The sequence below is a fragment of the Nipponia nippon genome, unplaced genomic scaffold (assembly GCF_047370975.1).
Source record: "Nipponia nippon isolate SJK-2023a ecotype South Korea unplaced genomic scaffold, ASM4737097v1 scaffold_26, whole genome shotgun sequence".
In the NCBI taxonomy this organism is placed as follows: Eukaryota; Metazoa; Chordata; class Aves; order Pelecaniformes; family Threskiornithidae; genus Nipponia; species Nipponia nippon.
The window spans coordinates 2,150,498-2,294,676 of record NW_028262343.1 but is presented as its reverse complement, the minus strand read 5'-3'; the positions used below and the strand labels follow the sequence as shown (position 1 = coordinate 2,294,676).

The following is a 144,179-nucleotide window of genomic DNA, read 5'->3' as shown; positions in this document are numbered from 1 at the left end:
ATTTGATCTACTCTGCTTAATGATTTCCAGGAAGTAGTGGTCTTGCTATTGGTATATTTGGAGAAGGAATGGGATCAATTTTCAATATTGAAACCAGTCCAATAGCTATTTACGCACAGTTTATTTCAGCATTTCAAAGCTGCACAAGGGTAGGGAGAAAAAGTTTATACTGTAAAATTGCAAACATTTCAGATTTTCTCTTAGTTCATTTAGAGTCAGAAAATCATAAAACTGGCTTTGCAACAGGGAAGTCCCAAGTTCATTTTACTAGCAATATGCTTGATGAATTCAATGTATTTTTAATCCAAGTGTAAAACTCTAAGGGCATCCAAGGTGCTGATTAGAGCACGAAAACCTAAATTAATGCTCTGCCAGAATGACAGTACTTAAACAACCAAAATATCACCCACAGGCATTAGGCTTCCTGAGAAGTTCATAATCTATATATTGTTATTGTAAAGATTGTGATTTCATGCAGAAAATAATTCACAAATCATAATTAACATAGCTCTCAAAAGATAGCCAGAGGCTTTAAATATACATTTTGCTGTTTCAAAAAGATATACAACCCTGTAATATGTAATTACTACAGATATATATCATAAGATAGCCATACTGTTCAATATATCAGCAAAGGCTCATAAATCAAGTGATAGTTTTAGTTAACTGTATGAATCGTTGATATTTAATGTTTTAATTACATAAAATCTGCTAGTTAATATCCTTCGGCCATATAGATCCATGTATGTCCTTTTGTAGCCAATGGACTATTTGAAACAGTTTAGAGCTGGAAGACTCTTGTTTATACAGACTGTTGTAAAATGGAGCCTGTTTCCTTACTTGGGCAAAATGCCCACTGGAGAGAACAGGAATTTTGCCTGAACAAGGACTACACAATTAGCAGAGAAGCATGTGAGTAAGAGTGGTTTACACCAAGGAGCTCTGAATAGTGTCATCCAGAAGAAAATGCCCACGTCTCCCCCACAAACCTGAATAAGACATTAGGTGTGAGAATTTAGAGCCCTTCCTTTGGAAAGAAAAAAAAAGTAGGTCAATTTGCTGTGGTAACAAACTAAATCCAGTAGTGAAGCCTCTTGCCAGTCTCCGCACAGGCGCTGGGCTCCCGGCCAGCACAGCTGACTGCAGGACTGGGGCCTAAATCTATTCCTTGCTAGCAGAGCTGACTGCAGAATTAAAGCTTTCAGCCACAATTTTCAAGTCAATAACACATGGACACAACAATCCCACCCATGTGATCGCAATTGCGGCATTCAGGCACTAGATTGTAGGCTTCTCTGGGCAAAGACTTTTCATTTTGTTTATTTATAAATTATCCAAGTGCATCTATCACGCTGTATGGATGCTAATAATAAAGAGAGGGGCATGGCTCCCAATACAGATGCAGCAAGGAAAACACTGCGAAGTTTCGGGAAGAATGAGAAAAAAGTAAGACGGCAATAAATTGCATTTAGTTCACTGAACTGTGGAGGAAGGAAAAACAATGAAACCCCAGCTTTAACAAACCCTTATTGAGACACCGATTTCTCTGTAACAGACATAGTTGTGCCACATTAACATTTGCTCATTAATGAGTTGTGAATTTGTGTCACACATCAAATACTAGTAATGAAACAAAATGAAAATAATGGTTTGCCTTTTAGCCCAAATATGCAAGGGGTGTTAACATGCCCACACAAACATTTTAAACATCACGTTAAAATATATGTTTGGATGAATATAAGTTGAGGGTTGGTTTAAATTATGACAGGTTTCAAGCAAATCTCATTTTAAGAAAAAGGGGGACTGGTGTACTGTAGGGCTGCCAAATTACTCTGCTAAAAGTCCCACTACGGAAAGGTGGGAAGCAGGAACACAAGCTTGGCCTTATTGTGCCTTTTTACACAACCAAGTGCTGTGGCATAAATCAATGTCTCAGCATGGAAGACCTAAATTGCAGAGTTTCATTTCAGTGAATCAGCTTTTCTATTAATCTTTGTTTTTCTTATCGCTCTGCTTTTCAAGCACTAGCCTGTTAACTGTAAGTCGCAACCATTCTCTTTACTAACAAAAGCAATGACGCTGCAGTGTTAACAAAGCAGAATTTACCAGTAAGGTTGAACATCCATTAAAGAAATGTGAGAAATCTATCAATTCAGTTACTGCAGTCCTGTAAAGTGCCCTGATGTTTTGGGCTGATTCAACATGATGGATTGAGCCAATCAACCAGCCAGTCCACAGCCACCAGCAAGGGGAGGTCCTGCTCCCACTCCATTTACCCTTCCCATCTTCCCCTGCTCCTAGCCAGGCACTTCTGCCACTCACTGTGCACACTAACTTGGACCCTCCCCAGGCTCCTCAGAGAGCTGATTCAGCTTGCCAACCTGGCAGAAAACTAATGAAGCAAAAAAGGGGGTTATTTTCTGCTGGGGGAACGAGCTGAAAGAAAAGGAGGGAGGTTCTGATGAGAAAAGGAGATGGTGCAAGATTGAATCTTATGTTGAAAAGTGAAAATAAGTCAAGGTGTAGAAACCATCCTGCTCTTTGGTATTGCTAACCACGATGAGGCAGTTTTGACTGAACAAGGTACCAGCACAGGGCCCTCTGAGAACCCCCAGTTCAGATGAATGGGTTATTCCATTGAAACAGCTGGGTTACACAGCATCTTTCGTCTTAAAATATCCTATGTCAGGTCACAAACAATTCACTTATGTATACTCTTCTGGGTAGGAGAGCAGTAGCTACCTGGGGAAGAGCATGCCCCACTACTGAGAGCCCAAAGAAATTCTCACGAGGGCAAACTCCAGCTCTTCTCTAAATCTGTGCGAGATCTTTCCTATACACTTATATCTATGAGCATCACCAAATCCCTGGATACCTTTACAACAAGACAGGAGCTCGAAACAGTAACAAAAATATCCAGTGCTCTAACTGCTAGCATAATAGTTCTAATGATTCGATTTTGGATTTGTATTTTAGCATTAGAAATGCTTATTTTAGTTCCAGGAAAACTAAGGTTATATGCAGAAGAAAAATTACTATTGCAGTGTATTCTGTGTTTGGAAGAGATTGCTTGTTTGTTTTTAACTGTACTTTTTCACTGCCTTGAAAAAATCCATCTAGAACATAATATGCTATTAGTATAATATCTGTAAAGACAAAAATATAAGCTTCTCAGTAACAACAGTGGTTAGGATGCTGATCCTCCACATTAAGTAACGATGTAAGGATGTAAATACACTGACTGATACAAACACATACAAAAATATGTAGAAAAAAAATGTGTGGGAAACACACCAAATTTTATGTATGCATAGAGACTGCAAGATAAAAATAAAAAAGGAAGTAGCTACCGTTGATAATGTGCTGTGGGCCAACATGCTTTATGCAACCTGTGTTTTGACCTCCCTTAATCCAGACAGGAGCCTTGTTTGGAGGTCCCAGCCTAGGGAAGGCTGCTCAAATCAAGGTGAGACATTGCACTCTGGGACTTGCAGTTTCTGGGACCTTTCATATTAATAGGAGAGAAACTGTGGTCATCTAAGTTTTACACTCACTGGGTGTAGCCCTCCTAAAGGGAGAGAGGAAGTCCCAGTGAGATATCTCTGGAAAGTTCTTACCATAGGGAAGATGGACATCTTGGAAAAATTAAATTAATCCTGTAATATATATAAATCTGTAGAACACAGCCTTTTAAAATATTCCTAACTCTCAGAAGACTTAATCAATATTATATAAATTACAGAATCATTGAAGAGTGTTGGTACAAAGAAAAAGCCCATGCTTCTGTCCCTGTGGAACATTAACAATATCAAGACAAGCTGCTTATCCAAAATACCAGTGAAATTATATATCTTCTGCCAAGGCTCATGAAATTATGATGGCTACATGTCAATTTTTTCCTGGAAATCTATGGTCAAGTATGCCTTGAAGTTCTTCAGGTTCATTAACAAGATCAAAATCAATGTTATTTTACTATTTGGCATCATTTTTGGTGGAATGATGAAAAGAAACCATAGTAGAAGTAGTCTTAATATAATAATTTTCAGGTTTTACTGTACTTTAATAGGCTATAGATTAATATAATTCTTAATATTCATAATCTGTACTATTCCTTTTCTCAATATCTCATTGTCCTGGTTTCAGCTGGGATAGCATTGATTTTTCTTCCTAGTAGCTGGTATAGTGCTTCCTTTTGGATTTAGTATGAGAATAATGTTTGGTTTAATAACACACTGATGGTTTAGTTGTTGCTAAGTAGGGCTTACACTAGTCAAGGACTTTTCAGCTTCCCATGCTCTGCCAGGTGCACAAGAAGCTGGGAGGGAGCAGAGCCAGGACAGCTGACCCAAACTGGCCAAAGGGCTATTCCATACCATATGACATCATGCTCAGCAATATAAAGTTGGGGGAAGAAGAAGGAAGGGGGGGACGTTCGGAGTGATGGCGTTTGTCTTCCCAAGTAACCGTTATGCGTGATGGAGCCCTGCTTTCCTGGAGATGGCTGAACACCTGCCTGGCAAAGGGAAATAATGAATTAATTCCTTGTTTTGCTTTGCTTGCATGCATGGCTTTTGCTTTACCTATTAAACTGTCTTTATCTCAACCCACGAGTTTTCTCACTTTTACTCTTCCAATTCTCTCCCCCATCCCACTGGGAAGAGGGGTGTGAGCGAGCATCTGTGTGGTGCTTAGTTGCCAGCTGGGGTTAAACCACAACACTCATCCATCTATACATCTATTTGTAATGTGTGTTTCAAACACAAGTTAAAATTTATTTTATTGAAAGTACTGATAGTGCTATAAGGATAATCATTTCTGAAAAAGGCTGGAGGTCAAATGTGTAGTTAGTTTTCTCTTGAAAACAATTTTATTTAAAAAAAAATCAAATACTGGTGCCTTGTAGCTGAATGTTTCCTGAATATTTTGAAATATCTGATTACCTGAAATAAAATATATCAATTAAACAATGGATATTATTGCAATGACACACACAATTATCAGCCTAATTTGCATTCCTGTGCAAGGGTAAACACCTGGAGCAATTCCATGTAATTCAGTGTCAAAAACACCGGTCTGTTTTTACTAGAGCTATTCTGGGTTTGTAAAATTAATCAAATCATTTTAATTTTCAAGCCAGAAATGCAGCATTGTAAGCTTCCCATTACAGAAAATCATGTAAGTAGTGTGAAAGCCCACTTTTCGTAGCATGCTTTTTCAGATGACAAGATGCTAGAAGGCATACCAGAAAGATATCTAAGCACTTGAAATATTTGTCCCCAAGGACACCTACGATATTTACTCTAGGTGCCGTGCCTTTAAAGGGGAGTGTTTGTTGTTGTTGTCATTAGTTTTTATGTAAGCTGTACATAGGAAAATTTACAAGTGTCTGCTAATGCCTCTTTGTATTAACAGAGAACAGCAATAAGCAAATGCTGCTTCTGTGAAGTGATGAGCATTACTTTATAATACCCAGCCATTATCTACTAATTGAAAAATTAGTTGATCTTTGGTAAATTGCTTGCACAAGCCAGTACTCATCTACTTTCTGCTGATTAGAGCATGAAATATTTGCATGATTTAAATTGCTTTTTATAGAAATCAGTACAGAGCATGTCAAATATCCACAGTACATGAAAAAGCAATGCCTGATACATGGAAGATACTGGACGAAATCCTGTTTGTGTTTAGTGCAAACTGTGGTAACAGACAGGATTATTGTGCAAGTACAGCCCAGTTCAGAATATGCCCACGAAGTCTGCTTATATTTTTTCCTGTCACCTCTTAGCTGTGCAGCAGCAAGTGATTAAGGTATTACTTACTGGCTATTATAGAGCTGTTGGTCTGTTTTGACTTTCTTTTAATATGACCTGGGCAGGAAACCACCGCGCACTTTCTAACACGAATACCAAAATGGATTTTGTAACAAGTCGGCAAGATAGCCCAGATTTTATCTGCCAACTAATAGATGGCTGATCTTGGACTGGATTATCATGGAAAGGAAAAAAACCCAAATGCTAGCGAGATATTTCTGAATGCTGAGAACTTTGCAGTAGAGCTGACCATCTGGAATGATGGACAGTATTGGCTGTCTTCCATTAGAAGGAATCATTCAAAGTCATAACGGGCAGTGGTCACTAGGGAAAGGGCCAGAGAGAAAGTTGGTAATTATTTTATATTTGTATAGAGTATTAGCGAAGATTTATTAAAACACTTCTCTTATTCTTACAATTGACAGTTGTGGTTATTAATATCTTTAGCTACATTTGATAAAGATACTGCTTGCCATATTTCAAAATGGTTTACAATATTATATCAAGTACAACCTCTTTACTGTGGGATTTCAAAGTTGGAAAAAAAAAGGACGATAATATCACCAGGCTTTATGTGATACACAGACAGAACAAGAGGTTTTGCTAAATTTTAATAATGTAAAGAAAATCTGGTTTTATTTGACAGCATTTCCTTATGAGTGCATTTCCTTTGTTTTCAGGGATAAAAAAAAATGAACCAGCGATAAAAAGGGGGCACTGAAAAAGCTCATATGCTTACGACTCACTTTTTGGTGTTTGTTAAACATTTGCCCAAATCTTGAAGTGCATCTCGTCTCCTAAAATGCATCCAAGGGGGCAAAGGATTAAATTTATGTTCTAAATAATGATTTAAAAAGCCAAAGTTTGTAACTCACAAATGCTGGTGAGAAATATTACTGAAATGTTACTTGACAAGCATAAGAGCACAACATTAAGGATGAATAAAACACTTTATAATAGCTCTTATCCTGAACAATTCCTTTTCCATGAATAATGAACATCACCATACACATCCAAACCACACAAATGCCAGGCCTAGTTGTGCCTTTGTTTATGTCTCACAGCCCCAGAGGAGTTAATGAAGTTGAAAGGCTGTACAGAACTTGCTTCTTTATGTCTGTAACCTCATCTGACTTTTAATATTTACGCATATATACTGAGTAGGATTCTCTAGTCAGTTATTTGAGTCATGCTTAAAAAAAACATTTGGACCTTTTTTTAAAAAAAGCAGAATTTTTCCAGGATTACCGATTTTAAAATGTTGCTAAGTGGGAAAAAAACTATCATATCTGTCTTTCCTGTTCAAAAAACAAACCCAACATTTGCTGATAATAGCATCTGAGGCAAACTTCAGCTCCACAGTACATAATGGTAGACTTCCCAAAGTCCGGCTGATTATTTCTGTATGCATGTATGTTGTTCCACCCATCCAAGCTGTTGCATAGTCAGATGTACTCAGTAGGAAAGGGGCTAGCTTACTGAGCTTTGCGGAAATTATTTGCTGTTTGTCGACCCTTTCTGGACCTGTATGTTTACAGCAATAGGAATCTGGAGGCTTTTTTTCTAAGTTTTGCAGCACTCTGTTCTCAGCCATCAGAGCCTGCCTCATCTCTCTAAGTTCTTGTTGTACCTTTAGCGGCTTCCTCCTCTGGGGCTGGCCCTAATGGTCCCCCGGCCCTGGGGATGACAGGCAGGCTTGCTTCCCCCTCCCCACTGTCCCCTGCCCTCTGCTTACCCTCATTGTTGTGAAAAGCAAAGGGAAAGAGAACGTTTTCCTTAACCAGAGGAAGCACCCCGCTCACAAACCACATGCAGGCTAATTTATTAAACACAATTTGCCTTCTGTGGCTGAACTGAATAATGATAAAAAAACCATAAATAAGGAGAAAGCAGCAGCACTGAGCCATGGGCTCCATGGCCCTGTGCCTCGTTATAATGCCCCTGACTTGCAGGGACCATGCCCATGTTCCCCTTCCCTTCAGCCTTCCTGACACCACCCAGAGAGGGGTACAGGGTCCAGTTTGGGGAGGAGGGTACATGATTGATTCAAGTTCATTCCCTCCTGGATGTACCCAGCTCTAGAGGGGATAATTAATAACAATAAACGGAGAAGGAGAGCATTAAGCAGTAGTAGAGTATTTTGCCAAGAAAAGGACTGTACGTAGAAGCAAGCATTTCCCTCAGGTCAGATAACTTTCAGGCCTGTTTATTCTCTAATCAGACTTCTGCAGATGTCCTTCTGACCAACGCTTTGTTTCTTTCCTATGAAGAGCCATAATGCAGATTGATAGTGCAACATTGGTCACCAAGTTGAAAAAACACGCAGGGCCAGACTTTCACGCCATGGAAATCCTCACCGTTCCTGTGACATCGTCAGAGCACAGCAGGTATGGATGACCTCAAAGCTAGTCCTGAGGTTGACAGGAGGAGGACAACATTCACAGGGCTGCAAATTAGGTTTACAGCAGGTCCAGAAGGGCTCCAGATGGGAGAAGAGCCCTAAAACAAGTCCTGGCATGCAGGTCAGACTTATTTTGCCTTCACAGTTTAACTTCATGCATAAGATACAGCGGCAGAGTGTCCACCTGTAGTGTGCTTGCCTGAAGAGCGGGAGCAGAGCACTCCCAGCTGAGATGTCTTAGCTCCTGTTTACTCCTGTGAAAGCAACTTTGTAGGACTTGTCATTTTGCAAAAGCTTGCTCTGAGCTCTTATAATTGATTTGGTCAAGGAACTTTGCAGAATAAGGATGTTTTCAGTTTATACACCTAATTAGATTAGCTAATGTAAAATACATGAGAAAAACTCTATGAGAGATGTGTCTCATGTAGTTTACTCTCCAACAGTGGCCAGATGCACCTGGAAAAAGATGAAATTAAGCTTTTTAAATGAAATTAAGCTTTTTTATGGAAACCTTAAAGGCAAGTATTGTGATCTCTCTTCTTTTTGGCAATCAGCCATTTAGGGACTTTGAGCTGTGTTGGAACCACTGCATTCATTTGCCTTTGGTAGCTCTACCTGTCATGAATATGTCTAATCCCCTTTTAAATACATATATACTTGGGGCTTCCCAAATAGCTTGTTTGCAGGTTATGTTCATGCTCCATGAAAAGGTACTTTGTTTTAAACCTACTGCCTGGTCCTCTAGTTGTCATTCTGTATTCATCAGTTCCACAGTGCTCCTGATTTTAACTGTCTCCAACATCTCCCTTAGTTGTCTCTTTTCCAAGCTGAAATGTCTTTCTTTAGAAGCCATTCCATGCATCTCACCTTCTCCTTTGCCCTCATTGGTACTTGAGGTTCTTCAAAATATGCACTTGAAGTGGAATTATAGAAAATAAAATAAGCAGTATAAAAACAGAAGCAAGTCATGGTCCTTTGATAAGCTCCATATACTACACACAAATAGATTAGTCTAATATGTTTTCTGGATGAAGTAGATGGGGGGGCTGTACATTTGCATTTGTGCAACACAAAAATTCTGGTTTTGGTGAATAAAATCTCCAAGAACAAAGAAGACTAACAGGTGCTACTCTCTATAGACTAATCTGTGCTCCTCGCTGACTTCTCTATTCCCAACATACTATAGAGCTGCCTAACCTTGAAAAAAAACATACTCACAAAGCTTAGAAATGAAGGCTGGGTTTGTGTAGTATGTAGAGGATATCATTAGGGGTCTCACTAGTTCCAGCTGTGGTAAAACACACACACACGGGGGAGGGGTGTAAGAATAGTGTTTTCTCTGTAATCTTTAGTTGAATAACTAAAAATACTCCTTTGAAATTGTTATGCTCTGTCAGGTAAAACCAGATGTGCATGAAACATTACATTTTTAATTTATTGTCCATGTCTGTTTGCAAGGATTTCCATTTCTTTAGATGGTTTTAATCTCTTCTAAAGTGTAATAACAATGTTAAAATAAAATTCAACTGTAACCCATCAGATTTTGCCAAATTTTAGACTGGCAAAATCACCTTCCAGCCTGGGAAAGTTTAGCTTGATTTTGATCAAAACTTAATGGTGTGAGTTTTGTATTCAAAACTACATTTTTGGCTCAAGTTTAATATGTACAACATCCATAGATTTGGTCTGAGTTTTGGACTTTTGACAAAACTCTCAAAGTAGTCAAATTTAATCTGATTTCAACTGAAATCTTGAAAGATTTGCATTGATCAGGCCAAATGCATTCTGCTACATGCATGATTTGAAAACGGACAACTAACTTGCTGCAGAGAGAGTTGTAGTCTGTGCCTGTAGTCAGCAGAAGTTTAGTGGAACAAAGGCCCCACTTCAAAAATCTGGGACTAACAAAATCACCATATTTGTAGACATGCAATTACCGAGTAAATAATAAATTATAAACCATTGAAGTTTGGGGTCTGTTTGGTATTTTTGAATGAATAAATAGATTAATCATCAACAGGTGTTGTTTAAGTCTGTCCTACTGCTTCGGTCATCCTGCAGGATCAGAGCCATGTATTTCATGTACCAAAACTTGAGGTTTTTTAATGTGTTGAAAATCAAAGTAGGAGTCCCATGCTGTACTTTTTCTGGTGCTACTGGGAATGGCAAAAGCAGCAACCCTAAGAACAAAGGTGGTGACAGGAGCTGCAGCAAGAGAAGCCTCAAGCATCTGATTATCCTAATTGACTTTTCTGAGATGAGAACATTTTAGGCACTTGCCTTTTGGAATGGATGATATGCATATTTATGAACTGCCTAATCTTAGTGCTGCCATGTCTGTATCAGCAGGACAGCTTAAAATAAAATTGTGCCGCTAGGAAATATGAAAGACCAATTAGTTATTAAACATTTAGAAGCTTTCAAAAGTGACTATAAGCATATACAGAAAGTGATGAGCTTCCTTTGATAATTTAAACAGCTATTACTATAATTATTACTATAATTTTCAAGCCGATAGAGGAAAAATATGCATCTTACTTTTCATTATCTGCAGTCATTTCTTTGTCTTCAGTCTGGAATAATAGATATGACTTTATTATCATCATTGTTATTGTTATTAAATTCAGTTATTCCAAATAGAGAAATTGCCCAGTTAACGATGAAGAACATGGTTTTGCTTAGAGCTAGAACAAAGATTTGACTTTTGTCATCTCAGCTCAGCAGGGATACAGATTCTTTTTTATTCTGGAAACAAAGATTATTTTTGCAGTCTCCAGATGAGTAGGACTCCAGAAAGGAAAAACTCTAATAATGTTTTGTCCTTTTGATGCATATTTTCAATTATAATTAAGTGTGGCACTATGATATGATATATGACTAGTCAGAAATATTTTGGTTTTCTCTGTGAATTGTCCAGGACCTCTGTCCCATGCTGACCCTACAGCACAAAGTGTGTAATCACAATTCTACAGGATAAATAGTGCCTGGGTAAGTTTGTGTGAAACTTTGCCCTTCTTTCTTGCATATGGAATGTTAAGTATCCAATGCAGATGAGAACATCCATAGTTCAAAGTTCTGCCACATACATGAAAGGAGAAGCAGGTCTGGTAGCAGCAAAACCTAGGACATTTCAATGTCCCAATGATTTATTACTAGAGCAAGTGGAAACATAGCAGACCACAATATCATTTATCATTTAATTACAGATCTCACTGAAACACAATGTAGGACCCTCCCTGTGTATTCCCTCCAAATAAATGTTGTATGATACTACTATTTGGGAGAATTTAATTGACAGTTTTCCTGAGAATCTGTTCAATCAACTTTAGATTTATCATTAGACTTCCAGCACAGTCAAACTTTCTGTGCTTCCTTTTCAAAACGATAAGCCACTTTCCTTTTGCTATTGTAACTCTACAGGTGGAGTTAGAGGTCAGAGCTCATCAGAATTTCTATTTTCCTTCATAGGACATCTTAGATAATCAAACAGGAGAAATGTTTGGGACTCTTGTTTGGGATTTTTTTAGTAAGTTATTTCCTTTGAATGTACACTAAAAAGATTTACAGATATTCATCAGTCCCACTGGAGTTAAAAGACACTAGGAAAACAAAAACAAACAGCCCGTGAACTGCGTACAATACTTATGTTTTATTGTCATAGAATCTCTAATTATCTGTGGATCTCAAAATGTCATGAAAAATATTGATTGATTAAGACACACAAGGCCCCTGAAAGATAAATAAGTAGGATACCCTTTATTCAGGGATGGAAATGGAAGTATGGTGACTTATGCAAGATCACACAAGGAGTCCATGGAAGAGATGAGAATTCAGGAATTGTGGCTCCTGATAAATACACCACTGTTGTGGTTTAATACCAGCTGGCAACTAAGCACCACACAGCCACTTGCTCCCCCTCCCAGTGGGATGGGGGAGAGAACTGGAAGGGTAAAAGTGAGAAAACTCATGGGTTGAGATAAGAACAGTTTAATAATTGAAATAAATTATTATTGTTGTTGTTGTTATGAAAAGGAAAACAACAACAAAAAAAGAACAAAACCCAGGAAAAACAAGTGATGCAACTGCTTACCACCTGCTGACTGATGCCCAGCCAGTCCCCGAGCAGCAATCACTCCCCCTGGCCAATTCCCCCCAGTTTACATAATGAGCATTACATCATATGGTATGGAATAGCCCTTTGGCCAGTTTGGGTCAGCTGTCCTGGCTATGCTCCCTCCCAGCTTCTTGTGCACCTGGCAGAGCATGGGAAGCTGAAAAGTCCTTGACTAGTGTAAGCCCTACTTAGCAACAACTAAAACATCAGTGTGTTATCAACATTATTCTCATCCTAAATCCAGAACAGCACTATACCAGCTACTAGGAAGAAAATTAACTCTATCCCAGCCGAAACCAGGACAATATCCACCCCTTATTCTATACCATCTATGTCATGCCCAGGTCCTACCCTTTCCAATACATTCCCATTAATCACCACCACTTTTCCAGTCTTCTGATATATACACACAGATATCATGCCCTTAGTCTATGGGCAATCCCTCTAAAACATCCGTTGAGTTCATTCAGTCCATGACTTTGGGCTCCATCTGTCATAACAGTCTTTCAGGGCAGGAGAGATGGTGTGTGGTGTTGGACTGTTGCATGCTGAAGCCAGTTCTGGTTCCATCACCTCTGCACTTTGCTTGGTTTCCTCAAAGTTCATTCTTCATTAATCTGGGTGGTTCTTACCATAATACCGTTGATATGGCATATAGCCACCATAGAAGTGATGACATCCAGTATCATATAGCAATTAACATCATACCATTCAGTTCATTGGCTCTTCTCACCCAAAATCACACCCCCTTGAGGTACATATCGGACTTCCCCATCCTCCCGCATCACCCACCAAGTGCACCCAGGTCCTTGAGCAAAAGCAATCCCATGAATGGGTTTGCCTTTGCCCAAGGCAGGAGTAACCCAGACTGTCTTCCCTGTCATATTTTTTATGTGTACTACAGTATCCCCCTCTACAGTACGTAAAAGTCTTGATTGGGCAGGGACAGCTCGATTGGCAGATCCCCTAGTGTTGACTAACCAGGTGGCCATTGCTAAACGTGTATCCCAATGTTTGAATGTCCCACCACTCATTGCTCTCAGTGCAGTCTTTAACAGTCCATTGTATCGTTCGATTTTCCCGGAGGCTGGTGCACGATAGGGGATGATCTGCCAGGCCTCCCCATATTGATATTTCAGCCATTGTCCTCCATACCAGAGAGGCTTGAACTGCTTGGCTGGCTTGATTGCAGCACATGTTTCACATTCATGGATAACCTGTGCAATAGTGTCCATGGTCAAGTCCACCCCTCGATCACAAGCCCATTTGTATGTTGCATCTCTTCCTTGGTGGCCTGAGGTGTCATAAGCCCACTGAGCTAGAAATAATTCACACTTATATGGCCAGTCCAGACCCACCTGAGCCACTTCAATCTTAGCAGCTTAATCCACCTGCTGGTTGTTTTGATGTTCTTCAGTGGCCTGACTCTTGGGTACATGAGCATCTACGTGACGTACTTTTACAACCAGGTTCTCTACCTGGGCAGCAATGTCTTGCCAAAATGCGGCAGCCCAGATGGGTTTGCCTCTGCGCTGCCAGTTGCTCTGCTTCCATTGCTGCAACCACCCCCACAGGGCATTTGCCACCATCCATAAGTCAGTACAGAGATAGAGCATTGGCCACTTTTCTCGTTCGGCAATATCTAAAGCCAGCTGGATGGCTTTCACCTCTGCAAACTGACTCGATTCACCTTCTCCTTCAGCAGTTTCTGCAACTTGTTGTATAGGACTCCATCTCCAGTGCTTTCCTACAACAGGACCCATCAGTGAACAGGGCATTTCTGTTAGATAATCTACCATTTCTGGTAGATTATTATACAGTGGGGCCTCTTCAGCATGCGTCACCTCCTCCTCTGGCAATATTCCGAAATCTTTGCCTTCTGGCCAGTCCATGATCACTTCAAGATTCCTGGGCAACTGGGGTTTCATGTTGTCTCTGCCACTCCTTCCTCCTCACACCCTTCCCCTGCTCCAGCATGGGTCCCTTCCACAGGGTGCAATCCTTCAGGAACAGACTGCTCCAGCGTGGGTCCCCCATGGGGTCACAAGTCCTGCCAGCAAACCTGCTCCAGCATGGGCTTCTCTCTCCAAGGGGGTCACAGGTCCTGCCAGGAGCCTGCTCCAGCACAGGCTTCCCATGGGGTCACAGCCTCCTTCAGGCAGGGCACATCCACCTGCTCCAGCGTGGGGTCCTCCATGGGCTGCAGGTGGATATCTGCTCTACCGTGGACCTCCATGGGCTGCAGGAGGACAGCCTGCCTCACCATGGTCTTCACCGCAGGCTGCAGGGGAATCTCTGCTCTGGTGCCTGGAGCACCTCCTCCCCCTCCTTCTTCACTGACCTTGGTGTCTGCAGGGTTGTTTCTCTCACATATTTTCACTCCTCTCTCTTCCGGCTGCTGTTGTGCAGCAGTTTTTTCCCCTTCTTAAATAAGTTATCACAGACGCACTACCACCGTCGCTGATTGGCTTGGCCTTGGCCAGCAGCAGGTCTGTTTTGGAGCTGGCTGGCACTGGCTCTGTTGGACACGGGGGAAGCTTCTGGCCTCTTCTCACAGAAGCCACCCCTGTAGCCCCCCTGCTACCAAAACCTTGCCACGCAAACCCAATACATCAACCCTGAACCTCTGCTTAGAGTCCAATGTCTACGTCAGTTATTTCTCCCAAAACGCAAGCAGAGGAAACAGCTGCTGCTGCATCCTTTTATTTATTAGCCGAGCAGCTACCATTTCCTTGAAATATGGAAATCTGCTCTTATAATTGGCCACACTATACTACAGAAGAACCAACAACACAAATATAACTGAAATTTTACACTCGGAAATAGATTTTGGGATGACTTAAGAAGTATGGGGAGCAGGGGAAAGCACAATCTGGTCCAAAAGCACTTGCACAAGGAACGTCATTATGTACAGGTCATTTCTGGCCATAGCTTACTAGCATAAAAGGGCTGAAACTGAAAAATGTATTTTTTTCCAATAAAAAATATTGTTCTTTGAGTTGAATTAGCTGAATTTCACTAAGATCACACAGCATAGGTTAAAAGGAGATTTATCCATTGAAACAGTTTCAGAAGGGACAGAGTGTGTATCAGATCCAAGACTTAAGTAAACCTCCAACAGAATAAGTCTGCTTCCTCTATCCTTTAGGCACATAATTAGCTACAAAAAAGGACTACAGCGTACATCTCCAGGGAGGTTATGCTCCAACTTCCCTTAAGAGAAGGGAAGAGCTAACTGTACATGAATATTTTGAGTTAAATCTACAAAAAGGATAAAGATGGTACAGTATGTCCTGTGCTAAATGCCTTGAGGTAGGAAAAGGGGATGACTACAGAGTGCAGAGCCAATTAGCCCAGTGCCACTGAATCCAAGGGCAATCATTTCATAGATGTCTAATGCTCATGGATCTGCAGAATATAATGTACTCCATGCTACAAACACTTCTGACATGCTCTGTCAGATTTTGACTTTCAGGCATGGGAAAAATTTGGGCTTTCAGAATGGCATTCACAAAAGGCAATAAACTAAGCAAGAAGTTTCTAGCCAGCAGGAAACGTCAAGATTAGGAGCAGGAAAAGGCAGGCTTTATCTGCCATCTAGAAGACCTATTTTCAAATCCTTTCTGCTTAACCTAAGGCAGAGACTTGAATCCAGATCTACCAATTAAAAAAAAAAAAAACAAAACCGAAACACTCCAAAACAAAAACACACAAAGTTGCTCTATTTCCTTAGAATAATGTACTGGTTTGGCAACCCACCTTCCACACCTCTAGTGAAAGCCTTCAACTCTGAGCTGCAGTCAATCATCTCCCACACTCCTCTAACACTGACTGAACTGGCTTTAAAAGTCCAGACTGAGAGTTCTCCCACAGAATACCTAGCAGCCACAGTTCAAAACATTCTCTTGGGGGGGTGGGAGAAGGATTGAAGTCCGTGGTCTAAATCAAGCAAGCAGAGGGGTTCCAATCCAGGAAAATGCTTAACTACTGGGTAATACCTGCCACTCATTTCTAATAGACTGAGGTCCTCAGAATTCCCACATAAGTAGGATAGGTGGGTGCACAGCCCCTTATACTAGGTAGTTACCAAGAGTTTACTATGAAAATTGAATGTTCTGACCACCCCAAAAGGTGCAGTTCTGTTCAACTGATCTATATGATGAAAGTGGTGAAAGAGGAAGTGTGCATATTTAATATGTGGGCGACATAAGGCTGTTCAATATCTTGAAGGCCAAGATTAGAAATCAAAATGTTTCTAACAAATTGGAGAAAGTTTAGAAAAAATGCATTTCAGTAAGAACATATTTCAATAAGGAAAAATGCAAAATTTTACATGGCAGCAGAAATTATCTGCTGCATAAACACAGGAAAAGGTAAAAGCTAGACAGCATTTCTGAAAGAGATGTGTTTTAGTGAATTATATGCAAAATATTAGCCTAGCTCACAAGACATGGGCAGCAGCCCTTACACTCTCCTTCATATTAGTAAGGCTTCATCTAGAAGCATTACCACAGCTAGAAGCTACAACTAAAGGAATGAATGAATAGGAAAGATTCAGAGGAAAACAGTGAAAACTACCAAAAAGACTAAAAAACGGTCTCTAAGGAAAGATGGAACAAATTCAGACATTTTAGCCTAGAGAATACCGAGGGTGGTAATAGTCTTCAAGCATGTAAAAGATTATGGAGGAAAGGAATAAACTTTTGCTTAGCAGAGTAAGATGCAATGGGCTTCAGTTACAGCAAGGGGAACAAAAAAAGTCGGAAAGGTTCCTTTCACGTCAGAAAACAACTAAGACAAACAAAGCTCTGGAACAGACTGCCCGGGGAGGGGGAGGCTGTCAGAAATGCATTCCTATAGGTCTTCTCTTGACCAGACAGCTCTGTCACATGTGACACAGGGACAGTTGATCCTGCCTCATATTTGAGCATTAGGCAAAGGCATCTAGATGGTGCAACTGTCCTTCCCTCAGCAGCACTCACCCTTTTAGGCTCACCCACCCACACAGAAATGTAAAAAAGGTGAGATTCGTGACACAGCTGAAGTGAACTACTCAGAATACAGTGAAGAGGTGATCCCCAGAGCCCCCTCAAAGGATTTCAGTGATACATATCAGACCTTTCAGACCTTACACTGCACATTACAATGCAGTGGATTGAAAGAAGCTGAAAACAGTCCTCCTGAATGAAAGGACTAGATTATGATCCAGATGAAGTTATTTTTTTCTGGCTTCCCACTTGTTTTTATTCACGTTTCTGAACACTCACCACTAATGCAATACCAAAAATACCTCAAATTTCCCACTTGTCAGTGGTGTTTATTTTGTGCACAAGCAACTCGTTCAGGCAAAGATAAGCCAGAAGTTTGGACTGAAGCTGAGAACTGAAGGATGGAGCTCGCAAGGCACCAGAAGCGAACTGTGGGGCCTGCTGGAAACAACTGGGAGGGGGTGCAGCAAATTCAGTTGAAAGTCTCAGCTTTAGTAGAGACTCAGAGCAGGACTGGAAGCTTGAGGGAAAGGAGAAAACATGCTGCTTATGGCCTAACCATCTTAATGGCCCTCCTCCCACCTGATCTCTCTGGGCACCAACTCTTTATAAGGAGCCAGGACTACACCACAGACAGAAAACAAAGGAGAACCACTTACTGGGTTCTCTTCCATGTGCAATCTTGGCTATACTGTGTTATTATATGTCACACAGGCTTCACAATAAATCTAAACAATGGGCTTAGAGCTTCAGAGGAGATGGCACAAGAGATGTGAAACTGCCACCTTCCCCCAGTTTACTAAATACTCAACCACTAAATATTCAACCACAGTGAAAAATAAACCAGCACTTGAACTTTGCAGATTACTTGCTAGCATGTCCTAGGATGGAGCATTTTGGGTCAAACGTCACTGGAACTCACCAAATTTCAAAATCTAGAACCACTCAGTATAAACACTACCTTTAACAGAAAGAAGGAAAACCAACATTACAACAGTTCTGTTTCCTTATTGTTCTGAAGTTCCTGTAGATGTTACATTAGATGGAAGGAAACCCAATGACCCATAGAAAGAGCCTAAATTAGTAAGGTTAACAGAAGCTAAATAGCTTGAAATTGGGAAAATAAGCACATTATTTATGTATCATCACTTACTACTTGCTCCCCATTGCAACGAAAGGAAATAAAATTTTCTCATCCTTCCTAACAATCCAGTGGCCTACTCCTACCCCAGCATAATTAGTGGTAAATTTCACTACAGCTCTCCATAAGCAATCAAAAGGCTACTGATACAAAGATCGGTGTTCTCCAAACCCCCTTGCTTTCTAACTTTCCTCACCGAGGTGGGAAGCTAGGTGCGGCTGGGTAAGGAAACCGATGTAATGAAACTCAATAACAACAGAGTGTTGTTAAGCAGACATTTTATTGCAGCACTGGGCAGCACTGGGGATTCTCCACCATGAGTGCTCCACCGATTTGGTAGACTTTCAGAGATTATATACTATAAAGTCCTACATATTCACAGGATTTCCGAGAATTCATTTACATAAACATGATATTTCCTGGAACTTATTAACATATGCAAATGTCCTATCCGCATGCACAGTCGTCTTCCTTGGTGGTCTTTCGGTGGTCATCGGGGTCATCCTTTCACTACCTAATTAAAGAAAAGTAATTAGTTTACACAGATAGATGTGTGATAGATAGAGTGAAAGGGTTAAAGCCAAGATAGACAAAGCCACTGCATCAAAATGCCTCCTGAAAAGCCTAGGAGCAAGGAGGATATTTTAAATATCTTAGTCACTTAACTAAACAAAAGAAAGGCCTTTGTGATTTAGAGAGTAGTTAGAATGGTTGTAAGATAAGGGGGCTCCGGGATAATCCCATCTCAGACAACTGGGCCTTGGGAGAACAAATGCATGGAAGATAGGAGGTCACAAAAGAATGACAACAGCAGCCTCGAAGGACACCGTTTACGTGATCCTTAGGACTGAGTTTGCGCAGAAGCAAAGGTCAATCGGCGAGCACAGTGAAGAAGACTACGAGCCTTCATCTGAAGACCCCAAAGACCACCTGAAGACCACCACGGGAGACGACTGCGCATGCGGGTCGGACATTTGCATATGTTAATAAGTTCCAGGAAATCTCATGTTTATGTAAATGAATTCTCGGAAATCCTGTGAATATGTAGGATTTTATAGTATATAATCTCTGAAAGTCCACCAAATCGGCGGAGCACTTATGGTGGAGAATCCCCAGTGCTGCCCAGCGCTGCAATAAAGGATACCTGCTTAATAGTAACTTTGTTGCTATTGAGTTTCATTTCAGGGACTCTCTGAATACTCCGTTTCTCCCTTGGGGGGATTCAGACTGTGAGGAGAAGCATCCGTGAATTTTTGTATCGTGAATACTCCGTTTCTCCCTTGGGGAGATTCAGACTGTGAGGAGAAGCATCCGTGAATTTTTGTATCAGTTTTGGCACCCCAGGTGGGACCCTCTCTGCTCGGCTGCAGGACCCGTTGAGAACGGGACTCCCTAGGGTACTCCCGGAAAATTTCCGGAGGGACTCCTTGCCTCAATCGGATCGCCGCGGGAGCAGACAAGGACCGTCTTCGGAAAAAGGTATTCTTTCTTAAATTTGGTTTGGGACTAGTCATCTGTCAGAAACCCCTGTAAGCCGTGAGTGGTTCATGCTGGGTAGAGTATACCGGGCTGCTAGCGCCTTAAAGGTATACACTGGGGAGCACTTCGGTGCTCATCTGGGAGCGCTTCGGTGCTCATCTGGGAGTACTTCGGTGCTCGTTTGGAACGCTTGCATTTGGGTATATTGGATCTTGGCTTTGGAACTCGGTTATTTGATTTTGGGATTGTGTTTGGCATGTTATAAGGACAAGTAGTTGCTCTGTGTTTGCTTTTAGGATTTTTGTTCATTGTATTGGTATGTGAGCTTTTTGTTGTCAAAAGTGTCTATACTGTCCTGCGCGTGTGTGAATGAGACGTACTTGGTATTTGAGTGTTTTGTCGTCAAAAGTGTGTATGCTGTCCTGTGCGTGTGTGAATGAGACGTACTCTTAGTACAAAGCGAGTGCGGAGTCCTGATCCACGGTTTCGTTGTCCCGCGAGGGAAACGGCCGGAGACGGACGAAGCGAAAGAAAAAGATTGTAAGGATGTAAAACAGTAATTCTGTAACCCTCTAAGTGGTAAAGTGTGGACCGTGGAACTAACAGTTAAGATACTGCGGGAATACAGGAGAGAACTGGGACCAATAAAATGGGAGGGTCACAACAAAGTAAAGAGATACCAAAGAAATCTCCATTAGGTTGCATTTTATATCACTGGAAGGACATAGGGGGTCCTCCTGGAGGAAATGTGAATAAGAAAACTCTAATTAAGTATTGTAATCAGTGATGGCCATTGTATAAATTAGATGATAAAGAAAAGTGGCCTTTGAATGGGACTCTGAAGTATGATGCCTTGCTGCAACTCCTGTTATTTTTAAGGAGGAAGGGAAAATGGGACGAAGCTATGTATGCGGTTATGTTTTTCACCCTCCGAAATCACCCTGAGTCCCAGAAAGACTGTGGTTTTAATTTTGCTCCCCAAGATCCCATGGTGTTGCCTTTGGAAAAGGAAAATCAGAAAGAGTTAGGGAAGTTGAAGCAGTGTTGTTCAGCATGTAGTATTGGACAGAGGTGGTTGAAGGTGAAAGAGAAACCCAGAAAGGCAGAAGAAAAGTGCCTTTCCAGATGGATGATGTGGGTAAGTGGAAGGATGCAGTTAAGAGGTACAGGGAGGACCCAAGTGGGATTGCGAAAAGGTTTGAGTAGATTACTAAGAATTTGGACCCGGATTGGAAAGATGTGGATCTTATGCTAGGTGCTATGACTGAAACTGAGAAGCAGCTTGTATTAAAGGCAGCCCGAGCTCATGTAGAAACATAGATTAAGGGACGAGTGTTACAGGGCACGGCCGAAGATCCTGTGCCCTCCAGGGACCCGGGTTGGGACCCTAATGATCCAGCTCAGTACCGTTTGTTGCAACGATACCGAACCTGGATCAAATATGGAATAGAACATGCGATCCCAAAGGCAGTTAACTGGTCTGCTCTGTATGCTATCAAGCAGGGGCAGACTGAAACGCCCACGGAGTTTTTAGATCGCTTACAGGCTGCTGTGAGAAGATTTACTACTATGGAACTGGAGTCAGAAGCTGCCACGCAGCAGTTGGTATCTCTGTTTCTGGGACAATCCACTAATGATACCAGAAAGAAACTTCAGAAACTTAGGGAACCAGATATAAGGAATTTAGAAAAATTGCTGGAGGAAGCGTGGAGAGTATATCGGAATGGGGAGGGGGAGGACAGAAGGAAACTGGGAAAGGAGATAGTGGCTGCGTTAGCCACATTCTCTGTATTGAATCAAACCTTGTTACCTATAAGTAAACAAAATGTTAATGTTGTGGGAGCCACTGGGCAGGTTGAAAAAGCTTTTTTCTTGAAACCATTAAAATTTAGAATTGGGAAGAGTGTGGGGATTCACAAATTTCTCTACCTGCCTGAGGCTCCTAGACTATTACTGGGAAGGGACCTATTAGAACAACTAAATCCCGAAATAAAATTTAGAAATGGGGAAACTGAGTTTAAAATACCAGACAAAAATCACATTGGAATTTTAAGCTTGGTTCTTACTGAACCCCAAATTGGAGAAGAAGAAATTATACAAGAAATAAAAGACCAGGTATACCCAGGAGCGTGGGCCTCATGAATACCTGGAATGGCTAAAAATGCTGAATTGGTTGTTGTTAAACTCAGAGAAGGGGCACGACCTGTTAAGATAAAGCAATACCCCTTGAAATTGGAAGATAGGCGAGGGGTAAAAAGTATTATAGAAGAGTTTATAAAATTTGGACTATTAATTGAATGCTCTTCAGAATATAACACTCCCATTTTGCCCGTCAAAAAGCCTGATGGCAAAACTTATCAATTGGTGCAAGATTTGCGGGTAATAAATAGTTGATGATTTGTATCCAGTAGTGGCAAACCCATATACTCTGCTGACTGGTTTAAAGGAAACCTATGAATGGTTTACTGTATTAGATTTAAAGGATGCATTCTTTTGCCTTACCTTGGCTCCAGAAAACTGCAATTTATTTGCCTTTGAATGGGAAAACCCTGACACAGGACGAAAAACCCAACTGACCTGGACAGTGTTACCCCAAGGATTTAAAAACAGCCCTACCATTTTTGGAAATCAATTAGCTAAGGAATTAGAGACCTGGGAGAGGCCCCCAGGAAACGGGATTCTTTTGCAATACGTGGATGATATCTTAATAGCCACAGGAAAGGATGAAGAGTGTAAGGAATGGACTGTGAGCTTGTTGAATTTTCTGGGATTAAGTGGTTACCGAGTCTCATTACAGAAAGCCCAAATCTTGAAGAAGGAAGTAATATACCTGGGATTCGTGATTTCCAAGGGACAAAGACAGCTCGGGAATGACCGAAAGGAAGCTATCTGCAGAACTCCAGAACCGACCACGGTAAAAGAGCTTCAAACCTTTTGGGAAATGACAGGTTGGTGCCGATTATGGATCTATAATTATGGACTTTTGGTTAAACCTCTATATGAACTGTTGAAAAATAGCCAGACACAATTAATATGGACTGATGAAGCTAAGAGGGCATTCAAGGAAGTGAAACTGGAGCTAATGAAGGCTCCAGCTTTGGGCCTACCAGATGTAACGAAACCTTTCTGGCTGTTCTCGTATGAAAGGCAAGGAGTGGCTCTGGGAATTCTGGCCCAGAAGCTGGGTCTTTATAAACGAGCTGTAGCATACTTCTCTAAACAATTGGATGAAGTAAGCAAAGGATGGCCGGGATGCCTTCGGGCAGTGGCCGCCGTTGTTTTGATTATCCAAGAAGCTCGAAAATTTACTCTGGGACAAAAGATGATTGTGCACACTTCCCACACTGTAACCTCCGTTTTAGATGATATAGAAGTCATAAGCGAAAAACAGGAAATGGAGACTGTCGTGCATGATTGTATAGAAACTATTGAAACTGTATATGCAAGCAGACCAGACTTGAAGGAGGAGCTGCTGGAGGAAGCAGACCGAACCTGGTATACTGATGGGAGCAGTTTTGTAAAGAATGGAGTTCGAATGGCAGGATATGCTGTAACCACCACAGACCGACTGGTGGAAGCAAAGTCACCCCCTAAGGGCACATCTGCACAACGAGCTAAAATAATTGCCCTAGTGAGAGCGAGCTGAAATAATTGCCCTAGTGAGAGCGTTGGAGCTGGCCGAAGGGCTGCGAGTAAATATTTGGACTTGGACGGATTCAAGATATGCCTTTGGTGTATTCCATGCCTGTGGGGCAATTTGGAACGAGGACTCTCAACTGCTCAAGGGAAAGGTATAAAACATGCTGATATAATTTTACGACTTTTAGATGCTGTGCAACTTCCGTCAGCAGTGGCGATTATGCACTGCAAAGGGCATCAGAAAGGTAACACTGACAGGGAAGTGGGAAATAAATTGGCTGATTACGAGGCAAGACGAGCTGCGGAACAAGGTGAAATATTAAGTATAATTCCTGAAAAATCTTTGCCACTACCTGAGACAAACATATGATTTAGATCTTTGTGAAACCATCTCTGACAGTATCTTATGTGGACAACAGTCTCAATTATATGAACCATGCTTATTAGAACATTCTGTTAACAATTGCAAATGGATGATCCTGTCTCCTGATGCGTTTGAAATGTTTGTAGAAATTAATGCCAGACGTGTGTGTTTAGTGACTAATAACTCATCGGTAGTTGAAGAATATCACCTAATCACTCCCTTCATGTCTTCGCATATACAGAAGAACAAGTGGCAATGTTTTGGCTTAAATATAAAGTCGTGCAAACATATCTCTGGAAAAATTAAACAAAATCTTGAACCAATAATAACTAAGGACAAACTTATTGGACTGTCTAGTCAAATTAAAGATGATACCGCCCATCATTGGTGGGATATCTTTTGGGATACTCGCCCTCTGCAGAGAAAACTTTGACCGTTCTAGTCCACCCACTCTTGATATTATTGGTGTTTGTTATTATACTAACAGTTGTCAATTGCCTTTTGTGGTATAAGCTGAAGAAATTGGCTATGAGAGTTTGGGCCTTGAAAACTTAAGACCTTTGTAAAGAAATTTACAAAGTTTAAAGAAAAGGGGGGAATGAAAGGGTTAAAGCCAAGATAGACAAAGCCACTGCATAAAAATGCCTCCTGAAAAGCCTAGGAGCAAGGAGGATATTTTAAATATCTTAGTCACTTAACTAAACAAAAGAAAGGCCTTTGTGATTTAGAGAGCAGTTAGAATGGTTGTAAGATAAGGGGGCTCCGGGATAATCCCATCTCAGACAACTGGGCCTTGGGACAACAAATGCATGGAAGATAGGAGGTCACAAAAGAATGACAACAGCAGCCTCGAAGGACACCTTTTACCTGATGCTGGGACTGAGTTTGCGCAGAAGTAGAGGTCAATCAGCGAGCACAGTGAAGAAGACTACGAGCCTTCATCTGAAGACCCCCAAAGACCACCAGAAGACCACCACGGGAGACGACTGCACATGCGGATCGGACATTTGCATATGTTAATGAGTTCCAAGAAATCTCATGTTTATGTAAATGAATTCTCGGAAATCCTGTGAATATGTAGGATTTTATAGTATATAATCTCTGAAAGTCCACCAAATCGGCGGAGCACTTATGGTGGAGAATCCCCAGTGCTGCCCAGCGCTGCAATAAAGGATACCTGCTTAATAGTAACTTCGTTGCTATTGAGTTTCATTTCAGGGACTCTCTGAATACTCCGTTTCTCCCTTGGGGAATTTGGACTGTGAGGAGAAGCATCCGTGAATTTTTGTATGTTATTATTATTGTTCTATTTTTATTTTACTTCACTTATTAAACTGTTCTTATCTCACCCCACGAGTTTTCCTCTTTTACCCTTCCGATTCTCTCCCCCATCCCACCGGTGGGGGAATAAGCGAGCGGCTGTGTGGTGCTTAGTTGCTGGCTGGGGTTAAACCACGACACCCATAAAGGGACCTTTCTTCATCTGACATCTTTTGAACATGTTACACAGTAAATTAATTCCTTTATGTGGTCCCCAGCCTATTGTCCAACCCATTAACAGTTCCTCAGTTAACATGACATTGAGAACACCTGTTGTATCGTTTTTAAGGATGTAAGGGGTCCCATTACGCTCAGAGAAACTAATTTTGCTTAAAGCTAACAAAGACCTGTGTTTGTTGCATATGCTGTCCCTGGTCATCCCTGGTCACATAAAAATATAGTGAGTAGGATTTGCAAGCGACTTATATCAGGGCTGGACTGAAATAAGTCCTAAATACTTGCGGCTCATGTATCTTTCTGAGGCTTGATTAATTTTTCTTTGGGAAGCACTGTGAGGTCCTTGACCTGAAGGGAGGCTAGCACGCAGCATAGTGATGGTTATTATTGTTGCTCTCAGAGTTGGAAGATAAGGAAAGTCTCTTGATCTCCTGTGTTGCACTATGCCAAAGAACTGTCCAAATGCAGAAATTAACCTGATCATACCTGCTTTGTCTTTAGTTATACAAAGCTACAACTGAAGTAGCAGGTTTAGAGATTTTTTTTTTCCAAAGTGAGATTGTCACATAAGTTCAAAGCCCCTGTCTAAAGACATGTCTTGGGCTGTAATGAGTTTTTTTTTCCCCTCAAAATAAATGGCCGTGCACATTTTTAAATTTAGGATGGATTTTTTTTTTTGCTGTATTCCTTCATTGGCATTTTATATGTATATATTTGTGTCCTTCTGAATGCATTTAAGATTAAGGAGTGTATAGTCTATGAGTTCTGTAAAGTATTTAGGAGTCACTTAAGGAAAAAAAATGCAAGACAAAGCAATCAAACACTGGCCATCTTTTAAAAAGAGCAAAGCAATCCCATTTCCTTTCCAGCAGCATCCAGCTGATGCTAGAATATGACTGCTCAAACACTGTTGTACTCTTATGTTTTGGTTTTGTCTTTTGTATTGAGCATCATCATGTGATGACTCATCAGTCTTGGAGCTATCACATCTCTCCTACTTCCAGTAAATGATCCCTTGGAGCTTTCTTCAAGGAAACAAAACTCATATGCATCAAATACTTGCATAAGTACATATTAATAGCAATAATAACAATAAACCAAAGATAACATTTTGCATCAACCCAGAGACTTTGTCATTACTTTTATAGATGGAGGGGAAGAGGCACAAAGGTTGAATTATTTTCAGAAAGAAGCTAAGTCTCACGGTTGCCAGCAAATATCTCCAGAATTTTCTTCTAAGAGTCTGATGCTACCCAAATTAAAGAGAATATTATCAATGAGAATCAACTCTGCTTCCAACTATTGTTTGTGCCTTTACTCTTCACCTTGTCTTTATTGATTAGACTTAGAGGTGAAAAAAAGCAGACATCCAGCTGTATTTCAGCAGCACACCACAACATTATTGATTTATCAATGGATAGGGTATACAGTCTGTCTGCCTCTTCTTCCACATAAAACACTTATATTAGCTTCAGCAATGCGTAATTCTTAGCTCAGGATAGACCATCTATATCTAGCCCTTGGATTCAGCTCTCACCTTCCCCTACCTGTGGAGGATCAAGCACCACCAAGTCTGCCCAGCTTTGCACATCTCTCTTGTTGTCATAAGGTGACAATTCTACCAGCCACAGATGTCAACTCAGAAGGAAAAAAAAAAAAAAGAAATCAGAATTGCTGGCTGAAACACTGGTTTCTTCAGGACAATCACACCTAGAACATGGTCAGACTCCCTTTTCCGATGCATGCTGAGTAAGTTTTTCAGGGTAAAGGCATGCTATTACATAGCTTTTGTGTTGCTTCTTCTGAACCCCTCAGAGAGAAAACCTGTGCCTGTGGAGGTGAAGCAGAACTTGTCAGCTCATTCCTCAGGTTCTTTGAGTTGCTTTGCTCTGGTTTAAAGGCTAATGCCTACAAAATTAGATGCTGAATAACCTTTTGGTGGTTTTTTTGAATGGTATGTGGTTGAGCAGGAAAATGGATGGAAAAGTGGATTAGGTTGTTCCTGCCTATTTCTTGTTCTGCTACTGACCTGGTCTTGGGATAAGTTAACTCCCACTTCTAATTTATGGTTCCCCAGCCATCTTCCCTAGGTGAGATACTGTAAACCCTTCTTAAAAAGAGCAACAAATAATGTTTAATTTCCCAGTCTGTATGAACTTATTTTCTTCTGACTAAACTGCAAGAACATTCTTAGGGCATTTAAAATTAAGGGGAAAGATTAATGAGGTGAACATACATAAAGTGTTAAACAAGAACTGTGACACAATTTTCATTTTTTTTGTTTATCTTTCAAGAAAGTTGAACATCTCAGGAAAAAAAGGCCAAAGCAGTGTCAGCAAGCTATCGGCTATAATAGGAGCCCTATAGTAGCTGGGCTGCATCCTGATCTTGGTTACACTGGTGAAAATCTGCATAATATGCATTGATTTTAATCACAAAGTTATTCTAGAAAAAACAAAGGCAGTAATCTATTGGAGTTATATTTTAGCAACTGTATTAAAAAGTGTTAGTTTACTATGTTATACAGAAATATGGACCAGTACTGAGTGTTGCAAAAGTGCTTTCCCACACAGATGTTCAACTTGTGCCATCTCTTTTCATGGCCAGAGAAGAGCAGTCAAAACAGCAAAAGGTATAACAGAGTGGTTGGACACCAGGAAAGGAGTTTGACAAGGCTGTCACATCTCTTCAATATTTATACTGAAATAATAACGTGTATTGCTGTTGATGGTTGCCATAGTGCTATTAACATTGGCAGAAGGAGATGTAATCTCAGGTAGGCTTATGGCATCCTTATTGCTGAGTCTGTGGTTTCTAGCACTAGTAAAGCAAGCGGCTGAAGCTAGTGCAGGCTCAGACACTGTGGATGACAGTTGACAGCAGCATTACTGAATGGAAATGAACAGGTCGAGCAAGTAAAGAAGTTCTCTTCCTTAAAGCTGACAGTTTGCCACATTCTCCCAGCAAGTAAAAAAAAAGTTTTCAATGGCCTATTAAGTATGTAAAATAATCTGATTCATATTATAGTGTGCACAAACAGAAGCCTTTAGCATCTGCTCATTGGCATGAAATTCAGCACTGTTAACCAGAATGGTGCAAAATCTATGCTCTTCTTGAAGCCGTTCACTATCTTCCTATCAACTTGACATAATCTTCAGCAGAGCCTGGGCCTTCTGCTGGCACTCTAGATACTGGTGAAGTCAGGCTTTGTTTGCAAGTTTTATATCTCTTATGAGTATCAAATCAAAATAAGCAGAGACTCAAGGCTCAGGCTTTAACCAGAAGAGATAAAGGCTAACATATACAAATGCAGCTACTGTCAAACCAAGTTAAGTCTGGAGCGATGATGACAATCTCAGGCTGAGAAGAGAGTGACAACTGATTGAAGGTGAGGTATGGTCTGCTTCCCGAATATTTGAGTGTTTCCTTCAGAATTACTTGTTCTGTATGTCTGGATTTTCTGACAGGCAGATTGTGAGGGAAGAAACTGAGATTCACCAGGGCAAATAGCAACTTGCATGTGTATAGAAAAAATTCCGGTGCAGTATGTTGAAAATAAATTTATTGGGGAGTTTTGTGGTTGAAAATTACTAGTTAAGTGTTATATTTCAATACCTGTTTCTTCATATTTTTGCACCAAACCCATAGAAATGTGAATTCATGTATTTATTCATATCATAGGCTGCAGAAGGCCTATTAATGGTTCATGCTGCATTGTACAATGTGTTGTACAAATGGACAATGCCAGGGAGTTTATAATCTTAGCAATTGTATGAGGGAGAATGTATCTTTGTATATATACCTATTCATATACCAAAAAGAAAAAAAGAAAAAAAGAAAGAAGTGAGAGAATAATTGAGAGAATATTTAGCAGACTAGATTTATTCTGTATTCTCATAAAGGGGAGGTTTAAAGGTGTTTAAAACTAGGTTCCTTTTGCAGCAATCTAGTTAATTTAGAGTTTGTTGGGACATTTTTAAAAGTTTATGTTTGTCTTCTGTTCATGAAACACCATCTTGGACCTCTTTCATCATTATCACGAGAATTATTCAACATTTTCTTCTTCCTTTTTCCCATATTAGAAATCAGGCTATTAATGGCCAAAAGTATTGTGCATCTAGTCTCTTAGTGATAAAATTTAAAAAAACAGAGTGCAAGAACTAGAGTTGGATTCAGTAGACGAGCATCATTTCTTTGATATTACATGATACTATGCATGCTATTTGTTCTTAAGAAGATGCCTGTGTGATTTGTCATAGGATAACTGTAACAGTGAGATATTGGTCAATATATCAGTGCTAGCTTAATCTTGCATATTTCAGGAAACATTTGCGCTGAAGACCCCATTGCAAAGTTTTTAGTGTAGTCTGGTCGGTTCCTAGTTTACACTGAAGTCTGTGGTGGCTTGTGTTTCGTGTTATTCTCACTCAAATTAACGAAAATAAAGCCTGGCTGCACAGAACTTCATACAGTCATACTGTTGTTACTATAACAGATGTGAAGACAGAAGCAGACGTACCTCCAGATTACATTTTAGATTATTCGTATTAATATAATGCCATTTTGGTTATGAATTTATACACAATGTATTTTATATTAATTTATATACAGTTTAGGATGAAAACTGCTTTCTTCATTTTGAAGGAAATATAGATTTAAAAAGAGGGTGTTTTTTTAACTGTAAAGAGACTTATAATTTGCCAAGGTAGACTTGCTTCTCTGACAGGTGAATAATTGCCTTTATCTTTACAAATCTGGAGTTTGTGTCTAAGGACTCTAATTTTGGTGTGGCTGGAATTGCTCCTGTGTTTGCACAACCTGCCTTACAACTTGTATATCAGCTCATGACTTCCTGTGAATTACAGCCTGCCATATCAAGGGAAATTAAAACCAGTGCATGTTTCCCTTGGAATACCAGACTGTAAACTACGGAGATTCAGCAGATACATCATGAGGAGATGAACATTTTTGTGCAGCATGGCACAAACCTCCAAGAGGGGAGACCAGTGGACACTTGACAGTAGGAAACTCAGCAGCCGTCCCAAGGTCAGTCACTATAAAGCTCTTGGAAATGATGTTTGTGTAAATTATTATAATGTCAAAGTGAAAGGAAAAAATAAACACTTTGTGCTCAAATTAAACAGGTAATTTTCACCCACATTTCTGGATTTATTATTTTTTTTTTAAACTTCTTAAATTTATTTCTCCTCTCCTTGTTTTATATTCTATTGAGTTTTTCCACTGTTGCAACAGATAAATGTAAATAGCATTATGGTTAGATCCCATTTTGCGTGAATTGCCATAATAGCTTTACATAGCTGAAACCTGTGAGGACATATATTTCTCTCTCCTAGAGTTACTACAAAAACTGTGTGGTTTACTACAGTGTATTGGGTTTGAGTGGCAAGGTTTTGGTAGCAGGGGGGCTACAGGGGTGGCTTCTGTGAGAAGCTGCTAGAATCTTCCCCTATGTCAGACAGAGCCAATGCCAGCTGGCTCCAAGATGGACCCACCACTGGCCAAGGCTGAGCCAATCAGTGACAGTGGTAACTCCTCAGTGATAACATATTTAAGAAGGGGGAAAAAAAAACAACAGCTGGGAGAGAGGAGTGACAATATGTGAAACAACCCTGCAGACACCAAGGACAGTGAAAAAGGAGGGGGAGGAGGTGCTCCAGGCACCAGAGCAGAGATTCCCCTGCAGCCTGTGGTGAAGACCATGGTGAAGCAGGCTGTCCCCCTGCTGCCCATGAAGGTCCACAGTAGAGCAGATATCCACCTGCAGCCCATGGAGGACCCCACACTGGAGCAGGTGGATGTGCCTGAAGGAGGCTGTGACCCCATGGAGAGCCCGCGCTGGAGCAGGCTTCTGGCAGGATCTGTGGACCCATGGAGACAGAGGAGCCCATGCCAGAGCACGTTTTCTGGCAGGACTTGTGACCCTGTGGGGGACCCACACTGGAGCAGTCTGTTCCTGAAGGACTGCACCCCATGGAAAGGATCCACGTTGGAGAAGTCTGTGGAGGACTGTCTCCCGTGGGAGGGACCCCACACTGGAGCAGGGGAAGAGTGTGAGGAGGAAGGAGTGGCAGAGACAGCGTGTGATGAAATGACCGCAACCCCTATTCCCCATCCCCTTGTGCCGCTTGGGGGGAAGGAGGTAGAGAAAATCAGGAGTGAAGTTGAGCCCAGGAAGAAGGGAGGGGGTGGGGAGAAGGTGTTTGAAGATTTGGGTTTATTTCTCATTACCCTACTCTGATTTTGATTGATAATAAATTAAATTAATTTCCCCGAGGCGAATCTGTTTTGCCTGTGACAGTAATTGGTGAATGCTCTCTCCCTGTCCTTATCTCGACCCAGGAGCCTTTCGTTATATTTTCTCTCCCCTGTCCAGCTGAGGAGGGGGAGTGATAGAGCGGCTTGGTGGGCACCTGGCATCCAGCCAGGGTTAACCCACCACATATGGGCTTGAAGTGTCCCATTCGTACTCAGCCCCATAGCCATCCACAAACAGCTGTATTGGCACAACTGCTGGGACAGCAAACTGTGGCATTAGAGGTGGGGAGAAGCAGCCAGTGGCAGGAGGAGGTGCCACTTAATCTGCTAAAGCAAGAGTGCAGAAATCAACAGTCTCTTCAGGGTATGAATTGATTACACAGCTACATGTGTAGACACCTCCACATGCAATCATCTGAACTGGTATCAGGATGGGGCAGTACCTGCCTGAAACCCATGTCAGCCGCACGAGTTCTGAACAGACCAAAAGGCTTATTCCTGGCTGAAATACAACCCTCCTGGTTATATTTCTGAATATAATGTTTATTTTTGCAATGTGATATGTGATGTGGTGGTGATTGTGAGCTCAGCCTCAATGCTATGCATCCTTCTGCAGGCTCCACTGGAAATTTCTTTCTACTGGAACTGTCACCTTCAAAGAAAAAACACGTTATGTGGAAGACAGAGGTGGCTCATGATTGTAGAAGAGATCAGGATAGCCAAAGACTTTGTAGATAAAAATATGAAATCCATTTCTTTGATTGAGCTCTACCAGGATTGTTCTACCAGGAACTATATTGCATACAAAATAATAAAAGAATTTAAAAGTTGCTGCAACACAGAGGAAACACAGGGAAAGAGATAATGAGATTTTCCTGTGTTATAAGAGCAGGTGTATAGATAGATGTACAGGTGCCAAAAGGATAACCATGATTTTAGCTAGGTACATGACTTTCATTATTATCTATTTAATTTCTAAATACAAATCTTCATTAAGAAATATTGCTGTATTAGTTTATTGTACCAAATTCTTACAAATTTTCCTTTTTCTAAAGAACTTCGGGAATCATCTTTTAAAATCCTCCTGAAATAGCCCAAAGTAGGCTGTATATTTTGTATAGTTTTACTGTATGTTTCTGATTTAGATTTATAGATAGATTTGTGGGGCAGCAGGTCTTCAAACACATGGCAAAACAGATTAGATCAAGTCTAATACTACATGAAGCACTACAATTACTTCAGTCCTACTACTAATAAATTAAATTAGAAATCTAGCTCTTATTTAACAGGGAGCAGATTTGGGTTTAGTATCCTAGTTCTGTGGAAATATTTGTATGAATGCAGTGAAATCAGAAAAACTGTATTTTAAAACATCGAGGGAAGTAATTTTATGTGCAAGTAGTAATGAATTTATAAAATTAAATGGACTTGAACTAAGAAGCAAGAGATGGGTCACTTTGGAGCTTTGGTCTTGCAAATGAAGAAAGAAGAAAATAAAGATAAGAAAATAAAGAATACTGCAAGATTTGTAGCAATTTGTTAGATTTAGTAATGTATTCAAGGTTTATTATATTTTCAGCGAAGTAAGACAAAATGATCCTCTGCAGTATGGGCTGGAATAGAGAAAATTATAAGAAAATAATTGATTCTTCATAAGCAGACCAATGAGCATGTTCATATTTTGTGTGTTCATTGATTACAATATTTACACATTTATGAATAAGTATAGCAGATTTGTTCACATGCATTGATTAGCTGCATGTTCACTCAGTAACTCTTTCTGTCATACTTACCTGTACTGTACTTTTGTCTGTCACATAAATAACTACATAAATGTTAATATTCTTCCCTCTGGGGACTGAGTTTAGGGTCTGTGATAGGCACCAGACAGATAGCACCATAAGCAGCTATCTATTGTGTGTGCACAGAAAAAAGATGGCACGGAGAGTGGTATCCACCCTACTGCTTCACTCTTGTTCTCTCAGAGACTGCCAAACTCCCTTGTGCTCTATTCTGTTAATTGTTCTGATGAGAATGGGAGCTACCTATATGAAACAGAAGGGTTAATCAAATTTTGCTTCACCTCCTGGGCTGCAAATGTGTACAATGCCCAACAGACCGCAGATGAGCTGTTGCCTATTCTCATGTGTCTTTCCTCACACGGGTAAACCTTTCTTGTATGAGGAATTCCTGACATTTTAAGACTATTTACTGAATTATTGGATTTTCACACAGCTCAGTTATAAGTCTCTAACGGGAGTTTATATGTTTTCTGTCTTCACAGCCCCATCACTTCTTGTGATGTAAGAAGTGCTGGAAAGTTGATGAATGTCAGTATTTGCCAGGGCTGCTCCATGAGGGAAGACAAGCTGGAGCTGAGGGTGACCCCAGTACAGGCAGCGTCCTTGCCAACGGGCACCATCCCACTTTCCACAAGCAGGGCTGGGCTGTTTGGCAGTCCTGGACAAGGTGAGGCAGTGTGTCCGCTCCAGGGTCCTGCCAGGAATAGCTGGAGACAGGGCCGGACAGTGTGAGCCTAAGGTCCACCTAGGGGACAGGACCATACGGTAGGTCTGAGGTTCATGTGGGAAGAGCAGCCAGTAAGTCAGGACAGCAGGATACAAAGACAGGCATAGACATAGCTATGGCGTAGCTCAAGCAGGATCCAAGGTCTGAGCTTTAGCGGAGCTCCCTGGCCCCATGGGCAGAGGGTGCATGGATGGAGGTCCCAGAGGAGACTGGTCAGGATAACTAAGGCCTGCTGGGGCACTCAAGGCCCCGATGATATTGTCACCTAGGCATGCGTACTAAAAAAAAACCCATTTTTGTAGACCCTGCTGAAAAAAGCTCACCTTGCTGCAGATGGGGTTTTGGGTTTTTTTGTTAGAAACAGAAAGTTTGTACTGGGAAGAATTATGGTGATTTAACTATATCTTAGAGCACTGTAGTAAATTAGATCCACAGCTCAAGGATTTTACTCTCCTACTTAACACATTTGTAATTGCAAAACTGTGGCTTTCCCCAGCAATAGCTATAGTTGGCCTGAGAAACTTTTTATGTAAACCTTTCTTAAAAATAGCATTATTCATTTTTATGCTGTTATGGTGCCTCTTAGCAGAAACCCTGAAAAGAATCAGTACCCTTATATTCTGCATAAATGGAGAACATGAAACAGTCTCCACACCACAGCATGTGAAATATAGCAGACATTGAGTAATTGCACTACATAATTTAGCGTTTTTGTAAGAGGCAGTGTTTTGGACTATTCTTGTCATAAATTAAGGTCCTTTCTCATACAGGGAACTCCTGACTTGCTGCAATCTGTTTTATGGTTGTCCTTTTTGTATTCCACCAACCCTCCTTCCCCAAAGTACATACTGTTGTGGTTTACAGAGAAATGGACTGGTCCAGCAACTTGAAGGTCCATTTCCAGGAAGCACTTTGGCTGAATTTTTAAAGTAATCATCTAATTAATTTTAATGGAAGCTGTGTGTTTCAATCCCCTGGACTACTCTGATAATCTCAGCTGCACAAGTGGTGCTGATTATACAATTTTCTGCTGAATCAGAATGTAATGGAAATCCACGCATGTTGTTAGGGGAAGTTCTGTCTGCAGAAGAGCACATAAAGCCAAGTCCTGCTAGCTCGCATTCATCACTTCCACAGGGAGAAAGGGAGGGAAGCATTATTTGTTTAGAAGATTGGGTTAAAGTGTATGGGTGTCAGCTCCAGGGTCATAAAAACTGTAACATGTACATTTACTTCTTGTCTACGATTTCATCTGGGCAATGGTAGTTACTTCTAGCCGTAAATGGCTAAGAGATGTCACAGAGGGTTGTCTTTCTCAAGGAAACAAATGCTAAACCATAATGCAGCCATTGCATAACAGCCGGGAACGAGGTGATCCCCACAAAGCATTTTGTTTTCCTTCTGGGACAAAAAGTGCTGTTATTAATGTAAGACATTATTATTAATATTACATCAGTTTTATGTCAATGTCACTATATTACTGGAAGTCAATATCCACATACTTCAATAACTTCTGTTTGTATGTGACAATTTATTAAGGATAAATAAAGTGTCCCTTCAGACCACAAGAAATACAACCTTTAACCTAGCAGAAAATACTGCAGATTTGTTCTTTTTCTTCTCCGTACAACATGCAAGGAATTGTGAGATTAAAAAAGGTTAGCCCCCATTAAGAACTAACATACGCTGAATGAGATGTCTTTTCAAAACACTTTCTTTTAGAGGAAAAAAAGATGTTTAAATATTGCATTTATAGCATTTAAAATTATATTTCATCAATCCTTTCCTAGAGAATGATAGCGATACTATAGCAAGTGACAGCAATAACCTTTTAATAAAAGTGAGTTTTTATAGTAGGACTGGAAGGCTCAGGATATTAGTAATGGAACATAGAACCTTTCCCTTCCAGTTCATCACTTCATGTCCATCTCTGCCTGGTAAAGACCCAAAATTATTATCATCAGATGGCTGCTTGGGGACGCAGAGGAAATGAGTTGGTGGTCTTGGTCAAGTCACTGGCACTAATTGCCATCCTTGCTGACAGTCTTGTTAGACAGGCATGGAAGCAGCCCTGCCTTAATGAATGTGGGTTTTTTGGATTTTAGCAAAGCTTTTGATACTGTCTCTCACAGTATCCTTCTGGATAAAATGCCCAGTGCACAGCTAGACAAGTCCATAATACGATGGGTGAGCAATTGGCTGACAGGTCGGGCTCAAAGAGTTATAAAAAATGACATTACATCTGGCTGGTGGCCAGTCACCAGTGGGGTTCCCCAGGGCTCAATTTTAAGACCAGTGCTCTTTTTATGTGTTTATCAATGATCTGGATGCAGGAGTCAAAAGTACATTAAGTACGTTTGCTAATGATACTAAACTAGGGGGAGCTGTGGACTCCCTTGAGGGTAGAGAGGCCTTACAGAGAGATCTGGATAGACTAGAGAGCTGGGCAATCACCAACCATATGAAATTTAAGAGCAAGTGCCGGATTCTGCACCTGAGATGGGGTAATCCTGGTTATACATACAAATTGGGGGACGAGAGGCTGGAGAGCAGCCCTGCAGAAAGAGATCTGGGGGTTTGGGTTGATGGCAAGTTGAACATGAGTCAACAGCGTGCCCTGGCAGCCAAAAGGGCCAACCAGGTCCTGGGGTGCATCAAGCACAGCATAGCTAGCCGGTCGAAGGAGGTGATTGTCCCCCTCTACAATGCGCCGGTGCGGCCCCACCTCGAGTACCGTGCGCAGTTTTGGGTGCCTCAGTATAAGAAGGACATCAAACTATTAGAGTGTGTCCAGAGGAGGGCGACCAAGATGGTGAAAGGGCAAGACTTATGCGGAGCGGCTGAGGTCACTTGGCTTGTTCAGCTTGGAGAAGAGAAAGAAGGCTGAGGGGTGACCTCGTCGCAGTCTACAACTTCCTCAAGAGGGGCAGCGGAGGGGGAGGTGCTGATCCCCTCTCTCTGGTGACCAGCGATAGGACACGTGGAAATGGAATGAAGCTGCATCAGGGGAAGTTCAGACTGGACATTAGGAAAAGGTTCTTCACTGAGAGGGTGGTCGGTCACTGGAACAGGCTCCCCAGGGAAGTGGTCATGGCACCAAGCCTGTCAGAGTTCAAGGAGCGTCTGGACGACGCTCTTAGTCACATGGTTAGTTTTTACGTAGTCCTGCAAGGAGCAGGGAGTTGGACTCGATGATCCTTATGGGTTCCTTCCAACTTGAGATATTCTATGATTCTAAATAGCTTCATTAGTAATTTTATTTCACCTTGGCTCTTGACTAATGATTTCTTATGTATTCCTAGAGAAAAAAAGTAGTCTTTCTAAACTTAATTCCTGGAATCTCCAATCACATCAGGGCCACCACAGAAGTACAGGAAATCATTGAAATAACATAGAAACAGCAGTTGCTAGTTTTGTCTCCCAATTGGCTTTCTTACTGGCATGCTCTGGTCCAAGTCAGATGCTGCATGTCAGTCCCATTTTCCAGCCACCCATTCTCAGTCTTCACTGGATCCATCAGCATCAAGCTGCACCTGAAAAACCTGTTTCCCTTTCCCATTTCTCAGCTTGTCCTTTTCCCTGTTGTTTTATTTTAACCTCACCCTTGTAATCAATTTGAAGTGGAATGCTATTTGAAAACTAGTAGCACAGTATTTTTTATTTTGGGAGACTGATTTTGCAAATGGCTTAGAAGAGCACTGCTGTGAGCCCACAATCCCAGGCTAATTCTTCACCCTTTTAGGGGTCCAGCTACAAAGTCTGAATTGATTGAAGACTGCTGTGTCGTCATTCTCGTTTCTAGATTTGTGATATTTGGGGATTTTATTCATCGCTTGCAGATACTGATGCCCAATTAGTACCATGAGGGAGATGTACAGGTGGTATGCAGTTCTTAAGTTATGGAGAAGATGTGGAGAAGTTGCATGGTGCTGTGGATGGTATCCGTTCAGAGTAGCACTCTCCCTTCTCATTCAGGCTTTTTGTTTGCTTGTTTCCTCTTTCTTTCTCAACTTTCTTTCATAACATCCTTCGTATTGTTTATAAGCACACGTGTGCTGTGGGAACAGTGGTGGGGAAGCAGAAGCAGACAGAATAATCACCTCTCAGCCCAATCACTGTATGAAGACATAACTTTTTTGCAGAAAATGAAACAGCATTACTATATTTCTGAATAAATTATAACCTAACCAACCTCAGCTACACATCAACTCTACTCTCCCCTGACATCTTTCTCTTGCGGAGGAGGTGGTAAAACAAAAAAACAGTAACTTTTAAAGTGAACTAACTGCCATCCAAATCAATAATAAAAACCTTTTGCGTTTGTTTTTTATACATCTATTCTCCCTACTGGTGATATTTATTTTTATTTGGGTACCAAAAAAAAGAAAGAAAGAGGGAAATGAGAGAGAGATTAGCAGCAAAAAGAAAGATGAGACTGGGCTAGTTTGAGGCTTTTTAAAATTGTTATAATTTTTTTTACAAGATTTTGCTGTACGTTGCTCAGCCTATACATCATGGAAGTCAAAGCATACAATGCCATTGTTAATGCAGTATATGAACTTATCTCCACTGAAATCATCATCAAAGCTCACAGCCACTTGAGCAGAAGTAGGATTAAGCCCTATATTTCTCCTGTTCCTGTTCTCAAGTGTACCTTTGAAGGGATACAAAGACCCAAGGCAACTTCTGGATGAATTTCACTGCTGTATGAGAACCCAAGGTCTACGAATCCCTGAATTTTAAATAACAGCCCATTATTAACCAACAGGTTTCTGGCATATCTCTGCACAGGGCCAAATTCCCTCGTTCGCTAACATAAATACTCCCAGCATCTTTTAAGGAAATCGTTATGCAATTTCCCAAAAAAACTACAATTCAAAACTTCATTAAGAAAAAAAAAAACACCTTTTTTTTTTAATTTCAAATAAAAATGTTTGCTAAAGGGTTTACCAAAATCTTTTAAGTTATATCTTTTGCTAAGACTGGGATAAAATTCACACACCTCCTCTTGTTATCTTTCATAGACCGATTGATGGGCAAGGGGAGCCTTTGAATGCTCTCTTATATTTTTAAATTATGTGTTTGGCACTTCTAAATCATTTTTGTAATTCAATTTTACTGACATGAATTTTCATGAAAAGAAATTTGCAGTTGCCTGATTCACAGAGAAAAATTTTTAAATTTGCATATGATACAGTAAATTAATTTCAGCTGATTTATAGAATCATAGAATCGTTAAGGTTGGAAAAGACCCTTAAGATCATCGGGTCCAACCATTAACCTATCACTGCCAAGTCCACCACTAAACCATGTCCCTAAGCACCACATCTACCCTTCTTTTAAATACTCCAGGGATGGAGACTTAACCACTTCCCTGGGCAGCCTGTTCCAGTGCCTGACTACCCTTTCGGTGAAGAAATTTTTCCTAGTATCCAGTCTAAACTTCCCCTGGCGCAGCTTGAGGCTGTTTCCTCGTGTCCTATCCCTTGTTACTTGGGAGAAGAGACTGACCCCCACCTCACTGCAACCTCCTTTCAGGTAGTTGTACAGAGCAATAAGGTCTCCCCTCAGCCTCCTCTTCTCCAAACTAAACAACCCCGGTTCCCTCAGCCGCTCCTCATAAGACTTGTGCTCTAGACCCTTCACCAACTTCATTGCCCTTCTTTGGACATGCTCCAGCACCTCAATGTCCTTCTTGTAGTGAGGGGCCCAAAACTGAACACAGTACTCAAGGTGCAGCCTCACCAGTGCCCAGTACAGGGGCACTATCACCTCCCTGGTCCTGATGGCCACACTATTCCTGATACAAGCCAGGATGCCATTGGCCCTCTTGGCCACCAGAGCACGCTGCTGGCTCATGTTCAGGCAGCTGTCAACCAACACCCCCAGGTCCTTTTCCGCCAGGCAGCTCTCCAGCCACTCCTCCCCTAGCCTGTAGCATTGCATGGGGTTGTTGTGACCCAAGTGCAGGACCCGGCACTTAGCCTTGTTGAATCTCATACAGTTGGCCTCAGCCCATCGATCCAGCCTGTCCAGGTCCCTCTGTAGGGCCTTCCTACCCTCCAGCAGATCAAGACTCCCACCCAACTTGGTGTCATCTGCAAACTTACTGAGGGTGCACTCGATCCCCTCATCCAGATCATCAATGAAGATGTTGAACAGGACCGGCCCCAATACTGAGCCCTGGGGAACACCACTTGTGACCAGCCACCAACTGGATTTGACTCCATTCACCACCACTCTCTGGGCTCGGCCATCCAGCCAGTTTTTAACCCAGCACAGAGTGCACTTATCCAAGCCATGAGCAGCCAGCTTCTCCAGGAGAATGCTGTGGGAGACAGTGTCAAAGGCCTTACTAAAGTCCAAGTAGACTTTTATCCACAGCCTTCCCCTCATCCACTGAGCGGGTCACCTTGTCATAGAAGGAGATCAGGTTAGTCAAGCAGGACCTCCCTTTCATAAACCCATGCTGGTTGTCCCGCACGTGCCGCGTGATGGCACTCAGGATGATCTGCTCCATGACCTTTCCCAACACCGAGATCAGGCTGACAGGCCTGTAATTCCCCGGATCCTCCTTCTGACCCTTCTTGTAGAGGGGCGTCACATTAGCTAACTTCCAGATATCTGGGACCTCCCCGGTTGACCAGGACTGCTGATAAATGATGGAGAGTGGCTTGGCAAGCTCCTCTGCCAGCTCCCTCAGTATCCTCGGGTGGATCCCATCTGGCCCCATGGACTTGTGAGCATCCAGGTGGAGGAGCAGGTCGGTGACTGTTACCTCTTCGATAACTGGGGCTTCATTCTGCTTCCTATCTCCATCTCCCAGCTCAGGGGCCTGAAAATCCCAAGGATGACCAGTCTGAATGTAGCTCTGCTTTTCAGGAGCAGGATGTAAGTCTCAAAAAGCACAGCATAGCCCTGTCATTACAGAGGGACAACCTGGAGGGAACATTGTGAACAGAGAAGACATTTGGTTTATGCCTTTAGTCTGTTTCTTCTTGACATTTAAAGAAATCTTGAAACATATATTTTTGGTTTAAAAAAATATGCTCTCCTTTTTTGCTTTAGAGATCCAGGTCTTACCTGACACAAAATACAGTAAGAACCAGTGAAAGAATAAAGTCACAAAATGGGAAGGAGTAAAATTTTAGCAACTTACAAAAATTGGGGGTTGTACTTTTTTTTTTTTTTTTAAAATGTTTACTGTTTGCATTTGCTCACATTTAACTGCAATGACATATTACAGCAAGGCAACGTTTATTTGATTCTACCCTTCTGGTTAATGTCCAAGACTCACAATATTACATCTTGCTAGACATAGACTCCAAAACAAGTCATCCAGCAATGGCAGGAAAAACAGTTCTGAGTCTTCTGATAATTCTAAGGTGAAATCAGGCAGAAAAATCTGCTGTATACATGAAGAGACAGGAAAAAAGAGAAATGTGAGAGGACAAACCCAATACAATCACTATAGATTGCTTCACACATCTCCATTACCTCAGCTGCTGTTTGACACCCAGAGTGTTGCAGAAGCCTATAATTAAAATTACTTCTTTAGGAAGTCTGCCTTGCTGATTCTGCATACAGACATATCAGCTAATTATATTTCGAAATCACATACATCGTGCCAGAAGTTTTTTAACTCTATGATTTATGGACACAGGCAGGGAGTTTGAGTTTGTACAAGATGACTCACACCAGGCCAAGACACTAAGTATCTTAAAATAAAATACAGAAAGGGGAAGGCTCCTAAAATATTAAAAGGACCTATTTTTAAATCTCACATGCTGCTGCCCTGTGTTTCTTCACGCTCCTGACGTCTCCATTCTTGTGTGAGGATGTTTCTTCCCGTTGGGTTTTTATTAAATCCTAGCATTTTCCTCTGAGAAACACTGAGAATTTTCTTCATCATGTGGGCCTTGCTGCTGGTTTTGGACATGCTAAATGAAGATTGTCAAATGCCACCACTGTTGAATGCCAGTGTCAGTGTTTTCTTTATCACCCTGAAGGGAAATACTACATTTAATTTCATTTTTTCTTCTACACATCTCATACCAAACTCAAACACTATTTGAAATGTTATCCACATGGTTTAAACTGATTTTTTTTAATTAATCTACCATCTTAAGTCCATCTTCATAAAGATTTACAGAGGGCATCTTGAAAGCAATGAAAGTGGTATATTTATATCCCTTTTATGTTGAAGCTCTAATACCTTTTCTTTCCAAAGCAAGTAATCACTAGTTGCACAAATTGTGCTGTGCACCATTAGCCCATTGTTTTCAATATAATACTGTTGATTCCTGTTATGATATTACCAATCTTTCATCATATGTGTTCACCAGTAGACCTAGGAGGATATATTGGCCAAGTGAGGGCTTCTTCACATGACAGGTTGCAGAATGGAGTCATTAAAACCAGCAAGTTAAGGGTCTTAGAGACAGTATCAGCTTGTTACCTTTTATCTCTTCAGGAGGGAGTACCAAAAGTAAGAACCTCTCATGCTCTCTCCCTAGTCTTGGAAAAGCGTGTTGTTTGATGAGGCCTTTATTGCACCTTTTCCTAAGTGAGAAGCTGAATAAAGAGACAACAATGGTCCTAATGATGCTTTTACAAGTGCCTTCAAGTTGCAAGTCTTTTGATTCATCCTCTCACTTCTCCTATTCCAAGCTTACGAGTTTCAGTGACAGCTTAAGCTCAACCAGTGATGCATTTTCCTCATGCCAGTGAGATCAGCAAAGCATGGAGGAAGACAATCTTACTCTAGGAGAAGGCAGTGGTTAGTTATCCTGTGGTTAGTGCAGATTACTGGCAGTCAGTAGACCTGGACTCCCCACCTACAGCTTGTCCTTGCTTTCCTTTTGGATATTATCCATGATAAAGAAGAAGCTAATGAAGCACTCACTTTAGGACTCACACTGGGACCTGTGGATAGAAAGCACTACCTAAGAACAGGGTATTATTTAAAAGAAAAAAATAAAAATGAAAACACAGAAAGCACAGAAAATGGTATTCTGTGTTTTTCCTCTCTAATAAAGCTCTCTAGAAACAAGCCAGTCTTTAGCTACCCAGAGTATTCTATGGCATTAAAAGGTTGAAATACTTCATTTGCAATTACAAACTACAGTTTTTCACAGCATGGCAGTGCCATGTCCTCATTAAATGAACTGCAAACAGCAAATGACACTAGAAGATGTGTAACTTTGGCTTATTAAATACAACTGCAGAGCAGCCAATTTTATTCTAGAAAAATAAATCAATCTTAACAGTAACTTTAGTAAGCTAAGCTCTACTCTGTAAAAATGCATAAAAATGTATGTAAAAATGAATCTGAGCACGTAAAATCTTTCTGTTGCATTTAGCCTAAGACCACATTTTTAGACACAAGGAAATAAGAAATTGTGATGCTACAGTAGCTGTGTGTCCTTATTATATTTAAAAAAAAAATGTTATTTGGACCACTTGTGTTTCACTAGAGTGCTGTGTGCAAGAAAGTGTTCATGCTGATACAAACAGTCCAATATTGCCTTTCATGAAATTACAGTAGCTGATTTCATCGGTTGCTACACATGGCAGAGAAAGATAACTAATTAACAGAGAATTCCCTATGAAAACATAATTCTAAACCATTTTGGCTTCACCTTTCAGCAGATGGACTGCAAGAGATACTACAGGAAAATGAATTAAGCCAATTGAGTGATGGGGCACTTTTGTTTTTTTCTTCCATACTGCAGATGTTTTTGTCATCATGCTAATAAATCTGAATAAAATCCAGCACTAATACATTCAAAATAGTAGTCTAATAAAGTTCAGCTGCAGTGTCCACAGTTAAGCCTGATTTTTCAGAAATGCTGAGCATCAAGCAGTTTCCATTAGCTCCCTTCCAGGGAAGGGGCCACACGGAGCACAAATGTGGTTAGGCATCTGGAAAATAAGCCAAGTGAGAGAGTTCATTTAGGCCAATTGATCGTATATCTAAACATTTGCAGCCAAAAACTTTAATGAGGAAAATAATCCTTTGTTCCTGCACCACCTTTTATTTTCTATATTAAATGCACAAAGACAACATATTGATCAGACATGACACTGGAAATCAAGAGAGGTGCACTCTAATCCCCTGGTGCATGGCTTGTGACAGCCAGCCTAGGTATTACTTGCCTTGCTCTACCTTCCTACGGAAGCAGCCTGCCCTGCCGGGAAGTGTGGAGACATACTCTCTCCACTCTGCTGGGATGTTGGGGGCTCTACCTCTTCGGCAACAAAGGAAAGACTCAGAGGGAGCTGGGTGGAAAATACTCTTCCCCTAAAATGCAAAGCTGAACAATCTCACTTTCTTTTGCATTCAGCAGAGCTCTTTTTTGGTGTTAAGAACAGCAAGATAGGAAATCTCTGGAACTACAACTGCTTTCCATATGCTGCTACTCACGATAGTCTGGAAAAAGGTTCAAGAGCAAAGGTGAGGGACATCCATATGTGCGGTACTTACCTCCTGGGGTATGATCAGACAGATCTAATTTCTTTGAGACAAGCAAGAGACTGGGAAACACAGCTTCTGGATGGATGCCTTCAAAGGAGTGCTTGTGAATTTAAAAAGATAATAATTCTGCCTTCTGCAACCAGTTCCAAATGACTTCTACATCTTAGTGTCTCACATCTTCCTGAGCTTGTTCCTGGCTAACACCTGCTACAGATTTCTTTCTGCAGACATAGATCCCCATGTTATAAGCCTACAACTAAACTGCTACAACTCAGTGAAGCCCCATCCATCCTTCCCCTCTTCTGCAGGCTCTTGGCCTAAGTCGGTGTGGGTTGCGGAGCCCTCCAGATCATCAAGCTCACAAGACACATCTAGTGAAGATTTCCCAGGTAACACCTGGAGTAGACACAGGTGCTGAAGCTTATGCAGATATATGTCCTTTGGCAAGCATTAATGAGATCCTTTCAAACAAGCTGCAGACAGGTAGCAAGAGGACCCAGAGGCTCAAAAGTCTCCCTGAGCCTGTCATGCATTTGCAAGATATTCTTACTTTATCTCAGTTTCACTCTCTACAGAATTGAGATTAGTGATGTTTACCATTAGAACTGTTAGTGAGAAGTAAAAACTGTTCATTATTATTAAATAGCAGAAAGAATAGAGTCTCAGGATTGTAAATACAACGGTCTGAGTTATCTGGCAAATCTTGAGAAGGAAATAATTCACTGAATGAGAACTAAACTTGTTGATGACAGGTATATTTTATCCTACTGTGACCCCACACAAAGATATTCTGATGTTAAGTGGATTTTTTAAAGGCATATTGAATATTTCTCTTCTTTTCTTCCAGCATAGGAAAGGTAAATAAGTGAATGTTGTATATGCATTTACAAAGTTTAATATATTTAGCCTTATATTTTTGTCTCAATTTCAACCTGATTCTGAACTACTGGGATTTTCACAAACATCATTTTTTGACAGTTATAGCATCAGTCACATTCAAATACAAATAGATAATCTTAACTATAGTTCAAGTTTAACATAATTTTTCACAGCTGGGATGAAGTATGCCTATGTGTGTGGTGGAGGAGATTATTATAAATGCGCTACATGGACACTAAAGAGAGAAAAAATTACTGTGTGATTTTTCTGATTTGAAGATATGGCATGTCCAACCTAAATATTTTATGTCATATATTATAGCCAGATTCACCCCTTTGTGTGGTTGCATTGAGCCACTTTAAACAGCACAAAAGTACTGCAACATACTGGCCCATCAAACGGAATTTGGACTAATTTTGCAGGATGATGCAAAATAGCTACTATCATCTCCACCAGTTTGTCTGGCCTCTTTTATAGTTTTCTGTCCTCTTCTATCCAAACCCCAGCCTCCTTTTGGTTTCCAACACCTTCATTTACCTATCCCCATCCTTTTCTACCCCATTTGTTAATTTAATCAGATGCAGCATATGCTTACTGAAAATAAATACTTATACACGGTGATCATTGGTTTTCAGTATTTTTTTTTTTTTTAGCAAAAGTTTATCCTTCAGCAGATACTTCTGCACAGTAACTTTTTCAGAGATGCCCAGGAAGACTTGTCCTTGTGGTTGACTTATGTTGAAATCTCGGATAAAAATGCATTTGCATACAAGAGTAAGAGCTCTAGTTTGGAGGAGACACTATTTTTTACACATGACGGAGATGTGGAGTGCTTATTTTAACTTAGAAATGCAGTTCAGCTTCAACTTTGGTATCACAAGAAATGGTGCTTCATAGCAATGGAAAGAGAAAAGGCTTCTTATACAGATGAAGTGTGTACCAACTTGAAGGGGACTTTTCCTTAATATATTTGTTACTGGCTTCATAATGTGTATCTGTTCCAGTATGAATGTTGGGTTGATGCCTGTGACATTTATAATACCTTTGCTTTTTTTAATTGCATCTTTATGGGGATGAGGTGGAAGAGAAGACTGGTTGGAGGGCTTGTTTTCTTTTGGGTAAAGAATAGTTGATTGTTTCTTGGCCTGTTTGCTTCTTTGCTTTGTCTTAGTCTTTGTTAAAATTCAAGTGTACGATCACGTTATATGGTGGTAGTTGCCTGCTAGGGATCTAATCCTACAAGCATATTTACTACTCACATTCCTTCTTTCACCAGTAGTTCAGTACTCCCAGAGCGCACCAAGCTTTTCTATGAGAAGTAATATGGAGCGTTTAAATAAGCAATTTGTTCAAATCATCAGGGAAAAGCTTTTCTTCCTTTTTGTGTCCCCTATCCTCTGTTTCCAAATTTGACTCCGAGTCAAAGGATGCCTTTGTGGGAGATTCCACTGTACCGGTGTGCCTGTGTCACACACCCCCACATCGCACCCTGTCCCTGCTTCCACACACAACATCCCTGTGGCCTGAGTTAGCCCTGAGGGATAGGTGTTAGAACAAAAATAAATCTGTCAACAGCTCTCAGTTTGAATGTCAAATGGCTGTGTACATGTATACGAGGTTCACCTTCCTCTATTGTTCAAGATGAAGAATAGTGTAACTTTAGATGGTGAATTTCAGCAACATAACACTTCCTCCTAAACATTTATATCGCTCCTATGAGCTTTACCTGCTTGGCAATCTGCACAAGAGTTTACTTGTTAACAGTTCCCTAGAACTGTGGTTACATAAATAACAGGAGATGATACAGCAGCCACATGATATTTTAAAAGCTTAGAAATAAAAATGTCATGGAAGAGGAAGCACCTTTTATTGATTTTAGACTCTTCCTCAGCTGTAACTGAAATAGGACTTTTTTGAGTTTCTTTTTACATACTGTTTTACAGGCTTCTCTCCACTATTCTAGAAGAGGCTTTCTGAAAGCTGGGGTCCTGCTCCAGCAAGGACGTGGACATGTACCTGGCCACGCAGGCTGTGGGAGGTCAGCTTTTCATGTTGTCCTGGTTTCAGCTGGGATAGGGTTGATTTTTTTCTTCCTAGTAGCTGGTATAGTGCTGTGTTTTGGATTTAGTATGAGAATGTTTTGGATTTAGTATGAGAATAGTGTTGATAACACACTGATGTTTTAGTTGTTGCTAAGTAGTGCTTACACTAGTCAAGGACTTTTCAGCTTCCCATGCTCTGCCAGGTGCACAAGAAGCTGGGAGGGAGCACAACCAGGACAGCTGACCCAGACTGGCCAAAGGGCTATTCCATACCGTATGATGTCATGCTCAGTATATAAACTGGGGGAGTTGGCCGGGGGGCAGCGATTGCTGCTCGGGGACGTGCTGGGCATTGATCGGCAGGTGGTGAGCCATTGTATCATGTATCACTTGCTTTGTATATTATTATTGTATTTTATTATTATTATTATTATTATTATTATTATTATTATTACTACTACTACTACTACTACTACTACTACTACTATTCTATTTCATTTTACTTCAATTATTAAACTGTTCTTATCTCAACCCATGAGTTTTCTGACTTTCACCCTTCCAATTCTCTCCCCCATCCCACTGGGGTGGGGGGAGTGAGTGAGCAGCTGTGTGGTGCTTAGTTGCTGGCTGGGGTTAAACCATGACACATGTATAAACCATTGCAACCATTTACATATGCTAAACCCAGAAAGCTGTAGGTGCTTGAAGAGTTGTGTCAAGGCAGAAGCTGAGAAGATTCAAATCAATTTTAGCATCCCAGGGTCACCTGTGTGGCACTGTCCCAAGGCTCACCCTGCAGCCCAGGGCATCTGTGGCATTTAAGGATTTGGTTTAAGAAATGCATTTCCTACAGACTTAATTGGAGAGATATGTAATGAGATTCTTCCAAATACTGTTTCAAAGGAAAGCAAAACCCATGCCCCTCATAAGGAAAAGAAATCTGGTCATTCTAAAGCCTTATATGTCCTTAATGCATCCTGCAACCAACATCATTCTTGAGGTCTCATCTTTTTCTTCATTTATCCAAAACTTACTAGGTGTTAGGTGCAAGCACAGCATAGGTTCAGGACTTCGGTATCAACTAGTTTGCCTTTGTTTGGGTAAAATTCGTAATTTGTCCACAATTTCCTGTTTATCTGAAGATCCTTGCTGGTAGGTCTATTCTGTTCCCTGGGAGTCAGCTGGGTTTGTTACTTGATCTTCAAGCAACATAGGTCCAGCCAGGGTATGTACATGAGGTTTTCACAGAAAAAGGGACATATCTGAAGAAGAGTAAACATGGGATGGCAGTGGGGAAGGAAGAGGGCGGAAGAACTATGGAGCAGAAGTGAAAAGAGGAAGGAACATCAAAGGAGAAGATGAAAGGGCTAAATGAAATCTGGAAGAAGGGAAATGACTTGGACTCTAAGTCTACGGTATGGTTTGGGATGCCAGAATATCCACAGTAGATAAGGGTAGGCTGGCCCAGCACAGCCACAGGACTCAGCACAGGTGTCCCCAAAAGGGTCTTGAGTGGGGTAAATCTATCACTACAGAAAATATTTAAACTCAGAGCTTCAACCCTTTAGCCCCCTCACCTTCATGCTCATTAAATTCCCAGTTCATTCCAAATCAGGATTGTTACCCCCCTGCCATCCCCCACTTTCACAAGCACCAATGAAGTGGAAGCATGGAAGAGTTCAGTGGTTTGATCAAAGAGTGACGTCAAACATGTCAAATAGAGATGTGTGATGTATGTGGCATCATCTTCAGCCCATTACAGAACAAGGCTGTGGGAAGCTGGTTCCTGTGTCCACTCACAGGTGCATTATTTCATGGTGATTCCACCCCAAGCCCTGTGCAAATGACTTAGGAAGCCAAACACAAATGCTGCATGAAGGGAGATGAATTTATTTTGACCTTTACTGAAAATGTGCTGTGGAACAAAGCACTTAAGCATTTAGAGTCTGTTACTTCTTCACATTATACACATTGATGTTGATGGGGAAAGTGCTAACCAACCGAAGGTACAGTCGAGAGCTGGAGCGTATAAAACTCTTCAGGGGAATATATTACATCCCCAGTTCAGCTTCTACAGCTTCTGGGAGTGGCTTTTCTCAGCCTGTGCAGCCCAGGGTCTGGAAACCAGGGGAAAAGGAGATCCCTAGCTGGGGAGAGGGAGGGCAGCCATCCATAGGGTGACCTTCGGGTCCTTCCTGGAGAGGAGAGGAGAGGAGAGGAGAGGAGAGGAGAGGAGAGGAGAGGAGAGGAGAGGAGAGGAGAGGAGAGGAGAGGAGAGGAGAGGAGAGGAGAGGAGAGGAGAGGAGAGGAGAGGAGAGGAGAGGAGAGGAGAGGAGAGGAGAGGAGAGGAGAGGAGAGGAGAGGAGAGGAGAGGAGGAGGAGGAGGAGAGGAGAGGAGAGGAGAGGAGAGGAGAGGAGAGGAGAGGAGAGGAGAGGAGAGGAGAGGAGAGGAGAGGAGAGGAGAGGAGAGGAGAGGAGAGGAGAGGAGAGGAGGAGGAGAGGAGAGGAGAGGAGAGGAGAGGAGAGGAGAGGAGAGGAGAGGAGAGGAGAGGAGAGGAGAGGAGAGGAGAGGAGAGGAGAGGAGAGGAGAGGAGAGGAGAGGAGAGGAGAGGAGAGGAGAGGAGAGGAGAGGAGAGGAGAGGAGAAGGAAGAAAGGCATCTCCCACCACTATCATCCAGCGCACTGCCTCTCCCCGTTGGTGGTCCAGGAAAACAAATAAAGCGAGGATGTCCTATAGCCATCCCCTCCTGTTAGCAGGGCTGTTTCCCTCCTCCCTTCCACCACAAACACTCCCTTTACGGCGCCCACACGGCCGGGCACCGATTCAGCTTTGCCAGAGAGGGACAGAGGCCTCGCCTCGCCCCGCCAGCTCCGGCTGCTTTCCCGATCTGGATTCCCGTATCAGAGAGTTGAGATGTTAACTACAGCTTAAAGTCCCTGATGCATGATGAATGGGTGCTGGGCCAGCATCTTAAAATCTATGCTCTTGTTTCTCCTTAAACACTTTAAATTGACAGCGCAATAGATCAAACACTTTTACTGAAAGGAGAAGCTTTGGCAATTTAATTTAACCAAGTGCACACTTATCAGCATCCCAATCCCGTCCCGTCCGTTGTTCCCCCCCCCGTTCCCCTCCTCCGCGATTACCCCTTCCCCCGAGCGAGCTGGGGCCGGGGAGGAGTGACAAGGCGGCCCCGGGTGCGGCGCTGGGGGGCTCAGGGCTCCGCGGGCGACTCCCGGCCCCCGGCTCCTGCCAGCCGCCCTCCTCCTCCTCCTCCCCCCCCACTTTCCCTTTCCTCCCCCGCCTCTCCTCCGGGTGGAGAAGTTGGCGCGCTGCCCATTCAGGCATTCAGCGTCAGCTCCTCAGGGATCAGCAAGCAAAGTCACAGTCTGCACAAACAGAGCTTTCAAATTCATAAAATTCATAGGATTTTTCACAAATGAATGAACACAATTTTCTACCAATTTCCTCATTATGCAAATATGCAAAATATCAAATTTAGGCCAATTAGGGTCCTCCACAGTCCCAAATTCACCCGTTTAAGCCATAATTGCAGAAACTATCAAATAATTACGGTCGTTCATTGGAAATATTTGTGACAGATACAACAAATTCTTGCACAAATTACATTTCATTCTAGGAACCACTGCGCGCCACTGAAATTTTATCGAAGTCTAATTTAACTTACATAATGAATTGAATTGAGTACTTGTTATCAATTTTGAGCAATTCATAGCCCCGTAATGTGGAATGATCAAATAAATTAAAAGGGAATTTATTCAATATTTTGTTGCGATCTTTTTTTTTCGGAAACATTGCTGTTTTGTAGGGAATTTCCTTCTGCTCCGGCTGCCCGAGCTCGGGGCCCTCCCCGCCAGGCACTGGTCTGTGTGCCCTCACCCCGCCGTGGGGAGCGGGCTGTGCGTTTCGGGGAGGTGCTCGTCCTCCCTGCTTCCCTCCCGTGTGTGTGCACACGAGCACGCATAAGCGCTGGGGTGCCTTCTCCGCCATCCGAGCTGGCTTTAAAGCGAAGCCTCTGTGTGTGGCAGTGTGTACACGTCGCTTTATGTGTAGCTGCTTCTGGGAGCTCGGTGGGGCTTCGGGTGAAAGGACCGCGTAAGATACAAACTAATGCTATGCGCTTGTACATAATAACTGGGTATAACAGATAATTATTAAATGCATACTTTGGACTTGCATGTAGCACATTATATACAACCTATATTTATATCTATGCCCCTTGAGTAACCCTCTAAGAAGGTCAGCTCCCTAGACAGGAACATTTATTTTTCTTTCTCATAGCACACACACGCATACATTTTTTTAACTGCCTGTGGCCTCGTTGGCAGATTATAAATGTCTCCTTCTCGCTATGATTTGTTTAATCCTCAGAAATGGTGCTGGTCCTATGTAAACAAGCCAAGTGCGGAACGAAGGCAGTCACCCATGCGTGGCCAGCCTGCCTATTTATCGGAAAAACTTCATAAATACCGAGCCGGGGTTGGGCAAAGATGCGATGTCTCCATTTTTGCCAGGAAAGGGCACGGGGAAGACAAAGCGAGGCAGAGCGCCGTGTAACCTTTCAGGGAGAGCGAGTGTGGAGCTCCCGCCCGCCGGGGCCGCGGCGCCGCCGCCCGCCCAGGGGAAGGCGAACCGGCGCTCGGGAGGCAGTGCAATAACACCCTTATAGCATGCAAGCATCCACCCTATTCATCCTGTGCAAAATCACACAACAAGCCCGAGGCGCGGTTTTTCATTTCCTTTTGGTTGTTATTGTGGGTTTTTTTCTTTTTCATTTTAGGGTGAACGCAGGTTGAAAGGTGATATCCTCTTCGTGTCCTTCGCTCCAGCTCCTACCGTCGGTTTTATGCCTTCCCCGCAAACCTGTAAAAACAGGCTTTTTGGGGGAGGAGGTTCTTTCTGTTAACGCTTATTAATCTAAAATGTCGCTGTGATTGAGTAAAACCTTAATTGTTTTCAAAGTCTGCCTTACTGCGTCGTTACGAGAATTTAGTGTCCACCGGGTTATTTCTTTATTTATATTTTACTTGAGGAAAAGCGCCTGTGCGCCTAATCAGACACTTTATAACAAAAGCAGTAATTATCTCCTGTAATTATCATGTTCCTTATTTATTAAAAAAAAGGTGAGAAAATGTCGAGTATTAAAATGTGAAAGCAGCTATTAATCAAACCTTTACACCTTCTTTAACTCAGGCGTGATGGTGGGTGTTATCATAAATCTACTCTGATAGTAACACAAGAATAATGAGTTCAGTAATGATACCGATGATAATGATTTTAGCAAACAAAAAAAACGGTGTAGATGTATTGCTAATAACGTGGTACAGGAACCTCGTCATTAAAATTACCTATATGTACTCCTCACTGTTGAAAAGGAGATTACAAAGAGTAGTTTTGCGCATTACGGCAGCCCCAAGCAGCCGCCGGGAGACGCCGAGGTCGGGGCAGCGGTGGGTCAGCGGCTGCCGGGAGTGGGCTGGGCGGGGGGGGGGGGGGTTCACTGTGAGGAAGGGCTATCGCCTCCCTCCGACCAGGCCAGGCTACTGTGGGGTGAGGCAAAGAGAGGAACCCCGCATTTCTTGGTGCTTGCCAGCTTCAGGACAGGCTGTGAGTAGCCTTCCCCAATGGTCGGGGGAGGGAGCGAAAAGCCGTCTGAGGGGATGCTGGAAGAGGAGCTGCCCCCACCCGAGCCGTAGGCGCGGCCGCAGATCCGGGCGGAGCGGGCTCCGCGCCCCCCACACGCCTAGGCGCGGTGCCGGCCTCCCTGCTCGCGCCCGCCCCCTGCCTCCTAAATCCGCTCCCTTAACGAAACGGGGGTAAACCCCATCCCCGCAAGTCCTCATTCCGCGAAGGCGTTGTGCGTAAGTGCCCACTTTTAAATATTTCTTTAGCTCTCCTAAAACTCACCCACGTCCCTCGTACAGCCGGCCATCCCTCGGAAGGCAAGCCGCGGCTGTATTTGTAGTGTCCTGCCTCTAGTCTGTTTGCAATAAGGAATTTTCAGTGTTAAAAATTATAATAAAATTGATTCAGGTAAGATGCGCTCTAATAAAATAGTGACATAATTACAGTTTGTACATAATAATAGATCTGTAGTATTGTAACCTCGGCTATGAGTTATGAAATCAGTGTATAGGCCAATTAACTACATAGGATTTTTTTAACTAAGACACTATAAACACTTATTTAAAATGTCCTAATTAGTAACTTGCTCATTAATTAACTTTCTGAGTAATTGTGTAGCAATCTAATTTGTAGATGAGGCATTTAAACAGTGATACCTTGTAAATCTTTCGTCTGTCTTTAAAATTCATAATTAAAATACTGTTTTGCAACCGGTCGGCCTGCAGATTTGAAAGAAGCTGCCCTGCGAGGCGGGAAGGCGATTTGGATGACCCCGTTCAAAGCTTGATCTCCCCGAGTGATGCTGCGGCGCTGCTCCGCGAAACGCACACTGGAGGGAGGGTACTGCTTCACAAACGCGGTACGGCCCCGGGCCGTTTCCAAAGGGGGTCTCGGCTCCGTATTTCCTCCCCCAAATCGTCCTTCGCTCCTCGCAGGCTGATACGCAATCGCTTGAGCGGTTCCCCCCCCTTTCCCACCCCCATGCCCACTGGCATCTGATCCGCGAGGGATGATTTAATGCGCTGGATTACGGGATAATGGCAGGATTACATTTACATCACTGCATGGCCGCTATTGTAATACCCCGTGGCAGTGCCATTAGCATCAGAAAGTCAGGCGCTGTCACGAATCGCTGTTTTCCACCAGAGCCATTGCGGCTCGGGTTTGTCTCCGGTTCCAACCTGCAAAAGCCTTTAGCCCTTATGGCAGATCATTCTCTAAGTGAATAGAGATGAAGGCAGGGATATTAAGTGACTCTGTAAAACATCCTGGACACAATTGTGTGATTGATGGAGGACAAAGTGGGAACGGCAGGACATGGGATCCTGGGAGAAGCAGCCCTGTCGATGCGAGAAACCCATCTCTGGAAACAGCTTCTCCTGGTGGAGTTTGCAAAGTCTATTTGTATGAGTAATCAGCTGATACCCCCTCTCTATCAGCCGTGTTTACTCACTGATTTTCTCAACAAGACAACCATTGACACTGGATGGATGGGGCTAATCTGGCGCACAACTGGCGGCTTTGCAGAGGCTACAGGTCGAAAACAGAGCGCCGTGCCACCTTCACGTCGCCTAATCTAGCGGCTAATATTTATTAGAGACAATTTAGACCGCGCTCCCGCAAAGAGCAAGGAAAGGCCCGGGTGCAATTAATAACAGAAGCAACAACAATCGCCAGGCACATCCCTAAATGAAGGAAGCAAAGAAACCCGGTAGAGGGGGCGGCCACAGGCAGCCCACCCCAAAAAGGGGGTCTGGGCGCCTCCAAAAAATCCCCCCCAAAAAAACAGAAGGGAGAGAGGCGAAACACCCGTGACACCCCCCCCCCCCCCTCTCGCGGCGGTGGCTCGGCGCTCCGCGCCCCGCGGAGCCAGCGCTCCCGCCGCGGGGCCGCGCGGAGCGGAGAGGCGCCCCTCGGCTTGCGGCGGGGAGCGCGGGCGGCCCGTGTCCCTGCTCGCCTAGCCCGAGCCCCAACCCCCTCTCTCCCGATCCAGCGGCAGCTCCTTGCTAATTGCTCGGCTCCCTTCACGCACACATCCCCACTAATTTTCCATTTCTCATTCTGCGGGTAGCTGGGAGGCGGCTCGGGGAATACGGCACCTTCTGTTAGCTACCGCATGGATAGGGTTTGTGGTGTCCATCAAGTCCTCCCTGTAAAGGTGGTTTGGTAAATTAGCAGCTTCACTGTATAATCAGGCATGCGGTACAGAGGCCAGTGACCTCTCCCGTTTAACCAGGTGAGATTTCATCATCTAATGGGCTGGGAGGTGTGACGGAGATGCTAAGTTAGCAATTAAACTTCACAAATATCATTCGATTGCAATTTTAGGTCAGCAAAAGGTTATTGCTGAGGAGGGGGAAAAAAACCTCCAGAAACGGGAACAACGGAGAAACATCTAATCTTTTTAAACAAATGAAGTAAGATGGCTTCAATTTTTAATCGTGGGGTTCTTAATAATTTTATTTTCTGGTAACGTATTTCTAAGCGCGTGTATCTATTAGCCCGCGTTATTTCCACACAGAGACAGAAAGACGTTCAGAAATGTATTCCACTAATACCTCTAAGGGGGCATAGGCATATTTATATTCCGAAAATAATCCACCGGATAATATTTTGAAACCCTTTATAACGACGAATTTACCCAAACCTTATGGAACGTGAAAGGCAGGGGGAAATGGGAGAGCTGGAAAAAAATTGACACAGTTGAAATAAAGTAATGGCGAAAACAAATAGGAAGGGAAAACCTTTGCACAAAAGGTTACTTGAATTGTGGCTTTGAACAACGCAGGCTCCGGGTGGGGTGCGCTGCCTGGCCGTGGAAGACCCACACTCCTGCCTCTGGTATTTCTGCAAAGCAGCGTAAACCTACTGCTTTTAATCTTTTAAACAGATTTCTGTTAATGATGAGACACCATCCAGGGCGCAGGGCTCGCCTCCAGCTTGGTCTCCCCTAGAAAAGAATGCCAAAGTGTACACTTGGAGACCACTGCCTCTTTATTTTATTATTTTTCTTAAGTCCCAGGATGTTTGATGAAGTTAAATACCTAAATTGAAACATAATCGAAAATATTATTAGCTTTACCTGCTGACACAAGGGACGCAGGTTAAATATATTTTCATTTAATTTGATAGCGTATAAAGCACTTAAGGTACTTGATGATTTATTGATCAAATAGAAATCGGGGCATCCAACAGCTACTTATTTAATCCCCATTCACACGATTAAATATGAAATGAACTTTTTTTTCCAATTTGCACAACAAGCCTTACGCTACGAAGAATAGAAGCGAACAGCTCTTAAGGTATAAATCTTTCCCTTCTGCTAATATGAATTACTGCGAGTCCCCTGAACCGCCACTGAACTGTAAACACTGTTTTAATGGACAGTAATGGCACCGTGTGATTTTTAGCCAGTGTTCCAACATGACTACCGTGTTTATGGCTGCCATTAAATAGGAATTAAAGAGTTATGAAAGTCTTCTGTAATGAGGACTTCGGCACTTTATAAGCTTTTTCTCTCCCTGCCGCCCTCCCCCTTTCCTTGAAGGCGAAGAGGCCCTGCAGCGGGAGCCGCCACCCAGCAGTTTGCAGAGGGACGAGAGGCTGCGGAGCGCCCGGCTCGGCCCCGGCGCTCCTTTACAGGCAAATGGTTCAAAACGAGTTTCCCCGCAGCTCCGGCGCGCATCTCCGAGGGGTCCCCGGCTGGAGCCGGCACGTTTCTCTTTGCATTAGCAAAGCCCAAAGTCATCCAGTTTGCACTAATCACCACAATTAGTCCTGAATTATCACCGGACTCTGACAGATGTTCCTTGTAAGTCTCTTTTATTTCCAACAGCCCTAATCAGCAGCTCTCATTACAAACGCTGATTAAACTGCAAATTATCCAGCAGTGGATAGTTCCCGTCTACCAGCAGCTTGTTCAATATCAATTAAGGCTAAGCAGCAAAGCCTGCAGCCTTAGAGAGCTTCCAATTGCCTAATAGTGGCACTTATTAGTTTGGAAAAATAGGAAAATACTAATAATCAACAACCGAGGGGAAAAAAGAGGTGACTGAGCAGAGGGCGCGGGGGACCCCGGGGCCGGCCCGGCGCGGCCGCCACTGCGGGAGCTGCCCCGCCACCTCCCCAGTACCCGCCGCCGATGTCGGCGAGGTTGCTTGGGACAGTGAAATGTATTAGATAAGGTAATATCTTGGGCTTATTGAAGTCGGTTTTGGAAATAATGACTCGTATTAACGTATTGAAAACCCCTCTGCTATCCAACATCATTAGGTCGTTCTGGTATCCGTTTCCAATTAGCACTCAGGATTTTGTTTGATCTCTTCCCCTAAATAAAATGGAAGCTAATGACAGTTGATTTTATTTATTTATTTTGTCAAATTGAATTTACCCATCAGTGTGGACATGCGCTGGTATTGTCTCTCTTTGCAGGGTTACTGGATGCCCAGGAAGAATTAAGAAACCTGAGGAGGAAGAGGAGAAGAAAGGGGATGAGGAAGCCTGTCCTGGAGCATCCCCACCTGCAGTGTGGGGCTGGCAGTTTGTGGGGTCAGGGATGGGGTGTTGAACCCGCGGATAAATCCTTCCTCCTCAAGTAGAGCTCTCAAAGGGCCATATTGGATAAGCTTCATGTTCCCGTCCCTTTTTCCCATGGTAGACATATAGATGTATATAAAGGAAAATAAGGTCTTTTTTTTCTGCATCCAGGTCTGAAAAGTAAGAAGGTTGCCATGAACCTGTCAGAGATCTGCTTCCCAACACACTATACATGATAGGAATTAATCACCCTTCCACCCCCAAGTCCTGTTTCAGTAGTTACCTATCCTTAATTAGCGTCTGGTCTCATGCTGGGCCTCAAGGAAAGAAATAAGAGAAATTATTCTCTGTACAGCTGAACTGTATGTTTTGTTGAATGCTGGCCGGGCAAACCACCAGCTCCACTTAAATTATCCAGTTTACTTTAGTCTGCTTCTCTTGGCAAACAGAAATGTTTGGCCAGATACTAAAGATACCAAGATACCGAACTATTTCAGACACTAAAATTTTTAACCCAAACCATGTGTCATCCATGTGCTATGCCTCCATGCTCTCTGAAAAACACAGCATGCAGTGTGAATTCGGCCTTTTGTTTCCCACCATGCCTGTGCAACAGATCTGGACAATGCTATGTCTCAGCCAGGATCCAGCCTCTTCTACTGGTAGGGTAATTCACACCAGGCACAAGGTGTGTCCTGATGAGCGGAGGTTGCACAGACACTGGAGTGCTAGTAGTATAAGAGGCCCTGAGTAGAAAACATATAGGCTTATGGTTAAATAGATGGACCAGGCCTGGACCTGAGACTTTCCATAGGTTATTTGGATGATCTCTAGCCTTTGTTTCTCCAACTTGGTGGTGTGCTCTCATGTGATGCATCCTTTTCCTTCTGCTGTAGCAATAAAAGACAGTTGGGAAACATGAATGGAGAGTAAACAAAGGTGCAGTACTGTTCTAGGGAATGACAGACAACTCAGAAAAAGCTGAGAAGCGTTTTCAAGCAGGTACTTAATATGTAGTAAGTGAGGAAATTGGAAGTAAATACAAGGCTAAAGTAGGCCTTTCAGTCTCATGGTACTTTTTATCTGCAAATGTGTCCTAACCAATAAATTGTTGATCTGATATTCTTCATCATCATTACAGGGTTTGTTTTCTCTGAAAGCACGTGTCTCTCCCTCGTATAAAAAGCCCCTAGGAGAACCTCTGACTTACTGCTATGGTAGTGGAGATGCTGGTTACAAGGACAGTCCATCTTCTCTTTATGTTGATGTTCCAGCTCCCTTGGACTGTTCATATACAGGTAGAGCAAGTAATATGAGAACCAATCTATAGGCATTGGAGTTGAGCCAATGTTGCCTGCCACCAGTGCATGCCCAGACCCACTCTCCACACATATGCACATACACACTAGTCTTTCTCATTCTTTTCTAAAATATCAGTGCATATTTGCTTTGAGCTGATACCACCCAGAAGATTTCTTCTTGTCTTAATAATGTGACAGGCAGCTAATGTACAAAGGCATGCCTTGTAGTAACTGCACAAAGAGACTTTCAAAGAAAAAAGCTGATAGGTTTTGGTACCGCTTCCCTTCTCTACGAGCTGGAAAGGGGATGTTATGCCAACCCCTGAGCACCTTTCAGGGGAGGAGATGAATAAACCTTTTGGCTTAATTCATTCCTGTGTCACCTCCTTCAGCATTATTGATTGGTCAAGAGTAAAACTGGCCAAAAGGGGAAGGGGGTGGGGGAACCACTTTTAAAATGTGACTTAATCTTCTCAAGCTGCCTGGATGCTTTTTATTCCTTAGGTCACTTAGAAGGTTGCTGTAACTTTCCCCTCACTTCTCTTTCAGCCATGCCCTGACTGCCTCTTCCTTCTTATAATGAACCTGAGCTATTCCTTCATCCTCAAGGTCCTTTAATGCCCTATTTTTATCTTAGCTCTCATCTTTGCACCAAGACACAGATATTTCCCTGAATAGCCAGTGGTGCCAGTTTTCATTAGTGACTTAGATTTTAAAGGAAGCATCTCTGTGTTCTCCCAGGCTTCCCCGTGTGCCCCAGACATCTGCAAAGCCTTCTCCAACTCTCCCTGCTCCCCTCAGTATCTCTCTCCCATCAGCAAAACTGGGCAGTACTGGTTTAGGAGTCTGACGCACTAGCCCCTTCCAGCCCAGAAAGATGCCAATTGGTCTTACTGATTCCCTGTGTCTCCTCAGCTCCATCTGTATTGAGTTGTTGTCTTGTGTCATACACTTGAAGTTCATGCTTTGGGGCAGAGACCACCTCTTGGCTCTATGCTTGTACAGTACACAATAGGGGTCTTTATGCCAGGGGCTTTTAGGCACAATATTAAATCAAATAGTGATAGAAGAACAGATTTCATAATGTTTTAAAAATAATTTTAAAAGCTAAAATTCCTTTTGATGTAGAATGTCGCTTTCTTCCTTAAATTTTTTTTGTCAAGATGTAAAAAGCATACTCCTGAAGATGACCCACTTCTAACCATGTCCTTTCTCAGACTTGAGGACTACTTTCAATTGCTGGGTTTGTGTAATCCTTGGATTACTTTGCTACTAATCCATCCCATTGTTAAGAATCAGCAGTTTTACATCTATATTGATCTCAGGGGCTGACTTGGCTTCAGTAGGAGCTATGCACTTGCAGACTTCACCTCCTTTAGAAGCTTACTATCCCGATACAATAGCCAGCATAAAAGCTACTTAAGCAGATCGTGTAACAAAACAGTTTTTTATTACAGAGCAACATAAATTACAACTTTAGTTGTTCAGAACTAGTTTAGTACAATATCAGAATAAATTCTATACATTCAATACTGGCATCATACAGAGAAGCATCAAACCATTACTTTAATGTTTCAGTTGTTTTACTGTTTTCTTTCAAGTAAAAGAAGCCAGAAATCCTACTGGCCTTGCTCAGCAGTGTTAAGTCAAAGGCTCAAAAACATTTCAGAGAATTTTGATGTGAATACAGAAATCATTGGTCCAACATGAAACCTGGTCTATCAGCAGTTCCACTGAAGCTGGGATTTTCCACTAAACTTAGCAGTTAGGTTATATTCTTGAATATAAGAATATAACCTAATATATTCTTGAATATAACCTAACTGATTATATTCTTCGGTTTTTTCCTTCTTTAATTTTAAATGTAAAATTTTACTTAAGTGAAATGTGTAAAAGGGAAATTAAGCAATTGATCCCCACTTTAAAACAAAGCCAGATTTGAAACTGAATAAATATTTTTGTTTTCATGTACAATTAGTCATTATGCAGGTTTTTAACACAGATTTTCCCCATCCTTCCTTTAGCATCATTTTGTCCTATATCTATTTTGTCCTATATCTATTTCATAGTATTCTAGGAATTGCTGTCATGCACTGAGCTAATTTCCCTCTAGAGAGATGCCTAGCTTAATTTCTTCATCAAGCTGAATTAAAACCACTGTATTTAATAAAAAACAAAGAGAAGTTAATCTCAAGTTTTGTTAGCATTGTCTGGGTTAAAGTAAGACTAGAGGTTAAGCTGGAGCTTTTAATATTTATTTTTGTTTTATCTTTGTTTTGGATATGCTGAATTCCACACACCCAGAGCCTGATTTTGCACTCCCATTTTAGGTATCTGTGATATTAGAATTAGGTCCATGGCATGTGCAAAATTGCTATTTAGACCAATACATGCTACAGTTAGACACAACAGAAGTAATTAAAGGAAACAAGAAACAAATACAGTTTTCAGTTATTCTGATGTGGAATATAGTATTTAGAATTAAAGATAAAATTTATACTGTACCTTCCAATGTTGTATTTGTTTTGCCTTAGTTCCTATGGTTCTGCTTGTGAACTCACCTTTTCAGAATGAAGCAACTCTGTTGACATAAATGAAATGCTTTTAGATTTGCACCAATAAAACCAAGATCAGAATTTGACATTAATTTGAAGTTACCTAGTTTAAAACTGGATCATTACAGTATTTTAATTCATTCAGTAAAATCAGACCCTTCTTCTACAGTGTTAACTGGAAAAATTAGACCTTTTAGATTTGTTTTGTGAATCTTTCTGAACTTGAAAAGAAACACAGGTTCTGTCCACTGCATGCAGACAGGTAATCAATCAGTGAGCACACTTTCAGTTCCAGCTCAGCTCCTACTTACAGTTAAGCAGAAACCTGTTACAATAACCTCAGTCACCACCATACAAATAGATTCAAGCTATTTGGGACCAGTGAAAATTAAAAACCCAACCAACAAACAGAAAAAACTCTCCACACAAGAACAACAAACTAGTTAATTAAATACAACTCTGGTGATCACTAATAAACACCAGTCATTCTTTAACATAACTGTATCCATCTTTACAAGACACCAACAAGTATATTTTTAAATTGTTGCTTAACACTCTGTATCATTTCATTAGTAGGAAGTATGCTTCTTTCTGGACATTTTCCAGTAAAATTCCTCAGCATATTTTATAAGAATCTGACATTCTAACAAAAGCTCACATCTATTATTTATTAGGATTATTCTTGTCCTTGGGTCTTTTATTTGCTCAAGCTTCTTTTCCATATTTTTTATTTGTAATCTTTCTGATGTTAAGTGTCCAGATTATTTGATTAGGTCTGTATAGATGTAGGAATTAGCAACAGTACCTGTAACAGTAATTTGGGGTTTGGTGAATTTCTGTGATAAGGTGGGGTCTGGAGCTTTTATGAAACTTTAATATTTACCAGTTTCATTTTTTACTTTAAAGTAACTGCAATTTTATTTAAAAGATAAATGAAAATATAAGTAGGTGCAATAAAACTGTCTGTAAACAAAGCTATAAAATAAAGGCCATTTAATATACAGCTGGTTTAACTAATACTGGAATCTATACATAATTCCTGGAGAAAGTCTCTTTTCTATCCAGAATGTGTAGTGTACTAACATAGAATCATAGAATCATAGAATCATTAAGGTTGGAAAAGACCCTTAAGATCATCGAGTCCAACCATTAACCTATCACTGCCAAGTCCACCACTAAACCACGTCCCTAAGCACCACGTCTACCCTTCTTTTAAATACTTCCAGGGATGGAGACTCAACCACTTCTCTGGGCAGCCTGTTCCAATGCTTGACAACCCTCTCAGTGAAGAAGTTTTTCCTAATATCCAACCTAAACCTCCCCTGGTGCAGCTTGAGGCCGTTTCCTCTTGTCCTATCATTTGTTACTAGGGAGAAGAGACCGACCCCCACCTCGCTACAACCTCCTTTCAGGTAGTTGTAGAGAGCAATAAGGTCTCCCCTCAGCCTCCTTTTCTCCAGACTAAACGACCCCAGCTCCCTCAGCCGCTCCTCATAAGACTTGTTCTCTAGACCCTTCACCAGCTTTGTTGCCCTTCTTTGGACACACTCCAGCACCTCGATGTCCTTCTTGTAGTGAGGGGCCCAAAACTGAACACAGTACTCGAGGTGCGGCCTCACCAGTGCCGAGTACAGGGGCACTATCACCTCCCTGGTCCTGCTGGCCACACTATTCCTGATACAAGCCAGGATGCCAACATGAAGAGATACAGTGAGCAGTAGAGAATATCAAGTGTTTACACAGATTTCACACTGCATAAAATGTAACAGACATTAAATGGAAAATATATCCTTCAAAAATGTACTTTGGCACCATATTATTTGTATCTAAAAAGTGAAGCATTCCTGGTTTCTGAAAGCTGGGGAACAGTACTGTTCCCTAGCTAATGTGATATGTCACCAAATCCATGCATAGCTTTCACCTGCATATAAATTGGCCAAAAGTATTTTTCTACTTTCAGGAATACTTTTGAATGCAACACTTATGCATCTTAAGTGTCATTTGCTCATCAGGCATAATTTCAGATATGAACATCCTGATTCTGATTTTCCCTTACTTTGATGTAACTCTACTAAAATTAGTGAGACTACTCTTGACCACAAGTCCGAACTCATAGAAGACAGGGAAGTTTTGCTGTGAGTTTCAATGAAGATCAGCATTTTATGTCTTGGGTAGGATCAAAAGACCTACAAAAAGAATCCTAGATTGGTATGGCATGACAGGAATCTACATCTTCTGTTTATACCTCTGATTTAGCTGATAATGTATGGCCAAACAACTTACTTTTTTTGTCATAGCATCATGTTCTCACATCATTATCTAATATCCAGATCAGAATATCAAAAGCTCAATCTAAAAGAATTGGATAAATTTGTATCTCTCTTTGGGATACTTGCTGCTGTACACATGCAGATACCATGGATAGGATGGGTGGTGAGATAGGACAGTGGATGGCAGAATGCCCCTGGATTTTAACATAAATATAGAGATTAATTAGAGCTACTTACTCTAATTATCAAACACCAAGAAAATCTCATGACAGAATTGATCCCTAAAGCTACATTTACATTAACAAGCAGTGAAGCAGGAACAGATATGCGGGATGAAACAGTCAGCGTTGAAGAACCTACTTCCACACTAAACAGGTTTTAGGGATAGGGACATACTGGATTCACGTGGACTGAATACTCATTAGCAATTGGAGTGCACCTCCTGGTGTTGTTTAATCCCAAGGCAATCCAGTCTGTGCACTCCACCACCACCCTGCAACGTGAAGCAAGGCAAGTGGTGATAGTCGGAAAATTCACTTCGAAAGTGCACTCCTGATGCAATTTAAAAAGCTGCCTTAGATACACCTGGGAATTCCAGGCACGAGACAAGAATATCAGCTCGTCAGTTATACAAAACATTTAATTTCTGTTTTGCTAGGGATCTGTGTTCACTGAGGGCCAACTAAATCAGATGAACTGGGATGGGCTCCTACCTTGTTAGTCTCTCTTTTGGGGGGCTGTGGAGTCTATCACCTCTATCACCAGTTATGGACTCAGGATTCAATTCATAAGAAATAATTTTAGAAGCTCTAGACAGAAATCATGCCCAATTCTTCTGTTTCTGTAATGTAATACACATTCATTTACCAGTGTAAACTATAGTTGAGATCTATAGTAATGGATGAACCACCAGCAGATTACCCTGCAACAAAAATCGACTGCAGCAGTGTCCCTGAAGCTTCAGTCACCAGTTTGTGTAGGGAGAGGACATAGCTAGAGTGACTGTCGCTGATTCAATACCAGCTGTAAGCAGAAAGAGGGAATTCTGTCAAAGTCACTCCCCAGCCCCTTTGTGTACAGAAATCTCCCAGCAGGACGATGGTGTTAGCATCTCTTGGCTTGCTTGAATGCATGGTAAGCAGGGAGAGATGGGCCTGACATCCACTTACATCATTTTTCCTAAATTTTAGATCCTTCTATTAAAAAAAAGGCAGGCAGAAAATAAGGGTTTCTGGTTAGAATTATTGGTGCAACTCTAAAGCATCAGCTCTGTTTAGGATCTGTCCCTCAAACCTTTTTCCCCAATGGGGATTTAAGTAGATTGCTAAGTATTTGACAGACCTCAGTATCAAGATCAATACTGAATTAGAAGACATAGTTAAGCATAACCAGGAGAAAATAATTAACAGAATTAAGAAGGATTTTGCTATATGGGGAACTATTAAAGTTATATTTATGGGGTCATGTAAATGTAATAAAGATTCTGTCTGCACCACAATTTAATTCTATATCAGAAATGGTCCCTGTAGATATACCAAAAGATTATTTTACTAAAATCGAATGTGTATCCTCTTCTGTATTAAAGGAAAGGAGAAAAAAAATTTTAAAAGTAGAAAGTTGTGAATTTTACACAACACAGATTTAAAGCTGCCTAAACTCCATCTGTATCAATGGTATTTAGTTGGTTCAGATGCCACAGTTCACCCAAATGGTTATCCTACTCTGTGAGAAAACATAATGAGTATAGCTGTGCTCTAGGATGGTACACCTACTCTCCATGACAGAATTTAACCAAGTATTTTTTTGTATTTTAAGAATACAGAAATATGGTAGAAAATTATCTGTTAGAAAAATCCCAAATAACACATATGTCTCTGTAAGTATTTGGGTTAATTCTACTTTAAAAAACAGAACAAAGACATTATTTTTATTTACCTTGTCACAGAAAAGAATTCAGACTGTAGAGTGTGGTGTTTTAATATATCTTTTAGAGATGTGTGCAGCAAACCTGAATTGTTCATTGCTGATTTAAATTTTTCTAACTGAATGCTAGCATGCAGCTCTCTGAGCATCTGTTTTTCTTTTTTGCCTCTTCCTTTTTATTAGCGCTTTTCCAATTATACTAAAAACTACTTAATCATATCAGAAGTTCTCTTAAAATAATGTCAGTTCTTAACTCGCTTAAAAACAAGGCTATCATGAGAGAATGTCAAACTAAATTCATTTTGCTTAATGCCACGTGTATGGTGACCTTCATCTTGTCTCACAGCCTCCTCCGTGGACGAAAGCATCCATTTTGTATCAGAAGTTTGATCATTAGTGGAAAGATGATGGCACTGTCTAAACTGAGAGACATGAGGAGACTGTGGGTTTGCACCCTGACTGTATCCATGTCACTGCTGTCCCCTGTGCTTTCTTTTAAAGAAGAGCTCAGGGTGCAAGTGCAGGGAGGCTACAGCGTGCTCCCGGAGCATGCTTTCTGGCATCTATTGCATCTCTCTTGCTTAGTTTCTGGTTCCTGGAATTTTTAACCCAGCATGAGAAGAATGATCTTTGCCATTTCATCAAAACATTCCTCTACCAAGTGTCAGGTCAGCATAAAATGTTAATGTTAGGCTTTTTGGCCTGATTTGATAATCTCTATTTGTGGGATCAGTCCCCAGTGGCACAAATTGCTTCCTTGCTTGAATAAAGGTTTAAAGGGTTGGACCTCTAGTCTATATAGTGAACTGGTGTTGCACTAAATACTGGTACTTAGCAAGTACACATAATAAATCATAATTAAACTTCCTTCTAGTCACTTCAGGACTGATAATGTTCAGCTACCACAATTTGTCCTCTGTTTCCTAAATTAGAACTAAACTAGCACTCATTTCCAATGTTTTAAATACAGGTCATTTAAACTGGGAGACAAGCACTGCAATTATCATCATTAACATCAGTCTAGGCCAGGATCCCCTCTCCATCATGGCATCTGCTTTAGAAGGTGGTGTGAACAGGAGGAAGATGTGGGCTCATGTCTCACATGAAAGCCACTCATGGATTAACTCCTGGTATCTGGAGACTGGCTTCATCCTCAAAGGTCAATCTTTAAGTCTCTTCCAAAACTCTTTGGTATTAACACATAGCATTCAGTTTTTCACGGCAGAGGCTAACTCTTCCTCTGAATACTGCTGTTCTTGCTTTCACTGATATCCACTGATTTTGACTGTTTAGCTAATTACCAGGTGAAAACAAATCTTTCACCATTTCAAATCTGCTGTCTTCTATTTTCATTGTCCTGTGGCACCTGTGTTGTAAGACAGCGTCCTGGTTTCAGCTGGGATAGAGTTAATTTTCTTCCTAGTAGCTGGTATAGTGCTGTGTTTTGGATTTAGGATGAGAATAATGTTGATAACACACTGATGGTTTAGTTGTTGCTAAGTAGGGCTTACACTAGTCAAGGACTTTTCAGCTTCCCATGCTCTGCCAGGTGCACAAGAAGCTGGGAGGGAGCATAGCCAGGACAGCTGACCCAGACTGGCCAAAGGGCTATTCCATACCCTATGACATCATGCTCAGTATATAAACTGGGGGAATTGGCCAGGGGGCAGTGATCACTGCTCAGGGACGTGCTGGGCATTGGTCAATAGGTGGTGAGCAATTGCATTGTGCATCACTTGTTTTGTACATTCTTTTATCATTATTATTATTATTATTTTCTTCCTTTTCTATCCTATTAAATTATCTTTATCTCAACCCACAAGTTTTACCTTTTTTTCTGATTCTCTCCCCCATCCTACTGCGGGGGGGAGTGAGCAAGTGGCTGTGTGGTGCTTAGTTGCTGGCTAGGGTTAAACCACGACAGACAGGAAAAAAAGTGTCTTCCACAGGCTATTTGTTATTTTAAATATTTTTATCACATCCTCTATTATTGGCATCCTTTTTCATAGAAAATAAATCAAAACTTTCTCTGCATGATAGTTTTCCCATGCCTCTAAGTATCTCCATTCTCTTCTAATGATTTTCATTCTCCAGCTCTGCTGGGGCCATTCCAGTACTGTATGTTGATCCCATGTCCAACCTTAAGCTCAAGTCTAATCTACTTCACCTTTCCGGTCTTTGGACGTAAGATTGGACTTTGGTAAGGGCACATGGTGAGATTCATCTGCAGCCCATTCCTACCTTCAGTGTGGTGAACACAGAGAGCTCAGCCTGGCCCACTGCCACACATCCCAGCACAGCAGTATTACCTGGCTGATGCTGGGCAGAAAAATCAGATGCTATGGTCCCTGATCCAGTCTTCTGTACCCCAGGTGCAGACTGTATAGGTAGGCTGTTTGCATATGAGTTGTCCATCCAACATTACAGATACGGCAACATGGATAGGTGGAGCTCAATGAGGAGTACACATGTCTGTCTTTTGCTCTTTTGTCTGGTACCTTACAGACATAGCCTAATTTTGCAAACACCCCTTTTAGATTTGGTGAGCAGAACTGAGCACAGTATTCCAGAGGAGGTAAAGTATTTATAATACCATAAAATACAATGGCATTTTATTTTCTGCCTTATTATCATCTAATTTCAGATAAATCCAAACACCTTGCCTGCTTTTGTCGAGCACAGCCATTTTCGAGCTTAGAACTTCACTGAGCTACATACAAGGATGCTTCCTCCTTATACTTCTGTTTTATTTCATCAACTTTCACATTGCTTATTCAGCTAGCTTTGTCAGGTCATTCTGAGATTTTCATAGTCTTTTGGAGACTCTAATGTCTGAATAGCTTTCATCACCACTAAAAGTTACTGTCAATATGTTGTTCATTAATAAAGCTACATGTAATCAAAGTGAGGCACTCAGAGACTTTGGGACTAAACAGGGATTTTGGAGGACTCTGAATAAACTTAGTGAAAATACTTTCTGTTCTCCTCAGCGCGATTAATTGAAAATACGATATAGGAAAAACTATTTCAGAGTTGCTGTTCTGGGAATTATGGCAATGTGTGATCTTGTTGAGTGGCTGCTTTCTGAATAACTATTAGGGATGAGCATTAATGCAAACAAGAATGTTTTTACTGTCTTCAGTGAGCATCATCCAGACCAAGCGTCACGTAACCTGCTGAGGTGTGTGTACACAGTGTTGAGACTTCACTTACTTTTTCTTTCTGTAACTCTCTGTGGCGGGTTGACCCTGGCTGGATGCCAGGTGCCCACCAAAGCCGCTCTATCACTCCCCCTCCTCAGCTGGACAGGGGAGAGAAAATATGATGAAAGGTTCATGGGTTGAAATAAGGACAGGGAGAGATCATTCACCAATTACCATCACGGGCAAAACAGATTCACCTCGGGGAAATTAGTTCAATTTATTACCAATCACATCAGAGTAAGGTAATGAGAAAATAAAAACCAAATCTTAAAACACCTTCCCCCCACCCCTCCCTTCTTCCCGGGTTTAACTTCACTCCTGATTTCTCTACCTCCTCCCCCCAAGAGGCACAGGGGGACAGGGAATGGGGGTTGCAGTCAGTTCATCACACATGGTCTCTGCTGCTCCTTCCTCCTCAGGGGGAGGACTTCTCACACTCTTCCCCTGCTCCAGCATGGGGTCCCTCCCATGGGAGACAGTCCTCCACAAACTTCTCCAGCATGAGTCCTTCCCACAGGCTGCAGTTCTTGAGGAACTGCTCCAACATGGGGTCCCTCCCACAGGGTGCAGTCCTTCAGGAACAGACTGCTCCAGCATGGGTCCCCCATGGGGTCACAAATCCTGCCAGAAAACCTGCTCCAACACAGGCTTCCCACAGGGTCACAGCCTCCTTCAGGGCACATCCATCTGCTCCAGCATGGGGTCCTCCACAGGCTGCAGGTGGATATCTGCTCTACCGTGGACCTCCATGGGCTGCAAGGGGACAGCCTGCTTCACCATGGTCTTCACACCACAGGCTGCAGGGGAATCTCTGCTCTGGTGCCTGGAGCACCTCCTCCCCCTCCTTCTTCACTGACCTTGGCATCTGCAGAGTTGTTTCTCTCATATTCTCACTCCTTTTTCCCAGCTGCTGTTGCACAGCAGTTTTTTCCCCCTTCTTAAGTATGTTATCACAGAGGCGTTACCACCATCGTTGATTGGCTCAGCCTTGGCCAGTGGCAGGTCCACCTTGGAGTCAGCTGGCATTGGCTTGGTCGGACATAGGGGAAGCTTCTGGCATCTTCTCACAGAAGCCACCCCCCGGCTACCAAAACCTTGCCACACAAACCCAATACACTGTCCTTGCTAAACTGAAAGGTTTATTTCCAGAGCTCAGAAGTGCTGTTCACAACTTCTCCCCGTGGCTGCCTACTTTTTGCTATCTAATATTCAGTTACAAAATGATAGACTCATGGATAGCTAGCTGTCCTTAATAGCTTCCTACTCACCCATTGTGGCAATTAAACACGGACTCCGCGTATGAGTTTAGGCGAAGACAAGCGAAGACAAGCAAAGACGACACTTTATTTTTACAATCTGTCCCTTTTATAATATGATCTAGTGTTCACGAGCAAGCAAAACCCATTTCATTGGCTACTGTCTTGCGTCCACGCGTCTCTTCAGCGTTACTTATTGGTTCTTCAAGTTGGTGCACGCGAATTCCTCTTTCAGGGATGTATCCAATCTCATCCTTATTTTGCTGCCTCTAAGTTTCACAAACTTGTTTGTAACAAGCCTCAAGGCCACAGCTGCATTCCTGTGAACCTGTTTGTAACAAGCCTCAAGGGCACAGCTGCATCTCGTCAAAGTAAAACACTATCTCATTTATTCCCACACTTCACCAGCTTCATTGCCCTTCTTTGGACATGCTCCAGCACCTCAAACTGAAGGGGTCCAAAACTGAACACAGTACTCGAGGTGCGGCCTCACTAGTGCCGAGTACAGGGGCACTATCACCTCCCTGGTCCTGCTGGCCACACTATTCCTGATACAAGCCAGGATGCCATTGGCCTTCTTGGCCACCTGACCACACTGCTGGCTCATGTTCAGGCGGCTGTCAACCAACACCCCCAGGTCCTTTTCCGCCAGGCAGCTCTCCAGCCACTCTTCCCCAAGCCTGTAGCATTGCATGGGGTTGTTGTGACCCAAGTGCAGGACCCGGCACTTAGCCTTGTTGAAACTCATACAATTGGCCTCAGCCCATCCATCCAGCCTGTCCAGATCCCTCTGCAGAGCCTTCCTACCTTCAGGCAGATCAACGCCTCCACCCATCATTCCTCCTTTACCTAACTGGGAAGTTATTGAGCCTCTCCTGTAACAAAACACAGTTCCTGCTTGGTTCACCGTGTTCAGTAGGTATCTCGCAAACTCTGCATCAGCAACCCATTTTATCCTTGTCCCATCCCATGGCTATGTGCTAATAACCTATGCCACTTGCCTGTATTTGTGGTGTTGAATAACTCTCTAAGCATTTTGGGGGGATATATTTGGAAGATCATTTTGACCAGTGATGATCACTTAATAAGAAGGTGGGTAAAGATCTACATTACACAGAATACTGATACTATGTTGCATGCTCACAACCAGGGAAATTTATTCTTGTGCACTTAAATGGTGTCCAGCTTTGCACTGGCCAGCTGTACAGAGGTTAATTTTATCTACTGAATATATCAAAAAAATTAAGGAGGCACTACTAACCTTTATTCAAAATCTAATCTTTTTTATGTAATACCCTTTAGAGAGGCTGAATGAATTTTGCTTTTCCCACAAAAAAGATAAAATTTGAAGACTAAATAACTTCCACATTTTGTTTTATCATAAATGAAAATGAAATTATATTCTAACTGCACAGATGGTTTTGATGGATAAACAAAATAGTATAAAATAGTATAAAAGCTCATTGAGCTCATTGAGCATTTACTTATTAATGTGTGGCAATTAATCACGGACTCCGCGTATGAGTTTAGGCGAAGACAAGCGACGACGACAATGACAATGGCAATGGAAATAACAACGACGACGATGACACTTTATTTTTACAATCTGTCCCTTTTATAATATGATCTAGTGTTCACGAGCAAGCAAAACCTATTTCATTGGTTACTGTCTTGCGTCCACGCGTCTCTTCAGTGTTACTTATTGGTTCTTCAAGCTGGTGCACGCGAATTCCTCTTTCAGGGATGTATCCAATCTCATCCTTATTTTTCTGCCTCTAAGTTTCACAAACTTGTTTGTAACAAGCCTCAAGGCCACAGCTGCATCTCGTCAAAGTAAAACACTATCTCATTTATTCCCACAGTAATGGTTTCAGTCCTCAGCTGAAGCAAATGTACATTTGGCACAGCTATGGCCATGGGTTTTTCAAGCTGTCATGTTGGCTCTATAGTCCAAATGAACTAGTGGTATAACACAAAACAGCTCCACTGCAACAAAAATCCAACCCTGTTATTTCAGGAACTCCCTTACTAAAGCAAAGGAAGCATCATGAATTTAAAGGGGAGGAAGGGATATGATGAGAATACAGGATTAATGAGATTTACTATTTGCACAGCTTAGAAGTTGTGTGTTTCTTAAGGGTAGTCTTTAACTGGGAGACCTATTACGTTGCAATTGCCCATATCAGAGGGACTTGTGGCATACAGCAATGCCTTTGAGACTGTCTACTCTTTTCTTGTGGTGAAGCATATATGTGTGGCATTAACTTCTTAGCTGGTCTTTAATAGAGATTGTTGTGAGTTGTAGGAAGTGCTTTGCAGCCTGGTGTGCTCCCTTGCATGTGAAATGGGTGCACTGTGAATATTTCAGATCAAACATCTATTATATAGTTATTTATGTGTGTAGAGACCTGAGCTAATCAGTCTGATTAGCTGCTTCCAGACCTTTGTTCTTAAATGAAATGGAAATGAGCAGTAATCACTACGTGTGCTCTTATCCAGAAGAAATAAACAAGACTTAGCTGGATTTTTTAGACAGAAGTACATCAGTAGCAACAATTGCACCTACTCGAGTAAATTTGTGCAAAACACATAACAAACTGCCTTGGAAGTATTCCTTATGTGGAGCCAGATGAAAGCTGAGATGACCAGATGACAATGGTCAGAGGGAAGGAAGTCATATTCATGGCAGCTGCAGCTTTACATTTGAGATGCTGGGAGGGAGCAATACAGGAGAATACGGAAAGATACAGATAAGGGTCCCATGTACAGAATGACTTGCTCCATATGTCAGCATAGCTAGAGCATCAGCAAATTATGTTTAGGCACCTGCCTCTATGCAACGGTGTGCACATAATGACTTAGGACTAATAGATCTCATGAAAAACATTCAACCAGATGCAACACAAGCAGAATGCTGCCAAAATTCATGGAAGAATCTACAGTTTCTGTACCACTCAAAAGGTACAATAGGGTTCACAATCTTCATAACGGAGTGTATTCACCTCTGGTGTAACTTCACTAATTCACATGGAAACATATCTACAACTGACTAGGCTAGAAATTATTTCAAAGGAGTTCTGGAAAAAAAACAACAAACTTTTAATTAAAAAAGGAGTGTCTGTCTTGGAAAGCTATGTATATGCTATGCATTATGCATACTTTCCTGGATATCCAGACCCTTAGAAATAAAATCACTATTTTTTAAAGTGTTACTTTATAATTTTCAGGTACCAACTTTTATTAATAATAAAGTAGATCACGCTTTTAGACACATTTTACAATATACTTCAGCATCCACCAGTAACACTTTTTTCATGTTATCATCAGACATGCTTAAATATGAACTCAGATTTGATATATTATAATCTGTTTAGTTATCTGAATTAGCTGTATTCTACTTCTAAAATTCAGTAGCTGAGCCTGAACAGTCAGTGACGTGAGTTAATGCTTCAGGGCTAGAAATAAAACATTTGTAGCATTTGAAAACATGAGTTACTTTTCTTAATACTGCTGCTTCTAGGCAATTTTTATTTTCATACTGCTATTTGTTGTCGGCCTCCTCATTTATGGAACAACTATATCAAATACAGAAATGTCATCGAAGACTATTTTTGAAAAATTAATTGATGTGTAGGTGCACAGTGGTAATGCAGCTTCCCTTGTACAGGTCTGTATTTCCAAAGGGTATGTAGCATAAGTGGAAAATGTGCTGCCTTGGAATTGTTTAGAGAACAGCTTCAGTCCCAGCACGACTTGATACAACTTTCTAAAGCTGGATGAATAAGATTTGTGTTTCTGTCAAAGCAAGGGGCCACATTTTCCCTTATGCCTGCCAGAATGCTGCTCTGCTTCCTCCTCTTCCTGCACAAGTGACATCAGGTTTTCATATCAAATAAATAATACATCTATAAACTTGTCTCCAGGTCACAGTCATTCATGGCGTTATGTGGGCTGTTGATTTTAAGACCTACGTCTTCCTACAGAGACAACCTGCCAAGCCAAGGCTGTATTTGGGCTGGCCCAGCTTGCGGGTCCCTGGGGAGGTTTGCTGGGCTCTGTAACAGGGGTCATGTTCGTCCTCCTCTGCGAATAAGACACAACTGTATGGACATGAGCGATCTTGGCCCTCCCTATACCATGTCTGAAGGGGGCCCAATAGTGCCAGCTGCACTCCTACGGCTGCTGGCTAATGACCTATAACTGACACATCATCAAAAGGAATATGACATCCCCCCTCACAGATGTTTTTTCTCAAGAGGTATTGGTCACTAACAGTGTCGAGAGTCAGGGCAAGTGACTAACACAGGACAAAAGGATGTGAAAAACAAAAGGTCTGTACAGACCTTCCTGAACTGTACTCCAACGAAGCTATATTTATCTTTCTTATTTATTCATTGAAGGTATTTTTTTTCCTTCTTATTGATTTAAATGCTCATTCAGGGGAAGTTCTTTCAAACACAGACCCAAAGGATTATTTTTCTACAATTTGACCCCTTAAATGGTTAGCCTCAACTATGTATAAGCATGAAGGAAAACAGCCCTTGAACCATCAGTTGATTATAACTCTAGGACTGAGCTGCCAGTGCTAATGTTGCCTTTTAATTTGTTTCTACCTCAGAATAACTCCTATTGCTGCATCTGAGGGTGGATTCAGACTTTTTTTGCGTGTGTGCTTATGAAGAAATGGTGAATTACACTTGGCCGCTCAAGGGGCGTCTCAGCCCCGCGCAGGTTACTGCGCGCCCGCGGAGTCCGCCCGCACCCGGCCCGGCCCTCGCTGGTCGCTATGGGGACGCCTCCACCGGGCGGGGGAGGGAGGGGTGCGGAGCCCCGCTCCCGCTCCCGCTCCCGCTCCCGCTCAGGCTGGCAGCTTGGCGCATGCGCGCAATCGGGCTGTGCAATCACGGCGCTGCGCTGTATCTTCCGTCTCTGAACTGCTAGGGGCCAGTCCGCGCTGTTCCTCCGCTAGCATCGTCATGGCTGACCTGCGCTTGAGGCAGATCAAGATCAAGACCGGCGTCGTAAGGCGGTGAGTGCACGCGGGGGGGGAAGCCGTTGGGGGAGGCTGAGGGCGGTCCCGCCGTTCCTGAGGGGGCGAGCGGGAGTGGGCTCGGCCCTGCTGCGAGCTCTGAGGGCAGTCCCCGTCGCTCTGAGCGGGGAGGGGGCCCTGCTGCCGCCGCGGCTCCCGGGGGCTCCGCCGGGCCGAGCGGAGGAGCTGCGAGCGGAGGAGCTGCGAGCGGAGCTTCGTGCGCTGCCGGCCGTGCCTGCTGCGGGGTCTGGAGGTTGTTGTTGCGCTGGGGTGGGGCTGCCGAGGTGTGCTGGAGTGCGGCTGTGGCACAAGTTCTGCCATGGCTACCGGTTTCTTCTTGCGCACCGTCGTCAGGAAAAGGCCTTTCTTTCCCGAGATCGCAATTAAATGGGGGGTTTTGTCACGCTGCCCCGTCAGTGTACAGGGCAATCTCGCCGCATACCTTGCAGAGGCAGGAAGTCTTACCTGTTTTACCAAGACAAATGTTGAATGGGTTATTTCTGATTCGATAGTTCATACTGCAAAACCGATGGTAAGTTCAACACCCGAGTCTCGGTTTTGTCTAGGTTTAACACAGTCTTCGTTTTTAAGAAAATCTGCAGTTTATCTATCTGAATCCCTCTTATTATGACTGTAAGCACAAGGCTTTGACATTAAATATTTGGTCACAGTGGGGTTTATTAACGCTTCACCCTACAAAGACTGCACTGACTTAGGCAGAGACAGGAATTAGTATGTATGCTGGATCAGGAGGTTAAATAGTCCAGTTTTGTACAATCAACTTTGTATTATGACTTATTTAAATTCAGTTAGTAAAAGACTAACAGCAAAATGGGTACACTTTCTAATACCTGATTAGCTTTTAAGGATTGGACTTCAAGACTAGAAAAGTAAAATGGATACAAGTTTATCATTATGTTTATGCTAGATAAAGACACTTTGAGTTCTCATAAAAAAACCCAAACAAACTAAAACTCAAAATGGGGAGCAGTTCTCAAGTACTGCTGCAAGCAAGAAATTGATTATATGATTGTAAGGTCCTGTTTCCTGTCACTCTGCAGGGCATGCAAATAATGAACTTGTGTGTTATTTTTAAGCTAGAAAATTTTAGTGTGGTCTGATTGAGCAGCTTGGTGACTGCTTCTTGCTTTGGGTCCCTTTCATGACCTGTGTTACAGTTACTGGCTTTGCTGGACAGGAACATTGTAAATATTCTCTTTGCATTTGTAAGTGAATGGTAGTTTGTGTCAGTTTTTGTAGACAAAGTATTCTGAGGTGTGGGAGAAGTACATTTACATAGGTTAACATTTTTTTTCAGTCTCTGTATTCTTTCTGTCAGCCAAAAATATAATTTATTGGTGTCTAGACACTTTTTAGAAAACTGTTGTATCTACGTATTGGGTTTGCATGGCAAGGTTTGTTAGTGGAGGAGGGGGCTACAGGGGTGGTTTTTGTGAGAAGATGCCAGAAGCTTCCCTCATGTCCGATAGAGCCAATGCCAGCTGACTCCAAGACAGACCTGCCGCTGGCCAAAGCTGAGCCAATCAGCGATGGTGGTAACAGCCTCTGTGATAACATATTTAAGAAGGGGAAAAAACTGCTGCACAACAGCAGCCAGGAGAGAGGAGGGAGAATATGTGAGAGAAACAACCCTGCAGACACCAAGGTCAGTGAAGAAGGAGGGGGAGGAGGTGCTCCAGGCACCAGAGCAGAGATTCCCCTGCAGCCTGTGGTGAAGACCATGGTGAGGCAGGCTGTCCCCTTGCAGCCCATGGAGGTCCACAGTAGAGCAGATACCCACCTGCAGCCCATGGAGGACCCCATGCTAGAGCAGTCCATTCCTGAAGGGCTGTGCCCTGTAGAAAGGACCCACATTGGAGAAGTTTATGGAGGACTGTCTCCCGTGGGAGAGACCCCACGCTGGAGCAGGGAAAGAGTGTGAGGAGTCCTCCCCCTGAGGAGGAAGGAGTGGTGCGATGAACTGACTGCAACCCCCATTCCCCATCCCCCTGTGCCACTCGGGGGGAGGAGGTAGAGAGAAAATTGGTTGTGAAGTTGAGCCCGGGAAGAAGGGGGGGGGGGGGGGAAGGTGTTTTAAGATTTGTTTTTATTTCTCATTATCCTACTCTGACTTTTGATTGGCAATAAATTAAATTAATTTCCCCAAGTCGAGTCTTTTTTGCCCATGATGGTAATTGCTGAGTGATCTCCCTGTCCTTATCTCAACCCGTGAGCCTTTTGTCGTAGTTTTCTCCCCCTGTCCAGCTGAGGAGTGGGAGTGATAGAGCAGCTTGGTAGGCACCTGGCATCCAGCCAGGGTCAACCCACCACAATCTAATAAGACACAGTTTTACTTTTGTAGAATTTGTAATTTGTGGAAGTTTCTGTACTGGCTTATTGCTGCTGTTTGATGGTTTTACTGAGAGAACTGTGTGGTAATACTGAACAGCACTTCAGATGACCATTGCTTAATAATAAATCATCACAAAAGTTACCTGAACAAGCTTTTTTCCTCATGTTTATAGACTGGGAAACAGAGAGGGAAACTCTACATTAGACAATGAACAACTGTGTGGAGATTCCAGTCAGAGCTGGTGCAGGCCTGCACGTTCACGTGGTGAATGCTGTACCATGTGGCTGTGTCCCCCTGGACCTGGAAGTGGTTTAATCATGCTAGCGTGGAGCTAGCTCAGTGTCTGTATACCACTGTTCTTAGTGCTTCCAACTCTGAGATTAGCTTGCATGTTCTTCATCTGAATTTCTCTGCTGCTGCAGTTTAAGTGAGTCTGAGAGCTGAGAACAAGAGATTAGAAGTTAGTAGTAGCAATTTCTTTACTGCTTAGTGTGGCTCTTCTGTTTGTTCACTTGATTTATGGAACCGCATGAATGCTGTTACAAGTTTGTTGCATCCCAGTTAGAGAGTAGGTTGCTTAAATTCCCACTGAATATTAGTTCAGTTACAATGATACTAACACAGTTCAAATTATATACAGTCAAAATTAATAGACACAAAGGTTCTAATGTTTCTACTTTGTTTCTAATAGCACCCTTTCCCTGATCTTATACTCACCTTTTTGCTGGCCCTCTAGGTCCTAAGGCCACTGGCTAAATTTGGTAATGGGGAGGGGACAAATTCAAGCAAGTCATCAGTATCTCAAATCCTTTGCTGAGGGGAGTATGATATTGATGGTTTTGTGCTTCTCCGAGTCTGCATATAAAAACGCATATAAAAATCCACATCTTAGTTTTTCTTCATTGTTTTGCACTTCACACTTTATCTGAATTTACTGTATGTGGTGTTTTGCATCTGTTAAATAGTTTTTCTTTGTTATCCTAAAACTGGTTTTACCCATCTCTCAGGGTTGCATTTCTTTGATGACCAGTACTTGACTATTGGTGAGTTGTTTATAGCACTGGGGCATTTCAGCATCTTCCTGTGCCTGTGTTTTCAAGGGCTCTGCTATCACCCCGTGCTCCTGCTCTCATCAGATTTGATCATTTATGCTGCATTTTTATTCTAAGTCAGAGATAGCTCATTCTTGTTAGTAACAAAAAAATCAATACAGCAGTGTTATACCACATGATTGTACAAAGCTGAGCAAAAACTAAAACAAAGTAGGTAATTGTTACCTAATCATAATAGCAGTTACAGTTAAACAAGTAAAAGAAAGCTCTAGGCTGTCCGAGACAAGTCTGGGCAAAGTCTGACTATTCCTGAGAACTATTTTGTGAGCCTAATAAAAATCCTGTGGCCTCTTAAAAACCATACTTTATAAATTACATTATGTTTCAGGGGCACTGTATAGGTGGGCATTCCTCTGAGGTGAAACAATTGCCAGTTGTGACAGGAGAAGACTTGGTGTTGGTCCATGGTGGTTTAAGCTAATATAAATCTGAGCTGCTGTGTTACAGCCTCCTGTCCGGCACAAGGACTTAGGTGGTCACATATCTGTATATTTCAGGGAGCTGATTCACTGAAAAATAACCCGGACTTAAAAAGAAAAAGTTATTTTGAAGGATGAGACCTGCCTGGACCAGCTTACCATGCTGCTGTATATGTTTCAGGGCTAATACAGAGAAAGTGATGAAAACATCTGGGGAAATTATACAAGTGGAGTCAGCAGGATTCAGATTTGCTTTTGAAGAATAGCTGTGTGAATAAGCAAGTAAACGGCTTGTGCTTGTTGTGTGATAACAATATGCACATCTACAGTTACTCTGCAGCAGCTGGCATACTGTAAGTGAAAGTAACTTTAAAAAAAATAAAATTCTTACACTCCCTGTGGGGGAGATGATACAGCAACGGCTTCCACTTCTGTGACAGTTGCACATAAATGCAAGAAGAGGTGTGGCTCTGTCCCACTCCACCCTTCCTTCTCCAACTAGAAGCTTAGTTCTGTACTCTGTGCTACAGTGGGTGTGCATGTGACTTGAGTCAACTTAGGAATGTTAATATTGTCCTCTCATTTGGGACTATAGCAACAATATCAGTATTTATTCCTAGTGTGTGAGAGGATGCACATAGAGGCTTATTAAATATGCCATAAAGTGACTGACTTAACATTTCAATTAATTTTCCTTATTTTTTTCTGAATTTGCAGTTTAGAAAAGTGCATTGAATTTAGCCTGTAATACTGATTTTCAGGCACATTCAATGCTCAGGCTATAAGAGTATATAAAAAAAGATAAGGGTCAAGAACCATTAGGATGTATTGAACTTTTTCAACACTTAATTAAAAAAAAAGACAAATTATCTGCTGTAGCCCATTCTTTTCTCTCATCAGTTATCTAACTTATAACCTTTCAAACTAAGAACAAAGCACCTGTTTAATGTAGGATTATTTTTTTTAACTGTATATCATATGTTCTTTGTGTACCCCTCGAGAGACTATACTGCAGATTGTGGATACTTTACTTACTTTCATGCTTCTTACACTGTTATATATCAATGAAAGAAATTTGAATGAGGAAGGGGCAGAATCTTTTGGCTTTTCTGACAAATCTGATAGCCATGCTCTTGGTGATTGCATAATTTGATTAATCAGTCTTTCAAAAAAGTAGATTTGATTAGCATGAATAATAATGTTTGCTGTACTTGTGGCTTATGTCCTAAAAAGCGATGCTTCTGTTTAATCACTTAAAAGTAAGGATCAGAGATAACATTGGCCCATTGCTTGATGAGGTCAGTCACCTCACAAATAGGGACATAGACAAAGCAGAGACATTTAATGCCTTCTTCGCCTCTGTCTTTAACACCGATGATGGGCCCTGGGACCCCCGGAGCCCTGTGTTGGAAGACCGTGACTGGGGGGGGGGGCACGCTATAAACTCCCAGCCGACCCTGAATGCACAGACATAAGTCTATGGGGTCCAATGGGATTCATCCCAGGGTACTGAAATCACTGGCCGATGTCATTGTGGGATCTCTCTCCATTATTTTTCAATGGTCTTGGGAGTCTAGAGAGGTCCCAGTCGACTAGAAGCTGGCAAATGTTGTCCCAGGTTTCAAGAAGGGTAAGAAGGAAGACCTTGGTAATTACAGGCCTGTCAGTCTCACTTCAGTGCCTGGTAAAACTATGGAGAAGTGTGGGAATAAATGAAGCTGTGTTTGAGTGTATATCTATCACTATATGGACGACATTTTACTAGCAGGCCCCACGAACACCATGGTGCGTGAAGCACTACCTGTTTTAAAATATGCATCGCAAAGCAAAGGACTGCAAATCGCACCAGAAAAAAAATCAAATGGAAGCACCATGGAAAAAACAGTTGCCACGCATGGACTGGGTTCTCCTTTTACACAATCCCTGCTACGGGGAATATTTACAAATGAAATAGTACCATTTGATATATGCACGCTTACTAATCTTATATTGACCCCAACGCAAAAGGTGATCTTTGAAAGCACCTGGCGTACCGCCTGCCAAAACGCCACAATTATCAATATGCAGCGACAACAAGGCGACCCTTTACAAGGGGCAGGACTCCCATGACTTATGGGGGATCCGCCGCTAAATCACCCAACGTTACAGGCACGATTACGACCAGAGATATTAGCACAAGGCAGAGACCTTGCTTTACAGGCATTACTAAAAGTGCCAAATGCCGGAAGAGCTACAAAATCATTTACATTAATAAAGCAAGGGACAGGAGAGGGATATATCTCATTCTTAGATCGTCTTAAAGAGGCTTTGGAAAAACAAGTTGAAAATGCAGAAGCAAGAGAGGTCCTGCTCTTAAAATTAGCCTTTCAAAATGCGAATACGGACTGTAAAAAAGTGCTTTTGCCTCTAAAAAATCCCTCCTTAATGGACGTGATAGAAGCTACCCAGAAGGTGGGGTCAATGTCCCATAATATGGAAGCATTAGCTACAGCTTTTGCCACCGCAATGAAAGTACAGAAATCATGTTTCTCCTGTGGTAAAACTGGACATTTTAAAAGAGATTGCCCACAACTAAGAAAAAGAGATACGACGAGCTCTAAACAGATATGGACTTGAAATAGCCCCTGAAAAAGTGCAAAAAACTGAGCCTTGGAAATATCTGGGCTGGAAAATCTTGCAACGAACAATTGAACCTGCAAAAGCAAAAAGGGGGACTGCCAGGAGCCACTCCAGCAGACACACTAAGTAAAGCCGTGTATGTGTTAAACTACCTGAATATGTCTGAAAATAATATTCCTGTTATTATCTCTCATTTTATGTCTCTTAAAAAAAAAAAGATTTAATAGCCCCCCCCCCCCGAGGGCTTGATTGGAGTCGGCGGCCTTTCTCAAACCTTTCAAAGCACCCACCTGCTCAATATCAATACCCAAGAAGGGTCTACATTTACTGTACGGCCATATGTGACAAATTTGCCCATGAGCCTGTTGGGGCGAGACGTAATGTCCCAATGCGGCTTCACCTTAAATTGCCCTGAAAATTTTCAGTAGCGGCCATTGATGAGCGACCGACAATGAAACTTATTTGGAAAAAAGAAACACCCATTTGGATAGATCAATGGCCGCTCCCCAAAGAAAAGGTCGCTGCCCTTCAAGAACTGGTCAAAGAACAACTTCAACAAGGACATATCACTCCTACAACCAGCCCCTGGAATTCTCCTGTATTTGTTATAAAAAAGAAGAGTGGAAAATGGCGACTGCTACATGACTTGAGACAAATAAACGAAGCTATGGAAGAAATGGGAGCGCTCCAACCCGGCTTGCCCTCGCCAACAATGATACCCCGAAATTGGGACATAATCATAGTAGACTTAAAAGACTGCTTCTTTACTATCCCACTACATCCTACGGATGCACCGCGTTTTGCGTTTTCGGTACCAAAAATTAACCGAGGCGAGCCAATGGATAGATACCACTGGACTGTCCTGCCTCAAGGGATGAAGAATTCTCCAACAATCTGTCAAACATATGTGGCTAAAGCCATACGTCCTGTACGACTAAAATTCCCGGAAATGTATATCTATCACTATGTGGACGACATTTTACTAGCAGGCCCCACGAACACCATGGTGCGTGAAGCACTACCTGTTTTAAAATATGCATCGCAAAGCAAAGGACTGCAAATCGCACCAGAAAAAAAATCAAACGGAAGCACCATGGAAATATCTTGGGTGGAAAATCTTACAACAAAGTATCCAACCCCAAAATGTGATCATTTCAGCAGACATAAAAACCTTGAATGATGTACAAAAACTATTGGGAAACATAAATTGGATTAGAGCGCAGTGTGGTATTGATAACTGTAGTAAAGATAAGGGCTGGCGACCGGAAGATCACGCACTGTACGGAAAGAGTTAAGGGTCGACCCCCCTTGTCTCCGCCCCTTATAACATGACACGCCTACTGCTGGGGGTATAAAGGTAAACTACTGCGCAATAAACATTGAAGCTGAACACCCACACTGTGTGCGCTGACTGTTCCTTCCCCAGCCCGGGTCGGCTGGAGATCCGCCGGTATAACCTTGATATGTAACGAACGCTACAGATAACTACACATTAACACCCTTATTTGAGCTACTTAAAGGAGATACCGATATTAACGCACCACGCCAATGGACGACCGAAGCAAAAAATGCACTGAGAATCATAAATGAAAAACTCTCACTGCAGCAATGTCACCGACAACTTGAAAATTTACCCATACAATTATATATCTGCAACCAAAAACAACAGCCTCTAGCAACCATCGGACAATGGGAGAACAGAGGAATAGACCCTCTCATAATGTTGGAATGGGTGTTTTTGCCACATCAACCTGCAAAAACCCTGGCTACTCGTATCGAAATGTTCGCCGCCTTGATAAAAAAGGGCAGAGAACGAATTGTAGAAATGGCTGGAGAAGAGCCTCATCTCATTGTCCTTCCTGTCGTAAAGGACTACTTAGACTGGTGCTTACAAAATAGTCTAGAACTTCAAATGGCCTTAGCAGGGTTTAGTGGAAGAATTGATACTCATCACCCCCCTCATAAAATGTTCACCTCTTACAATAATGTAAAAATTGAAGAGGCGCCACTATACCAGTGGCAACCGGTTAAGGGTCAAACGGTGTTCACCAATGGCTCAGGGAAAACAGGAAAAGCAGGCATCACATGGCAAAAAGAAGGTCAATGGCAACACAAAATAGAACAAATTGAGGGTTCACCTCAATTAGTCGAGTTGCACGCCATTACCATGGCTTTTAGAGAATGGCCTCTAACTCCACTAAATATTGTATCAGACTCGCTATATGCTGTAGGAATTGTGCAACGCATTGAAAGGGCACAACTAAAACATATACTGAAAGAAGCCTTGTTTTTGAAGTTTAAGGAGCTATTATTCTTAATAGAACAACGAAAACATCCCTATTGTGTAATCCACATTAGAAGCCATACAAACTTACCCGGGTTCTTTACAGAAGGAAATGCACGAGCCGATTACCTAACGAACATTGCATTACATACCCCAGTACCAAACACACTTTCTCAAGCATCAATTTTTCCACCAATCTGCCAAAGCTCTTGTGAAACAATTTGCAATCTCTATGGGGGATGCAAAACTCGTTGTGCAAACATGTCCAGACTGTCAACAACAACCATCCCGCCCACTGTTTGCGACAAACCCTAGGGGACTCTCCTCCCTTCAGCTCTGGCAAACTGACGTGACTCGTGTACCCGACTTTGGTCGGCAGAGATATGTTCACGGTTCCATAGATACCTACTCCCATGCAATCTGGGCCACTGCAATGACAGGTGAAACTAGCCGGCACGTACAAAGCCACTTCCGAGCTGCCTTTGCAGCGCTTGGTATTCCAAAAGAAATAAAAACAGGTAATGGCCCGGCATATGTCAGCCATGCGACACAAAAATTTTTCCACACATGGGGTATCACTCATAAGACAGGGATACCCCATTCCCCCACAGGGCAAGCTATCATAGAACGTGCACACAGAACCTTAAAAACTCTATTGCAAAAACAAAAAGAGGGGGAAGCTCGGGAATCTCCCCAAAACAGATTAGGAAAAGCTATATATGTACTAAACCATTTATCGCTGCCTTTTCAACATGAAGATGTCACACCCATAGTCAAACATTTTAAAGCTATGGAGTCGGGAATGGCACATATATCACAGGAGAAGGCGATGGTAATGATGAAAAATTTAAATACTGGGTGTTGGGAAGGGCCATATCGGCTACTAACTTGGGGTCGAGGGTATGCTTGTGTCTCAACAGATGTAGGACCTGAGTGGGTACCTGCAAGGTGCGTAAGACCGGCTCTTGCATCGGATAACAGGAACGAGCAGCAGAAGACACTGAACTCTGAGAAGACTGATGGGGAATGACTTATCAGATAACTCCGAATTAATCCATAAAGCAATCAAAGATTTGAAGGAGGGGGTAGCAAATTACAAGTCAGTGATGGATTTGGTTGGCTGAATCACTTACTAACAAGTTGGGGAATTGGCGGGTGGATAATGTCTCTAATCAAAATGGGTCTTTTCTTGTTACTAATATTTTGTGCTATAATAATGATAGTTTCTTGTCTAGTGTCTTGGGTACAGAAAATGCTACAGAATATGATTAAACAAGCTTTTGTGGTAGAAAAACAAAAAGGGGGAATTGTGGGAATAAATGAGATTGTGTTTGACTTTGACAAGATGCAGCTGTGCCCTTGAGGCTTGTTACAAGCAAGTTTGCGAAAACTTAGAGGCAGCAAAATAAGGAGAAGAGAAAGAAGGCTGAGGGGTGACCTCGTCGCAGTCTACAACTTCCTCAAGAGGGGCAGCGGAGGGGGAGGTGCTGATCCCCTCTCTCTGGTGACCAGCGATAGGACACGTGGAAATGGAATGAAGCTGCATCAGGGGAAGTTCAGACTGGACATTAGGAAAAGGTTCTTCACTGAGAGGGTGGTCGGTCACTGGAACAGGCTCCCCAGGGAAGTGGTCATGGCACCAAGCCTGTCAGAGTTCAAGGAGCGTCTAGACGACACTCTTAGTCACATGGTTAGTTTTTACATAGTCCTGCAAGGAGCAGGGAGTTGGACTCGATGATCCTTATGGATTCCTTCCAACTTGAGATATTCTATGATTCTAAATAGCTTCATTAGTAATTTTATTTCACCTTGGCTCTTGACTAATGATTTCTTATGTATTCCTAGAGAAAAAAAGTAGTCTTTCTAAACTTAATTCCTGGAATCTCCAATCACATCAGGGCCACCACAGAAGTACAGGAAATCATTGAAATAACATAGAAACAGCAGTTGCTAGTTTTGTCTCCCAATTGGCTTTCTTACTGGCATGCTCTGGTCTAAGTCAGATGCTGCATGTCACTCCCGTTTTCCAGCCACCCATTTGTCCTGGTTTCAGCTGGGATAGAGTTAATTTTCTTCTTAGTAGCTGGTATAGTGCTGTGTTTTGGGTTTAGGATGAGAACAATGTCGATAACACACTGATGTTATGGTTCTTGCTAAGTAGTGCTAAGCTGTTGCTAAGTAGTGCTTACACTGGTCAAGGACTTTTCAGCTTCCCATGCTCAGCTGGGTGCACGGGATGGGGGTAGGGTGGGGGGTGGGGGGTGGGGCTGGGAGGGAGCAAAGCTGGGGGGGCTGACCCAGACTGGCCAAAGGGTTATTCCATACCATGATGTCATGCTCAGTATATAAACTGGGGGAAGAAGAAGGAAGGGGGGGGATATTCGGTGTGATGGCGTTTGTCTTCCCAAGTAACCGTTATGTGTGATGGAGCCCTGCTTTCCTGGGGATGGCTGAACACCTGCCTGCCCATGGGAAGTAGTGAATGAATTCCTTGTTTTGCTTTGCTTGCGTGCACAGCTTTTGCTTTACCTTTTTAACTGTTCTTTTTTATTTTACTTCAGTTATTAAACTGTTCTTATCTCAACCCACACGTTTTCTGACTTTCACCCTTCCGATTCTCTCCCCCATCTCACCAAGGGGGGAGTGAGCGAGTGGTTGTGTGGTGCTTAGTTGCTAGCTGGGGTTAAACCACGACAGTCCTTTTTCCACATTCCACCAAGCCTGTCAGAGTTCAAGGAGCCTCTGGATGATGCTCTTAGTCATATGGTTTAGCTTTAGGTAGTCCTGCAAGAAGCAGGGAGTTGGACTCGATGATCCTTATGTGTCCCTTCCAACTTGAGATATTCTATGATTCTGTCATTCAAAATAGTCTTACTCTTAGTAAATCCAAACTCAGACAACCTGCTGGATAGTGAGGAAATTGATTAGGAAATAAAAAACAAACCCACTTTTAAAAATATCTTATACTCATTTCAGATTGGCAATATTTTTAAAATCTACTGCAAACAACGTAAGTTGGGGCATGTGAAAATAGTACTGACATTTGCCCGTAGTTTCAATGTGATTAAATGTGACACCAGTAGATTAGAATGAGACTAATAGGCCAATGTGGGGATGCCAGAAAACAGAGATTTTAAAAGGGGGGAGGTGGAGGAAACACTTCAGAAAATGCTTAAGCTGTTAAGAGGGAGAAATGAAGCACTGTCAGAACCCAGATTTCCCAGTGCCACCTCAGAGGGCTTTTAGAAATTGATGGGCTCAGAGCAAGCTGCTATCTGGTCCAGATGTAAGTACAGAGAAATACAAGAGCAGCTAATTTTATACCACCCACCGATGTGGACCTTTCGTTCCTCTGTGCTTTGATCTAAAGCGGAATCTCTGCTGTCTTGCCTTAGCCCATGCCACAAGGGCAAACCCATGAAACAGTGCTAGGCAATGTGCTGGGAGCACAGTGCAGAAACAGTGATAGAAGCCCCCAGCAGTGCCCAAACCATGTCCCTCTGTGCCATGGGACTTCTGGCACTGAAGATATATCAGGCTAATTCAGACCCAGTGCCATGTCCAGTGAGCCCTCCAGAGCTTCGAAGTGCTGGGGAGTACAGTGCAAAGTGTCCACAGAGCCAGTGAAGTTCAGCAGCATTTGTGATTTCCAGCTCAAACTGTTGGGAGAACAGAGCTCAGCGGTCCCTAGAAGCAGGTCAGTTCAACTGGTGTAATACTGTCCCTAAAGTCATAAACCCCACCAGTCCTGACTGGTTTCTGCACCCATGACAGTTTACAGTGCAAAAAGTCCAGTTACGGAAAACTGACAGAAGCTGCTTTATTTATTTTTAATACCACTGACCTTCCATTTGGTCTGATTTTTTTTTCCCAGTGTTTATAAAGCACGATTTTCACTAAGCTGTGATAAGATGATCTTTGCTTAGGTGAGTAACACTGCCCTAGAGAACCCTGTCAGACACTGAGCATTCAACCTTGAGAGGCAACAAGAGAAGGTAAAAAGGGGCCTGGGCTGGGAAACTGGAAGGTATCTCATGAAATATGCCCTGGCTGGCAATGGAGCATTAGGGTGCAAGTAACTGATAGGAATAGTGGCCTGAACATCTCTTGGTGCAATCAAGAATTGGGCTGGGGTGGAGAGGTCTCAAGAAGCAATGGAGTTATTCCTTACAGCTTGAAGGCTCCAGATTATATAGACACAAAACCTTCAGGGCAGTTTCCTCCGTTACAACCCCAGGCTTAGGCAAATCCCACTTTTTGGAGGCAGGACCATAGGCACAAGTGCTGACCTGGCTCCATGCACAGAATTTTGCATGTACAAAAGCATCCACCTGCATGTTTTCTGAACACAAGATGGCTTTGAAGGCAAGGCTTATAAAATGAAGCGTTTAAATGAGCTAAGGGCAGAGCCAGACACAGGCACTACAGGCCTCCCTGCAGGTACGCTTGGGGAGAAGGAAAAGGAAGAGGAAAGGAGTCAGCTGCTGTAACAGGCACAGTGGTGCTGGGAAGTAGAGAGCTTGATGACAGGAAGGGAAGATGGGGAGAGAAGAAAAAATGGTTTGAGGGTGGGAGATGGCAGGCACCCTGGTTTGTGGGAGAAGTGATTATGCAGCTGGTTTGCGACAGCAGAGTTTGTGCAACATGGATAGTGAAGAAAAGAGTGCAGGAAAGGGGGGGGACAGAATGTGGTGCAGATGCTCCCTCCTCTGCATGCTATCTTATAAATATCAGTGGTGTCTTGGGTACAGAAAATGCTACAGAATATGATTAAACAAGCTTTTGTGGTAGAAAAACAAAAAGGGGGAATTGTGGGAATAAATGAGATTGTGTTTGACTTTGACGAGATGCAGCTGTGCCCTTGAGGCTTGTTACAAACAAGTTTGCGAAAACTTAGAGGCAGCAAAATAAGGATATGTTTCTGAAAGAGGAAAGTCGCGTGCACCAACTTGAAGAACCAATAAGCAGCGCGGAAGAGACGCGTGAACGTAAGACAGTAACCAATGAAATAAGTCTTGCTTGCTCGTGAACACTAGATCATATTATAAAAGGGATAGATTGTAAAAATAAAGGGTCTTCGCTTGTCTTCGCCTGAACTCATATGCGGAGTCCGTGTCTCATTCCCTTCAATTAAACTAATTATCTGGATTGGTGACTATGTATGCCACAGATGTTAATTCAGACAGCACTGTGTAAATGCAAGTGCACTCTTTTCTCAACTGGTTCACATAAAGCAGTTTTTATGTGGGACAGAGACTAAGTTAATAAGTCCAAAAGACTGAAGCAGCCTTCAAATGCAGGACCAACTTGGGACTTTCTGTATCCGATCCTCATGCCAGGAGCACTACAGAAGGTACTTAAGACGCATCTAACAAGCTCTGGACCACAACCACCACATTTGGCTAGCAATGAACCCAAGTTTACAGGCTGGGCTGTTAAGACTCTAGGACTGAGCTGGTGACAACCCCAGACAACAGCTGCACAATGCTCCTGCACTCTGAAATGGGTTATTTAATTTAGATACAGAGTCAGCTTGTATCCGACAGTGCATGCAATATATTCACCCCACCTGAATCCCTGCACTCTTCAATGTCCAGTGTAAACATTAAATAACTTAATCATGCTGACTCAGTATAGCTGAGGAGCTCTGCAGATCATTCCTCAATACTCATACAATATAGGATATCCCAGCCCTTTCCATTAATTGAGCTAACAAGCAGTTGTTGCATACAATCTTCTAATTATAATGAGAATAAAGGAGACATAAGTTTCTTGTCAATATATTGATGGTAAGAATCAAGGTTGGTGCTCACAGCTAATCAGAAACAAGCAAGAAAGTGACCATAATTCATATGGTGGAGAGAAGACTGAGAAAATTTGTGATTTACACCAGAAATAGCAAATTTATTGAGTAACCAAAAAAATTAACTAGTTTTATTCTGTGCTTGAATTAGCAATAGTCACCATACAACAAAAGGAATAACTGCATTCTCTGCAATACTTCATACTTCACACTTCACTTGCACAAAATGTATGCTGAACTTGAAAGGGTTAAAGCCAAGATAGACAAAGCCACTGCATCAAAATGCCTCCTGAAAAGCCTAGGGGCAAGGAGGATATTTTAAATATCTTAGTCACTTAACTAAACAAAAGAAAGGCCTTTGTGATTTAGAGAGTAGTTAGAATGGTTGTAAGATAAGGGGGCTCCGGGATAATCCCATCTCAGACAACTGGGCCTTGGGAGAACAAATGCATGGAAGATAGGAGGTCACAAAAGAATGACAACAGCAGCCTCGAAGGACACCGTTTACGTGATCCTTAGGACTGAGTTTGCGCAGAAGCAAAGGTCAATCGGCGAGCACAGTGAAGAAGACTACGAGCCTTCATCTGAAGACCCCAAAGACCACCACGGGAGACGACTGCGCATGCGGGTCGGACATTTGCATATGTTAATAAGTTCCAGGAAATCTCATGTTTATGTAAATGAATTCTCGGAAATCCTGTGAATATGTAGGATTTTACAGTATATAATCTCTGAAAGTCCACCAAATCGGTGGAGCACTTATGGTGGAGAATCCCCAGTGCTGCCCAGCACTGCAATAAAGGATACCTGCTTAATAGTAACTTTGTTGCTATTGAGTTTCATTTCAGGGACTCTCTGAATACTCCGTTTCTCCCTTGGGGGGATTCAGACTGTGAGGAGAAGCATCCGTGAATTTTTGTATCAAACTCACCAGTAAAATAATTAAATTTAAAATAATTGGTTTCTTTAAAAATATAAATGTAAACAAGTTTTGTGTAACTTGCAGAATTTTCTGTGCTTTGGAGTAAAAAATAATAATAATAACAAAAACCCCACAGTGTAAGTTGCTTGGCAATGTGAGGATATTTTAGAGAGAAAAAACAGTATCAATACCAGTGCTACAGGCAAAAGAACATCTTCGGAAGATTCCATAGTTTTAGAAAGGTGTTTTTAAAAAAGGGCTGCTTCACAAAAATCAATACACTTTCCCCTAGGTTCATGACGTAAAATACTATAATCAAGGTTTGTAGACTTGTAATTATGGTATGTCAGCCAGATTTAAACAAGAGTGTTAAAAGATTGTTAAACTAATATAACTGCAATGCGAATTATCTTAGTCTCATTCTAATCTACTGGTGTCACATTTAATCACATTGAAACTACGGGCAAATGTCAGTACTATTTTCACATGCCCCAACTTACGTTGTTTGCAGTAGATTTTAAAAATATTGCCAATCTGAAATGAGTATAAGATATTTTTAAAAGTGGGTTTGTTTTTTATTTCCTAATCAATTTCCTCACTATCCAGCAGGTTGTCTGAGTTTGGATTTACTAAGAGTAAGACTATTTTGAATGACAGAATCATAGAATATCTCAAGTTGGAAGGGACACATAAGGATCATCGAGTCCAACTCCCTGCTTCTTGCAGGACTACCTAAAGCTAAACCATATGACTAAGAGCATCATCCAGAGGCTCCTTGAACTCTGACAGGCTTGGTGGAATGTGGAAAAAGGACTGTCGTGGTTTAACCCCAGCTAGCAACTAAGCACCACACAACCACTCGCTCACTCCCCCCACCCCAGTGGGATGGGGGAGAGAATCGGAAGGGTGAAAGTCAGAAAACGTGTGGGTTGAGATAAGAACAGTTTAATAACTGAAGTAAAATAAAAAAGAACAGTTAAAAAGGTAAAGCAAAAGCTGTGCACGCAAGCAAAGCAAAACAAGGAATTCATTCACTACTTCCCATGGGCAGGCAGGTGTTCAGCCATCCCCAGGAAAGCAGGGCTCCATCACACATAACGGTTACTTGGGAAGACAAACGCCATCACACCGAATATCCCCCCCCTTCCTTCTTCTTCCCCCAGTTTATATACTGAGCATGACATCATGGTATGGAATAACCCTTTGGCCAGTCTGGGTCAGCCCCCCCAGCTTTGCTCCCTCCCAGCCCCACCCCCCCACCCCCCACCCTACCCCCCATCCCGTGCACCCAGCTGAGCATGGGAAGCTGAAAAGTCCTTGACCAGTGTAAGCACTACTTAGCAACAGCTTAGCACTACTTAGCAAGAACCATAACATCAGTGTGTTATCGACATTGTTCTCATCCTAAACCCAAAACACAGCACTATACCAGCTACTAAGAAGAAAATTAACTCTATCCCAGCTGAAACCAGGACAAATGGGTGGCTGGAAAACGGGAGTGACATGCAGCATCTGACTTAGACCAGAGCATGCCAGTAAGAAAGCCAATTGGGAGACAAAACTAGCAACTGCTGTTTCTATGTTATTTCAATGATTTCCTGTACTTCTGTGGTGGCCCTGATGTGATTGGAGATTCCAGGAATTAAGTTTAGAAAGACTACTTTTTTCTCTAGGAATACATAAGAAATCATTAGTCAAGAGCCAAGGTGAAATAAAATTACTAATGAAGCTATTTAGAATCATAGAATATCTCAAGTTGGAAGGAATCCATAAGGATCATCGAGTCCAACTCCCTGCTCCTTGCAGGACTATGTAAAAACTAACCATGTGACTAAGAGTGTCGTCTAGACGCTCCTTGAACTCTGACAGGCTTGGTGCCATGACCACTTCCCTGGGGAGCCTGTTCCAGTGACCGACCACCCTCTCAGTGAAGAACCTTTTCCTAATGTCCAGTCTGAACTTCCCCTGATGCAGCTTCATTCCATTTCCACGTGTCCTATCGCTGGTCACCAGAGAGAGGGGATCAGCACCTCCCCCTCCGCTGCCCCTCTTGAGGAAGTTGTAGACTGCGACGAGGTCACCCCTCAGCCTTCTTTCTCTTCTCCTTATTTTGCTGCCTCTAAGTTTTCGCAAACTTGCTTGTAACAAGCCTCAAGGGCACAGCTGCATCTTGTCAAAGTCAAACACAATCTCATTTATTCCCACAATTCCCCCTTTTTGTTTTTCTACCACAAAAGCTTGTTTAATCATATTCTGTAGCATTTTCTGTACCCAAGACACTAGACAAGAAACTATCATTATTATAGCACAAAATATTAGTAACAAGAAAAGACCCATTTTGATTAGAGACATTATCCACCCGCCAATTCCCCAACTTGTTAGTAAGTGATTCAGCCAACCAAATCCATCACTGACTTGTAATTTGCTGCCCCCCTCCTTCAAATCTTTGATTGCTTTATGGATTAATTCGGAGTTATCTGATAAGTCATTCCCCATCAGTCTTCTCAGAGTTCAGTGTCTTCTGCTGCTCGTTCCTGTTGTCCGATGCAAGAGCCGGTCTTACGCACCTTGCAGGTACCCACTCAGGTCCTACATCTGTTGAGACACAAGCATACCCTCGACCCCAAGTTAGTAGCCGATATGGCCCTTCCCAACACCCAGTATTTAAATTTTTCATCATTACCATCGCCTTCTCCTGTGATATATGTGCCATTCCCGACTCCATAGCTTTAAAATGTTTGACTATGGGTGTGACATCTTCATGTTGAAAAGGCAGCGATAAATGGTTTAGTACATATATAGCTTTTCCTAATCTGTTTTGGGGAGATTCCCGAGCTTCCCCCTCTTTTTGTTTTTGCAATAGAGTTTTTAAGGTTCTGTGTGCACGTTCTATGATAGCTTGCCCTGTGGGGGAATGGGGTATCCCTGTCTTATGAGTGATACCCCATGTGTGGAAAAATTTTTGTGTCGCATGGCTGACATATGCCGGGCCATTACCTGTTTTTATTTCTTTTGGAATACCAAGCGCTGCAAAGGCAGCTCGGAAGTGGCTTTGTACGTGCCGGCTAGTTTCACCTGTCATTGCAGTGGCCCAGATTGCATGGGAGTAGGTATCTATGGAACCGTGAACATATCTCTGCCGACCAAAGTCGGGTACACGAGTCACGTCAGTTTGCCAGAGCTGAAGGGAGGAGAGTCCCCTAGGGTTTGTCGCAAACAGTGGGCGGGATGGTTGTTGTTGACAGTCTGGACATGTTTGCACAACGAGTTTTGCATCCCCCATAGAGATTGCAAATTGTTTCACAAGAGCTTTGGCAGACTGGTGGAAAAATTGATGCTTGAGAAAGTGTGTTTGGTACTGGGGTATGTAATGCAATGTTCGTTAGGTAATCGGCTCGTGCATTTCCTTCTGTAAAGAACCCGGGTAAGTTTGTATGGCTTCTAATGTGGATTACACAATAGGGATGTTTTCGTTGTTCTATTAAGAATAATAGCTCCTTAAACTTCAAAAACAAGGCTTCTTTCAGTATATGTTTTAGTTGTGCCCTTTCAATGCGTTGCACAATTCCTACAGCATATAGCGAGTCTGATACAATATTTAGTGGAGTTAGAGGCCATTCTCTAAAAGCCATGGTAATGGCGTGCAACTCGACTAATTGAGGTGAACCCTCAATTTGTTCTATTTTGTGTTGCCATTGACCTTCTTTTTGCCATGTGATGCCTGCTTTTCCTGTTTTCCCTGAGCCATTGGTGAACACCGTTTGACCCTTAACCGGTTGCCACTGGTATAGTGGCGCCTCTTCAATTTTTACATTATTGTAAGAGGTGAACATTTTATGAGGGGGGTGATGAGTATCAATTCTTCCACTAAACCCTGCTAAGGCCATTTGAAGTTCTAGACTATTTTGTAAGCACCAGTCTAAGTAGTCCTTTACGACAGGAAGGACAATGAGATGAGGCTCTTCTCCAGCCATTTCTACAATTCGTTCTCTGCCCTTTTTTATCAAGGCGGCGAACATTTCGATACGAGTAGCCAGGGTTTTTGCAGGTTGATGTGGCAAAAACACCCATTCCAACATTATGAGAGGGTCTATTCCTCTGTTCTCCCATTGTCCGATGGTTGCTAGAGGCTGTTGTTTTTGGTTGCAGATATATAATTGTATGGGTAAATTTTCAAGTTGTCGGTGACATTGCTGCAGTGAGAGTTTTTCATTTATGATTCTCAGTGCATTTTTTGCTTCGGTCGTCCATTGGCGTGGTGCGTTAATATCGGTATCTCCTTTAAGTAGCTCAAATAAGGGTGTTAATGTGTAGTTATCTGTAGCGTTCGTTACATATCAAGGTTATACCGGCGGATCTCCAGCCGACCCGGGCTGGGGAAGGAACAGTCAGCGCACACAGTGTGGGTGTTCAGCTTCAATGTTTATTGCGCAGTAGTTTACCTTTATACCCCCAGCAGTAGGCGTGTCATGTTATAAGGGGCGGAGACAAGGGGGGGTCGACCCTTAACTCTTTCCGTACAGTGCGTGATCTTCCGGTCGCCAGCCCTTATCTTTACTACAGTTATCAATACCACACTGCGCTCTAATCCAATTTATGTTTCCCAATAGTTTTTGTACATCATTCAAGGTTTTTATGTCTGCTGAAATGATCACATTTTGGGGTTGGATACTTTGTTGTAAGATTTTCCACCCAAGATATTTCCATGGTGCTTCCGTTTGATTTTTTTTCTGGTGCGATTTGCAGTCCTTTGCTTTGCGATGCATATTTTAAAACAGGTAGTGCTTCACGCACCATGGTGTTCGTGGGGCCTGCTAGTAAAATGTCGTCCACATAGTGATAGATATACATTTCCGGGAATTTTAGTCGTACAGGACGTATGGCTTTAGCCACATATGTTTGACAGATTGTTGGAGAATTCTTCATCCCTTGAGGCAGGACAGTCCAGTGGTATCTATCCATTGGCTCGCCTCGGTTAATTTTTGGTACCGAAAACGCAAAACGCGGTGCATCCGTAGGATGTAGTGGGATAGTAAAGAAGCAGTCTTTTAAGTCTACTATGATTATGTCCCAATTTCGGGGTATCATTGTTGGCGAGGGCAAGCCGGGTTGGAGCGCTCCCATTTCTTCCATAGCTTCGTTTATTTGTCTCAAGTCATGTAGCAGTCGCCATTTTCCACTCTTCTTTTTTATAACAAATACAGGAGAATTCCAGGGGCTGGTTGTAGGAGTGATATGTCCTTGTTGAAGTTGTTCTTTGACCAGTTCTTGAAGGGCAGCGACCTTTTCTTTGGGGAGCGGCCATTGATCTATCCAAATGGGTGTTTCTTTTTTCCAAATAAGTTTCATTGTCGGTCGCTCATCAATGGCCGCTACTGAAAATTTTCAGGGCAATTTAAGGTGAAGCCGCATTGGGACATTACGTCTCGCCCCAACAGGCTCATGGGCAAATTTGTCACATATGGCCGTACAGTAAATGTAGACCCTTCTTGGGTATTGATATTGAGCAGGTGGGTGCTTTGAAAGGTTTGAGAAAGGCCGCCGACTCCAATCAAGCCCTCGGGGGGGGGGGGCTATTAAATCTTTTTTTTTTTAAGAGACATAAAATGAGAGATAATAACAGGAATATTATTTTCAGACATATTCAGGTAGTTTAACACATACACGGCTTTACTTAGTGTGTCTGCTGGAGTGGCTCCTGGCAGTCCCCTTTTTGCTTTTGCAGGTTCAATTGTTCGTTGCAAGATTTTCCAGCCCAGATATTTCCAAGGCTCAGTTTTTTGCACTTTTTCAGGGGCTATTTCAAGTCCATATCTGTTTAGAGCTCGTCGTATCTCTTTTTCTTAGTTGTGGGCAATCTCTTTTAAAATGTCCAGTTTTACCACAGGAGAAACATGATTTCTGTACTTTCATTGCGGTGGCAAAAGCTGTAGCTAATGCTTCCATATTATGGGACATTGACCCCACCTTCTGGGTAGCTTCTATCACGTCCATTAAGGAGGGATTTTTTAGAGGCAAAAGCACTTTTTTACAGTCCGTATTCGCATTTTGAAAGGCTAATTTTAAGAGCAGGACCTCTCTTGCTTCTGCATTTTCAACTTGTTTTTCCAAAGCCTCTTTAAGACGATCTAAGAATGAGATATATCCCTCTCCTGTCCCTTGCTTTATTAATGTAAATGATTTTGTAGCTCTTCCGGCATTTGGCACTTTTAGTAATGCCTGTAAAGCAAGGTCTCTGCCTTGTGCTAATATCTCTGGTCGTAATCGTGCCTGTAACGTTGGGTGATTTAGCGGCGGATCCCCCATAAGTCATGGGAGTCCTGCCCCTTGTAAAGGGTTGCCTTGTTGTCGCTGCATATTGATAATTGTGGCGTTTTGGCAGGCGGTACGCCAGGTGCTTTCAAAGATCACCTTTTGCGTTGGGGTCAATATAAGATTAGTAAGCGTGCATATATCAAATGGTACTATTTCATTTGTAAATATTCCCCGTAGCAGGGATTGTGTAAAAGGAGAACCCAGTCCATGCGTGGCAACTGTTTTTTCCATGGTGCTTCCATTTGATTTTTTTTCTGGTGCGATTTGCAGTCCTTTGCTTTGCGATGCATATTTTAAAACAGGTAGTGCTTCACGCACCATGGTGTTCGTGGGGCCTGCTAGTAAAATGTCGTCCATATAGTGATAGATATACACTCAAACACAGCTTCATTTATTCCCACACTTCTCCATAGTTTTACCAGGCACTGAAGTGAGACTGACAGGCCTGTAATTACCAAGGTCTTCCTTCTTACCCTTCTTGAAACCTGGGACAACATTTGCCAGCTTCTAGTCGACTGGGACCTCTCTAGACTCCCAAGACCATTGAAAAATAATGGAGAGAGATCCCACAATGACATCGGCCAGTGATTTCAGTACCCTGGGATGAATCCCATTGGACCCCATAGACTTATGTCTGTGCATTCAGGGTCGGCTGGGAGTTTATAGCGTGCCCCCCCCCCCAGTCACGGTCTTCCAACACAGGGCTCCGGGGGTCCCAGGGCCCATCATCGGTGTTAAAGACAGAGGCGAAGAAGGCATTAAATGTCTCTGCTTTGTCTATGTCCCTATTTGTGAGGTGACTGACCTCATCAAGCAATGGGCCAATGTTATCTCTGATCCTTACTTTTAAGTGATTAAACAGAAGCATCGCTTTTTAGGACATAAGCCACAAGTACAGCAAACATTATTATTCATGCTAATCAAATCTACTTTTTTGAAAGACTGATTAATCAAATTATGCAATCACCAAGAGCATGGCTATCAGATTTGTCAGAAAAGCCAAAAGATTCTGCCCCTTCCTCATTCAAATTTCTTTCATTGATATATAACAGTGTAAGAAGCATGAAAGTAAGTAAAGTATCCACAATCTGCAGTATAGTCTCTCGAGGGGTACACAAAGAACATATGATATACAGTTAAAAAAAATAATCCTACATTAAACAGGTGCTTTGTTCTTAGTTTGAAAGGTTATAAGTTAGATAACTGATGAGAGAAAAGAATGGGCTACAGCAGATAATTTGTCTTTTTTTTTAATTAAGTGTTGAAAAAGTTCAATACATCCTAATGGTTCTTGACCCTTATCTTTTTTTATATACTCTTATAGCCTGAGCATTGAATGTGCCTGAAAATCAGTATTACAGGCTAAATTCAATGCACTTTTCTAAACTGCAAATTCAGAAAAAAATAAGGAAAATTAATTGAAATGTTAAGTCAGTCACTTTATGGCATATTTAATAAGCCTCTATGTGCATCCTCTCACACACTAGGAATAAATACTGATATTGTTGCTATAGTCCCAAATGAGAGGACAATATTAACATTCCTAAGTTGACTCAAGTCACATGCACACCCACTGTAGCACAGAGTACAGAACTAAGCTTCTAGTTGGAGAAGGAAGGGTGGAGTGGGACAGAGCCACACCTCTTCTTGCATTTATGTGCAACTGTCACAGAAGTGGAAGCCGTTGCTGTATCATCTCCCCCACAGGGAGTGTAAGAATTTTATTTTTTTTAAAGTTACTTTCACTTACAGTATGCCAGCTGCTGCAGAGTAACTGTAGATGTGCATATTGTTATCACACAACAAGCACAAGCCGTTTACTTGCTTATTCACACAGCTATTCTTCAAAAGCAAATCTGAATCCTGCTGACTCCACTTGTATAATTTCCCCAGATGTTTTCATCACTTTCTCTGTATTAGCCCTGAAACATATACAGCAGCATGGTAAGCTGGTCCAGGCAGGTCTCATCCTTCAAAATAACTTTTTCTTTTTAAGTCCGGGTTATTTTTCAGTGAATCAGCTCCCTGAAATATACAGATATGTGACCACCTAAGTCCTTGTGCCGGACAGGAGGCTGTAACACAGCAGCTCAGATTTATATTAGCTTAAACCACCATGGACCAACACCAAGTCTTCTCCTGTCACAACTGGCAATTGTTTCACCTCAGAGGAATGCCCACCTATACAGTGCCCCTGAAACATAATGTAATTTATAAAGTATGGTTTTTAAGAGGCCACAGGATTTTTATTAGGCTCACAAAATAGTTCTCAGGAATAGTCAGACTTTGCCCAGACTTGTCTCGGACAGCCTAGAGCTTTCTTTTACTTGTTTAACTGTAACTGCTATTATGATTAGGTAACAATTACCTACTTTGTTTTAGTTTTTGCTCAGCTTTGTACAATCATGTGGTATAACACTGCTGTATTGATTTTTTTGTTACTAACAAGAATGAGCTATCTCTGACTTAGAATAAAAATGCAGCATAAATGATCAAATCTGATGAGAGCAGGAGCACGGGGTGATAGCAGAGCCCTTGAAAACACAGGCACAGGAAGATGCTGAAATGCCCCAGTGCTATAAACAACTCACCAATAGTCAAGTACTGGTCATCAAAGAAATGCAACCCTGAGAGATGGGTAAAACCAGTTTTAGGATAACAAAGAAAAACTATTTAACAGATGCAAAACACCACATACAGTAAATTCAGATAAAGTGTGAAGTGCAAAACAATGAAGAAAAACTAAGATGTGGATTTTTATATGCGTTTTTATATGCAGACTCGGAGAAGCACAAAACCATCAATATCATACTCCCCTCAGCAAAGGATTTGAGATACTGATGACTTGCTTGAATTTGTCCCCTCCCCATTACCAAATTTAGCCAGTGGCCTTAGGACCTAGAGGGCCAGCAAAAAGGTGAGTATAAGATCAGGGAAAGGGTGCTATTAGAAACAAAGTAGAAACATTAGAACCTTTGTGTCTATTAATTTTGACTGTATATAATTTGAACTGTGTTAGTATCATTGTAACTGAACTAATATTCAGTGGGAATTTAAGCAACCTACTCTCTAACTGGGATGCAACAAACTTGTAACAGCATTCATGCGGTTCCATAAATCAAGTGAACAAACAGAAGAGCCACACTAAGCAGTAAAGAAATTGCTACTACTAACTTCTAATCTCTTGTTCTCAGCTCTCAGACTCACTTAAACTGCAGCAGCAGAGAAATTCAGATGAAGAACATGCAAGCTAATCTCAGAGTTGGAAGCACTAAGAACAGTGGTATACAGACACTGAGCTAGCTCCACGCTAGCATGATTAAACCACTTCCAGGTCCAGGGGGACACAGCCACATGGTACAGCATTCACCACGTGAACGTGGATCTTTTAAAACATTATAGCCAAAAGGTTCATGCTCATCAGGGATATTTGCGTTGCTGCGTATGACGGGACACGCTATCGCTGAACAAAAAGCTGTATCTCCCGCTTGCAATGCTTGGTGTCTAATCTTTTGCCACCTTGTAGCAGGCAGCTGACGCCCCCCATTCCTCGGGCGGCAATTGATTATGGGTTTGTGGAGTATCGGCATCAGGAGCAGTAGAGAAAGGCGGTACGAGTGCCGATGCAGCAGGGGCCTGGGGCAGGCAGGCGGGGGAGTGGAGGGGTACTGATTGCAGGGATCGGAAGGTCTAGCAGAGGTGTTGAAGCCATAGGAGCAGGTGAAGGAGAAAACAGCACGTTTAAACCGTACACAGCGACGGTTTTCCTTAATTCCTTAATCAGATCCCATTGAAAGGGGATCCATTCGTTTGGTCTATTATCTTGTACCCGCACCGGAAGCGTGAACCCCAGGGTTTCTCCATCTTTCAGCGCTTCCCTACGGAGCTGCTCCCTCCAATCCCGGGGGTCAAAGGCTCGCTCAGGCTGTGGTACAGCCTGCGGCGCAGGTGGCTGCATCGGATACGGGGGACAGGATGGAGTGGATTTCATTGGAATGGAACTTGGGGGAGGCATTCTGAGTCCTGTTCCCTTGTTTGTTTCACCCAAGTTCTCATTCTTCTTCAGCTGATATGTTAGCTCCCATGATTACTGCCCAGCTGCTCACCTGTTTCTTAAGGTGATGTCCCAGGATTAAAGCCGCGGTCCTGCCATCAGCTTGAGTCGTTCAGCTGGGTTCCCTCCGGATGCTACTTGCAGCGCTGCCTCCTCCGGATCACGTCGGGGTCACCATTTGAAGGGAATGAGACATGGACTCCGCATATGAGTTCAGGCGAAGACAAGCGAAGACCCTTTATTTTTACAATCTGTCCCTTTTATAATATGATCTAGTGTTCACGAGCAAGCAAAACCCATTTCATTGGTTACCGTCTTGTGTCCACGCGTCTCTTCAGCGTTGCTTATTGGTTCTTCAAGTTGGTGCACGCGAATTCCTCTTTCAGGGATGTATCCAATCTCATCCTTATTTTGCTGCCTCTAAGTTTCACAAACTTGTTTGTAACAAGCCTCAAGGGCACAGCTGCATCTCATCAAAGTAAAACACAATCTCACTTATTCCTACAGGTAATTGCAAGTTGGCTCTAGTCTCTCAGAAATGAAACTACTTGTTTGAAGGGGTTCCTACTTTCCTGTGTTTTTTCAATGCATGCTTTCTTTTAAACTTCAGGAATACCAAACAGTACCCCCACAGACTTTTTTTTTTTTTAAAGGAAGCTGTGAGACGAGCACAGTGGCTGCTGCGAAAATTGCATAGTGGTTTTTCTGTTGTTTGTTTTTTTTAAAATTATTTTGATTTCATTTGTTTTACCTTTTGAGCAGACCTAAACAGTGGTTCTTTTATAGAAGCATCTCACAAATTAGTAATGGTCAGACATCGAAAAGATTGATTGCCTCCTTCACATTCCTTCCTCCATCCCATTACCTCTTCTAAAAAAGAAAAAAAAAGCCTCTAGCAAAACACATGATTCTGGCATCTTGTTGATTTTGTGTTTACAATTATTTTCTGCCCTCTGAGGCAAAACTCTTGTGCATTGACCATAGTAATCTATTGATGTCATCGTCTTAATTAGCAGAACTATGTCACACACCACCCAGGTTTATCACCATAGGTGTCGGTAGTGATGCTATGTTGAGGAAGGATTTTTTTTTTTTTTTTTTTTTAAATTTGGGCAAGTACATATGCAAAACTGGCTTTGCAACCTTATATTCTTTCAGCAGTCTTTCAAAGTTTGGAAATACTGTAGTTACAGTTGCTTGGCAACCCTAGTTTGGTGCCATTATGCATATGTGTAGTACTATTGTCTTGTTTTGATTGTACATACTTTTTTCATGGCATTCTTACCCATGGCATGGAGCTACATATTCAACTATGTGGATAAAACAGTTGCAAATAATAATTTTGCATGAATTAGAATGTGGCTCTATGGGAAAAGCTAAATTATTATATTAAACTTATGGTAGTGCTTTGTATACAGAAGATACTGCTCTAACAACCCTAATCCATCCTGGCTTGACTTTGGGTTAAGTATTATTAAATTATATGCATCATATAGGTAGAAATCTCATTCAGGATCAGGAGGCCCATCGTATTTTCTCTAAACTGTATTCAGTCTCTTGATGCATTGTGAATTGCCTACACACATAATATGGCTCTAGTTCTAAGTTTGATCATCACTGTAACACTTCCAATTGATTATCCCCAGGTTTGGGGGGGGGGGGGGGGGAAGTAGATTCTATGCCTTTTCTCCAAAACAAAGGTCTTGACTGAAGATGATGACTGTGTAGGGTTATAGAAGGGAAAATGAAGTGATCTGTGGTAACCCCAATTGTTGCCACAACAGAGGCCCCATTTGTTGTTCTTCCTTATCTACAAGTGAAGTTCTCAGGTTCCTTAGCATTTATAACTTTCAGCTTCTGTTCCATTCTGTACCATTCTCTCCCAGAATTTTTGCCACTCTAGAGCCTCTTCAGGATGGGCTGTTAAACTTTTTACTTCTCTCTAACTCTTGTCTTCAGTCCATCAGAGATGCTCTTTCAGTTTTCTTGGTTCAGTACCCCATCTCTTTGCCATCCAAGTTGCTTCTTGTAGTACTTCAGCAAATACTTCATCCCCGGCTAGCATCTTTCTGCTTTTTGAGTAGTCCATAACTTTAGAGCCTTTCACTCTGGTTGCATCTGTTGGATTCTTCCATTACTCGCTCCCTCTGCCCCCCTCCATGCTCCCACTGGCTGCTGGCATTCAGTGATGCCCTAATCAAGCAGACTTTCTCAACAGGGCAAAAGGGGAACTTCAGCTGTTGCTATGGCAAGGATTTAAAAAAATCTGCAGGAATATACTGCAAGAGCAGGAAAATGAGAGGCAAGGACAGAATGTGAAGCCCTGGAGCTTCAGAGAAATCTCAAATTTAAAAATAGTATAATTTGCCTTTTTTACTAATAAAAGAGATGCTGTAAAAATGTTAAAACCAAGTAATTTTTAAATTAAAATAATTTTCTAACTTAAAAAAACCCAAAAACCTGTACCTGATTTTCATAGTCTTCACAGTAGTAGTCTCTGATAAATGCCAAGCCTGCAAATTTAACCTGAAAATGTCATGGTAACTCAGTTTTCTAAGTTGTAGATGCGGGGAGGAGTGTGTGTGGTAAAAATAATGCGTATACTTGTGTGTGGTTACGTCTTGACTCTTTTAGAGAAAGTTTATCTTTTATGCTGATTTTGTCACTATCAAGAAAATGAATGCATAAACTTGAGATCCTGTCCAAATCAGAAAGTAGTCAATTACTCATGGTTAAAAATATGGCAGTTGGTGATAACTCTGTCAAGTACTATATTTCTTTCCTCCTTCCTTCCTTGACTTTTCCTCTTAGGCCCTGGTCCGTAATGGGTGTGTGCTTATGTAGCCTCAGTGAAACCAAGAATGTGCATAAGCAACTTGCAGATTTGGGACCTGATATTTTAAGCTCTGCAGGTAGTGATTTCCACAGCACCAATGTTACTGCAGTTTTTTAATTACTTGTGCTATAATTGTGCATAATATTAATACATGGAATTTATTATATTATAACAAAAAATGTACCATGTACAGTTACACTATGTCCTGGTTTCAGCTGGGATAGAGTTAGTTTTCTTCTTAGTAGCTGGTATAGTGCTGTGTTTTGGATTTAGGATGAGAATAATGTTGATAACACACTGATGTTTTGGTTCTTGCTGAGCAGAGTTTACACTAGTCAAGGACTTTTCAGCTTTTGTGCTCTGCCAGGTGCATAAGAAGCTGGGAGGGAGCATAGCTAGGACAGCTGACCCAGACTGGCCAAAGGGATATTCCATACCATATGACATCATGCTCAGTATATAAGCTGGGGGAAGAAGAAGGAAGGGGGGGACGTTTGGAGTGATGGCGTTTGTCTTCCCAAGTAACCGTTACACGTGATGGAGCCCTGCTTTCCTGAGGATGGCTGAACACCTGCCTGCCGATGGGAAGTAGTGAATGAATTCCTTGCTTTGCTTTGCTTGCGCGCGCGGCTTTTGCTTTACCCATTAAACTGTCTTTATCTCAACCCATGAGTTTTCTCACTTTTACTCTTCTGATTCTCTCCCCTATCCCACCGGGGGGGGGAGTGAGTGAGCGGCTGTGTGGTGCTTAGTTACTGGCTGGGGTTAAACCACGACACACTATTATGGATTTTTAGGTTTGAACTAAGTCAGCATAGCTATTTCATTATCTGGTCAATACATCCTGTCAGCTTTGGGTTTTCTGTGTGCTTAAGTTGAATCTGTGGTATATTAGCATATACCACAGTTAATGGTAACAATAGTTTTGAAGAGATGTGTGTCCTTTCAATAGTGAAGCTATTCAATAGCAAAATTGATAAATTCCCCCCCATCTTCTTCAGAGCTCCACTGAGCTTGCTCAGTCCAGCCAGGGAAGTGGTTTTTTATGTTGATTTTTCTAATACTGGAGAGCAGTCTTTATTTGGTGGCTTAAGCACATAGGTACCATTCTAGCTCGTGTAGAACCTGATTTGTTGGGTATTGCTGGAGGCTGGGGGAAATATATCAAGAGTATCAGTGTGTGCTTGCACTGTCCTTGTACCATTTTACTATTTTCATTCTAGGCATTCAGTATTAGTTCCTGCCTGTGACATTGGCTCAGAAAGATGGAATTTTTGTCTGCCTAGTACAGAGGATCTTAATTTCATTATGCATTCAAAAAACTCAAGTTGTGCATACTTTTTTCATCTGTAAACCTTCAAATAAACTGTGTGCCCTTCCTATGATCCACTGATCAGTGAGGTAGATCTGCTTGCTACCGCTAATGATGTGATTACAGTAGATGATGGGGTAGATGTATAAGGACCAGGGTAGGAATGTATGTACCTATGGGGAATAAAAAAGGAGGGCAATTTGGGTCGTCTTCAGCAGCAGCCACAAGCTAGAACAGTCTAAACCACTTGCAGCACTGCACCCTAAGCAGACTAGGAGTGAAGTCCCTTGAGAAATCAATGTCATCCTAAATTTGGAGGTCTCATTTCCCTCTTCCCCTCTCCAGGTCTCTGATGCTAGTCAAACGTTTTGCTGAGCTTGCTCTATTTACTTAACCCAGGAGAAAAACTGTTAGGGTTTGGTTTTTTTTTTCCCCCTTACTGTGTTAATTTTCTGCTGTTTTGGTGAACTGACTTGGCTCATGGAGAGGTCATTTGAACATTAGTGCTGGCAGAGATGTATGCTGGGGTGGGGGGAGCAGACCTCTATTCAGCAGTGGTCAGCTTTTTGACTGTCTTGGACCATCTCGTGTTACTTTGCTCTTCTATTGGGTTTACGTGGCAAGGTTTTGGTAGTGGGGGGAGCTACAGGGGTGGTGTCATGGTTTAACCCCAGCTGGCAACTAAGGACCACACAGCTGCTCGCTCACTCCACCCTGGTGGGATGGGGGAGAGAACTGGAAGGGTGAAAGTCAGAAAACTCGTGGGTTGAGATAAGAACAGCTTAATAATTGAAGTAAAATAAAATAGTAGTAGTAGTAATAATAATAATACAATAATAATATACAAAGCAAGTCATACACTATACAATTGCTCACCACCTGCTGACCGATGCCCAGTATGTCCCTGAGCAGCGATCGCTGCCCCCCGGCCAACTCCCTCAGTTTATATACTGAGCATGACATCATATGGTATGGAATAGCCCTTTGGCCAGTTTGGGTCAGCTGTCCTGGCTGTGCCCCCTCCCAGCTTCTTGTGCACCTGGCAGAGCATGGGAAGCTGAAAAGTCCTTGACTAGTGTAAGCCCTACTTAGCAACAACTAAACCATCAGTGTGTTATCAACATTATTCTCATACTAAATCCAGAACACAGCACTATACTAGCTACTAGGAAGAAAATTAACTCTATCCCAGCTGAAACCAGGACAGGTGGCTTCTGCAAGAAGATGCCAGAAGCTTCCCCCATGTCTGACAGAGCCAGTGTCAGCCAGTTCCAAGACGGACCCACTGCTGGCCAAAGCTGAGCCAATCAGCAATGGTGGTAGTGCTTCTGTGATAACATATTTAAGAAGGTGAAAAAGCTGCTGCGCAACAGCAGCTGGAAGAGAGGAGTGAGAATATGTGAGAGAAACAACCCTGCAGACACCAAGGTCAGTGAAGAAGGAGGGGGAGGAGGTGCTCCAGGCACCAGAGCAGAGATTCCCCTGCAGCCTGTGGTGAAGACCATGGTGAGGCAGGCTGTCCCACTGCAGCCCATGGAGGTTAATGGTGGAGTAGATATCCACTTGCAGCCCATGGAGGACCCCACGCTGGAGCAGGTTGATGTGCCCAAAGGATGCTGTGACCCTGTGGGAAGCCCGCGCTGGATCAGGCTCCTGGCAGGACCTGTGGCCCCGTGGGGGACCCATGCTTGGAGCAGTCTGTTCCTGAAGGACTGCACCCCATGGAAGGGACCCACGCTGGAGCAGTTTGTGAAGAACTGCAGCCCATGGGTAGGACCCATGTTGGAGAAGTCTGTGAAGGACTGTCTCCCGTGGGAGGCACCCCACGCTGGAGCAGGGGAAGAGTGTGAGGAGGCAGGAGCGGCAGAGACAACACATAATGAACTGATTGCAACCCCCATTCCCCGTCCCCCTGTGCCACTCGGGGGGAGGAGGTAGAGAAATCAGGAGTGAAGTTGAGACCAGGAAGAAGGGAGGGGTGGGTGGAAGATGTTTTAAGATTTAGTTTTTATTTCTCATTACCCTACTCTGATTTGATTAGTAATAAATTAAATTAATTTCCCCAAATGAAGTCTCGTTTTTGCCCATGATGGTAATTGGTGAGTGACCTCCCTGTCCTTCTTCTCAACCCACGAACCTTATGTTGTGTTTTTCTCCCTCTGTCCAAGTGAGGAGGTGGAGTGATAGAACAGCTTGGTGGGCACCTGGCGTTCAGCTAAGGTCAACCCACCACAGCTCTTCAGCTTGGGGAGCAGAAGTGGGGGAGAAGGTGACTAGAGGAAAATAGGTGAGGAAGTAAATCATAATGGTATGGAAAAGGTAGTTAAGGATTTTTTTTTTTTCTTCCAGCTCAAGATTCTCTTGAGCTCTTCTGGTTTAGTCTGCAGCTTTAAAGTAATAAAACTGTGTTTTTTGCACAGAACACGTAAATTGTGGAATTGATTGTTAAGCGATGTGGAAGTCAAATGTGTAAAAGATTTTTAAAAGGGCAGCAGCCATAGCCAGGAGCTGACTATTGATGGTTTAGTTTTGTTCTTCAGTGTTAAAAAGTCCTTAACTTGATTTCTGGAGGCAGGTATACCACAGGAAATGTCACTTTTGATTTGATTTGTTTCTTTATACTCTTTCCCTAGTAGTTAACTACTAGCTGGCACTGGAGACAAGGCCCAGAATAATTGTATATCTTATGTTTCTTCTTTTTCATTTCATAAGACTGGGAGAAGCTAGTAAAAATACTATTATTTTGTTTGGGTTATTTTTTCCCCTGTTTCTGGGGGTGTAGACTTCTGCTTCAGGGTCCATGAAAGATAACTAAGGAATACAAGCTTTTTTTCAGTAGACTTAAACCAGGTATGTGGGAGCCTTCACTTCCATTGAAAATTTATGTGGAGATCTGATGGCTGAAAAGAGCCATTGTAAATGGAGACTTTAAGTATGAGAATAAGCTAATATTGGTAGTGTGCAGTTGTGTGTCAGTTTTTACTTATTTAACTTTGGGTGTCCAAGGAGAGGAAGGATTTGGGAATTCTTGGTCAGTAGATTTATTTTAAAAGAAGGAAAACTAAAGGAAAATTTCAGTCATTAGTTGGTACCTTAATTATGTACTAAATCATAGAATCATAGAATGGCTTGGGCTGGAAGGGACCTTAAAGATCATCTAACTCCAGCCCCCCCTGCCATGGGCAGGGACGCCACCTACTAGGCCAGGTTGCTCAAGGCCCCGTCCAACCTGGCCTTGAACACTGCCAGGGACGGGGTGTCCACAACCTCTCTGGGCAACCTGTTCCAGTGCCTCACCACCCTCTGAGTAAAGAATTTTTTCCTAACATCTAATCTGAATTTCCCCTCTTTCAGTTTGAAACCATTCCCCCTTGTCCTATCACTATCTGCCCTTATAAAGAGTCTCTCCCCCTCTTTTATATAAGCCCCTTTAAGTATTGGAAGGCCACTATAAGGTCTCCCCAGAGCCTTCTCTTCTCCAGGCTGAACAACCCCAACTCTCTCAGCCTGTCTTCATAGCAGAGGTGCTCCAGCCCTCTGATCATCTTTGTGGTCCTCCTTTGGGTCTGTTCTAAAAGGTCCACATCTTTCTTATGTTGAGGGCTCCAGAGCTGGATGCAATACTCTAGGTGGGGTCTCACGAGGGCAGAGTAGAGGGGCAGAATCACCTCCCTCGACATGCTGGCCACGCCTCTTCTGATGCAGCCCAGGATACGGTTGGCTTTCTGGGCTGCTAGTGCACACTGCTGGCTCATATCCAGCTTTTCGTCCGCCAGGACCCCCAAGTCTTCTCTGCGTGGCTGCTCTCAATGAGTTCTTCTCCCAGTCTGTACTCATGTCTGGGATTTCCTCGACCCAGGTGCAGGACCTTACACTTGGACTTGTTGAACCTCATTCGGTTCATATGGGCCCACTTCTCAAGCTTGTCCAGGTCCCCCTGCATGGCATCCCGTCCTTCAGGTGTGTCAACTGCACCATTCAGCTTGGTGTCATCTGCAAACTTGCTGAGGGTGCACTCTATCCCACTATGTCATTGATAAAGATATTGATAAGCACCGGTCCCAAGACAGAGCCCTGAGGGACACCACTCGTCACCAGTCTCCACCTGGACATAGAGCCACTGACCACAACTCTCTGAATGCGTCCATCCAGCCAATTTTTTATCCATCGAATAGTCCACCCTTTAAATCCATATCTCTCTAATTTAGAAATAAGGATGTCGTGTGGGACTGTGTCAAAGGCTTTACAGAAGTCTAGGTAGATGACATCAATCGGTCTTCCCTTATCGACTGTTGCAGTCACTCCATCATAGAAGGCCACCAGATTGGTCAGGCATGATTTGCCCTTGGTGAATCCGTGCTGGCTTACTCGGATCACCTGCTTGTCTTGCATGTGCCTTAACATTGCTTCCATGAGGATCCGTTCCATGATCTTCCCAGGCACAGAGGTGAGGCTCACCGGTCTGTAATTCCCCGGGTCCTCCTTCCTACTCTTTTTAAAAATAGAGGTGATGTTACTCTTTTTCCAGTCACTGGGGACCTCACCTGACCGCCATGACTTTTCAAATATGATGGAGAGTGGTCTTGCAACTACATCAGCCAGTTCCCTCAGGACCCTGGGATGTATGTCATCAGGTCCCATAGACTTCTGTTTGTTTAGTTTTATCAGGTGGTCTCGAACTTGCTCTTTGCTTACAGTGGGAGGGCCTTCGCTCCCCCAGCCCTCTCCTAGAGGTTCTGGTACTTGGTAGGTGCAGGAAGCCTGGCTGCCAGTGAAGACTAAGACGAAGAACTCATTGAGCACCTCAGCTTTCTCCATATCCGTTGTTACCAGTTCCAGTTTCCCATTCATGTTTATCAGAGGGGGGACACTGTCCTTGGCCTTTCTTTTCTGACTAATGTACTTATAAAACCCCTTCTTATTATTCTTCACATCCCTTGCCAATTTCTGTTCCATCTGATGCCTCTAATCAAAAGCTCTCACATACTTCCTAATAGTCCACTGAACTGTAACACTTGCCAGAAAGCGGAATGGGATGTGGAAACTGTAACAAAATATATAAAACATGAAATTTCCTTACAGATTTTGCATTTTTTTTAACATCTGACCCAACTGCAAAATATATTATCCTATTAATTTAGATGTTAGCTGTCTCTGGTCTAATCTTTGCTATAAAGAATAAGTTATTTAATCTTGTTAATTTTTTAAAAATCATTAACATCTTAAAATTTGAGGCCCTACCTTGAAACTTTAGGATAAAGATTGAGGTGTGAAGAAAAAACTTTATGGCCAAAGGGCAAATATTCCTAAAGCAGAAAATCAAATCAGAGGGGAAAAAGACCCAAGAAATAATAAAAGCAAAATTACTGGTTGGTTGTTTTTTTTTTTCTTTCTGGCAGATGGTGGTAGAGTAGAAATAAAAAGTATTTAGGTTACATCATAAGTAAATTTTTTTTTCAACACTGTTGCATCCCTGTGAGAGGAAAGTGTGTGAGTATTTTAAAGTGGGTATGTCATTGACAGAATAATGGTCTGTTATCATGGTCTCGGGTTCTTGCTCAGATGCAGTCCCAACCTCTTCTATTTATACACAGAGGAAGTTCCTTTTTGGGGATGTAGCCCATGTCTTAAGTGGTACTCTCACACAGCTTGGTACTGATTCTCACTTCAGTCAAGGATGAAAGCTCAAATATCTGTTTTTCATTCCTGGCTTTCCACATACATGTAAAGCTACATATTTGTAAAACTTGCTGCAAAATCCACTAATAAAGCATTGTAGAATGGTTTGGTTTGCTGTAGTAATAGGCTAAATAACTTCTTGAGCAGAAGTTAGCAAGTGCAGTAACAGTAACTTAGGTGCAGCTTTGTGGCTCTTCAGGTTTGAGTAATTTTCACAGGATTAACTGCAGTAAATGTATATCCTTAAATATTGGTTCTCTCTAAGTTAGGGTTGAAGAACTGTCTGTGATGTTTGTGGACATGTTTTGAAGGTTGCAGGGGTGTTCTTGATGAATAAATGGATGGCTTATGTTCCTGCTGCTGCTGGTCGTGTCTAATACACACTAAACTTTTACCACCTGTATGGTAGCTGATAAATCCCAATTTTCCAAAAGTCCATTGCCAAACAGCTTACCTTCAGTTGTTCTGCATGCATCTTTTCCTATGCACAGACTACTATTAGCTTTATCTTAAGGAAAGTTAGGTTGGAGATCTTTGGGTTTAGTAAATACACTTACATGTGGAAGAAAAAGTGTATTCTTGGTGTTGTGAGTGCACGAGCACGAGTAATCATATTGACATTAATGACAGTCATCAATGACAAATTATTTTCAATATAAATTTGCATTGTGCTAATGTGTACCCTGCAGTACCCTGGAAAAATTAATAACTATCAGGAAAAATACATTGTAAATATTTGTGTTTAAAACAGACTGTAGTGGCAAATTTTTTAAAGGGAAAACCCCCCACTTTTTCTTTATAAAGCTTCCAAAGAATAACAATATGTAGTCTTTATATATATATATATATATATATATTTTTAGCATGGCAAGTTTACTTTCTGTGCAAAATATACACAGTGCACTTTGTCAGAAGTGATTACTCTTTGATTGCTAATGCTTCACCCAGAATACCTGTGTGTACAAGAGGAAATAGCCTGGAATAGTTAAGTTTAAAACATCATGCTTGTGCTTTAAGAAGTTCCAAATTCTTGACTTGCTGTCTTTGAACATCAGCATTCTGTACAATGTATGCCCTCGTCTGAGGGTGAGTAGAAAGGGAGGAAATGGGAACCTAATTTCTTTAGCCTCTGTAGCCTCAAGGTAATTTGTGAAAGAGGAATGTGCAAAATAAATACTAATTTTATGTAAAATACATACATTGGTAACAATTACAAACTTTTTGTGCTGTCTGTTGTACAAACCCAGATATTTATTACTGGTTTAAAATACTTTTACCAAGTTTGAATAATGGCTTGCTTATGCCTGAAAAAAATAGTTTTCATGCACATAATAAAGAAATCTGTCTTATTCAGTGATAGTATATTCTTCTAGTGAAATAGAATTCAATGAACAGTGGCCTCTATTCCAGACCATTTATAATTCTGCAATAGTGCTGGATGATGCACACTTACTGAAGTGTGACCTTGGGCAAGACCTACAGTCACAGTGCAAAGTAAAATGAAGCATTGCCACTGCTTCCTTTCTCCTCTTTGGAAGCTAAAAATACTGTGCACGGCTTTTCTACAGTTTTGCACACTTGAGTTAGCTCCTTATACAGTGGATACCCTTAATAAAATGACAACAGCAATTTAGTTTTGTCATTTGAACTGGCACTGGCTACATGGCTCAAAAATACAGTATTAGAGTAATTGAATGTGTGTTGAGTCTAATTCTTTTTTCCATTTTCCAGAGAGCTGCTTTTCCATTAACTTTGGGAAAACATAATGGCAGATTAATTTAAAATAAGCTCAGCTCCACCCTTCATATGAGTGACTTAGCCTGTGCAATAAGAAATTAAGATCAAGGGATGTTTTTTCATTAGCCTGTGGCTTTGTTATTTGCATTCCAAAGACAGCATTATGAAACACAACCATATCTGCATTCCAAAGACAGCATTATGAAACACAACCATATCTGCAATATAACTAACTCATCTCAAGGAGCTTTAAGACACTTACTGTAGCATATGCTAACTATTGCAAGATGCCTTGATGGAAGGATATTAAAATTACTGGTAATTGACATAAATTATGACAAAGTGTTTTAGGCTTTCTGAGCAAAGCAACACATATTACGGAGGAGCAGCCCCATAATGTAACTGATTAATGAAGGATTGCTGAGGCATACACAGCTGACGTTATGAAAAATGAATTCTTTGTTGTTGTGCCGACAACCCAGCAACTGTAGTCGGAAAAGACTATTAGTGAGAATCATTATCAATAGCGATATTTTCAAACTCTGTTATAGCAATCAGGCTAGAATTTATTCAATAGATTTACTTCATTTGGTGGTAATTGATAAATAATCAAAATTTATCAATGTGCTTGCATGCATTTCACTAACAGTCAAGCAAAAGTGGTCTATTTACCACCTGACTTGGTCCAAATTAAGATTAAATTGATGATCAATTAATCTTAGAAGAGGCAGTGTTGTATTTTGTGGAGGAGCAGCAGCAAAAGTGGCAAATAAATGGAGTAAAGACAGGAGATTAGTAGAATGAGCAGAGATGAGCTGAATTGCTACATTTTTGCAGCTAATGAGCATGCAACTGGATTGCAAATGACTGGATTTATAGTGTTGGTATAAAAATAAAACTGGCTGTAGCTTAGAGCTGTCAGATATGGAGACAGAAATTGGAGCATATTTGACATCACCCTTCTACAAATAGAAAAGGCAGAGCAGAGTCTCAGGTGATACCTCTAACTGCGTGTCATTGACAAAACAGTTTATGGGATAAAAATGGTTTTGGGTCAGAGGTTTGGGGACATGGTGAAAGAGCAAAACAAATGTTTATTTTGGTACTTCCATCCATTACTCTGGCAAGGCGTTATATTTTTGTACAAACAAACTTTGTACACAGCAAATGAGTATGGAAAAATTCTTGGCTTATACAGTGCCTCTGACACAACGTAAAAGTCTCCACCAAGAATTCAAGAAATGTACACACAGAATGTCAGGCTTCTGTGAAGTATTTCAAGTTAAAAAGCTAACGATAACTTTGTTTTCAACTACATGAAGCCTTATTTCAGTTTTCATAGAATCATTTAGGTTGGAAAATACCCTTAAGAGCATCGAGTCCAACCGTAAGCCTAACACTGCCAAGTCCACCACTAAACCATGTCCCTAAGCACCACATCTACACATCTTTTAAATACCTCTAGGGATGGGGACTCAACCACTTCCCTGGGCAGCCTGGTCCAATGCCTGACTACCCTTTCCGTGAAGAAATTTTTCCTAGTATCCAGTCTAAACCTCCCCTGGTGCAACTTGAGGCCATTTCCTCTTGTCCTATCCCTTGTTACTAGGGAGAAGAGACCGACCCCCACCTCGCTACAACCTCCTTTCAGGTAGTTGTAGAGAGCAATAAGGTCTCCCCTCAGCCCCCTCTTCTCCAGACTAAACAACCCCAGCTCCCTCAGCCGCTCCTCATAAGACTTGTGCTCTAGACCCTTCACCAGCTTCGTTGCCCTTCTTTGGACACGCTCCAGCACCTCGATGTCCTTCTTGTAGTGAGGGGCCCAAAACTGAACACAGTACTCGAGGTGCAGCCTCACCAGTGCCCAGTACAGGGGCACTATCACCTCCCTGGTCCTGCTGGCCACACTATTCCTGATACAAGCCAGGATGCCATTGGCCCTCTTGCCCACCTGACCACACTGCTGGCTCATGTTCAGGCGGCTGTCAACCAACACCCCCAGGTCCTTTTCTGCCAGGCAGCTCTGCAGCTACTCCTCCCCAAGCCTGTAGCGTTGCATGGGGTTGTTGTGACCCAAGTGCAGGACCCAGGGAGGGGAGACCTTATTGCTCTCTACAACTACGTCTGTATAAAATACATCTCAATATCTGAGTCTATCCAAGTGATACATTGTAAAGAATGAATGTCATTATATACCTTTTTGAGTTTGAGGGGAGACAACAGTGAATTTTTTGAAGTGTCGAACCAAAGCTGTAGTTATTTTTGAGGTCAGTTTTTTGCTGATCAGTGTGATACCTTTGCATTATGATATACTTTATGGAGCTTTGTAGAGACTTTTCTGAATGGAATATTCATCCTGAACTTGGTGTATACCAAAATTAATGCAGTTATTCTGATAATATAGAATACATCTTACAGGTATGCTATTATTGCTTAACTGTAACATAAATAAATATAAACAAAATGCTGAGAGGTTGAATTTCTTAGTCCTTGTTATTCTTAACTGTCCTTTATGTTTTGTTTGTGTAGTGCATTTTAAATTACTCTTGTTTCAACTGAAGTTCTGTCTTATACCGAAAGCAATATATCTGGTGACTTAATTTCCATTTACTTCTCATATGTCATAGTTGCACTTGGGAAGAATTTGAAAAATACAATAGCATTTTAAGGTAGCTGAGAGGATACATGTTGTAATGTATGCCAAAATGGTTTACCTTGAGGGCATGAAGGACTAGAATTTCTATTTTGTGAGAAAAGTTAAGATTTTTCTTTTAAAAAGGGTGAGTACCCTTCTCTCCTATTGGTGTCCATTTAAGTTCTGTTTATAGACTACTACTGAAAAAAAAGGCTCGTTTTTACCAAAGAAAAGAAAAAGGATATCATTTAGAACAACATTTAAATTCCTAACTTTTGCAATCAGATTTGAGAGAACTGGTCGCAGATCTGACAATATTTCTTAACACAGTGTGCCTTTCAATGTATAGAACTTTTTGGTGATTAGTGTTTGGTTTAATCACACACTGATGTTTTAGTTGTTGCTAAGTAGTGCTTACACTAAGTCAAGGACTTTTCTGCTTCCTGTGCTCTGCCAGGTGCACAAGAAGCTGGGAGGGAGCATAGCCAGGACAGCTGACCCAGACTGGCCAAAGGGCTATTCCATACCATATGACGTCATGCTCATCACATAAAGCTGGGGGAAGAAGAAGGAAGGGGGGGGGGGCATTCAGAGTGATGGCGTTTGTCTTCCCAAGTAACCATTACACATGATGGAGCCCTGCTTTCCTGGAGATGGCTGAACACCTGCCTGCCAATGGGAAGTAATGAATGAATTCCTTGTTTTGCTTTGCTTGCGTGCGCGGCTTTTGCTTTGCCTATTAAACTGTTCTTATCTCAACCCATGAGTTTTCTCACTTTCACTCTTCCGATTCTTTCCCCCATCCCATTGCGGGGGAGTGAATGAGCGGCTGTGTGGTATTTAGTTGCTGGCTGGGGTTAAACCATGACAAGAGCTATTACAGGGTGCAGGATATTGTGTAGCTGAAATAAGGCTAACTGTAGGGTTTCAGATGGGTATTAGGTGACAGAATTGTTTAAAAACAAGAGAATATTCTAAGGAACTGCTTGTGGTAGAAGAAAGGCTTATTACATATAACAATGTCGTGGTTTAACCCCAGCCAGCAACTAAGTACCACACAGCTGCTTGCTCACTCCCCCCTCAGTGGGATGGGGGAAGACAATTGGAAGGGTAAAAGTGAGAAAACTCATGGGTTGAGATAAGAACAGTTTAATCATTGAAATAAAATAATAATAATTATAAATTGTAATGAAAAGGAAAATAACAGAGAGAAATAAAACCCAAGAAAGACAAGTGATGCAAATGAAAACAATTGCTTACCACCTACCAACCAATGCCCAGCTGGTCTCCAAGGAGTGGCCCCCCTAGTTTTATTGCTGAGCATGATGTCATATGGTATGGAATATCCCTTTGGTTAGTTGGGGTCAGCTGTCCTGGCTGTGTCCCCTCCCAGCTTCTTGTGCACACCCAGCCTGCTTGCTGGTGGGGTGGTGTGAGAGGCAGAAAAGGCCTTGACTCTGTGTAAGCACTGCTCAGCAATAATGAAAACATCCCTGTATTATCAACACTGTTTCCAGCACAAATCCAAAACATAGCCCCATACTAGCTACTATGGAAAAAATTAACTCTATCCCAGTCAAAACCAGCACATTCTGCACCCCTTATTCCATACCATTTACGTCATGCTCAGGTCCCACACTATTGTTACCCACCACTCCCCTTCCTATTCTTTGATACAATACACATATCATTCCTTTAGTCTGTGGAGCACCTTTGTGAAATGTCTGTAAAATGTCCGCAAATGTCCATTGAGTTAATTTAGTCCATGACTTTGGGCTCCATCTGTGATGGTGGTCACCCAGGACAGGAGAGGTGGTGTGTTGCATGGAGTTATTAGGCACCAAAGCCAGCTCAGGTCAGGTCACTGCTGCACTTGCACTGCTTCTTGTAAGGCTTGTTCTCCACTGGTTCGGGTGGTTTCTGCTATGGTAATTGCTATGGTAAATGCTATAACATGCAACTCTGGATCATGGCTTACAACAATTTAAAGGTATTTGCATTACAGTCTCCACCCCTGGCCCCTTTGGGCCAGGTTATAGGGTTTAACATTGCAATGAACTCCTCCCCTTGCCCTCTGCTCCAGCTTGGACTTATCCACAGACTGCAGTCCCTTAGGGGAGTACCTGCTCTAAGTGGAGCCTTATCTATGAGCCACATTCTCTCCAGGGGTATACCTGCTGCGGCATAGACTTATCCACAGCCACAGTCACTTAGAGGTGCACCTGTTCTAGCGTGGCCTTCTCCATGGGCTGAAATGCCTTCAGAGATACACCTGCTCCAGCGTGGCCTTACCCACAGCCACAGTGCCTTCAGAAGTAAACCTGCTCCAACATGGCCTTACCATGGCTGCAGTCCCTCCAGGGGAGTACCTGCTCTGTCGTGGCCTTACCCATGTCCACGCGCTTTGAGGTGCTCCAGCATGGACTTATCCACAGCCACTGATGCTTGAAGGTGTACCTTCTCCAGCATGGACTTATCCTTGGGCCACAATCCCTTCAGAGATAAACCTGCTGCGGCACAGACATAACCACGGCCACAGATGCTTCGAGATGTACCTGCTCTGGTGTGGACTTATTCATGGCCACAGACGCTTCAGGGTGTCCTGCTCCCGCGTGGACTCACCCACAGGTCACAGTCCCTTCGACTTGAGTTCACACTGGAGTTCCAGCCTGTCCAGTACAGCAGCACAGAAACAGCAGCGATGCCCTGGCCATCTGCCAGCCCAGGTGCATGGCCATTGCTGTTATCAAAATGTTCCCAGGCACAGCAGAGTCAGATGATAAGCAGTACAGCGAAAGCAAAAAGCAGCCACTAATGAGCACTAGACTCTAATATACAGTAAGGCAAGCAAGCCCCGTGGCAAGCACAGAAGCCTGCTGATTAATAGCTAAACAGTAATGACAGCTATAAATTTGATCTAGCACATTCCAATCAAATCTGTCTTTATCTCGAACCCTTCAAGCCCCACATTGGGCACCAGAAAGGACCGTCATGGTTTAACCCCAGCTCGCAACTAAGCACCACACAGCCACTCGCTCACTCCTCCCTGATGGGATGGGGGAAGAGAATCGGAAGAGTAAAAGTGAGAAAACTCATGGGCTGAGATAAAGACAGTTTAATCATTGAAATAAAATAATAATAATAATAATAAATTGTAATGAAAAGGAAAATAACAGAGAGAAGTAAAACCCAAGAAAGATAAGTGATGCAAATGAAAACAATTGCTCGCCACCAACTGACCGATGCCCAGTCAGTCCCTGAGCAGTGGCCCCCCCGGTCAACTCTCCCCTAGTTTTATTGCTGAGCATGACATCATATGGTATGGAATATCCCTTTGGTCAGTTGGGGTCAGCTGTCCCAGCTGTGTCCCCTCCCAACTTTTTGTGCACCTCCAACTTACTTGCTGGCGGGGCAGTGTGAGGAGCAGAAAAGGCCTTGACTCCGTGTAAGCGCTGCTCAGCAGTAACTAAAATATCTCTGTATTATCAACACTGTTTTCAGCACAAATCCAAAACATATCCCTATACTAGTTACTATGAAGAAAATTAACTCTATCCCAGCCAAAACCAGCACAGACAAGTATAACTATAAGTAATCTACATTGTTTCCTTTTTTGATTTTGGATTCTTGCAGTTAAAAGTTAAAGTTACTGTAGCTTACATTTTGTATGACACTGTAAAATGTCTGCTAAAGTTACGGCTGTAGTAGTTTTTATGGTTGCAGGTTTTTCTATCTATAAATGACCCATGTACTTGAAATGCAACAACTTATGGTCTGGCTTTTTCTGGTACCTACTGAGCTATTCTTACTCTGTTCACCGTGTATGATGACATGATATATAAGATTCTGGTTTAGTATTCATTTTAACTGGGGGGGGACCCACCCCACCCCCCGAAAGAAAAAAAAAAAACAAAACCAGAATCTTGCTTCTAGATAGATAAAGGGTGAAGGAAGAAGAGAGGAACAAACTATCATGTGGGTATCTTTGTGTATAATTCTGCTGAAATTTTTAATGAAGAGGTGATTAAGGGATAGTATTGCTCCATTATAAAATTTCACTTTCCTTTTGAAATCAATAGCTTGCTTTAATTTAGCATCTCCCAAGCTACGTATTCAATAGAAACAGCTTCATGGCATCTAGAGGAAGGATCTACTACAGAAAATGTTTTCAAATCAAAACTTCTTAATAGCATTAATATCAGCATCCCAATCATATGAATGATAAATGGAACATTAAATTGGACAATTCTGATTACTGAATAAAGTGCAATAGAAAAAGTGTCACAGAAAGCAGTCTCATATTTCAGGTTTCACGTAATGTTTCCAGTTTTGAAAGCAGAATATTTCAAGTTCTGCTTCTGAAATGCACAGTTAATATAGAAATAGAAGTAGGTAGATAAATATGGATGTAATTATTAAGCATCCAGATCTGAGAAAGGTGGGCAAAATATCAAGTTCAAACTTAGTTCTAAACTAGGCCAGAACATGCAGTCCTTTACCTTTTGACAAAAGTAAGCAAACTTGAATAGCAGTCAGTTTGAAAAGTTAGTGTGCATAGAGGAAGATGTGAGTGTGAAAACGTAATGTGAAAATATAAGTAGTGACAAACATTGTGCCTTTTGTTCTAGCTAAAGGTTAAAATAATTCAAAATGGTGAGTTTAGCGATACAAGTTGCCTTTAGTTTTGATGGCCTACACACTTTAGTAAGTAAATCAACATAAAAACTGCTTTTAATCATATCTCTCTCCCCCTGCTCCTCAAGGGAATTTTCTGTTCTCATTCAAAAAAAATCAGCTGTCTCACAGGTTGATTAAAATTAACTTTTTTTGGAACCTAAAAATAGCAAAGCAAATAATGCTGTCTGGAATTAAATCAAGCAACCTTGATCAAACAATTAACTCATCCTCTATTAAATCAATATTTGCTGTTGCTAATACTGGAGCTAGTTCCAGTAGTTGGAATTGCAGCCCCTGATTTAGTATCTTTAGTAGTAGTAATTAGGCTGCTGTCTTTCCCCAGTACTACTTTTCAAAGCTAGTACTTGGCTGACTTGTAGAAACTGGCCTAGATGATACCTACACTACATGCTCTACACGCTGCTTCTTTATAAGACTGAAGGCCCTCTCCGATGGTGTGATTCCATGGGGGTTGAAACCAGTTTAGGTGAGTGTTGCCACAGCCCAATTTAGGTCAACTGTTGTGGAACCACAGCTTAAGGCTATTTTGGCAAAACAATTTTTGATGACGTAAACTCTATCAAAAGCAGGAAGAATTCCTGCTGTTGCAATATCAGCATATTCTCTTTGGAATTTTTCTCAAGATATTACTGCAGTGATGTTTTTGTGGCAGCTTCAGTTCATAAAAGGTTCTTATCAACCCAGTACTGTTCTGTCCATCCTCAGCAGCACTTCTAGTAGAGCACTTAACTGTGACAAATTAGGAATTAATTTGCTCTGATGTGCTAACGTGACCAAGAAGCTCTCTACAAGACCTTTATTCTCTTTTCATTTGTATAATATTCTTTGCTTATTGGATGTGATTATGTTCTTTTGGCTGTTGAGTTTTCCTGAAACAATCTTTTACCTAGGCTGATCTATAACAATCTATATAGGCTGATCTGATATAGGCTTGTTCTTGTTTGGGGAAGGATTGTCTTTGGCATGCTCTCAGGTTTGCACTAGCATCTCAATGTTTGTTTTGGTCTTGAATTAGCTAATCAGGAATTACTTCATCATTCTCCAGATCCTGAAGGATGTTTTGGTTTGAATCTAGCATTATGTAATCCAACATATACATAATGAACATGCGTAACAAAGTAGGAGATGTAACAGCAAAATTGCAATAACAACAAATAATTAAGCCTGATAATTGAATTGCAATGTAAAAATTACTGCAGGACATCAGACTAATGTCTGTCAGACCTTAATATTCCCTTCTGACCTTCAAAATTTCTTGCATTACTTTTGAATCTATGCTTGTTAGCAAAAAAACATCCTGCTCCCAAATATGGGTCCATTATTAGGATTAAAAGATGGATTCTTTTCCCTTTGAAAAATAAGGTCATAAAGAAAATTACTATAATGTAAATTATAGGACTGTTAATTTTGTCTATAACTCCCAAACCAGCATCAAGGTAAATGGAGAAAATACTCTAGGGAACACAAGACTATGAGGCTACTGTGTTATTTGGGAATTTTACTTTTCATTATTTTGTACAAAAACTAGTATGGAAATATTGCCTTTAATGGCATGACATGGAGCTGTGATCAGGAAAAAAACCAAAACAAACAAACCATTTTGGGATCATAGTTTGTGAACCTGAAAGTGCTTTTTCTTTTCATTTATACATGATAACTTTTTTTCAGAGTTACTACTAAGAAGAATGTCTGTCATTTTTTGGTGCAGGTGTAGTGGTGTTATTTAGTAGTGAATAGGAAAGAGGAAAGGCCACATGACTATAACAGCCAATATAGGTCACTCACAAAACTGTCAGAGTCTGGATGGTGATGAGAAAGTCTGGCAAATGCTGATCTAAAAGTCGATGATAAGAATGTTGCCTTTGCAGACATCTTAATATTAAGTTTGTTTTGGCTACCTATGATGTGAGGACTTTTTTTCTGAGAGAGAGATAGCTTTCTCCTCTGTACTACTGTCTTTATTAGCAGTCATCCAGATCTACAAGGCAGCTTCTTATCTGCTTCTATTATGTATTTGAAATATGAAGTACTAGTATATAGCTTTTTTAGGATATTCTATATGGATAAGCCCACACAGAATCTTTAAAAATATTTTTAATTGAAATTATTCTTATAAGAATTATTATAGCTAAATTCAGCATTTCCTAGATGCAGTTTTTTGCAGTGGTTAAGAGCCTTTTTTTATAAAACTGTGTATTATCTTATAGGGCTGCAGCTTTCAGGGTTTTTTTTGTTTTCAATGGCGTAACTTTTTACTATAATAGAACCAGATTAACACAATCACTTGGTTTAATTGCAGATTGGCAAAAGAAAAAGTTATGTATGAAAAAGAAGCAAAACAGCAAGAAGAAAAGATTGAAAAAATGAAAGCTGAAGCATGCGATGATTATGGAATTAAGAAGCAGGTAAACTATCCTAAAACTTGTTTTATAAAATCCTTCTTTGCTCTGATTTAATCATAGTCATCCTTAAATAAAATAATATCCTGTACCTTTTTCCAGACTCCTGTTATATAAGTACTAGACTAAAATCGTGTCAATTATAAAAGTCATAATATGCATTTGTAGAAACTTCCTTTCCTCCAGAACTGTTAAATTATAAGGAGACTGGGTATGGATTGTTTAGCACTTGGTGCCAGGATGGCTATCACTCACTACCAGTGGGTATGGTTTAGAGTCACTATTACAATATGATTGAATTTGTCTTGGAAGGTTCCTCATAAAGGATAGTCATTGCAGACAGTTGGTACATGCCCTTTTGGAAGGAGGAGTGTCAAGTTTCCTTGTCATTGAGAGAAGGCTTGGGTTTGGGAGATTCGTTTATATTCTTTACAGAAGTGTGGCGTGTCTGTGTTTAACTGTAGACTTTATATTCTTTCAGCTAAATATGTTATCTTTTAACTATGTTTTCCCAAGCATTTCTCAGATGTTTTCTCTTAAATCTTCACAGAAACTGAAACTGTAAATTAAAATTATTTTCACTTGTTTCAATAGTCTGGTGACTTCATGTTATAAAACCTACTGTTCTCCCATCTTCATTTTCAAACAATGGAAGAATAGGTTAAACAAAACCCAATATAAAAATAAATGAAAACAAGCTAGGAGAAAGCTCTTTCAGAACAAATTAAAACAGCTTTTAAAATAAGTTCAGATTTCAGTTCATGTGTGCATGTCCTGCCTTGCTTTCATTATGCCATGAGAAATACAAATAAAGAATTTGTATGCAAATAAAGAATTGTATTTATAGAACTGAGCTGTCTTCTGCCTCACCACAGACTGATATTCCAAGATCCTACAGAAATAGTATTTCTGAAGATCTGCTGGTGCTAACAAGAACTAATGAATGCAATTCCCATTTTTAGTGTCCCCCATTCATCAGATTATTTGACTGCACCGTGGTATTTCCACAGTGACCTGGCACGATATCATCAAAGTCAAAAACAGTGGAGGCTGGGAACTTCTGCTGTGAAATGAAATGTTACACACTACTTGAAGGTATTTTCAGAGACTGATGACAAAAGCCTTCAAAGAGAATAGTCTCGATTCATTCAGAAATTGCCTGATCCACTTTGAAAGCAATCAATTCCTCCAATGACATCTTCATTTATTGTTCTTTTAGAGCACTTGGCATTCTGGAAGTTGTTAATATTTTAGGTTATAAAGAACTTGGAGGCTCGGAAATAATGTGCACACTTTTCATAGGATCAAATGTCTTGCACTAAAGAAAATTATACAATACCAGGAGAGCTTGCTCAAAAAACCATTTTGGATAGAGTTAATACTTCGAGAAGTTCTTCAGGAAAAATATCTGTAGTTACACATTTTAAGAATTGCTTTTAGTTAATAATTCCTAATCTGAATAACTTTATTTAAAAATATGGTTATAGACTTTATTTCAGTAATGAAAAATAGCATTTGGGGGATGGGAATGAATTCAATCATTTGAAACTAGGAGAATAATTTTAACTTATTTTAGCTGAGATATCAGCTAAATCAGATACGTATATACAAATCATTCCAGAGTTGAGGGAGGGATGCTTAAAAGCATTACTTACCTCTTAATGTACTACTATTCTCATTTAGCTTTCTAGTTACAACTCTGCAGTAGAACATATGGTTTAACAGTACAGAAGTGTCTAAGGAAAAAATTACTTTAAAATTAATAATGCCATTCCTAAAGCATACGTAGACTTTAGGGTGTGTCTGGTCTGTAAGGAGGGATCAGTCCCTTTGTAGAACAATGGTTAGGGTTTGACTCAATATTTTTCTCCTAACTCCTTATACAATTGGGCACCTTGTGGTTTCTGCGAACTCAAGTGATCTCTAGCTGAGGCAGTGACCAACTAGGGTAGCTGGCAGTTGTTAGATACTAGCCTTCACCTGCACTGTCCAGATAGACTAATTTAATGAGGAGCAGATTCAATATCTGAGAAACAAAAAGGACAGTTTGCTCACAGTGCTGGTATACTCTGACCAAGTATATAACTTGAAGACCCCGTATATTACCATTGTCCTGGGTGCATGTTGTATTTGCATTACTTGCTGTGTCTCAACTCATGTACTTCAGCTGAATCCAAGCTGGGTGAGATCTACTTGTGGTAAGTAGTATATCCCAGGGAAAGAATCACAAGCATTATGGGGCAGGGAAGCCCTTCCTTTCCCATCACTTAGAACTTATTTAAAAAAAACAAAACAAAAAAAAAACAAAACAAAAAAAAGAGAAACCCCCACAAAAAGTGAACCCCCCACAGCAACAAACAAAAACCAAACAAAACCAACAAGCAACCCCCCCCAACAAAAAAACCCACCCACAACAAAAAACCCCAAACCAAAAAACCACACTCTATCTGGTTTTTGTCTACAAAAGGAAGATGAGAAGTTTAGAATTTAGGGGAAAGCTTATAACAATGTATTGGCAGAAAAAAACCCATAATAAATGAAGAGCAGTATTTGGGGGAAAAATACTATGAAAGAAAATATTTTCATAAATTTTATATCTCAAAATCACACTATCTTCAACCACAACATTTTTAGGAAAAAGGGCTATTAAGTATTTTAATAAAATACTAAATTGAAAACAATTTTAATAAAAACTGAACTATTTTATACAAAACAGGTTCGTATGAGTTAGAAAAAAAGTATTAAAAGACTTTTGATGTATTCTATCAGGTGTAAATTCTGCATATAGTTTCTATAGAGGGTCATGAAGACCCCTGACTGGTAGCAGCAAATAATGCAGTTACCTCCGTGTGGATTTTTTTTTGTAATGAAGCCTTAGTTTCCACACAGTTGTAATGGCTCTCAATATATGAAGACTTTACACAGGGCTTCATGATACTTTATCTGTAATAGAAACTTTTCACTGTAGTTGCTCATGAATGCAGACTAATGGTAAGAACCAGTAGTTTTCTGTATTTCTGTGGTTGTTAATTTGTCCTGTATATAAATAACATCCTTTCCCATCTCATGCTTTTATCTTGAGGCTTGTGAGTGTGGGAAGAGCCTGAGGTATCTACTCCTTATTTCCTCTCAGTGGGATTGTAGATCTACTCTGGAGTTTTTGTTAACTGTCAGCATTTTTACTGATAAATGATAATTTTTATTTTTTTTAAATAGTTACCCTACAGTGTAATGTCATTTCCAGATGAATTAAAAATCCAATGGACTTAACATAGAATTTAATATCTGCATGCCAAAGAGTACATACAGTCTTGTTAATACACAGTTTTTCTCCAAGTATTAGTGAAAAGAGCAATATTTCTCTTACTTTGTTGAGTGGGAGGTAGAATATTTCCTGAAACAGCTAAAAAGAAATACATTTGGAAACAATTTATATTGTTTTGGAAAATTATTGTCAAAGAGCTGCTAACCTTGTTACTGGAGGAGTTCTAGCTGAAAGGAACGTTGTAATGTTCTGTAACTTTTTCATTTCTAAATGTCTATTTAGCATCAAAGAAATGCTCCAGTTAGCTCAGTTGGCTTTTTAAGTTTTTAACTCTTTCCACCCCCTACCCTATTGGTTCAAACAAAGGTTCAATCTTCTCACTGATCAAGTACAGTAAGATTAGATGAAACATACAGTTTCACTGCAGTCTGATTATTTTCATAAGGTGTTTTTTTTTTTTTCTAAGAATATATGATCTTTGCTTAATATTCTGAACTCTGTAGCTCCAGCTGCTTAGGTAAAGAGGCAGTGGAAATACTAATGAAAGGTCTAATGCTCCCCCTTATGTATTTGGACAGTATCCTTAACAAGCACAATTTGTTTCCTTAAAAGCTAGCAACCTGAAATTCTCTGTACTAAATACAGAATAATATTCCTAACATGCACATGATATTAAAAATGCTTTCAGACTTTGGTTTTATTGCCTAATGTGCTTTCTCAAAGAGACCAAATGATGAAAAATCATTACTGTGATCTTCCTTTTTCCCTTCTGTTTTCCAGAGGCTGTTTTCCTTTTTATCTAGGCAGGTGTAAATACCTTTTGGATTTCAGATTTTCTACTGAAGATTAAAGGCACTTGTGCAATATTTGGAATAAGTTAGTATGGCAACATTCCTATGGTAAAAAAGACTTGCCACCGTGATGGGACATGATTCATTTCTTCTGTAGTTGGGCTCACTTTTCTTCTGCTCTAGAGGGAGGAAAAAAATCTGGACTTGATTTTTCTGCTTTCTGTCTATCTAGGGAACTTCTGTTGTGGTTTAACCCCAATTGGCAACTAAGCACCACCCCCCCACCCCCCCATTGGGATGGAGGAGAGAATCAGGGGAAAAAAAAGTAAATCCCACGGGTTGAGATAAAGACAGTTTAATAGGACAGCAGAGGAAGAGGAAATAATAATAATAATCATCATAATGATAAAAGAATATACAAAACAAATGATGCACAATGCACTTGCTCACCACCCGCTGACCGATGCCCAGCCCGTCCCCGAGCAGCGATCACTGCCGCCTGGCCAACTCCCCCCAGTTTATATACTGAGCATGATGTCATATGGTATGGAATAGCCCTTTGGCCAGTCTGGGTCAGCTGTCCTGGCTGTGCCCCCTCCCAGCTTCTTGTGCACCTGGCAGAGCATGGGAAGCTGAAAAGTCCTTGACTAGTGTAAGCCCTACTTAGCAACAACTAAAACATCAGTGTGTTATCAACATTATTCTCATCCTAAATCCAAAACACTGCACTATACCAGCTACTAGGAAGAAAATTAACTCTATCCCAGCTGAAACTAGGACAACTTCCCATGTCTGTTCTGCTTCCAGTTTTGGCACAAATATTTCTCCAGGTATTTTGCCTCCACAAAACAGCTGGGGGGATTCCTCCCAAACCTTTAAGCTTATTCTAAAACATCTCCTAACCAGCCTGCTACCTTTTAGCAAATCATGCATTCAGAATCTATATGCTGTCTTAACAAGCAAACAAAAAACAACAACAAAACCCAACCCTCTAAACCTCTCCCTGAGTCTTAACCTCGGCAGAGAGAAAATTTGGTTATTTGTTCTAACAAGGTTGAGCCATTCTTGTTGGGAAAGCAAGTCTGTCTTTTGTCAGTGTTTTCTTTATGCTACTCCCAGAGAAACCTCTTCATTCAGATGTTTACCACCTCTCAACTGTTTACAGGGTGAGGCTTTATAGTTGCATCAACATGGATCTGTTCAGGTAGAATTTTGAGTTGCTGGGAGGAAATGTGCTGTCTGCTGATTAAATGACAACTTTCTGTAATGGATAATTCCATTATCATCCTCTTAAGTTAATTTTAAAGGCGCGGTATCTGTAATTTATGATACAGTGTATTTAATTAAAAACTTTTTCAGTGGAGGACACAGAGTTTTGCTTCTGTCCTCTGAACAGTATCTCCATTTTTTTAGCTTCAAGTCATGTGGTGTTCTCCCTCCACCCCCTGCTCCTGACAGTGAAGAAAACCTTACAGTTGTACACTACAGGAAAACAGCCAGTGACAAACTGTTTTCCAAAAAAGACCAAAGGAACCTTTCTGCCTTTTATGTCCTAAAGTAATCTGCTTTAAAAGAAACAGAGGGTTGGCCCTCACCTGAGAGGGGCTGCAGAGAAAGCTTGTTTGAAATACTGAGGCATTTAGATCTAGAGGGTTTTCTCCTCCTCCAGCTTTCTTGCTACAAATGGTAGTTAGTTTGTGGTTGATACATGGCCATTTCAGTGCCTGAAACGCTCAAGCACTATAGAAACAAAATGTTCTCCAATTCTTTACTGCAAGCTTTTGTTCGTGGTCCTTCAGAAGTGTTTTGATCAAACGTATTTAGCAAAGAACTCACAACAGACTGCAGTGCATTCTTATATCCTGTATTTGTGGATAGCTCAAGCTTTCTTTTGGGCCTGCTATGTGAAAATAAAACAAGTTGCTTCAAAGGAAGTAGAACTAATAAAACTTGGTTTCCTACAGTTTTTGTGTGTGTTTGGGTTTTTTTCCTCTCTCTGTTCCCCTTAATGCTGTATCTTCTGTGAGCTCCTGCCTTCCCTATACCCAGCTTTCTCCTACATCACCTATGCTGTCTTACTCTCTGTGTCCCCTTGCCACCATCCTGGCCTAGCACCTTGTGCCTTTATATTCCCTGATTACCAGTGAGGTGAGAAGTAATATCATGCTGTGGATTTAAGTTACAAATATCATAGAATCATAGAATTGTTAAGATTGGAAAAGACCCTTAAGATCAACAAGTCCAACCGTTAACCTATCACTACCAAGTCCACCACTGTACCATGTCCTCGAGCACCACGTCTACACATCTTTTAAATACCTCCAGGGATGGAGACTCAACCACTTCCTTGGGCAGCCTGTTCCAATGCCTGACTACCCTTTCGGTGAAGAAGTTTTTTCTAATATCCTACCTAAACGTCCCCTGGCGCAGCTTGAGGCCGTTTCCTCTCGTCCTGTCCCTTGTTACTTGGGAGAAGAGACCGACCCCCACCTCGCTACAACCTCCTTGCAGGTAGTTGTAGAGAGCAATAAGGTCTCCCCTCAGCCTCCTTTTCTCCAAACTAAACACCACCAGCTCCCTCAGCCGCTCCTCATAAGACTTGTGCTCTAGACCCTTCACCAGCTTCGTTGCCCTTCTTTGGACACGCTCCAGCACCTCGATGTCCTTCTTGTAGTGAGGGGCCCAAAACTGAACACAGTACTCGAGGTGCGGCCTCACCAGTGCCGAGTACAGGGGCACTATCACCTCCCTGGTCCTGCTGGCCACACTATTCCTGATACAAGCCAGGATGCCATTGGCCTTCTTGGCCACCTGACCACACTGCTGGCTCATGTTCAGGCGGCTGTCAACCAACACCCCCAGGTCCTTTTCCGCCAGGCAGCTCTCCAGCCACTCTTCCCCCAGCCTGTAGCGTTGCATGGGGTTGTTGTGACCCAAGTGCAGGACCCGGCACTTAGCCTTGTTGAAGCTCATGCAGTTGGCCTCGGCCCAACGGTCCAGCCTGTCCAGGTCACTCTGCAGGGCCTTCCTGCCCTCCAGCAGATCGACACTTCCACCCAACTTGGTGTCATCTGCAAACTTCCTGAGGGTGCACTCAATCCCCTCATCCAGATCATTGATAAAGATATTAAACAGAACTGGCCCCAACACTGAGCCCTGGGGAACACCACTCGTGACCGGCCGCCAACTGGATTTGACTCCATTCACCACCATTCTCTGGGCTCGGCCGTCCAGCCAGTTTTTAATCCAGCACAGAGTGCACTTATCCAAGCCGTGAGCAGCCAGCTTCTCTAGGAGAATGCTGTGGGAGACAGTGTCAAAGGCCTTACTAAAGTCCAGGTAGACAACATCCACAGCCTTCCCCTCATCCACTAAGCGGGTCACCTTGTCATAGAAGGAGACCAGGTTAGTGAGGCAGGACCTCCCTTTCATCAACCCATGCTGGCTGAGCCTGATCTCCCGGTGGTCACGCACGTGCCACGTAATGGCACTCAAGATGATCTGCTCCATGACCTTTCCTGGCACCGAGGTCAGGCTGACAGGCCTGTAGTTCCCCGGATCCTCCTTCCGACCCTTCTTGTAGAGGGGCGTCACGTTTGCTAGCTTCCAGTCATCTGGGACCTCCCTGGTTGACCAGGACTGCTTATAAATGATGGAGAGTGGCTTGGCAATATATGTCGATTAGCCAACCAGTAGCCTTAGCATCACTGTTTACTTTGTGCTACGGTCTTTTCCTTAGTAGGATTATTAATTTTGGAACCATTGGTGTTCATGATACTTAGAGATGTCCTTTTTTTCTTTTGGGTCTCTGTCCTTCCATCAGATATGGCTGTAACTGGTCAATGGATTCCAAGTGTTTTACAAACTTTCTGATGAAAAGTAGTTCAAACAAGTAGCACTTTTCTTAGCAAACTGAATTATTTGCATGCTTTTTCTTTTCTTCCCTACCGTCTTTGAGTAGATCCATACTGTTATGATTATCTGTTTTCAGTTGTGCAACAAAGGGCAAATGATTATGAGGCAGTATTTAAAAGCATGGGTATATATTCATGTGTGTGTATATAATTCATATATATATATGACTCATTCACATTTCTAATTTTTCTTAGCCTATATTTTGTGTTTAGTACACCATTCCTGTCATATAAAACAATATTGTCACCATACCCTGTGTCCCAGTAGTTTATTAGGCTGTCTTTCTTAAGATCAAGGAATGACAGAGCATCCTATGGAGGTTTTCTTCTTGTTGTTTTCAAATTATTTGTGGGTCTGCAAATCTCTCAATCTCTTGTTAAGTTGTGGGTCAGCTGAAAAAAAAACCACAAAACCAAAAAACTCACCAAACTCTGCTTCCATCTTTTTGAAGCTAATAAAACTGTTGTCCCCATTACACAATACATGTCAGGCTGAGCAAAATTGCTTCCTGTTGCAGAATACTTGGTATCGACACTCATAAGCAGTAATATTTATTTGTATTCTTAAAGTATCAAAAATTTGTTTTAGTATAAGTAAGTTCTTGGGTGAGCCAAAAAACCAGAGAATCTGCCTCATCTGAGCAGCTCTGATCTGCCTAGATAAGTTGAAATACTGGCTTTGAACTTTTATTGTAGGACCTGCTAAAATCAAAGTTGCTTATGTTTAAAGCCTCGGGCATTACCTCCTCAGTTGTTTCTCACAGAGTTGTGTTTGGCCTTTGTGCTTATTTTGAATATGTAAAATAATTGTCTGATTTTTGTTATGGTGCCCTTCCACTTAAGCAACTGGTAGGCGGATCTGTGTTTGCATCTATTTGGCTTTTCTGTTTTCGGTTCTACTTTATCTTGTCACTGCAATCTGGAATTTATGGAATTAATGGATTAAGGGCTATTGATAGTGCATTTTGTACACTAGTTCTTTAACATCTGAATCAATTTACAAAAAATCCACACCATGTTTAGTAAATAGGCTATATACACCCCAACAGTTAGAGAGTTCCATCACATCTGAGCAGACTGCTTTATTTGAAAGAAACCAGACATCTGGTCCCTTAGTAGAAATACCTTCAATACTGAAAGACAACTGACAAGAAATGTGGCTCTTCAAAGAGATTTGTTTAACTAACTGGATTTTTCAGTACACTTCAAGGAACAGGGACAATCATCCTCACGAGTCACAATAGCTCTTCTGGTCCTACATGCACTTGTTGACAACAAACTCAATTTGCTTCTGTCTGTACGTGCTTTTGTCTTAACATTTTATTTAGATGCTGTCATGGTTTTACCCCAGCCAGCAACTAAGCACCACACAGCCGCTTGCTCACTCCCCCTGCCCCGGTGGGATGGGGGAGAGAATTGGAAGGGTGAAAGTGAGAAAACTCGTGGGTTGAGATAAGAACAGTTTAATAACTGAAGTAAAATAAAACAGAATAGTAGTAATAGTAGTAATAATAACAATAATACAATAATACAATAATAATATACAAAGCAAGTGATAAGCTGTACAATGGCTCACCACCTGCCGATTGATGCCCAGCACGTTCCCGAGCAGCAATTGCTGCTCCCCGGCCAACTCTCCCAGTTTATATACTGAGCATGACATCATATGCTTCGCAAGCTCCTCCGCCAGTTCCCTCAGTATCCTCGGGTGGATCCCATCTGGCCCCATAGACTTGTGGGCATCCAGGTAGAGGAGCAGGTCGGTGACTGTTACCTCTTCGATAACTGGGGCTTCATTCTGCTTCCTATCTCCATCTCCCAGAACAGGGGCCTGAATACCCTGAGGATAACCAGTCTGACTATTAAAGACTGAGGCAAAGAAGGCATTAAGTACCTCAGCCTTCTCCTCATCCTTTGTGGCAATGTTTCCCTCTGCATCCAACAAAGGATGGAGATTCTCCTTGGCCCTCCTTTTGTCGCTGATATAGTTGTAAAAACATTTTTTGTTATCTTTAACTGCAGTGGCCAGTTTAAGTTCTAGCTGGGCATTCACCTTTGTAATTTTCTCCCTGCGCGGGACAATCGGGGGATCAGGCCCAGCCAGCATGGGTTTATGAAAGGCAGGTCCTGCTTCACTAACCTGGTCTCCTTCTATGACAAGGTGACCCGCTTAGTGGATGAGGGGAAGGCTGTGGATGTTGTCTACCTGGACTTTAGTAAGGCATTTGACACTGTCTCCCACAGCATTCTCCTGGAGAAACTGGCTGCTCATGGCTTGGATAAGTGCACTCTGCACTGGATTAAAAACTGGCTGGACGGCCGAGCCCAGAGAGTGGTGGTGACTGGAGTCAAATCCAGTTGGTGGCCAGTCACAAGTGGTGTTCCCCAGGGCTCAGTATTGGGGCCGGTCCTGTTCAATATCTCTATCAATGATCTGGATGAGGGGATTGAGTGCACCCTCAGGAAGTTTGCAGATGACACCAAGTTGGGTGGAAGTGTCGATCTGCTGGAGGGCAGGAAGGCCCTGCAGAGTGACCTGGACAGGCTGGACCGTTGGGCTGAGGCCAACTGCATGAGCTTCAACAAGGCTAAGTGCCGGGTCCTGCACTTGGGTCACAACAACCCCATGCAACGCTACAGGCTGGGGGAAGAGTGGCTGGAGAGCTGCCTGGCGGAAAAGGACCTGGGGGTGTTGGTTGACAGCCGCCTGAACATGAGCCAGCAGTGTGGTCAGGTGGCCAAGAAGGCCAATGGCATCCTGGCTTGTATCAGGAATAGTGTGGCCAGCAGGACCAGGGAGGTGATAGTGCCCCTGTACTCGGCACTGGTGAGGCCGCACCTCGAGTACTGTGTTCAGTTTTGGGCCCCTCACTACAAGAAGGACTTTGAGGTGCTGGAGTGTGTCCAAAGAAGGGCAACGAAGCTGGTGAAGGGTCTAGAGAACAAGTCTTATGAGGAGCGGCTGAGGGAGCTAGTGGTGTTTAGTTTGGAGAAAAGGAGGCTGAGGGGAGACCTTATTGCTCTCTACAACTACCTGCAAGGAGGTTGTAGCGAGGTGGGGGTCGGTCTCTTCTCCCAAGTAACAAGGGACAGGACACGAGGAAACGGCCTCAAGCTGCGCCAGGGGAGGTTTAGGTTGGATATTAGGAAAAACTTCTTCACCGAAAGGGTAGTCAGGCACTGGACCAGGCTGCCCAGGGAAGTGGTTGAGTCTCCATCCCTGGAGGTATTTAAAAGAAGGGTAGATGTGGTGCTTAGGGACATGGTTTAGTGGTGGACTTGGCAGTGTTAGGCTAACAGGTTGGACTCGATGATCTTAAGGGTCTTTTCCAACCTTAACGATTCCATGATTCTATGATTCTGTGATATGGTATGGAATAGCCCTGTGGCCAGTCTGGGTCAGCTGTCCTGGCTGTGCCCCCTCCCAGCTTCTTGTGCACCTGGCAGAGCATGGGAAGCTGAAAAGTCCTTGACTAGTGTAAGCCCTACTTAGCAACCACTAAACCATCAGTGTGTTATCAACATTATTCTCATCCTAAATCCAGAACACAGCACTATACCAGCTACTAGGAAGAAAATTAACTCTATCCCAGACGAAACCAGGACAGATGCACTTCAATTATTCCAGTTTTTTAATACTTCTGTTTGGCAATGCAATTCACAGAAACCTTGCAGATATTTATGGTTCCTTGCAAAGTTAGATCAGTTTCATGTAATAACTTCCTCTGTGACCTGCTTATAATTTAAACTCCTTAGAATTTAGTCAGAAAGTTTCTAGAATGTGTTGGGGGAGGGGAGAGGGCTGCTGTTTAAATTTTGATAGAATTTGGAGAGCAAACACTTTTTAAAAATTCCAGTCCTAAAGCTTATCTAATTATTTGAGCTTTTGATTTTGCTTTATTATATACAGTTGTAACAATAAATGGTCCATCTGGGATTATCTTGGAAAAAAGTGTTTTATGTAGAAGTTATCAATGTTTGCATAGGTAGTTCAGTAATCAGCTAATAATCTTGGTTCCACAAAATTCCTGTTCCAGTCTCCAACCGTTTGCACCTACTGAATATAGTTACAGGATTTATCTTCCTTCTGTTTTTTATTTATTATTGCATAACTGCAGGCAAATGTAAATAAAACTCAGGTACCCTTTTGGATCTCAGTCAAATTCTGTTTTGAACAGAGTGGTTAGGGTAGTTTTGTTCTTTTCTTACAGCAGCCAGGACTACAGCTTATATGCCTTCCCAGATCACTTATTGAGTGGTATATATCAAATAAGTTGCTACTTTCCATATCATCCACCAGCTTTACAACACAACTATTTAGCAATACCGGCCCTAGGAAGTCATTGGATGTTCTCACTCCTATAGGCATTCTTTGTAGAACAAAGTTGTAGTACATAAAGCAGAAGGCATCATCTCATGGCATACTTCATTCTATAGAAGTTACAAATCTTTATTTATTCACTGCTGAAAGTGTAACATGCAGACTGACTAGTCTTATTTTTAATACAGTCCAATGCTGAATGCTTAAAAGAAAGTGATAATACTGATGAGAACTAGAACTTAGGGGTGCTTAACTTTTTTAAACATTTGTCACCCATCTTTGCTTCATCAAAGTAGACAGGTTTTGCCCTAGATTCTCTGAAAGGAAATTAGAAACGAGGTTTTTAAACCCCTTCTCTCAAAAATGACTTGAACTAAGAACTTAAGCATATGACACTTAAGAATGATGATAATGTTGTACTACAAAAGCCCTTCCTGTATGCATAAATACATTTGTAGCCATAGCTTATCTTCCCTTTTGTGATGGCACTGTTCCCTTCAGTATGGCAGCATTAATACTGAAAGAATACAACATAGGAATGACAGAATGAAGTAAGCCATTTAAAGTGAAAGCCTTCTGTTGCAGGTTATCCTGAATGCTGTTTCATACTTAAATATCTAACCTATTTTCATTTCTAAATAGATTTGAACAACTCTGCACACCTTTTCTTCTCAGTGGCTGGATTTCAGATCCAGAAATGTTCCATGAAATAAATGTTCCCTTGTATAAATCTGAAGTTATCTGTAGGAGGACACAGGATGTTCAGATTCGGTGGGGTGCCAGTTTAGTAATTTTGTTCAGAGTGCATGGTGAGAATAATCTTTCTCCTAAAATGAAGCACAAGGATAAGTAATAACTTTTTATGCATGATAAGCATGCATGATAAGCATCAAAAATATGAGCCTGTTGGTCTTTGCTTTTCATTTTTCTTTACCTTTCTCTTTCAGTCAGAGCTTCCTGCAGTGTGCACACAATGTGATCAATAACTCAAGAACTTTTTTCATGCAGTAATTAACTATGTGGTATTATCTGAACACTGTTTTTCTTTATTACCCAAAAGATGCAGGAGATATTTATATAACCAGCTGATCTCATTTTGGATGAAGCTGCTTCACGACAGCAGGAGAAAGTTTGTTTTAAATAGACTTTTTAACAAATGCTGTATAGAAAGCTTACCAGGCAGTACCTTTTTCTAAGGAAAAAATTAGTCTAAATACTCTTTTGCACTTAATACTTTATATTTAATTAAGCACAAAGTAAATGGAAGTGTCCTGTAAATTAACAGAGTTTTAAGTAATCATGCTAAGTGTGTCTTTTAATAAAAAAGCCTATTCAGAAAATAGGTACCACTGTTCTGAAGTTCCTAGATGATGACTGGACTACTGATTTTTCAGAGTAAAGACTTATCTTCAAAAATAACGTTCCTATCTGGAATACATTCTCATTTCATTGGCTTCTAATTTTCACAGATTGAGATCTTACAAGAGTCACGAATGATGATTCCAGACTGCCAGCGCAGATTAGAAGTTGCACATGCAGATCTTATTCAACTACTAGTAAGTATAGCACCAAAATCCACCGATCAAGAAATGCTGCTGTTACTTCATGAACTTGGATAAATATGCTTGTCTGTAGTGCAATTGCAGCATATTAGAACTGGATTGAAGAATTACTTTTTATAGGTCCCAAGACTAGCATCCTATAACATACCAATATTTCATTTTAGATAACTGTCTTTGCAGACTTGGTCTTCAGTCTATGAAAACTGTGTGTTAGAATATTAGAAGCTGTCTTTAAGGGAGTGCACACTCAACATACACTTAAATACTGAACTGTTAGAATGGACTCTGAATTCCTGTGATAGTTACATGATCAGAAAAAATAGTTCACTTGCTTTAGGTAGTCTTTCTAGATCATGTAGATGTATATAATATGCTTGTAGTGAACTGAAATACTCAGAATACTTTGCTTACTACTTTTATTATGCTATGGACAAGAAACAAGACAGCTGAGTCCTTACTGAGTACTGCTTATATGATTTATTAGTGAGATGAGAACTAGTGCTGCATTTTTAAGATATGAATACCTGCAGGAATAAATAGTATCTTGTACAAATAGATTCACTGAAATTATACTAAGTTTGGAGATAGTCATGCTTATTTTAAAAGCTGATTTTTCACCAAGAATTCTGCTACACATGTAGATGCTACTGTGAGGCTAAAAATACATACCGTAAGTTAAGCCTCAGACAACTAAAATACAAATCCCTTTTCAAAGGAAAACTCAAGGTGTCTTGTCCTCGGGTGGTATGCCTCTACTGTTTTCCAAAATAAACGCTCAGTACCTGGCAGGATTTAGGGTCCTTTTGTCATTCAACTAGTTACTTGACAGTTAGCTGGTCTAGATTTCAGCAGCATGCAGAAGTGATGCTATTGATCCATACGCTGTGCTGTACAAAGTTAAAACGAGGAATGTGGGGAATTACTATCCTTATTAAGAATTTGGAAATCTTTAAAGGTTGCTTTTTGTTCTTAGCTCACCTTCAATGCTTAAAATCAACTGTGTAGTAGTATGCTTTTTCAATTGTCAATCTCTGCTTAGGCTTTTTCCTAATGGTACTCTTGTTCTGAGTTCTGTTGTTATTGGTTTCAGTTATGCTGTCCTTGGTTTTAAATATTTATTTAGCAAAATAAAGGTATGCATAGGTCAAATCTATTCACACATGACAGACATTATCCTGGACCTTAAGCAGGACAAAAGAAATTTCCTGTGCTTCGAATTATGTAAAACTAGTGTTTTCAATAATGATATATCCCTTGTTTCATAGGTTCCTTCTTAAATTTAATTCCATGTCCATTATTTTCAAAGTACTCAAAAGTTTTGTTTTTAATTCCAGGAAAATGAAAAAGAATTGGAAGAAGCCGAAGAGTATAAAGAAGCACGTTCCATACTAGAGTCAGTGAAGCTGGAAGCCTAGAAGTTTTTCAGTACTCTCTTTATATGCATTAGCACTGGGTCCATTCCACACTTTCATTTGACTATGGCTCTATTACTATTGTTGGCTTGCTAAGATTCCCTTTATGCAAACTGGCCTTTCTCTAACTGCAAGATGCATCAAGTAAAGGATGTTGTGAAACGTCTGTGTGTTCCATATTCAGGCAAAATAGAAACATTTCCAGTTCACCTCAGTTACAGAAAGGAAAAATATAAAGCCTATTTAATGTAAGCATAATAGTGTAATATACAGAACTTCATCTGGACAATTCAGGCTAAGAAAGTTTAGCTATGTAAGGAATGCGAGGGACCAATAAATACTTTAGAGGCACCTTATATTTGAAATAATTTCAAGCCATTATAGCATAACAATCTGTACTGAAAGATGAGATGGAGTAAATGACCCTTCAACATCACCCATCTTTTTGTCTGTGATGCAACTTATTTGTAATTTTATCAAGTATTACTCCTTGTTTATCTTTGAGCCCAAGACAGAATTAAGAGCCGATTCCAAATCTTTCTCAATTTGCCTGGGGTTGATTCGTAGAGCCCAATTCACACAATTATCATTGATCAAAATTCTGTTACTTTTTCAAGAAACAGAATTTAGTAGATGACTAGTATATTGTCAGTTGGATCTGCTGGTAAGAGTTCTGGACTGAATGCTTTTCCTGAAAGCATCTTGGCTTAAGTAAGTTTCTTGGAACAAAGCTTAAACCCCAGAAGCTGAAAGAGAAATAACTGGTAAGGGAACAATGCTTAATCTGCCTGGAAGACCAAACATGTACAAAAGCTGTGGTTCTTTCAGAATGCCTTCTCTAAACAGCAGACAGTAAGCGCTGATGAACAAGAAAGCTTTTTACATTAGTTTTCCTAGTTTGAAAGTTTTTTGGCATGTTCCTTAAAGGCAACACAAAGCACAGTGTACCTTTTGTGTAGTGCTATATTGAATACTCTTATTAAAATTTTTTGTTAATTTGCCTGAGTTTGGGTAAACTGCAGTTTCAGAACCTCTATTTGTGTATCTTACTCTCAATGTGCTTAATGTCTACTTCTTCATCACTCTTAAGCACTGCTCTGACAGATTATCAACACTGCAAGATTTCTGACTGACTGCAGAATGACCTACTTCTGAAGTAAGTGACCCCAGACCAGTATTAGACAGTGCTAAGAGATAAAAACCATTTGTGACAACACTATGGTTTCATAAGAGTATATGCACACCTTCTTACTAGCATTGTGCCCTAGGCACGTAACTGCCAAAGACACACTGCCCTGTTCACAGGACTAATGAGCTGCTACTGAGAAGAACATCTGTCTTTGCATACTCATTTCAGTCAGTTTCTTCTAGGAACCTTCACCAGGAACAGCAGTTGGAGCAAACAAAGTCTGCCTTAGCTGACCAACTGCAGTCAGTGTAATAGTAACTATGCTTGCAGGCCCTTGAGTGGAGTGTGATGAATACATGCTGAGCTGAAAAGGGGGACAGGGTGTGTCAAGTCTGCTGGGTAAGGCAGAATTTAAAATAAAAACTACTCTCCTTCAGAAGAAATAATACACACTTCTCAAAAACAACCTGTCATGGTTTAACCACAGTCAGCAACCAAGCACCACACAGCCGCTCGCTCACCCTCCTCAACCCCGGTGGGATGGGGGAGAGAATCGGAAGAACAAAAGTGAGAAAACTCATGGGTCAAGATAAGAACAGTTTAATAACTGAAATAAAATAATAATAATAAATTGTAAGGAAAAGGAAAACGAGAGAGAGACAGAGAAACAAAAACCCAAGAAAAACAAGTGATGCAACTGCTTACCACCTGCTGACTGATGCCCAGCCAGTCCCCGAGCAGCAATCACTCCCCCTGGCCAATTCCCCCCAGTTTATATAATGAGCATTACATCATATGGTATGGAATAGCCCTTTGGCCAGTTTGGGTCAGCTGTCCTGGCTATGCTCCCTCCCAGCTTCTTGTGCACCTGGCAGAGCATGGGAAGCTGAAAAGTCCTTGACTAGTGTAAGCCCTACTTAGCAACAACTAAAACATCAGTGTGTTATCAACATTATTCTCATCCTAAATCCAGAACAGCACTATACCAGCTACTAGGAAGAAAATTAACTCTATCCCAGCCGAAACCAGGACAATATCCACCCCTTATTCTATACCATCTATGTCATGCCCAGGTCCTACCCTTTCCAATACATTCCCATTAATCACCACCACTTTTCCAGTCTTCTGATATATACACACAGATATCATGCCCTTAGTCTATGGGCAATCCCTCTAAAACATCCGTTGAGTTCATTCAGTCCATGACTTTGGGCTCCATCTGTCATAACAGTCTTTCAGGGCAGGAGAGATGGTGTGTGGTGTTGGACTGTTGCATGCTGAAGCCAGTTCTGGTTCCATCACCTCTGCACTTTGCTTGGTTTCCTCAAAGTTCATTCTTCATTAATCTGGGTGGTTCTTACCATAATACCGTTGATATGGCATATAGCCACCATAGAAGTGATGACATCCAGTATCATATAGCAATTAACATCATACCATTCAGTTCATTGGCTCTTCTCACCCAAAATCACACCCCCTTGAGGTACATATCGGACTTCCCCATCCTCCCGCATCACCCACCAAGTGCACCCAGGTCCTTGAGCAAAAGCAATCCCATGAATGGGTTTGCCTTTGCCCAAGGCAGGAGTAACCCAGACTGTCTTCCCTGTCATATTTTTTATGTGTACTACAGTATCCCCCTCTACAGTACGTAAAAGTCTTGATTGGGCAGGGACAGCTCGATTGGCAGATCCCCTAGTGTTGACTAACCAGGTGGCCATTGCTAAACGTGTATCCCAATGTTTGAATGTCCCACCACTCATTGCTCTCAGTGCAGTCTTTAACAGTCCATTGTATCGTTCGATTTTCCCGGAGGCTGGTGCACGATAGGGGATGATCTGCCAGGCCTCCCCATATTGATATTTCAGCCATTGTCCTCCATACCAGAGAGGCTTGAACTGCTTGGCTGGCTTGATTGCAGCACATGTTTCACATTCATGGATAACCTGTGCAATAGTGTCCATGGTCAAGTCCACCGTGTCATAAGCCCACTGAGCTAGAAATAATTCACACTTATATGGCCAGTCCAGACCCACCTGAGCCACTTCAATCTTAGCAGCTTAATCCACCTGCTGGTTGTTTTGATGTTCTTCAGTGGCCTGACTCTTGGGTACATGAGCATCTACGTGACGTACTTTTACAACCAGGTTCTCTACCTGGGCAGCAATGTCTTGCCAAAATGCGGCAGCCCAGATGGGTTTGCCTCTGCGCTGCCAGTTGCTCTGCTTCCATTGCTGCAACCACCCCCACAGGGCATTTGCCACCATCCATAAGTCAGTATAGAGACAGAGCATTGGCCACTTTTCTCATTCAGCAATATCCAAAGCCAGCTGGATGGCTTTCACCTCTGCAAACTGACTCGATTCACCTTCTCCTTCAGCAGTTTCTGCAACTTGTTGTATAGGACTCCATCTCCAGTGCTTTCCTACAACAGGACCCATCAGTGAACAGGGCATTTCTGTTAGATAATCTACCATTTCTGGTAGATTATTATACAGTGGGGCCTCTTCAGCATGCGTCACCTCCTCCTCTGGCAATATTCCGAAATCTTTGCCTTCTGGCCAGTCCATGATCACTTCAAGATTCCTGGGCAACTGGGGTTTCATGTTGTCTCTGCCACTCCTTCCTCCTCACACCCTTCCCCTGCTCCAGCATGGGTCCCTTCCACAGGGTGCAATCCTTCAGGAACAGACTGCTCCAGCGTGGGTCCCCCATGGGGTCACAAGTCCTGCCAGCAAACCTGCTCCAGCATGGGCTTCTCTCTCCAAGGGGGTCACAGGTCCTGCCAGGAGCCTGCTCCAGCACAGGCTTCCCATGGGGTCACAGCCTCCTTCAGGCAGGGCACATCCACCTGCTCCAGCGTGGGGTCCTCCATGGGCTGCAGGTGGATATCTGCTCTACCGTGGACCTCCATGGGCTGCAGGAGGACAGCCTGCCTCACCATGGTCTTCACCGCGGGCTGCAGGAGGACAGCCTGCCTCACCATGGTCTTCACCGCAGGCTGCAGGGGAATCTCTGCTCTGGTGCCTGGAGCACCTCCTCCCCCTCCTTCTTCACTGACCTTGGTGTCTGCAGGGTTGTTTCTCTCACATATTTTCACTCCTCTCTCTTCCGGCTGCTGTTGTGCAGCAGTTTTTTCCCCTTCTTAAATAAGTTATCACAGACGCACTACCACCGTCGCTGATTGGCTTGGCCTTGGCCAGCAGCAGGTCTGTTTTGGAGCTGGCTGGCACTGGCTCTGTTGGACACGGGGGAAGCTTCTGGCCTCTTCTCACAGAAGCCACCCCTGTAGCCCCCCTGCTACCAAAACCTTGCCACGCAAACCCAATACATCAACCCTGAACCTCTGCTTAGAGTCCAATGTCTACGTCAGTTATTTCTCCCAAAACGCAAGCAGAGGAAACAGCTGCTGCTGCATCCTTTTATTTATTAGCCGAGCAGCTACCATTTCCTTGAAATATGGAAATCTGCTCTTATAATTGGCCACACTATACTACAGAAGAACCAACAACACAAATATAACTGAAATTTTACACTCGGAAATAGATTTTGGGATGACTTAAGAAGTATGGGGAGCAGGGGAAAGCACAATCTGGTCCAAAAGCACTTGCACAAGGAACGTCATTATGTACAGGTCATTTCTGGCCATAGCTTACTAGCATAAAAGGGCTGAAACTGAAAAATGTATTTTTTTCCAATAAAAAATATTGTTCTTTGAGTTGAATTAGCTGAATTTCACTAAGATCACACAGCATAGGTTAAAAGGAGATTTATCCATTGAAACAGTTTCAGAAGGGACAGAGTGTGTATCAGATCCAAGACTTAAGTAAACCTCCAACAGAATAAGTCTGCTTCCTCTATCCTTTAGGCACATAATTAGCTACAAAAAAGGACTACAGCGTACATCTCCAGGGAGGTTATGCTCCAACTTCCCTTAAGAGAAGGGAAGAGCTAACTGTACATGAATATTTTGAGTTAAATCTACAAAAAGGATAAAGATGGTACAGTATGTCCTGTGCTAAATGCCTTGAGGTAGGAAAAGGGGATGACTACAGAGTGCAGAGCCAATTAGCCCAGTGCCACTGAATCCAAGGGCAATCATTTCATAGATGTCTAATGCTCATGGATCTGCAGAATATAATGTACTCCATGCTACAAACACTTCTGACATGCTCTGTCAGATTTTGACTTTCAGGCATGGGAAAAATTTGGGCTTTCAGAATGGCATTCACAAAAGGCAATAAACTAAGCAAGAAGTTTCTAGCCAGCAGGAAACATCAAGATTAGGAGCAGGAAAAGGCAGGCTTTATCTGCCATCTAGAAGACCTATTTTCAAATCCTTTCTGCTTAACCTAAGGCAGAGGCTTGAATCCAGATCTACCAATTAAAAAAAAAAAAAAAAACCGAAACACTCCAAAACAAAAACACACAAAGTTGCTCTATTTCCTTAGAATAATGTACTGGTTTGGCAACCCACCTTCCACACCTCTAGTGAAAGCCTTCAACTCTGAGCTGCAGTCAATCATCTCCCACACTCCTCTAACACTGACTGAACTGGCTTTAAAAGTCCAGACTGAGAGTTCTCCCACAGAATACCTAGCAGCCACAGTTCAAAACATTCTCTTGGGGGGGTGGGAGAAAGATTGAAGTCCGTGGTCTAAATCAAGCAAGCAGAGGGGTTCCAATCCAGGAAAATGCTTAACTACTGGGTAATACCTGCCACTCATTTCTAATAGACTGAGGTCCTCAGAATTCCCACATAAGTAGGATAGGTGGGTGCACAGCCCCTTATACTAGGTAGTTACCAAGAGTTTACTATGAAAATTGAATGTTCTGACCACCCCAAAAGGTGCAGTTCTGTTCAACTGATCTATATGATGAAAGTGGTGAAAGAGGAAGTGTGCATATTTAATATGTGGGCGACATAAGGCTGTTCAATATCTTGAAGGCCAAGATTAGAAATCAAAATGTTTCTAACAAATTGGAGAAAGTTTAGAAAAAATGCATTTCAGTAAGAACATATTTCAATAAGGAAAAATGCAAAATTTTACATGGCAGCAGAAATTATCTGCTGCATAAACACAGGAAAAGGTAAAAGCTAGACAGCATTTCTGAAAGAGATGTGTTTTAGTGAATTATATGCAAAATATTAGCCTAGCTCACAAGACATGGGCAGCAGCCCTTACACTCTCCTTCATATTAGTAAGGCTTCATCTAGAAGCATTACCACAGCTAGAAGCTACAACTAAAG

The 144,179-nt window shown here is 41.9% G+C and overlaps 1 protein-coding gene across 1 annotated transcript; it reads left to right on the top strand.

Moving 5' to 3' along the window:
* Window positions 1–75,166: 75,166 nt before the first annotated feature.
* LOC148055148 (tubulin-specific chaperone A-like) lies at window positions 75,167–138,804 on the top strand. Its single transcript, XM_087762517.1, has 4 exons — window positions 75,167–75,357; window positions 122,435–122,540; window positions 136,295–136,381; window positions 137,722–138,804. Exons 1-4 carry the CDS (start codon window positions 75,305–75,307, stop codon window positions 137,800–137,802), a joined length of 327 nt encoding a protein of 108 aa, XP_087618643.1. The 5' UTR covers window positions 75,167–75,304; the 3' UTR covers window positions 137,803–138,804.
* The last annotated feature ends 5,375 nt before the right edge of the window (window positions 138,805–144,179 follow it).

Bases quoted from the DNA above. Each gene is read 5' to 3' on its own strand.
- LOC148055148 (XM_087762517.1), top strand. From the start codon at position 75,305: ATGGCTGACCTGCGCTTGAGGCAGATCAAGATCAAGACCGGCGTCGTA. The intron at 75,358-122,434 runs GTGAGTGCACGC...GTTTAATTGCAG, and splicing joins AAGACCGGCGTCGTAAGGCG to ATTGGCAAAAGAAAAAGTTA. The intron at 136,382-137,721 runs GTAAGTATAGCA...TTTTAATTCCAG, and splicing joins CAGATCTTATTCAACTACTA to GAAAATGAAAAAGAATTGGA.